The 129,354-nt window shown below is 29.1% G+C and overlaps 14 protein-coding genes across 24 annotated transcripts; 4 read left to right on the top strand and 10 right to left on the bottom strand.

Moving 5' to 3' along the window:
• Window positions 1-1,860: 1,860 nt before the first annotated feature.
• On the top strand, window positions 1,861-3,205 carry LOC113852514 (50S ribosomal protein L7/L12-like). 2 transcript variants are annotated; one of them, XM_027482814.1, is made up of 2 exons: window positions 1,861-1,875; window positions 2,348-3,205. In XM_027482814.1, exon 2 carries the CDS (start codon window positions 2,446-2,448, stop codon window positions 3,019-3,021), a length of 576 nt encoding a protein of 191 aa, XP_027338615.1. In that variant the 5' UTR covers window positions 1,861-1,875; window positions 2,348-2,445; the 3' UTR covers window positions 3,022-3,205. The 2 variants fall into 2 exon arrangements, with proteins under 2 accessions (XP_027338615.1, XP_027338616.1); XM_027482815.1 differs by having other exon boundaries at window positions 1,866-1,875; window positions 2,469-3,205.
• A 2,150-nt stretch (window positions 3,206-5,355) lies between these two features.
• Window positions 5,356-10,353, top strand: LOC113852567 (probable folate-biopterin transporter 7). The gene is made up of 2 exons (XM_027482881.1): window positions 5,356-6,398; window positions 9,047-10,353. The coding sequence occupies exons 1-2, from the start codon at window positions 6,143-6,145 to the stop codon at window positions 10,096-10,098; spliced, it is 1,308 nt and encodes a 435-aa protein (XP_027338682.1). The 5' UTR covers window positions 5,356-6,142; the 3' UTR covers window positions 10,099-10,353.
• A 404-nt stretch (window positions 10,354-10,757) lies between these two features.
• Window positions 10,758-11,175, bottom strand: LOC113852226 (DNA polymerase delta subunit 4-like). The gene is made up of 2 exons (XM_027482463.1): window positions 11,088-11,175; window positions 10,758-10,954 (listed from the first exon to the last, which is right to left on the bottom strand). Exons 1-2 carry the CDS (start codon window positions 11,173-11,175, stop codon window positions 10,758-10,760), a joined length of 285 nt encoding a protein of 94 aa, XP_027338264.1.
• Window positions 11,176-12,516: 1,341 nt separating this feature from the next.
• On the top strand, window positions 12,517-18,280 carry LOC113846865 (telomere repeat-binding factor 1). 3 transcript variants are annotated; one of them, XM_027475584.1, is made up of 7 exons: window positions 12,517-12,655; window positions 13,363-13,542; window positions 13,670-13,887; window positions 14,190-14,274; window positions 15,634-15,717; window positions 17,187-17,533; window positions 17,858-18,267. In XM_027475584.1, coding segments are annotated over exons 2-7 (885 nt in total). In that variant the 5' UTR covers window positions 12,517-12,655; window positions 13,363-13,392; the 3' UTR covers window positions 17,859-18,267. The 3 variants fall into 3 exon arrangements, with proteins under 3 accessions (XP_027331385.1, XP_027331376.1, XP_027331394.1); XM_027475575.1 differs by having other exon boundaries at window positions 12,521-12,655; window positions 13,367-13,542; window positions 17,858-18,280; XM_027475593.1 differs by lacking the exon at window positions 12,517-12,655 and adding an exon at window positions 12,862-12,911.
• Window positions 18,281-21,152: 2,872 nt separating this feature from the next.
• On the bottom strand, window positions 21,153-30,183 carry LOC113852227 (ent-kaurenoic acid oxidase 2-like). Its single transcript, XM_027482464.1, has 9 exons — window positions 30,179-30,183; window positions 24,633-24,911; window positions 23,284-23,761; window positions 22,822-23,088; window positions 22,568-22,657; window positions 22,403-22,481; window positions 21,929-22,035; window positions 21,700-21,818; window positions 21,153-21,285 (listed from the first exon to the last, which is right to left on the bottom strand). The coding sequence occupies exons 1-9, from the start codon at window positions 30,181-30,183 to the stop codon at window positions 21,192-21,194; spliced, it is 1,518 nt and encodes a 505-aa protein (XP_027338265.1). The 3' UTR covers window positions 21,153-21,191.
• Window positions 30,184-31,896: 1,713 nt separating this feature from the next.
• On the bottom strand, window positions 31,897-38,920 carry LOC113848895 (ent-kaurenoic acid oxidase 2-like). 2 transcript variants are annotated; one of them, XM_027478310.1, is made up of 8 exons: window positions 38,550-38,920; window positions 35,350-35,827; window positions 34,104-34,367; window positions 33,852-33,941; window positions 33,687-33,765; window positions 33,222-33,332; window positions 32,983-33,097; window positions 31,897-32,239 (listed from the first exon to the last, which is right to left on the bottom strand). In XM_027478310.1, the coding sequence occupies exons 1-8, from the start codon at window positions 38,780-38,782 to the stop codon at window positions 32,140-32,142; spliced, it is 1,470 nt and encodes a 489-aa protein (XP_027334111.1). In that variant the 5' UTR covers window positions 38,783-38,920; the 3' UTR covers window positions 31,897-32,139. The 2 variants fall into 2 exon arrangements, with proteins under 2 accessions (XP_027334111.1, XP_027334102.1); XM_027478301.1 differs by having other exon boundaries at window positions 31,934-32,239; window positions 32,983-33,101; window positions 33,226-33,332.
• Window positions 38,921-49,772: 10,852 nt separating this feature from the next.
• Window positions 49,773-53,683, top strand: LOC113867972 (alpha-glucosidase-like). The gene is made up of 5 exons (XM_027503506.1): window positions 49,773-50,128; window positions 50,276-51,000; window positions 51,105-51,335; window positions 51,451-52,097; window positions 52,250-53,683. Exons 1-5 carry the CDS (start codon window positions 49,923-49,925, stop codon window positions 53,144-53,146), a joined length of 2,706 nt encoding a protein of 901 aa, XP_027359307.1. The 5' UTR covers window positions 49,773-49,922; the 3' UTR covers window positions 53,147-53,683.
• A 2,003-nt stretch (window positions 53,684-55,686) lies between these two features.
• On the bottom strand, window positions 55,687-60,065 carry LOC113848664 (protein WHAT'S THIS FACTOR 9, mitochondrial). 3 transcript variants are annotated; one of them, XM_027478183.1, is made up of 3 exons: window positions 59,950-60,065; window positions 59,282-59,330; window positions 55,687-58,486 (listed from the first exon to the last, which is right to left on the bottom strand). In XM_027478183.1, the coding sequence occupies exon 3, from the start codon at window positions 58,345-58,347 to the stop codon at window positions 57,130-57,132; it is 1,218 nt and encodes a 405-aa protein (XP_027333984.1). In that variant the 5' UTR covers window positions 58,348-58,486; window positions 59,282-59,330; window positions 59,950-60,065; the 3' UTR covers window positions 55,687-57,129. The 3 variants fall into 3 exon arrangements, with proteins under 3 accessions (XP_027333984.1, XP_027333985.1, XP_027333983.1); XM_027478184.1 differs by having other exon boundaries at window positions 56,551-59,330; window positions 59,946-60,050; XM_027478182.1 differs by lacking the exons at window positions 59,282-59,330; window positions 59,950-60,065 and adding an exon at window positions 58,514-58,996 and having other exon boundaries at window positions 56,551-58,418.
• A 1,703-nt stretch (window positions 60,066-61,768) lies between these two features.
• Window positions 61,769-64,607, bottom strand: LOC113853166 (annexin D8-like). Its single transcript, XM_027483653.1, has 6 exons — window positions 64,535-64,607; window positions 63,850-63,995; window positions 63,243-63,464; window positions 62,754-62,966; window positions 62,054-62,143; window positions 61,769-61,969 (listed from the first exon to the last, which is right to left on the bottom strand). The coding sequence occupies exons 1-6, from the start codon at window positions 64,605-64,607 to the stop codon at window positions 61,769-61,771; spliced, it is 945 nt and encodes a 314-aa protein (XP_027339454.1).
• Window positions 64,608-69,077: 4,470 nt separating this feature from the next.
• Window positions 69,078-74,053, bottom strand: LOC113870984 (C-factor). Of its 2 annotated transcripts, XM_027507625.1 has the most exons (7): window positions 73,956-74,053; window positions 73,765-73,814; window positions 72,734-72,886; window positions 72,069-72,162; window positions 71,633-71,715; window positions 70,132-70,285; window positions 69,222-69,632 (listed from the first exon to the last, which is right to left on the bottom strand). In XM_027507625.1, the coding sequence occupies exons 2-7, from the start codon at window positions 73,801-73,803 to the stop codon at window positions 69,397-69,399; spliced, it is 759 nt and encodes a 252-aa protein (XP_027363426.1). In that variant the 5' UTR covers window positions 73,804-73,814; window positions 73,956-74,053; the 3' UTR covers window positions 69,222-69,396. The 2 variants fall into 2 exon arrangements, with proteins under 2 accessions (XP_027363418.1, XP_027363426.1); XM_027507617.1 differs by lacking the exon at window positions 73,956-74,053 and having other exon boundaries at window positions 69,078-69,632; window positions 73,765-73,944.
• Window positions 74,054-82,326: 8,273 nt separating this feature from the next.
• On the bottom strand, window positions 82,327-85,773 carry LOC113852911 (probable WRKY transcription factor 14). The gene is made up of 4 exons (XM_027483310.1): window positions 85,097-85,773; window positions 84,273-84,413; window positions 83,115-83,765; window positions 82,327-82,922 (listed from the first exon to the last, which is right to left on the bottom strand). The coding sequence occupies exons 1-3, from the start codon at window positions 85,771-85,773 to the stop codon at window positions 83,132-83,134; spliced, it is 1,452 nt and encodes a 483-aa protein (XP_027339111.1). The 3' UTR covers window positions 82,327-82,922; window positions 83,115-83,131.
• A 14,021-nt stretch (window positions 85,774-99,794) lies between these two features.
• LOC113865999 (acetate/butyrate--CoA ligase AAE7, peroxisomal-like) lies at window positions 99,795-102,714 on the bottom strand. Its single transcript, XM_027500862.1, has 3 exons — window positions 102,468-102,714; window positions 101,290-101,877; window positions 99,795-100,691 (listed from the first exon to the last, which is right to left on the bottom strand). The coding sequence occupies exons 1-3, from the start codon at window positions 102,681-102,683 to the stop codon at window positions 99,795-99,797; spliced, it is 1,701 nt and encodes a 566-aa protein (XP_027356663.1). The 5' UTR covers window positions 102,684-102,714.
• A 1,224-nt stretch (window positions 102,715-103,938) lies between these two features.
• LOC113866006 (cell division control protein 2 homolog) lies at window positions 103,939-111,586 on the bottom strand. 2 transcript variants are annotated; one of them, XM_027500874.1, is made up of 8 exons: window positions 111,453-111,586; window positions 111,198-111,382; window positions 110,513-110,633; window positions 109,382-109,555; window positions 108,217-108,380; window positions 105,571-105,658; window positions 105,435-105,488; window positions 103,941-104,250 (listed from the first exon to the last, which is right to left on the bottom strand). In XM_027500874.1, the coding sequence occupies exons 1-8, from the start codon at window positions 111,459-111,461 to the stop codon at window positions 104,161-104,163; spliced, it is 885 nt and encodes a 294-aa protein (XP_027356675.1). In that variant the 5' UTR covers window positions 111,462-111,586; the 3' UTR covers window positions 103,941-104,160. The 2 variants fall into 2 exon arrangements, with proteins under 2 accessions (XP_027356684.1, XP_027356675.1); XM_027500883.1 differs by lacking the exon at window positions 111,453-111,586 and having other exon boundaries at window positions 103,939-104,250; window positions 111,198-111,385.
• Window positions 111,587-117,317: 5,731 nt separating this feature from the next.
• Window positions 117,318-124,506, bottom strand: LOC113846925. 3 transcript variants are annotated; one of them, XM_027475699.1, is made up of 7 exons: window positions 124,391-124,467; window positions 124,208-124,256; window positions 123,134-123,246; window positions 119,826-120,954; window positions 119,361-119,504; window positions 118,882-119,067; window positions 117,318-117,628 (listed from the first exon to the last, which is right to left on the bottom strand). In XM_027475699.1, exons 4-7 carry the CDS (start codon window positions 120,897-120,899, stop codon window positions 117,548-117,550), a joined length of 1,485 nt encoding a protein of 494 aa, XP_027331500.1. In that variant the 5' UTR covers window positions 120,900-120,954; window positions 123,134-123,246; window positions 124,208-124,256; window positions 124,391-124,467; the 3' UTR covers window positions 117,318-117,547. The 3 variants fall into 3 exon arrangements, with proteins under 3 accessions (XP_027331500.1, XP_027331509.1, XP_027331491.1); XM_027475708.1 differs by lacking the exon at window positions 123,134-123,246 and having other exon boundaries at window positions 119,826-120,843; window positions 124,391-124,506; XM_027475690.1 differs by lacking the exon at window positions 123,134-123,246 and having other exon boundaries at window positions 124,391-124,489.
• Between the last annotated feature and the right edge of the window lie 4,848 nt (window positions 124,507-129,354).

Below are 129,354 nucleotides of genomic sequence, written 5' to 3' on the forward strand. Positions count from 1 at the left end.
ATAATTAAATAATATTAAATATCATTATAATAAAAAGGTAATATATTAATTTATTATTAAAATTTTATAATAACTATTGAATTTACATATTTAATATTTTTATATCATAACAAATAAATGAATAAATAAATTACAATATTTTACAATTAAATTAAGTTTAAATGTTATATTTATTTTATATATATATAATTTATTTGAAAAGTAAATTATAAATCTTTGATTTTTTAATATTTATTTTATATTTTAAATATTTCTCTCACAATTATAAAAAAATATGATCAAATAAAGATACAAATTAATTTTTAAAATATTATAAAATTAATTTTTAAATTAATATTTAAAATTATATTTATCTTTTTTAAAATTTTATATTCTAATGATGTGATTATTAAAAAATTTCATATCAAAATTGAATTTTGAGTATTTTTAAATTTTTTTTAGAATATTCAATCGTATTACAAACTTATAATTGATTCGCAAATTATAAACTAAATTATAAATAAAATATAAATGAAGATAAATATATATTTTTTGTATTGATATAATTGTTTATGATATGATATTTTTAAAATTAATATTTTTTTAGAAATTTTAAAAAATATTTTAAATTAGAATCACTAATTATTAATATAAATTTAATTATTATAAGTTAAGTTTAAATATTTTATTTTTAAAATCATAAATTAAAAATTTTATACATAATTTATTAAATAACTTTATATTAATATTTGGTTTAAGAAAAAAAATTAGACTTCATTTAAATATATATTATTTAGTATAATACCAAACTTTATGATTTATTAATTTTTTTATATTTCTATTAAATAATATATACTTTTTTATGTATTTTTATTTTTATTTTAAAATATATAATATAAAAAATTAATATTATAATATATTGACATTATTTATATTAAAAATAATAAAAAATTTACAGTTTAGTTTTGCTTTCATGATTCCTGCCATTTATTTTTAAAAAAATTATTTATTATGTTTGTATCAAGTAAAGAATAAAATTTTTGAAATATAAAACAATTATATATAAACAAGTATTTATCATATTTTTTTAATGTAATTATATTTAATATGATTAAATATAATAAAATTTCATTATTACATATTTTTATATTTAAATTATAATTTTGCGTTTATTTTAAAATAAAGTAATTTAATAAAAATATAAATAAATCTATGTAACACATTAATATATTACTAATTTATAACTAAATTTATAATTATTAAGATTTAAAATGTTTAAAATTATATATAAAATAAGTTTAACTATTATGTTTATTTTTTATATATAATTTAATTTAAAAAATAATTAAAAGTTTTTTTAGATTTATTTATTTTTCTCTCACATTAAAAAGAATTATTTATATATTTAAATTATAATTAATTTTAAAATAAATTAATTGATAAAAAGTATAAATATATTCGTATAAATTTGTACAACACGTGCATATTTACTAGTATTTTTGTCTTATTAAGCAGAACTTCTTGGTTGATCAATAAACTTTCACCATGCTTTATATTATGACCTTTTTTTTTGTATTAATCTATTTTTATTTGTTTAAAATTTAAGGAGTGAATTTTTAAGACATATTTAGTAGGCCTATTCTTTTTCATTATTGGGCTAGTAGTAGGTCCAATCATTCCTTCTCTTTTTATTGCCCCTTTTTTGGGTCATGTTGATGATTCATAGTAAGTAGAATAATTTGATGGGTTAACGTGGCCCAACATTAGCGGCCCATTTCATCAATTTGTTTCTCTGTATCACTGCAATCTCTAATACCTCTTTCCTTTCCTTCTTCATTCACCATTTCACCTCACACTCTAAGCTAATCTCGCAAATTCAACTCATAGTTCGTCCAGGTAATCAACGCATGCTTTATCTATTTATTTATTAAAGGAAAGATTTTGTTTCGACCATCACCAATTTAGGTCAATGTGTGTGTGTTTTTTTTTTCTTTTTACATTTTTAATTTTTTTTTTAATTTTTAGTGCTGGAGTAGAAAAATATTTGGATTAAGGTTTTTGTGGACCAATTTATATATATATGATGTTTGGATTGGGGTTTGGATCGTACCAGGAGTGTTTTGGGACATTCTATAGAACGCTTCCAAATTCATTTGCTTATTTTGTGGACCCTGTGAGGCGGTGTTAGACTCGCGGTTTTGCCAGTGCTTATTGAAATTGTAAATGTTGATGTTGATGCCTTACGTGTTTAGCATTTTTTACCATCTTCAAGTTTTCATGATGATCTCTTTTCTGGTTAGCATATTCCTTATCATGAATGTTTTATTTCATGTGGTTCACTGCTGTCTTTGCTTGTTGGGATTTTCAGGGGCCCAATCACTGTGATTCTATGCTACAAGTTTGTTGAAACTGTGTGGTTTTTTGACTTATTGATTTCGTGAGTCGCTATTTTGATTGAACAAAGACATGAGGTTTAGCCCCATTTACAGATTAATTTGTCGATACCCCCGTCGGTGTGATACGCGTGGGCCTTTGCAATATCGTGCCTTGCAGACTGATTCTGTTCCTAAAGATCAGGCTAAGCCAAGAAAATACAAAATTCCTCAATTTTATGATCCTTATGGCCCAAGACCTCCACCCTCAGAAAAAATCGTTCAGCTTGCAGAGCGAATTGGAGCACTATCTGAAGAAGAACGCAGTCAAATCATGCCTACTTTGGCAGAAAGATTAAAGCTTCCGAAGTTGCAGCCAATTTCAACAGAAGGCATGGACTTGGGGACTGAAGGTGGTGCTTCTGGACCAAAGGTTGAGGAGAAGAAGGCAGAGAAAACAGCTTTTGATGTGAAGTTGGAGAAATTCGATGCAGCTGCAAAGATCAAGGTGATTAAGGAGGTAAGAGCATTTACTAATCTAGGATTGAAGGAGGCCAAAGATCTTGTTGAAAAGGTACCCGTCATACTTAAACAGGGAATCACAAAAGAGGAGGCAAATGATGTGATAGAAAAAATAAAAGCTGCTGGAGGTGTTGCAGTTATGGAGTAGAATTTTGATTGTTGTTCAAGATCACAATTTTTCTTTGGTGTCCAATATGTTTTTAGGTTACCAACGCATTAGTATTAGAAGAAAATTCAGAAGGCACGAGCTGATTTAAGGGTTAAAAACCAAAAATTTGTTTGAATAAATTTTTTCTTAGTTGACTTTCCTGTTTAATCACTGTATCACTTATAACACTCCTTGTGCATATCCTATGCTCACATATTTTCTTCCAAATGAAATGTTTCTGGGATCAAAAGGAAAATTACATTATGGATTTTTTTAGTTCTCTTAGGCAGCGGGACATTGGAGATAGAGACAGACATTGAGACAATAAGGACAGAGACACTAGTATTCCTTTTTTTGTTTTTATAAGTTTACCCTATGTGCCTCTAGAGCTGAGACACTAGTGTTCCCTTGTTTAGGAAGTACATTGGTGTCTTTCGAATTTGTGTCTCCTGTGTCCTTTGTGTCTCTATCTCTCTAACGAGACACTAGCCAAACATGATATGTGTACTTCCGTGTCTCTGTTTCAGTGTCTCTGTCCCGCAAGCAAACGCTGTCTTACATTCTTGCAGTTGATATACTAATAGCACCCATTTGGATTCACATTTTAATAGGCATGGATCCACACTTACTTCAAAGCTACTAATTGTAGATTATGCATTGGATTCATATGTACAAGTTTTTTTAACGTGTTTCCAAAACACTAGATTTGTTAGATTTTTATGAAGTATTATGCCTCTTTTTATACTGGTCTATCAGTTGGTTATGTCCTTGTTCTGAATACCAGTGGCTTTTTGTTGTTAGTTCTTCTAAAGTTCTTTCAGCATGCCGAAAAATGTGATGATTAGAATGGTATTTTGACGTCGGCATGCATATTTTTATCAGTGTATGAGTTGATATAGTTGTTTTTACTTAGTCTATCTCGTAATGGTTTGTGGATTGATAATGAATTGACTATGAAATTTGAGGATGACACGGTACATAAACATTTTTCTATCATGGCTCTTTCGTATTAATCATTTTTCATTTTGCTATGATTTTCAAAAGAAACACCAGTCATGAAATAGGCTTTGTTTTGTCATTTCTTGATTATGTGACAAAGTTGTTTTCATTATAGATTTGTATCGCTTTCCCAGATGACTTGATAAACATCGCGTTTCCTCTGCGGGTTATTATACTGAAGTCCATGCCCTTATTTATTTGACAAATGTGTATTTGTGTAGATAGTCCTACATTTGTTTACTATTTTAACAATTATAACTTGATGCCCTTATTTATTTGATAAATGTGAAAGAGAATGTAATTGATGATTACCTTCTCTTACATGAATAATACGATGATCCTTTATTTGGCAAATGCAGTAAACTTGTTGAGGACATCTACGAAAATCTGAGTAAAACTTGTGTAGACACACAATCAATCAAAAAGTGACCGCACATTGAAATTTTGAAATGTTAAAAAAAAAAAACAAAGGTCCAATTCTAATTTTCTCTCTTTGTTTAATCATTTTTTGTTTTATCTCTTATATCTATCCCAATTGAACCCCGCTGTTGCACCCGAATTGCTCTATCCTATTCAACTAACTGATAGTGCTACATCGTTGCCCATTTATCCTTTTCTCTCTCAAACCCTAAATCATCAGTCAAGCATTCTTTTCATCGCACCCAAAACGTCGTTTCTCCTTTGTACTCGTTGTGGAAGTTGGTGTCAAAAGCATTTTAAAAATAAGAGTTCCCTAAGGAGTAATAAATCCGACACAGTGACTGGAGTTCATGTACTATTCGTATATTAACATTGAATCGGGACTCGACTAACTTTGTTGGTGCATGTTCAATTCAACAACTGTTGGAACCATAGAGATTGGGCCTCTTAGTATATTAAACTTTTTAATGGTTTCAATTTCTCGTGTTGAGCTAATTGTTGTATTAAAAATAGAAGACCTTAGTCTACAGATTTTGGAAGGAGAAAGAAGAGAGTCTCAGAAGTAAGAGATAAGAAGAAGAGGTGTTGATTTATTTTAATGTTTTTTTTTTCAAATTACGAGAGAATTTAAAAAATTTAAAAGTAGAAAAATTTATAAGACATCTAGAAATTTTTAAAACTCTTTTTTTTTTTTAATTCTTAAATGAAAAGAGAGATTTTAAAATCTTTTTCTTTTCCTCTTCTTTCTCTCAATTGAATCCACTCATATCTAAGTATAGTTTGTGTATCAAATATCTTTATTGGTAGTGGTTGTAAAGCTGCCAAAAGGTTTGCTTAGCTCATAAGTCATAACTATTGAATCGAAGAAGATAGAAGGAGACGGTGGAGAAAGGGTAGAGAATAAATTTCAGAAATATACTTTTATGTTTTCAATTTTTAAGTTTTACTCCAAAAGCTCTGCTTATTTTATTTTCCACAGAAATTATGTTTCATTCCATTATACACCAAAGAAAATGCTAATAATATATTTACACATTATTTTTATTATTATATAAGTTTATATGATTTCTATTGAAAAATATATCTCCCATTTTCATTAATAATTTTCTCATAAATGTTAATTTAATAATAAAAACACGTCACAAAATTATTAGAATTTCCATCTTTACAAAAAAGGATATGAAAAAAGATTGTGTAAACACGTACGCAAACTTGCAATACCTGCTTTTGTCGTGTCTTAGTCATGCACACACACAACCCAGAAACAAAAAATTGGACCAAGATCAGATCAGATCTACCTAGAAGAATATTCTAGAGAATCTTACCATGACAGGATTATTATTAAAAAAGAAGAAAAAAACCCAACCAAAAACAAAAATATACACATAAATAGAAAAAGTTAAAGGAATACGAGAAAAGAAGGAAAGGTGTCAGCACAAAATGGAAACACGTGTCAGTTAAATACAACATGTTGTGGTTCCATAACAGAAACAAATGTCACATGTTGAGTCACTACTCACTAGTGCCCTTTCACCTCCAAATCTTAGTAATAGGGAAACACAGATCAGAGAAGCATAACAGCACTTGCTTTTCCTTAAAAAGCCCGAAATTTCTCTGCAATAAATCCTGAGTTAAAACTCCTCGTCTCAAACAAACACTCTCTCTCTTCCTTAACAATTACGAAAGATAAAGTAAAGTAAAAATGGTATCTTCAGAAGGTGGTGGCAAATTGATCAAAAGGGTGTTGGGTTTGGGGTATTGGGTGCAAGGATTCAGGTGTTTTCCATGGTTGGCAGTGAGTTTCTTCCTCAAGGATGGTCTAAATGTGGACCCTTCCACTCTTCAGCTTCTTCAGAATTCTGCAAACCTTCCAATGGTTGGAAAACCCCTCTATGGTCTCGTCTCAGACTCCGTCTACATTTCTGGTCAGCACCGAGTTCCCTACATCGCCTTTGGAGGTGAACTCTCCTTACCCATTTGCTTTCTCTCTCTGATTTTATCATGCAAAGGCATAGTTGCACTCTTCTTTGTTTAGAGAATTGGGTTACAGCCTTTTACAATTGGTTGTTGGTTCCACAATGTTGGCAATTGAGAATCGGTTGTTTCTTCTTTAAAATAAATAAATAAATAGATGAATAAGTGAGTTCATCCTTTTTTGAGTATAGCTTTGAATAAAATAATTTGCATTGCTCGTTCAATGTTTGCTGCTTTGGAAAAGCATAAAGGAAAAGGAATGCCGAAAAAGAAGGATTGAGATTCTGGATTTGAGAAATAATGAGGTGGGAGTTTGGTATGTTACTTTTGTGCTTTTGTTGAAACCAATTTGGTATTGTCTCTTCAGTATGAAGTTTTCTGTTTATAGATTCTTGTATGTCCTGATACAGTGATACATTATCTAATTTTTTTTCCTTGCATCAAGCCAAAGGCAGAAGAGGTATCTTCACGGTTTTTGCCAGTCATGACACCTAAAAGAGAGAAGAAACAAAGAAGGAAAAACCCAAATCCTGGTCGAAGACTGAAACTTCATTAAGACTTGACTATGATAAGACTTCTTAAAACTAAAACAACCCATGGATAGGAACTACTTAAATAAATAAATAAATGTCATTGTTGCTAAAACTTAGTTAGAGGCAGGGTAAGTAAATACTTGTTGTCAGTTTCCTTGTGAAGGAAATGTGAAAGATCACAATTCTTTCTATGAAATGGAGAACTGTTCAATGTTCATTTAAATGGTGTTCTTTGTTTCTGTTTTTCAACAGAAGAAACTTTTATTGGAAGGGTTAGATAGAGGGGTGAGGAGGAACCATCCTTAGACAAATTTATAACAAAGAAAGTGGTCAAACAGAAAGAAAGATAACCTAAAGCAGAACAAATTTACCAAGATGATTCTTAGCAAGAAACCATGTGCTGAGCACTAAACAGAGGCCAAATAAATGGCTTTGTCTCAGAGCATGACTGAGGAAAGAGGCCTTCCTTTAAAATCCAAGGATCAGAAAAATGTTGATCTTACAGCCAAAATACATTTCCCCTCATTAGTCATTACACATGGTAGGCAATGGTGATTTGACCATCAGTTATTAATTGAGAAATTTGAATCAGCAATATCAATCATTTCCCTTTAAGCAATAGTTTCTATCATATGGAAACTAGATATTGAGTATTGACCATTTTCATGTCATGGAACTGATTGACAAATGATTGCATAGAAAAATTTATGGCAAATTCACTGGTCAGTTTAAACCAGCAAATTCAAGTCTTGTACCTTGCAATTGGAATTCTAAGATCCCATCATGCTTTACAATCATCATGGGCTGGCTGTTGCACTAGTCCCTTAACTAGTTTTTGGGTGAATACTGCAGTGTTGACATTGTTACCTGTGCCACTTGATTGCAGCTGAGAGAGGGAGGGGTAGGCTCTGAAACCAATTGATAAGAACTTTGGGAGAACCATATCACAAAACGTTTGTTGTTGTATTTGAAAAGCTCAAGGCCTTATAAACACCAAACTATTATACTTTCAATGTGAGACTCAAAAGTTTCATACTTTACAATTGAGATCTTAACAGTTTCATGATTAAATTTATGGCATAAACAATCGTATAAAAAAAAAACTTATTGAATAAGCATGTAATTAAGTTGTTTATCCAAATGTACTTAACGAGAGCAAATTTTGTGTCTATATATCCATAGGATAGAACTTATATGTTATTTTTTAGGTACTGTTAGTGTCCTTTATCAATTAAAATTAGAGTTTCACTTTAACAAAATATTTGTATTTAATGTTATTTCAGATTACTAAGATAAAACTATAATATTTATTAGTAAATAACATCAACAATACCTAAAAAATTGCGCCTTGGTTTTGTCCATATCCCTATGTTGCACTGCACTTGGTACCTCTACCTTAGTCGTTCCATTTAGCACACAAGTCTGATGCAATTATACTTAATGCTTTGATATCTGTTGGGTTTGGGGATCATATTTATCACAAGTGCAACATGGTTGAACTCCATGTGAATTATTATTTCTGTCCACTTTGGGCTAAGAGTACTGTTCCTTTTTTTCTTATAAGCTATTCCATCCTCTCTAATTGGTGAGAATCCTTGCAAAGTCAAACCTAAGTCAGATTGTTGGAAGGAACTGGTGAATGAAAATATTTGCATACCTCGTATAGAGAAGAATCATTTGTATGACTTAATTAACCACTTGGCATGAATCAGTTCCCTCTGGCTCCAACATTTTGCTTGACTGGACTTTTCAGAAATTTCCCCCATTTTGTTTTCGTGGAAATGTCCTCCCTAGTTTCTTGGATGCTAAAATTGGAACTGGAATTGGTCTTCATGCATCTTCATTCAAGTTCTCATCTAAAGCAACATCTTTGATAAGTTTGATGCCATTTTTCCAATTTCGTGCAAGCAGCCTCATTCTTGGATCTTGATAGTGTTCAATTATATTTAGAGAAAAAGGCTTCAAAGTTTGCTAAAGCTTTAAAGAGAATCACATCATGAATTTTAAAGCATTCTAGTTTTATTAATTTTATTGCATACTTAATTTCTGCTAGTGATATAACTAATTCCTTAGAGATTTCTTTGAATCTGTTAATGCAGCTTTCTTGCAGGCACTGTCATGGCTAATTATAGCGATCACTCCGTCAAACATGTCTATTTTCACCATTTCCATATACCTCCTTCTCAGTAATCTAGGTGCTGCAATAGCTGAGGTTGCAAATGATGCCATTGTTGCAGAGATGAGTAAACAGCCTCCTTCCTCAACAAAGCATGCCCAACCATCTTCCTCGGGTAGCCTACAATCGTTTGTTTGGATAGCTTCCTCTGCAGGAGGAGTTCTTGGAAACTTTCTCGGCGGCATTCTTATTGGCCGTTTCTCCCCAGAATCTATGTTTTTACTTTTTGGCCTTCTCCTCACTCTCCAATTTTTTATAACCATGTCGGTTCGTGAGAGTTCTCTTGGGCTCCCAAAGAGTCCATCTGTTGGGATAAGGAAACAGCTTTCAGAGCTATTGATTGCTCTAAGAAAGCCTGAAATTGCATATTCAATATCATGGTTTACTGCATCTTATGCCATTATTCCCGCTCTTACAGGCACCATGTTCTTTTACCAAACACAGTATCTGAAAATTGACTCATCAGTATTGGGTATCTCCAAGGTGTTTGGCCAGGCAACAATGCTCCTATGGGGCATCATATATAATCAACACCTGAAATCTGTTCCACCAAGAAAACTGATATCAGCCATTCAAGCTATGATGGCATTCTTCATGATTTCAGATTTCTTGTTTGTGCGAGGATTTTATCGACAAATGGGCATGCCAGACTCACTCTATGTTGTGATTTTCTCAGGATTCTTAGAGGTTCTCTTTTTCTTTAAGATTCTACCATTCAGTGTTTTAATAGCACAGCTTTGTCCACCAGGATGTGAGGGTTCTATAATGGCATTTCTTATGTCTGCTGTGGCCTTGGCATTCATTGTGAGTGGATACCTTGGTGTTGCACTTGCATCATACATCAATATAACAGGAAGTGATTTTTCAGGGCTTCCACTTGGTCTTCTCATACAAGCTGCATGCACTGTGGTGCCAATTTTTTGGTCATCATGCATACCTGATCATGTAAAATCAAAAGCCAAGCGGAAAGACTGAAATTTATATTAGCTTTTATATTTAGAGAATATAATAATACGATTCAATGAAATAGTGGTATGATGCTGAAGTGGTTGATTTTGTTCATTTCACTGCATTCATGCATCATCTAGCAGATACAAGTTGGTTTATTAATTTTTTAATGTAAAATTGAAAGGGTGTAAAGGCATAGTATGACCATGTGATGATCATGTTGGTTCAAGTAGTACCTTTGTTTTGGGTTGAATATCAAGTGGATAGGCTCTTCCTTTTATTTGTTAAATTTTGGGTGGATTTTTGCATTCTGAATATCTTCATTAATTGATATTTGAGGAAGTGAGCATCATTTGAAAGTCAAATCAAACAGAACGTGTCTTGTGTGAGCTGAGCCTTTTCAAATATCAAATCAAATTCTGAGGTGAATTTAAACAATGAAACATAATAATAAAGTTATGTTGGGGGGTGATTGTTAACAATGATCAATGGAATTATCAAAATTGCAATTAAACGATTCTGCAAAATCATTTGAGAAAAGCACGAAATTATCAAACTATAATAATTAACAACAATAATATCTTCCGTAGAGCAGCAAGAGAAGAATAGCAAAGACTGAAATGCTAACATTATAACCTACTAATATTAGAAAATTTTTCCAAAAGAAGAAAAAAAAAGGAAAATCTCTACTTGTGCTTATTCCACAAGCATTCTAACTGAGCTTTGTCACTTTCCAAAAGGATCTTGATATGCTGTGGGGGGTTCAAACCGAACTTGTGGGCACGTTCCCAGCGTTCTAGTCTTGTCAATCCAATACAAGGTCCATAAGCTACGTTCATGTCAAATTCCCTCAAAATCTTTTCCTCCTCAGTGTACTCATTATCTATTAAGAAACAAATTATAAGCAAATTTTATGAGCCAATAAATAATGATCTTGCATTTGATTATTCACAGTTTCAACTCCATAAGAGAATAATAAGAATAATTGTTTTACAACTATAGATGCCACCAATTACCATGATACTCAGTGACCGCCTGAGATTTTTTCTTTGATTTAGATGGCTTGTCAATACCATTTTTTCTCTGCTTGTAGAACCTCTTCATCTTTTCTTTTATTTCACTTCAAAGTTTGAATTTTTGAACCTTTTCTCTATCTGCCTATGTGAAAACCGTATTAGAGTTTTCCTTTCACACATTTATATGTGACATTTTGAAAAGGTTATGTCAGTTACATCAATTGTTCAAAATTTGAATATACAGATAAAATAGAAAAGTAACCGAATTATCAAATAAAAAATTTGAATATGACAAACAATGATAGACGTTAGTTCTATAAGGATAAAAAAATATAAAATAAAAATATCATATAGAATAACGGTTTAATTAAGATTTTCAAATCAAAGAAGAAATTATAAAATTAAATTAGTATGGTAATGTACAAATTCAAAGTTTTAAATTTAAATTTAAATTATAATAATATTAGAATTTATTTTATCTAAGAAAGATATTTTCTACTTAGTACAGCGTATCAAAAGTTTAAAGTTTAAAATTTAAAATTAAGTAAATACTATTTATAAAGAATAAAAAAAATACTCTTATTAAAAAAATTGTTAATTTTGCTTGCATCTAGAGGGTTTTAGGAGTATATAGATGTCTAATATTTTCTTGCACCACATAATGATTACAAATAATTATAATTGACTAATTGCATATCAATTTTCCCCCCCAAAAAAGTGAGATACAATATAAAAATATAAACATTGTATTAGACCAATGCCTATTTTCTTTTCTCATCATTTGGCTACAAAAACAGCAACACATTAAATGACTGGAAAAACATGATTGGCTTATTGTTTACTATCTTATATATATATATAATGTTAAACTGATTAAATCTAAATTGGTGTGAATTTAATTTCTTGCCTACATATTTATCCTTTTTTTTTATTCGAGTTTCTCAATTTAATAACTTTTCTATTCCATGTAAGGGTATTATTAAATCATTTTTCGTAATGAATATATAAGAAGTATTTATTTAAATTATAAAGTTTAATATATTCATAGTAATAAATATTATAATTTTTTAAAAATTATTTTTTATTGTATGTTTATGAACACACATAAAATATATATTAAATTTAAATAAATTTTTAAATAAAAATTTTGTGAAATTAATTTTAAATTAAAAAATTGAATTTCAAAAATGTAAATATTTCTAATATTAATAATAAATTATAAATTTTAGTTTACTCACTAAAAAAAATATAAAATTATGAAAATTTAAATTAAATTATATCTGGAAAAAATTCTGAAACTAAAACAAGTTAAATTTAAGAACCGAGAGTGATGTGTAGGTAGATTATTATTAGTATTATTAAATAAGAAAATAATTAATTAGCGTTATATTCCTTTTTGGTTTTTTATTCTTGTAAAAAATTAAGGTGATAGATATATTTGTTTTGTTGAATGTTCTGGTCCGGTTAGGGCATTTGGCGGGGAATGCAAACGATACTGAGGGCCTCAAATCACCAATTTCTCACCCTTCCAATCCCAACCAATTCATTTTCCTCCAATTTCAATCAAGGTTCCTTCCTCTGTTTCTCTCTTTCTTCTTTTCGTTGCCACATTCTCCCAAATTTTGCTTATTAGGGTTTCGTAGAACCAACCATAATTCAATTGTTTTGGCTCCGATTGTAGGGTCAGTGATTTTGTTCTTTAAAATGAAAGATGGTGATTAGATTTTGTGTTGATGTTGGATTCCGAAGTTTGTTATTTTATTGCAAAGTGGTTTGCATGTTTCTGTGGCTTCCGTTGCTTTAATTCAAGTTAAGAGTGGATTTGTGAGTTTTCTTTGCATGCTCGCGCTCAGCTTCCTCTACGGAATTTCTATTTTTTGTGCTGGGTGTGACCTTGTAAACACACTCTTGATCAATAAATTGAAGGACTTGTGGGACTATAATTATTTATTTTCCTTGAACTGTATGGTATCTGAAATCAATGGAATGGAAGTAGTAAATTGAACAATTTTTACAACACAAGGGCACGATTTATTCAATTATTGGATCGTCGTCGGAGATCTTTAACAATGAAAAAGCCCAAAGTTGAAAATTTAGTATGAGATTAAAAATAATGTAGAAGTGAATGTATCTTGAGTCAAGAATTTTTAAAATTCAATATTTGATGGGAAATGATTTAAAGTAATAGTAAGAGCTTCTAATGTCTTATGACTGCAAAGCTTGTGATTATGTATTTAGAGGTGAATTGAATGTTTGTGTATTGTATTCTTGCTAGCCAGCTGAGAGAGAGTCTGTGCTACTTGTGATGGGTGCTCCTAAGCAGAAATGGACTGCAGAGGAGGAAGCAGCGCTTAAAGCTGGAGTTGTCAAGCACGGTGTTGGTAAATGGCGTACAATACTTAAGGATCCAGAGTTCAGTGGAGTCTTATATCTGCGATCTAATGTGGATCTCAAGGTTTGGTTATGTTGGTTGTTTTGTTTCTGTCATTTTCCTTATATTTTAATGAAGTAGTGTTGGGCCATCTATATTACTATGCTCATTGACTTGTTTGTGTGGTTTTGATATGGGGTATATTGGTTAGGATAAATGGAGAAATCTGAGTGTGATGGCAAATGGATGGAGCTCCAGGGAAAAATCTAGGTTAGCAGTCAGAAGGGTGCATCAGGCCCCAAAACAGGAGGACAACCCAATGGCTATTGCTCCTGTTGCTCCAAGTGATGAAGAAATTGCTGATGTTAAGCCTCTTCAAGTTTCTAGAGATATGGTGCATATTCCTGGTCCAAAGAGGTCTATAGTAAGGTTGGATTTTATTTTATTTTTTATTTGGTAGTTTATTTTACTATAATATCTACCTGGTATGCAGAAAAAGTGGTACTTTAGCATTGCTATTTCAATTGTCTTCCAATAAGGAATTCTTATTCAGTGTTAAGGTTTTTAATCTAATTTCTGGCATGCTTGTCTGATTTCATTTTCTGGTGTTGTGTTGCATGCATCCTAAAAAGCTTTCATTTCTTTGAAATTTTTTTTTGTCTTTATTTTTTGGCATTGTTGTTTTATGTGAATTATGACAGTATATGTGTTACCCTGTTTATTCTATACAGATTAGATAACCTTATAATGGAAGCAATCACTAGCTTGAAGGAGAATGGTGGTTCTAATAAGACAACTATTGCAGCTTTCATAGAGGTATAGTCTGAGTTTTAATCCTAACTTCTGTTTGCTCTGTTTTGAATTCACTTAGTTCTTTAGTTGGCGTGCTGGTTTCCTAACTTTATGATTCTATTTGAGGCCTATTTCGAAACATAAACTTCTTGATTAATGTGGTCCTAATAATTATTAGGTTTTCTATGCTGTTCCATTATATATCAATTCAAGATACTATACAGCATCCGTGCAATTCCTCACATTACAGTCTTTATTTTTATTCAATAATTTGTCCATTGTTTTCTAACTAGGGCTTCATATTGTCTCAAAATTCCCCTCTGATCTTGATGTAGGACAATCTAAGGAATAAGGGTACTCCTCTTGACTGGGCGTTCCCTAGATAAACATAGAATGCTCTGCTGGGTTGAGTACTGTTGTAACTTAAAAATAAGATACTTCTTAAATGAGGGAAATTCATTATCTTAATATAAGCAACGTGTCTAAAATGTCTACACTAAACATCTGTTGATAGACCCAGCAAAGCCAATACCTTAATAACTACTCTAAGCTAGAATTAACTAATCCAAAATAGAGTAAAACCCCCCAAGAACAAAGAACAATAAATAATCCCAAATTGAAAATCCTAATTGTGAATTTAAATCCTAGATAAAATGATGAACTAAATAGTCAAATCTACAGTACTCCCTTGGTGAGATCCAATAGAGTAGAATCCAGCAAATGAAATCATTCAGTAGGTTTGATACAACATCTGAATTGGGACAATTTTTCCACTTTGCAAAGTGGTGGCGAAAAGAATTAAAAAAACAATGTACTTGTCATCCAATACTCTCTTTATCTAATTTGGTGATTGAGGAACACAAGGAACTCTAGGATTCTGAGATCTGGTATTTGCAAAATCAACTTTGGTCAAAGTAAAGCAAAGCCCTTTCTTCAATATAGAATAGAATACTTAACAAGCCTAAAGACTAGAGCCAAAGGAAAGAATAAGTGTTAGTCGTCCTATTGGGCTAAACGTTCAAAGGTGAGGTGACCTATGGAAGCTCAATCCACAGAGAGGTGCAAGTTCAATTCTTTCATACAAATGTTGTCAAGATCACAATTTTGATTATACATTCAAAATTTCAAACTATTCTATGATCTTTCAGTGGCTGAGTGATCCTGGTCCCACCTTTGAACATGGACATACTTCATATGATAGTAATGATGCTGAAAAAGTGTGATGCTGTTTAACTTCAAACTTTCAAATCACCAAATTTTCCATGGTTAAGGAATGGCACTATCTGTGCTTGTTACTGTTGAAATTGAGGTTTTTAGCATTCTATTTGGTAGATACTGCTCTATTTTTGTATTTCATATGTTATATTGTTTTGAAATCTGTAGGACCAATATTGGGCACCACCGGACTTCAAAAGGTTGTTGTCTGCAAAGTTGAAGTTTTTGACAGCTAGTGGAAAACTGATCAAGGTATGTTTCATGATGTCACAGCTGATATCTTTCTGTTGTGAACATACAATAGAAATTGTCATTAGTGCATTTGCTTTTGCTTTTGATGAAACTATCTAAAGAGATTGGAATAAGATAAAAGTCTCTGACTTTTGCTTGATGCCATAGCAATTGGCTTCATGTGAGAAATGGAACCCCCATTTATAGTGGATTAGGCTCTCCTCTCTGCCATGGACCTTAGGAGTGGGCTTTCCTCTAAATTGAATAGTATCAAACCCAGTATGTTTATTAATCTGTGTAGATGGCCTGCTCTTTACAACTTTTTGAGTTATGTACTGAGCATGCGAAATGGATAAGATTGAAAGATGGAATTGTCATATGAATAGAGACTGTCCCCTCTTTACATCCTGCCTTTTAGGAGTGGACTCTCATCAACATCAATGCTGTTTATAGATTTTACTGTTTCATGGACAATACTGAAGCATTTACACTAAGCTGTGTTTGATTAGACATACTGTATAGTTATTAATTATGAGACTGACAAAGTGTGTGGAGTGGAAGTTGGGACTTTTATGAATTGAGTGATGGCTCAATTAAGAATGCTAGGGCAAGAGAGTTAGGGGAAATTGGCTGAAAGAAGTAAGGAAAGATGATGAAGAATAAGTCTGAAGTAAGTTCTCATGTTCAAGCATTTTTATGAATGATTAAAATTCAATATGACAAGGCTGTTAAGATCATTTGTTCAGACAATGGTTCTGAATTTTTATTAAGAAGCTTGGACTCCGAAGTCTGAATATGGCATTAACCACCGGACAAGCTGTGTGGAACCCCCCCAACAGAATGCAAGGGTAGAAAGAAAAGGAAGCAACAACACATATTGAGTGTTGGTCAAGCACTGCACTTTCAGTCTAATCTACCCAAAACATATCGGTTTTATGCTGTTCAACATGCTATGTATTTAATCAATAGAGTACCAACTCCACTGCTTCATAACAAGTCACCATATGAATGTTATATGGTGTTCTTCCTGATCTCACCTATCTACACATTTTTGGTTCATTGTGTTATGTATCAACATTGACAAATAATAGATCCATTTTTGAACCTGAAGGACGTAAATGTGCTTTCCTAGGTTATAGACATGGGATAAAAGGCATTTATAACAAACCCTTTTATAGTTACATTACTACTGTCACAGCTGGCGGTTAATCAGATAGGTGCCTTTACTCTTTGTATGTGTGTGTACACACACGTGACACATTGTATTATTCAGTTGGTCAAGTAATGAATTAGCAGTTTTCTCTCATTTTCTCTGTGTCATATTCTATGATGTTTATAATTTTCAAGGAGTCCATAATTTCTCTTGATTTAGTTTTATTTACATTTCATTTTATGCGGGCTTGACAGAATTCTGGATGCTGTTTTCAATTTGTGGCAGATATATTGTTTCTATTAGAGATCTTACTTTTTGTTTGACTTTGATATTTCAGGTAAAGCGCAGGTATAGGATTGCACCTACTTCAGCGTATTCTGACAGAAGAAGAAACTCATCCATGTTACTAATGGATGGAAGGCAGAAAGCCTCTATGAAAGCTGACAAAGATGACATCAACATCCTTACCAAGTCTCAGGTAGATTTAGAATTAGCAAAGATAAGGTCCATGACTGCACAAGAGGTAGCCGCATTTGCTGCTCAAGCAGTATTGGAAGCAGAAGCTGCCTTAGCAGAAGCAGAGGAGGCAGCAAAGGAGGCAGATGTAGCCGAAGCTGATGCAGAGGCAGCCCAAGCTTTTGCAGAAGCTGCAATAAAATCAGGGAAAGGGAGAAACACAAGATGGTAAAACTCTACTTTTCCCTTTTTTTGTGTGTTACTATAATACATCTGTGGAACACACAAGATTATTTTGTATACAACTAAGAAGCAACAGTGTGAGAGGTTTATCTTTAAATGTGTTCACAAGTTTGAATTTTATTTTCTTTTTCATATTTATCTTGTCATGAGGGCAAGGAGCACATCTGTTTCTCATAATGATCAGACATGTGATTTGGTTGTGGAGGGTTTTTTCATTTTGGAGACATTTCATTTGGCTCCTTGCGATTCTTTGGTATTTCTATCAAATAAACGTTGTGTTTAATCTTCTTGAATATTTAAATGTTCTAGATCCATGCTTAATGGCGTCTGAAGAATTGGACATGAGAAGCGATGAACCGTGGTGTTGGACACAGCCGGATACATATTTATCATTCACTGGCATTGTCAATATTTTACATATATCATAATATTGGGGGCTCTTCCAGTGACACTCTGCAGGTTTCACCGTTATTAGGAGATTATTCTGAATTTTTTGATCTTGAAATATCCATGTAGATAGAAACATTGTTTCTTCCTTGTAATATCTTTAGAGCTCTTGTTTTTCTTTGCGCTGTGGCCATGTACCATTTGTAGAAAGTAGATGTTTAGATGAATGGGAATCCGTTCAAATTTCTTCAGGAACTTGCAGCTTTATCGGTTCATCCTTTCGCATATGTTAAAAAGAATTTTAAAGTGTAATAAAGGTTCTGAATAATGTTGGAGGTGTTGTGTACCAGCGTTGGAACCAGGTGCCTTTTCATTTCTATAATTAAGTAGCAGGGAGGATTATTAAGGAGATATGTAAAAAGATATAGTAAAACTAAGAAAAATATTAAAGAAAAATGTTAAATAACAGTAATATTTTATTAAAATTAATATTAAAAAAAAATACTTTGTTGCTTATGAATTCTTTATTATTTTGTTGCCCAAGTTAACTGTGCAAAGAATAATTTTAAATTGCTTATAAATAATCCTAATAAATACATACACTTTTTTTATTTAACATTTTATACGAAATAACTGTTTTTATTTTAATTATAAGAAATAAAGATATTTTTTTTAAATCCAATAATTACTAATTTTTTTATATTCTTATTTATTATAAGATTTATGTCAATGAGTTACTCACTTTATTTTTCGTACAAGTTAATATATTGTTATAGATATTTTTGAATGATTATAAATTTATGATATATAATTATTTTTTTATTTGTCTTTGTTTACTTTTTTTATGTATATAAAAATACCTGATAGGTATATATTTTAAAAATAAAAATATTATTAATAATATTTATAAAAAAAATAACAAAGTGCTCAAACGAGGTTGAGATTTTTTTTGAAAAAAAATTTCTTTAAAAATTTAATTATAAAAAATATAAAAATTATTATTTTTTATTTGATATTGTTTTTCTCACATCAATCGACGTATAGAGGGGCATTACTATATTTGTTTTTCTTTTTAAATAAAATCACTTTTTACTCAAGTGATACATAATGTGTTTGATATGTGTAATTGATTTATTTTTAAATTTTGTTGTAGTTTATAAATATTCATGATATTATTTAAGTTTAAAATATGTATATATAAATATTTTAAGGTTTAAATAATTTTTTATTGATCATAAAGTAATGACGAAAATATTATGATAGAAAATAAAATAAATTCACGTTTCTTCGGGTCTTATATTAACTAATATATATTATATACTTTATTTGTATTATGTATTCAATATATAATAAGTTATTTAATACTTATTCGGTTTTTTTTTTCATTTTTAATATTGATTTATATTAATTTTTAGCATTATAATTTTTAATTTTGTATTATTCATTTTATTTTCACACTTTGAATACCTTATGCGTAATTCTTTATTTTTTAAACAAATTATATAATAAATTTAGACTCGTGTTTAATATATATTATGTTATGTTATTATAATTTGGTTCTTATTTCTGTTTAATATTGATTTGATTTTTATATAATAATGTTATAATTTTTTTTATAGGTTGGCTTTATTTCTTTATCTTAAATATATTATGCATAATTGTGAATACTACTTTAAGTAAGATATGATCCTCTGCATTGAAATTTAACATGAGACAGTAAATTGAACCCATCTTATTCATTCATAATTTCCATAATTTTATATTATTATTTATAAAATAAATTATATATTTTTAATGGTTGTAATCCTATGCGATGTCAAAGCAAAGGATCTTCTCCCACTTTAAGTATATCATTTAATTGGAAGGAGTGCTCTACGTGGCAGCATTAGGGACGATACTGCCATATTTTTTTTTGTCAAAATAATTTTTTTAAATTTTAATCTATTTTTAATTTTTTCATATAAAAATTAGTCTCTAAATATTACTATTAAATGATGACGTAATTAATTCAAATGTTATCCTGTGTCAATTTTGGTGTCACATTTTTTTTTGTAAAATTAAATTAGTAAGAAGAGTCAAAAGTACTAATTTAAAAAAAATAAAAAATAATTTTGTAGGGACTAAAATTAAACTTTAATATATTTTGAGAGAATAACTATGAGTAAGTATCTATTTTAGTCATGAAATTTTATGTCTCCATTAATTTAGTTCTTAACTTTATAAAATTACATTTTAATAGGGTGTAGTGAATGATGGTAAGGGAGCCATAATAGGTATGGAGATTGGTGTTTGAGGTGAAACCAGATGATGGGTACAAAAGGGGAATAGCATTAGCAGCTAAATTACTTTTATAAGCTTTACCAAGCAAATTTTATTTTAAATTTAGTGCTTATATAATTTTGTTATTGGTCTCCTAACTATATATAGGTTTGCTATTGATAGTACATGAACCTTTGAATCTTTCTGATAGAGCTCCTACCTTCGAATCAAAGTAGTTTCTTCATTTGCCACACACCTTAACAAAATTAGAAAAAAATTGATTTAATTAGAAGAAATGTAGAAATCATATTTTAACTATTAAGATGTTCATATACAAATCTTGGTAAATAGTTGAGTTTTTTTAACCATCTTACACAGTTTCATACGCACTCACACATAAAACAAATTTCGATAATCTTTATACCTTAGTGTATAGTTTGGCTGCTGTCCGCGAATGAACAATTAGATACCCTTAATGCACATTAGAAAGTATACCAAACTTGGTGGTTTACCAAGGGGGAAAAAATCATTATTAGTTTGAAAAATAAATTGGGAATAATTAGTTTATAGTATACTTATTAGCGGGCATGGAGTGCATCTAATTTTGAAATGTTTCTAAATTATCTATTGATCTAGCACGATAACTTGTTAATCGCATTTTATGCATTAAACTAGTTCGGTTTGATTTGGGGATGTCACTTCGCTATCTAAAGTGCTTAAATATGCGTTTTAATATAACTGCTTATCAATCAATACTCACACTTATGATGGTTACTATGCACACATCTTTATCAAGAAGTAGTAGATTGAAGAAAAAAATTGTCGAAGTTTCAATTCCTTCAGCCAGTTGAATAACTCACTAGACATTAGCTAGTGATTAAAGCTTAATACATGGAATAACTTTCATTGTCTATCGATCTTTGGTCTTATTTGATGGAAAAATATCTACATAGATTTCATATTGAGATGCTGCTCTTTTTCCTTTAGGATCTTGCCATTATTTGACCTTCTTGATCCTTGCCAAACAATTGTCCAAAGGCCTTGTGTGGGGTAAGAATCTTAGGGGTGATTCAGGATTCAGTTGTTCGAGCCTGGGCAGAAAAACATATGAAAATATGTCAATAAAATATTTGATTGATCGATAAAATTGATATATTTTTTACCTAACAAATAAACTTGTATTCAAGATTGTTTAAATAGTTAAATAAGGATGTAAGAATATATTCATGTGAAGTAAGTGTTTTTTTTTATTCTGTATAGCTTCAGACGTGCATTAATAACAATCTAATTCTACAAAAACTCATGCATACTATTAACAAACAAAATGAAAAGATTTGAAAAAGCAATAACTTGAAATTTTAAGTTGAGAAAGTGATCTTTAAATTACTTTTAAAGTCGATCTTTAACAACAAAATTATATTTGCATTAATATAGATTGAGGTTCAATCACATATTGTATGAAAAATAAAATATGTGGATGACTTGAAGGGAAATAAAATATTTACTCATAATTCAGAAGAAAATGATGAAGGAAAACCGAGATTTCCAACTTGGCAAGATCATTCCCAGGACATAGTCTAGTTCCTGCACCAAATGGAAGGAATTCTCCAGCCTTGCGAATCTCCTATTAATGATCATCTCAATTGTCAAAACAAATTATGAAGCTCCTGTTAAGTGTAAAACATATAGAATCATCTATTTCACATGTATGAAAATCAAATCTTTGAAACTTACATTCCATCTCTCGGGATTGAACTCCTTTGGATTAGGATATATTTCAGGATCAAGATGAACTGACCTGAACCAAGTTAGAACTTTCCAACCTTTTGGAATCATGTAACCTGTAACATCGAGTTGTAGTTAATCTATTTAATTCTATGAATAAAGTAACATGTTTTATGTTGCATCTTTACATCTACGTCATGCTACATCATAGAGTTGATAATTTTATTTAAGAGTTCAAGAAGTTTGAGCTTAGTATTTGTACTATGAAAGAATGATCATATATTTGATTCATCATTATTAACAAAGCATAATAGAAAAAAGATGTTGCCAAAATAGTTTGAACTTTGAAGGAATAAAAAAGGGACCAAGATAGATTATTCCACTTATGTTTTCATGACTAGTAATCAACACAAAGTGAGAAAAGAGATGTATGAAGCTTTTACTCAATTTATAAATAGATATATTATTTGAACATGGACTAACCATTGATATTGACATCAGATTTTGCCTCTCGAAAGACCATTAGTGAGAATGTAACCACACGTAATGTTTCATCAACCACCTATGCAAGGTAAATAAATAAAAATAAATGTAATCACAAAATCATCAATTATAATTTGAAAGAAGCCTTAAATCAACAATATCTACCTTAGAAAGATATTCCATCTTTCGAACTTCTTCGAGTATCAAACCTTTTTGTGTTGAAGGCCTTTTTCTTAGTATTTCTTCTTGTTCTTCCTATTTAAGGAGATAAACAATATTAGAAAGTAAAATTAAAGGTTTTGGATAAAAGAGTAGGACATTGAGACATATCTAGGCAAAATAGTAAATGCACACCTTTATTGTCCATTAGCAATTACAAATATAGATGAACAAATGACGATTAAGTGCTTTGATATTACCTTGGCCTTCTTGAAATATTCTGGATGCCTTTGGAGAAAATAGGTGGCCCACATGGTAATATGTCCTGAGGATTCATGACCCGCATTTAAATACATCAACATAATATCAATGATCTCCTCATCACCTAATTTTCTTCCATTTTCATCTTCAACGTCTATTAAAGCATCTATCATATCTTTGGCTTTTTTGTTGGACAATTTTTCCTTCCTTTCGTTTCTTCGCTTATCCACAACAGATTGAAACACAGCCAATAGATTTTTCCTGGCCTAAAATTAAAAAATAAATAAATTATATACCATGAAACATTACACTTGAAAAAGAACTTCAACATTTTCAATTAGTAGCATATATAACTTTGCATTTCATTCACATTAGAGGTAGATAAATACAAAACTTTTTACTTTTTGTTTAGGTTTCATACATTTAATGCTTTAGAGAGTAAGATGGTAATGGAAAGTTACCTTCAATGCTTTATGGAATGCAAATCCAGGAAGGTTAATTCGCATAGCTCTAACCCCATAATTAAGTATTGTGTATTCTTTCTCCAAAGCCTCCATAATAGATTCACTTTCTGCGCCAAGAAAAATATGTATAATGATTTTAAAAGTAAGCTTTCTCATTTGAGTTAAAAACTCAATTTCTCCCATGGTAGTCCATTTCTCCAATGAACTTTTTACAATTTCTTCAATATATTTCAAGTAAACGGAGAGTGCTTCGTAGCCATTGATTGAGGAAGATGTTAAGCGTCTAAGGCGCTTATGTTCTTCATAGGGCATTAAAATGAATGATTTTTCTCCAATGAGCTCTACTGTAGAACGGGGCCAACCTAAAGTGAATTTGTCATCATCCGTCAAAACTCTTCTGCATGCTTCAGGTGTTGTTACAATAACACTTGGGTTTCCAAACATCAAGACCTTGTATATGCCACTCTTTCCAAACCTGCATTATTGGTTGCATTAATACATTAGTTAATCTTTTGGAACGATCATTAGTGAAATTACACAAACTGTGAACTAAATTTCAAATTACTAATGTTCAGTTTTCTCTCATGTTTCAGGGGGTGTTAAGAGTCCTTCAAATATTAAAGCTTTAAAACTGTGGAGAAGAACATTGTAATATTTTAAAATCGTTAAAATGGACTTCACAAGAAAACAAAACAAAAGGAATCGTTGTACTGTAAATGAATAAGTAAAACTTTATGAATCCTTAAAAGATGGACTGTCTAGGGACTGGTAGGTTTCAAAAATATTTTCTTTTTTTATTTTCGATTTTAATTGCAAAAATTATAACCTTGTTTTTATTCTTTTTTCAAAAATTTGTACAGAAAATACTAAAAATATTATTTTTGTGTTCATTATGTTTGAACAAATCTTTTAAAAATAGGAATTGGAATGAAAATAATGATAGTTTTGTATAAAAACGAAAAGAGAAAATAATTTTTAAACCGAACAGCCCTTAATGTCTGTAGCAAATACTTGTCCACTTTTACTTCAAACAAAAATTGAAAACTATAATATAGATAATGAAATTAGATGCATCATAATAAAATGCACTTAATAAATGTTAATGAGTGCTTAGTAAAAGAAAATGACTATTTGTGTGGTTAATATCATATGTATTCAATGCTATGAGCGTTGATCTCTTGATATAGAGCAAATGAGCAATCATCGGAACAATTAAGTATCTTTGGTCCAAAATATCATGTGTGTGTTTTGCCAAAGGAGAATCTTGTTAAGTGAAATATAGAATCAATTGCAAGCCAACAATAGCATGTTGAACACAAAAAAACTAAATAAAGGATGGTGATTACCTTGAGACAAAGGAAGCCATGAAAGAATCAGGGTCATTGGTCTTGAAAGCTTTGAGGAAGGACCACATGTTGCCTATTAAAGGCCAACCCATGTCACCTGGAGGAAGAAAGTATCGCTTTTCCCCTAGTCTGTATTCATAGAGCAACCAATTTACATTCTTGAAGAGAAATCTTAGGGCCAAAAGAGCACCAACAGCATAAAGCATCAACAAGAAACCCATCTCCACAAAGTTGACACACCAAAACTTAGTACTAAACTGTGACACAAACTTCTTGACTCTGTGTGTGCCTATTTATATGCAAAATTCACCTAACCAAGAAGAGAGAAATTATGAAAGAAATGAAGTAAAATAGAAAAAGGAAATAAAATTTGAGCTACAGTGCTATTGAAAAATATATACATTAAATTCATTGAATTTAATGTTTTTTTGAATTTAATGTTTTTTAATTCTATTATTAAATTCCTTTATTGTAATATATATATTCATTAAATTTATAGATTTTGAAAATGGGTCTAATTATAATAATAATAATTTAATTAAATATATTTTCAATGTTAAGAATTTTTATATTGTTATTTTACACTGTCATTTAATGATACATTTTTATATTAACCAAATTTATTAATTCTATAATAATTAATAAAAAAATATCGTAATAATGTATTTGAATTGACTGATAGTATGAATTTTTTTTCCATTTTTAATGCACAAAAATTAAAATTCTTAAATAAAAAAATCACATTTGGTATACTTGTATAGTTTAATGAAATCCGGCAGACTGTCAAACTCTATAATTTTATTATTATTAATATTATTAAGTTTATTAGACTTAATTAAATGTTTGGTTCTTATAAAAGTTGCATAATTTTGACTTAATTTTTATAAAATGTTTTGTTAAAATATAGTTCTCACCTTCCCACAAAATATTATTTTTAATTTTTATAACTAATACGATTCAATAAAAAAAGTAACACTTTGCAGCATCTCAATGGATCACATTAATTAAAATAGATTGAAAATAATAGTCTAGGAAAAAAATAAATATTATATCTTAACAAAATATTTTAAAAAACTAAATTCAAATTATGTAAATTTCATCAAAATCAAATATTTAATTAATTCTTATTATTATTATTATTATTACTATTATTATTATTATTATCATCGCAAGTTGACCATTTTGTGTAAAATTAACCATAACTCCTATCAATAATAATATCATTTATTTGATTTAGAAATTAATATTTTAAAATAACTATCATAAATGAATTTTATCAACTTATTTGAATTCAATGGTGTGATAATTAATGATTTTAAAAAATGTACAAAGCATTAAATTCAATAAAGATATATAAAATTTTGCACTGGATGACATTAATTAAAAAAATACGCTACAGTGTATTTAAGTTAAATTTGGTAAAGAATTATAAAACTTTTTTGGTAGAAAAAATAATTTGAAATTAGTGAATTTTTATAGAAAATACGATAAACAATTAAAGAAGTTTTTTTTTATTGATATTAAAAATTGAGGAAGTAAATATATGTTAAGACTTCAATTAATTTTAATTATAAAAAATTTAAATATTTCTTTTATACATATAGAAATTTTTATGGTAACGGGTAATTAAATGGGTTTTAATATATATATATATATATATAAAGAAGTTATTTGAGTACTTTTTACAATTGATTGTGTTTTTTTTTTTTTTTGTGTGTGTTGTAATCTTGGTACTTGACAATAACTGAATTTTTTTTAATCATAGCATTAATATGTTTAGATTTTCAAGATCATTGTTTATTATATTATTTTATTTAAAAAATACTTGTTAAATTAATCTCTCTCTTTTTATTTTATCACAATAATCATTAAATTTATTAATCTTCTTTTTTTGAATTTCTTCTCTCAAAATATATTAATTAAAAGAATATGCGAAATTATTTTTATAAAATTTATTTAGAACTATATTTTATTTTAAAAATCAATTATTAATAATTGATTTTATTTGTATGATGATAATAATAATAAATTCATATTAAATAATTTAAAATTTAATAATATATTTATTTTAAATTAAAATAAATATTGATCATGTAAAATATTATTATATTTATTTTATCATTTTTGTAAAATATATTTTAATATATTCGTTTTTTCAATTTTTTAGCAATTCTTTTACAAAATAATTCTTAAATAAACTAACACAGTATATGTATCTGTAAAAAAAAAATTAAAAAATATCATATCATTTTTTAAGTAGTTGATCCTTTTATAAATAATTGATATAATATTTTTTTTTAGAATACAAAAGTGAGGATTTACTTACTCTAAGAATAAGTCGTTGCAAACTTAGTACGTTTAATAATTTACCCTGAATACAAATTTTATTAATTTAATTATTAAATTAAATGTTATCATTAAGCAAATCGACTATAAATTTTATATATTTTTAAAATATAAATTTTTTTAACTATTTAATAGCATGTCTATCAATATTGAAATTATCAATATAATATTGCAATATTAAACCACCGATAATACAATATTAATTTGGGTTAAATTATTTTATTTTAAAAATATTACATTTTGAAAATTAAAATTTTATTAAACTGTATATTTTTAATTTTTAAATTTAATTCAATGTCAAATGTTTAAAATTAATTATCTATTATATATTACACAAAAGTATAAACAAGTCAAGTCAAATATAGATTACAAAATAAAGGTATATATATATAATTAAATTCATTAAATAAAAATGTGTATTTAATATTTTAATAAAATATTATCAATATAATTTATTTATATTTTCTATTGTGTATATTTAATACATAAACTAAAAGATATTAAATGCACATTTAATTACTTACTAATAAATATTAAATATATTTTTAAATATTTTTATTTTTAAATCAATAATTATTTTTATTAACTTATACATTTTTTACAATATATAATATTTTTAATAAATTTTATCAATAAATTTTATTAATTATGTTTTAATTAATAAGGATATCATATTATACTAATAATTTATATTTATTGATAAATAAATTATTTTAATTTATACTTTTATAATAATATATTTTGTTATGAAATTTTAAATATATAACTTATTTAATGTATTCTTGTTTTTATTTTAATCTTACCCTACAATGTAAGGTACTATGCTAGTTTACAAGAAGTACAAAGCAAATAAAAACTTAAAGACTTTGCTTTTAGAATTTAATTAGCATAGACAATGTAATGTTAAATTATTTGTCATCCAATTGTACTTTTATAATAATTAATTTTTAAATTATATTAATATTTTATTATAATTGTATAATAATGTAAGAGCTTTATATTAATACAATATTAAGAACTATAAATTTTTTAATGGTAAGGACATAATTAATAAATTAAATAATTTTAGTGGTATACATAGGCTATGAATTTTAGGATTTATTTCTATGAGAAGAAAGCTAATAAATAAAATATTTACATGATAAGTAAGCTAACGAAGTTAGTAACCTTTTTTGGTGATTTTTTTTAAAGTAGGCTAAGTAATTAAGGAAAATTCCGTTTGAGGTAAGAATTATTTTTAGGGAGTTTTTATAAAATAAAAACAGTTAAAGTATTTTTTTTTTTAATGATATGTAGGCAAAGAATTATTATTTTTATTGTAATATGGAAAGTAATGAACTATACAAAATTGATTGTACTGTGGTTAAGGATTTTAAAAAATTATTTGTAAAAAAAAATAATGAATTAAGGAGTTTTTATGGTAAGTAAGATAAACAATTAAAGGTCTTCATTTTTTTTATGGATGGTATCCTTAACAATTACAAAAATGTTTATAATAAGTAGGTTAAGAATCTATATTTTTTTAATGTAAGATGATTAGGATAATAATTTTTTTTCTATTAGCTGGATATTCTTGGGAAGTTTGGCTTATTAGTACCTCAAATTTAAAAATTGTGTCATTGAAAGGATAAGAATGGTACATATGGTTTTCTGAAATAAATTTGGAGATGGTGATAGAGATTACATTCTTGGCTGCAATTGAAAGTGACAAAACTATCTTTCAACTTTTTTTAATACAAATGTACTCTTAATTTTGTAATATAATTTAATATATTAAATTATATTTTTAGAATTTGAATTTTCTAAAAAAATTAAATTTGTTGAAAACTTTTTATTTAAATTATATTATTATTATTCTTACAAATGTTGGGGATTTCACGGGGAATAAAAAAAACAGGAATGGAAAATAAATTTATCTGAAAGTTGAAGTTTAAAAATATAATATAGCCAGAGAATAATGTGGAGGGGTTTTCTATCCCCTCTATCGTATATCAGGTACAGGTGTATTATTCATTAAAATAAAAAATATATTTAAAATTTTTATTATATTAAAATTATTTAATATTTATTTTTTAAGTGATTAAAAAAGTACCTAACTGTATTTACGGTACTTAACCATATACTTAATGCATTAAATAAAAAAAGAGAGAGTTAAATAATACTTAAGTAAAGTTTTGATTTTAGTCCTCCATTTTGTTTTATTTAATTTAGTCTGATATGTTTTAATTTAACTTTTACCTCAATTCTTTAACTTTCTTTCAAAATTAATTAGTATTCTAAACTATTTTTTTATCCTCAAGTTGTCTTTTAAGTGTTTCATTTGTCAAATTTTATTAACTTCGAAGATGTTTTGGTATTTAATGCAATTATGCTGAATTGCTGATTAATAATAATAAAAAATATTATTCTATGATATTTAATAATTGATGATGGGTTGACACCGACTATTAAGTATTTATAATGCAATAAAAAAGAATAATTGCTCAGAAATGATTTATAAATAATTAATAAGTTTTTTAGTTGTAATATGAAACTTTATATGATCATTTAAAATTAAAATGCATGAAAATGTAAAATAAGAATAAGTTGTTGTCCAAAATGTTGCTAATTTAATTTTTTTATTAAATTAAAAGATAGAATAAATATTTTTTTAAATAATTCATAAAAATAAATAAAATTAAATTAAAGTACTGAAATGAAACATAAATTAAATTTAAAGAAATAAGAAAGTTAAAGAAAAAAAATCATAATTTTAGTATAATTTAAATGAAAAATATAATGTATATATAAAAAAATTTAAAAACAATGTTAACAACAAATGTGCATTGTATTGAAAAAAAATAAAATTATATCGAATTGTTGACACATAAGAAAGTTTTCAAGAATTTGAATTTATGTTAATATGCATTCATTTTTGTTAGTTTAAATTTTTTAATAATCAATAAATTCAAAATTAAAATATTTTAAATAATTATAAAAATTTAAAATAACTTATAATATTTCATTTGCCATAGTAATTACACTTAGAAAGTAAGAATTAAATTATTGCAACTATTTTTCATTTTGTATTTATTATATTAACGTGTATTTAAATTTTATTATTTTAAAATAAATTTTAAAATAAATGTGTATTTTTTGGTCAAAGAAGGAAATAAACTAATTATATAATAAAAAATAGCTAAAATTTTCTTTATAAATACCTCATTTAATAGAGAAATGTTTTTCCAAATTTTAAAGATTGAATTAAGTTTCAAACTTAAAAGATTGTACATCAATATTGACAAATTAAAAATAAATGTGTTTTAAAAATTAATAAAAAATACTATAATATTTTAGTAGATATTTTATTATATATGTTTAAGAAATAAAATAAATAATTACTTTGTTTATTTGATAAATAAAATTTTTTTAAATATACAAGGCATACATTTAATACTTCGAATTAAGTTTAATAAATATATTATTTTATATGAACATAATATTAAATTATGTTATTCAAGTTGATTATAAATATATAATATATTTATCATAATATTTAACACAATATTAATGCTACAATACAGTGAATTTGTGTCAGTTATTTTTAATATATTTTTTACAATCAATTTTTATGAATATTTTTATTTATTAATAATTTTTTTTATATAAACATTCATACATTTAATATATATATATAAATTAAATTCAGTAAATATATTACTTCAATTGAACAGAACATTAAATTATATTATTCAAATTTTTTTATATAAGTTATGAATGACATGTTTTTTAATTTTTAATTTTATTATTTACATTAATAAATTTGAGACATTTTTAATGTCACTACTTAAATCAAATATTATTTTCAAAATTTAAAATTAATAAATATATCATATTTTTCATTCTATTTAACTAAATAATGATATTTAATTATAATTTTTACTCACTATTTATTATTTTAGGTTAAAAAGTTATAGGTGCTGGTTTTTTTTTTCATTTTTATTAAAATATTAATACTCTTCATCAATGCTAATACTAATAAAAAATTATGATTTCAACTCTTAGAGCAATCAATAACACTTAAATCTTATTAAAAAAACTTATTACACTTTCTATCTTTAATATAATTAATGTGCTTGTTTTTAACCAACAAAAATTATTACTTTTAAGTATTTAAATTTAATTTAAAAATAAAAATTTATGATAAAGTTAATATTTAACCAATAATTATATATATTACAAATTTTTGCATAAATTCTAAAATAAATTATCAATCAATATTTTTAATGTATCTATTAATATTTTTTAAAATTAAAAAATAATTTTATTTACATTGTCATTACAATTATCCTATTTATTAACATAATATATCTACTCATAAATATATGATGTATGTAATAAAATTAATAATTAATTATATATACTAATTTATTTACATTTTAAAAATAATTTGTAAATATTTTTTTTACCGTATTAACTCATTTATCTTACTTATTAATTTTTCATTTTATAAAATGATGATATATTATAATGTTTTATCAAAATTATATTTTCATGAGTTATTTATAGCACTAATTTGTTAAAGATACAAAAATATAAATTAGAAATTATTAAATTGTATATATTTATTTTAAAATAAAATATGTGCACAAACTACTGACTAGTGTTTTTATATTATCATCTCATCTAATCATGAATTTTAATAATAATAATAATAATATATTATTATTATTATTATTTTTATTTTTATAATAATTAATTTAAAAGTAATAAATTTAAATTAATTCACAATTTAAAAATTTATATAAAATTAAACTAATACAATAATTACCTGGTGCTGCTTGGTATCTATTTCCTTTTATCTTATATATATATATATATATATGTAAAAGTATGTCCTATCCAAACCTATTGAGGAAGATAGTTCATTATTAGCGTTAATGTTGATCTCTGCACAACACAACAAATATTAATTTTGCAGAAGAAAAAGAAATTAGATTCTTTCCTTTGAATTTGTAGCTAATGAAACAGTTAATGTTTGTGGATGTTTCAGAACATTTGGACCAGATAGATGAGTAACTAGCTACTATACTTATTTGTATGTGCTGTGAAACTTCCTAAACTGTTATTTTTTAAAACCATGACAACAGAGTGGATATGGGCTTCTGCATGTGTCTCTCTCTCATGCTGATGAACATCTCTTCACTCTTCCTAAGCAATTGTCCATGGGCCTTGTATGCGGTAAGTATCTCACGGCACCATGAGGATTAAGCTGTTCAAACCTGTGCAATCAAACAACAACATAAAATTTTGTTAATACAACGTTAGAAATAAAAAATTGGTTTCATTTTTTTAAGTCTTTAAATGACGGTTCTATGTTCAGTAAAATTAAAACCATATCTAGCACATCTGGAATATGTACCAAAAGGGTTCCTTTTGTTTTCATTCACTATATGATTGGCTAGCTTATATAACAGTTTAATTTATCAGACTGTTATGGTATAATATATTAACAGAAAAAAAAAATAGATATGCAAATGATAAAAAATAATATAAAAATCCAAGTAGCCCTAAACGAATTCCATATATATTGACAAACAAGTGGACCATAGAACTTGTAGAATATGAATAATATTTAAATTTAACTAAAATTTTGATTTCCTAAAATTCGTTATTTTTTATTTGATCCTTTATTTTTTTTTCAACTGGTCTCCAATTTTTTTTTCTCTATTCAGTCTTTCTACTGGTAGTTTGTTACTTGGATAATTTTTATTTTATTTTTCATTTTTTAATTTTATCAACTTAGATGTTATGTAAACAAATAACAAAACAAGTTAAGAAATTACTAACCGAGGAATCAAATAAAAATGAAAAGAAACTTTTTAGGAACTAGGTTGAAAATAAAAAAAAAAGGAACAAAATAAAAAAATTGCAAATTTATGAAAGTGTGAAATTTAGTTAAGCCTAATATTTATTATATAAGAAAAGAGATGCATAAAATGAAAAGTTAGGTATGATTGCTCACTTGTAATTTTGGATGAAATAATGAAGAAAAACTGCTATTTCCATCTTGGCGAGATCATTCCCAGGACACAATCTGCTACCTCCTCCAAAAGGAAGAAATTCCCCTACTTTGTGTTCTTTCTATGAATAAGCATCAACAAATTGAACATTAAATCATAAAGCATACATACAAGTGGAGAGTAATTGGAACAATCCATTCACTCAATCCAATTTAATTAAAAAAAAAAAAAGAATTTCAACTTACATTCCATCGATAAGGATTAAATTCCTTTGGGTTAGGATATATTTCAGGATCAAGGTGAATGGACCTAAACCAAACAAGAGCTTTCCAACCTTTTGGAATAGTGTAACCTGTTTCATTCCATATACACACAGTCTTTTTTAATATGAATCAAAGGTTATACTTCATGCTACCTTTTTGCATCAACTCTATGCCGCATCATGATATTCTTGTAACATTTATGTGGATCATACTAATCACTTGCAATCATTTGTACCCTAGACAAAACTAAGTTAAAAAAGAGGAAGAAGAGGATAACTTTGTTCCCTTCTTTTTTTCATATCTACCAAGTAAGGGCAATCTTATAGAATATTCTGATTTTGGAAATGAGTTAGTCTTAACATATCTTGTAAATAGAACATTCTAATATTGATATGTGAAATAAATAAGTAGAAACAAAATAAATAAGTAGAACACAAACTAACCATTGATATTGACATCTGATTTTGCCTCTCGAAACACTGCTAATGAGAATGTGATCACACGCATTGTTTCATCAATCACCTAAGGAATGTGAAAAATGGAAAAACGATATAACAATAGTTTATCTTGTATCAGTTGATGACATTAACTTAGATAAACAAATATACCTTGTAAAGAAAATCCATCTCTCGGATCTCCTTTAGTATCAACCCTTTCTGTGTTGGAGGCCTTTTCCTTATTATTTCTTCTTGTTCTGCCTATTCCAAGAGTAAACAATATCATAGAGTAATGGTTAAATATTTTTGGGGAGAGGGAAGGATGTGGAGACATTTTTCAAGATGAAGTGATTAATATACAAGTCTATGATCCATTAATAATTGGAAGTTTTGATGGACTATGATAATTTAATAACTTGATACCTTAGCCTTTTGGAGATATTCTGGGTGCTTATTTAGGAAGAAGATTGCCCACATGGTAATATGTCCTGAAGACTCATGACCTGCATTCAAGTACATTAACATAATATCGATGATATCTTCATCCCTTAACTTTCTTCCATCATCATCTTCAACATCTATCAAAGCATCCATCATATCTTTGGCTTTTTGAGGTAAATATCCCTTCCTAATGTTTCTTCTCTCATCCACAATAGATTGAAATATGGCCACTAGATTTTTCCTAGCCTGAAAAAAAACATAAAAATAAGATGTTTACCTATATAACTACGAGATTTTCATAGACTACATTCTGCTTCTTCATGTTATAATAAGAGTCTCGCTGAAAGAGACTTTTGCTCCATTTGAAGAACATACAGAATAATGTGACAATGTGAATAAGTAATATAACAATCCTAGAATATGCTTGATTGAAGACCCCAAAAGAAGAAAAAGAACAATATAAGTAATATAAATAAGTTTTATTGGCATATGCTCTAATTTCAACTAGATTATGAACATAGAAGTATATATCGCATTTTAGCACTGCAACAAATTAGTGTCCCGTAACACCTAAGAATTCAAAAGTGAACTACCAGGTCAACACACACTTCTAAGGTGTATTTGGATAACATTTTAATTAAACATTTATTCAATAAACTCTTATTATATAAGGGATTTATACTGTAAACTTAGGCTTAAAAAACTATTTTGATAAGTTACATGTAGAAGTTTATTGACATAAGTTCTAAAAAATTATAACTTATTTTCGTAAGTTTTTCATATACTATTTCAAACGCACCTTTAGTCTAACAGACAGAAATTGATTGTATTTTCTTCAAATGGTTTCAACATCACATAAATTACAAATTATGTGGTCACTATCAAATAAGTGAATGATAAGAACATTAATAAGCTTTGATTCATGATGAATTAAAGTAACTTGACCATTAACCACTTCATATTTTGAGATAATTGCTAGAAGGACACTACTATGTTTTTTGTTCAAATTAAAAGCAAATCAATGATAATAAAACTTTCTATTTTCATGTATAAGCCAAAAGTTGGATTAAGACATTATTACTATAGTTTTCATATCAAACAATGACTTATCGATGTGTTTCCAACATTAAATAAGCACCATTAAGAATAATTTGTTGATTTAGAAAAAATTATCTACACATCATTATGACAAAATTATGAAGAGCATTAAGATGAACTTGCAAAGTACCTTATATGCCTTATGGTATGCGAATCCAGGAATATTAATCCGCATGGCTCTAATTCCATAATTAAGTGTAGTATATTCTCTTTCCAGAGCCTCCATAATAGGTTCACTTTCTGAGCTAAGGAAAATATGCATAATGATTTTGAAAGTAAGCTTCCGAATTTCAGTCAAAAACTCAATCTGTCCCATGTTGGTCCATTTTTCCAATGAACTTTTCACGTTTTCTTCAATATATGTCAAGTACAAAGACAATGCTTCCATGCCATTGATTGAAGAGGATGTCAAACGCCTAAGACGCTTATGTTCTTCATGATCCATTGAAATGAATGAGTTCTTTCCAATGAGTTCTATCGCAGAAGAAGGCCAACCAGGTATAAATTTATCATCATCTGTTAGAACCTTTTTACATGCTTCAGGTGTTGTCACAATTACACTTGGGTTTCCAAACATCAAAACCTTGTATATTCCAGTTCGTCCATATCTTTATAGTTTGTTGATCGAATAAAAATGTTAGTATCAGCTATGATGCACAAATATGATATGGGTATTGAATCAAATACAATACATATCAAGAGTCTAAGATCACTGTCATCATATAAATTATAGACATTACTAAAAATTGTAGAAGTTATAAACCATTATCATCGTAAATTACTACCTATTGCCCACTAAGAAAAGCAGCTTCCACGTACGATTTATCAAGAGACTATACCTCTATATAATTACAAAACATTTATCATTTATTAATGCATAATAAATGTCATTTGATAGAATTATTTTCGTCAGTATAGATTTCATCTAACAATATTAAATTGTCAGTAAAGAATTCGAAAGCATATACTCATAAATAATGTACTATGCTAATGTTTGTACATTGATGATATATATTATTGATTTATGCTAATAAAATTATTTATTAATATAATATATTATTAGGCAAGATCTTCTCACACTAATTTAAATCTAAAATTCTTCTTATACTTAATCCAAATATTTCTTTTAATTTATATTTAACGAGTTATAATTTATTATTTTACTAACCGGTAGATGTAAGTTAAATGAAAGATTCAAATTAAGTGTAAGAATTTTTATACTTAAACTAATTTAAAAAAACCCTTCCCCATGTATTATATTATTTGTAAAAATTAAATACTATTTGACGTATTTAGTGGTGTTTAATACTAGATAATTTACAGTTTAGGCATACATTTCGAGGAAGTATCCAAGAGTAACAGTACTGGATATGCATGCACACGATACTAATATGTAAAGCAAATCAAGTGTTAGTATTTCATAGTTTATCAAACATTGGCATGATCATTAGCGGAACTACGCATTTACATTAAATTATGTGCTAAACCGATAGTTATGGACACTAAAGTAAAGAATTTAAAATTTATAATGGTATGTGATGTGTTTAGGTAGCACCTAAAATATTTAATAATTCATCAAATACACAGGGAACGACAACGTAATAATGCTACAAAAAGCAATTGTTTTAATAAATATGCTAAATGACATCAAGTGTCTCCCTCATCTTTTATCCCTCATCTCATATCCAACGTTTTGCTTCTTGTTTTTCTGAACTAAAAGTAGCCTATGAAATTTCTTCCGCCCAATTTATGTTCTAAAAAATAAAGAATTTCACACCTGACGTAAAGTAGAGATAAAGATCTAAAGTTGTTTCAGATTTGAGAAATAATTGGAATCAAATTTGAAATACTTCGAATTAATAGCATTAGATATCTTCGGAAAAAAAATTTACTGGAAGAAGTATATATGCTCTCCTCGGAACTTTCGTTTATTCCTGGGAGATAAGACAACAATACTAGGTGGTCTACGTCACATAAGATAAGCAGCATTACCAAACTTTTTATTCGAGTTTATCTTAAAATTGTATTTTAAAATAGTTACCTATCTTAGGACTTATTTACAGTTTGAGAATTAGTTGCTGTGTTTTATAATATAAAAATATACATTTTGATAAAAAAATATATATGACTTAAATTATATCATACATTTTAATAATAAAATTTATCAGAATAAACTAAAAGATTAATTAAAACATAACATTAATCCAATTTGTTAGTGGTAATTTTGAATGATCATTTTTCAGCTTTAATTTCATTCTTACGGGTGAAATTGAAATGATTCTCTTCTTTGTATACTGTCATTTGTGGTAATTTTGAATTAGTATATTCATTTTAAATTTTCTTAAGAAAAATGAAATTTTCAAGTAAAACCCTCAACTAAGAATAAAAGTGTTTAAAATTTATTTTATTTTTAAGTTTCAAAGTATACAATCAAGTACTTAGAATTGTCTGTGACAGTGAGTTACATTGTCAGAAAAAAATATTCATAAAAATAATTACTTATTGTTATTAATATGACTTTCTTATATTTAAACAAACTAAAGTGTGAATACATTTAAACTTTTAAATAAAGATTATATTTTTTTAAAATTCAAAATATGATGGGATGCAACTTAAGATAATTTTTGAAACATAAAGAATTACGCAAAAAGCTGTTTTAGAAATTGTCATTTTTTTATAAAACATAAAAATACATAATTAATTTAAGGCTAGAAAGCTGCAACGACAGAAGTTGGAGTTTCAACGTATCATGCTGTCCACAACTTGTGGCTTCTGCGCCATTGCCACATAGTAAAAGGAAACTTAGGACACTGTGCGAGAAAGAAAGAGAAGTTTCTTTTTTTTTTAAGTCGAGAAAGAGATGTTAGCACAGTGAAAATGACAAACAAGTGCAGCTCTTCTCTTTCAAAGAATTGTTTGTTTCTGTTTAGCTAGAACTCTAAAACAACAAAAACAATAATAGTAATTTTCCCTCAATATTTCTTTTTGATTTTTACAACACTACCCATCTTATATTATATACATATATATATATATATATATATATATTATCTCTCTTTAATCTAAAAGCATAGTTAAAAAATTAAGTGAAAATTACATCACTGAAACTAGAAAGGTAGCATTATGGTAATTTCACACAGGGCAATCAGCTTTTATGCGCCAAACTAGAGATAAAGTAGAAAAGTATATTATCTTGGCTTTGCTGGACCACTATCAGTAGCAGCTTTGTTAACACAAAACACAGAAGCAGCTGCAAGCTAGAACTAGATAGCTTGTGAAAAACCATGTATATGAAGAGGGTGATAAAGAAAATTAACATATGGTAATTACCTGGAGACAAAGGAGGAGACGAAGGAATCAGGGTCCTTGGACTTGAAAGCTCTAAGGAAGGACCACATGTTGCCAATGAAGGGCCAGCCCATGTCACCCGGGGGCAGAGAGTACTGCTTCACACCCAATTTGGATTCATAGAGCCACCAATTTACATTCTTGAGGATGGATCTTAAGACCCAAAGAGCACCAACAATGGCCACAAGGGCCACCCACATGGAACCCATCTCCATGATCCTCACTCACACAAGTTGCTCACTTTCTTTCCCTCTATTTATAAGCAAAACTTGGGTATGGGGATGTGAAGAGTAGAAGAGTGAGATGAGAGGGAAGGGTGGAACAAAGAAAGAGAGGAATTTTATGACACTAGTGGGTGGCTAATATGAATTTCTTTAAAGTCATACAACACAGGGCTGGCCGGCCTTCTTTTCCCAAATTTTGTCCCGTACCCAATTAGGAATAGGATCCATTACATCTATTATCCCACTACCTTTGCTTTTCACAAAGTGATTCACAAATATTTTTAAGTTTTATTTAATTCAACGTTAATAATTACTAAATATACTTACATATCATCGAACATATTGCTATTTTATAAACAACTTCTTATGAGGTTTACATTTCATCGTTCGTTAGCCAAAGCTAATTAAATTAATTAAATATAAACATTATCGGTTCCCTAGTTTTACCCACAGGTACAAGTTATTAAACATTGAATAGGATACCGACTTCCGTTACGTATAAATATGGAAGCTTCTTATATCACAATTATAATACTAGTTTGAAGTATAAATTAACAACAAGAGTTGCTTTAACGGAAGCAATCACATCCTTATAAAATAATCATCCTTAAGAAAGATGCTCATATTGGATACTTAATCATGTCTAGAACCCAAACAAAAAAATAGTTTATTATTATTATTCTTACTGTTATTTGTGTGTTTTTGAGTAATCCTCCAACTGATGATCATGAATGATGATGTTCAAGTCCATGAACCACCCTTGCCATGTTTTGAGTTAATTTTGGATACTGATACGGTGAGAGTCTTCTGTACCTTTTAGTTATTATTCACAATGAAAATACGTTTTAAAAATTTATTAAAATTATGTTAAGTGCCATAAAAGTTATAATTTACAATATTAGAAGATTTTATTCTAGAATATATTTGATTTGAATCTAAACACCCTCTCATTTATCTTAAAACTTTACTTTTATGGTAAAGTTAACTTGCATGATTTGAGAGTTAAAAAGTCCAGCAATTAGAGGAAGGAAATAATTTCTGGTGCTTCTTGGCGATCATGTGTTAACTATACGACCAATAGGCAAGAGTGGACATCATAGAAATCCTCAAAAATCCCCATTTTTTATGCTCCTTTTGAGTGTGACAGTGGATAAAGCTCACAATGGTAGTGGAGTTACAACACAGTAGTCCAATTAACTTTTCTAAATGCTGCATATCGATTCGTGTTGGATGTGAAATTCTTTCTTTGAATTGAAAAAAGCAAATCTGAACCAGATTGCTCATGAAAAAGGGTTATTTTATAAGTAAATTATTCATTGTTTTTCCTCTTCCTTTCCACTTGGGTAATTTTACAATTTAATTCTGCTCAAGTAGGGGGTGAAGAATTAAGCTTTTGAGAATCTGGGTAGTTGTTTAATTTGATGAGAAGCATTTACTCAGAATTTGGTCTCACAAATTAAGATTGCTTTACAATTAGTTTTCTAATCCTTCGTTGTTCCAATACCTTTGCAAACAAAGGATCTCGCATTCCATCGGTGGCACATTATTATAATCTTATTTTAAATAAATTAATAAAGTTAAGATATTATATTAAAAATATATACAATTTTTATTGATAAAATTTCATTAATATTTCTAATTTACTCCACAGAGTAAATTATATAAATACTGTTTAATTCATAAGTAAAAAGATGAAATATTACAGTGTTAATTAAGCTGGCTACAAGCTCTTTAGTTCCTTGCAGCTTAGTTTGAATTTTGTGCACTATTTTATATATAATTAAATTTAAAAACGTTGAGAAAGAAATTATAATTAAATGTATTTTTTTATTAGAATGTATAAATTTTTTAAATGGTAAGAGATATTGAATTTGTCAAGTAAAAACGTTAAAAGAAAAGAGTAAAAAAGCATTCACCTTACTAATTTTCCAAGGTATTATAATTTGAATTAGAAAAAAAAATATATACATCTCTTCACTTCAAAAAACTTAAAGACTGTGTCAATTTTTTTCTTTATTTTAAAAAAATCAATATCATTCTTTCCAACCATCCTTGAGGCAAATATGTATTTTAGATATATAATTTCAATCTTTCACATAATTATACAAATTACACTTAGAATGAAATTATGTGCCTAGGATTAATTCAGTTTTTATAACAGTTTTCTGTTTAAATAATAATAATAATAAATCCTTCTTGAAAGTAAAAAATTGTTATATAAAGTTTAAGTATCTATTTTAACGACAGCTTGAATAATTGTTGTTTATTTATTTTCACAATGAATTTTTACCTCCAATAATACTAATTGTATAAATGTTGTTTAAATATAATAATTGGCAATGATTTTTGAGACATTAGATGAATAATCTAATTCTATCAACACAATAATAATAGTAGCTTATAATTTAAGGATGATTTTAAAATTATTGATAAATATAGACAGGCAACAGTTCAATATCACACTCTTTTCAAATATAAATAATTGATAAATTTAGTTATAGTTAAAAAATGGTCTCTATTAAATATTAAAAAAAATAGTGTCTATTATGAGATTTGGAAATAACTTTTATCTAAACCTTCAAATGTTTTTCGAAGTAAATTTTCTTTAGATAAGCATTACACTACACATAAAATAATATTTTATTTTACTATAGAATCAATTATTAAAAAAAAGATAATAAATTTAATAGATTAGGTGATTTTAATATCCATCAGTCATGTATGTGTATATTCATTTATACATGTCAAATATAATATATAATTAATTAAATAATAAGAGATGTCAAACTTAATAAAATAATATTTTTAATATTTTATATTAAATATAAATTTTATCAATTGATCATAGAATTTAAATTTTTAATAAAATAAAAATAAGTTTACAAATTTTTTAAAACTTAAAATATTAAATGATACGCTATTATTTACATTATTTTAACATCTTATACACTTTTTAAAATATCAGCAATTAATAATAAACATTTCATTAAGCATATATGGATGACTAAATCAAATAATTTTTAATATATAATCATCATATTAATATTGCATACTTTAACGGATGGATTAATAAGAATTATTTAAGATAAAAAGATATTAGTTTACAAATTTTGACACATGATGTTATTTTTCCTAATACCATATGCATGTGTTTTCTTATTACATTAACATATGCAAAGGTACTCCGATGTTAAAATTACCATTTCAATTTGTTCTTTTAAAAAAATTCTAATGTTTATACTTATATTTTATTATTTTGACATGACTAATTAATTGCACTTATGAAATTATTTTCTTATCAAGCTGGTTGTTAAAGGTTGAAGGAACCAACAAATCAAATGGATGCTTCCCATATTCATTAACACACGTGAATGGATGGTTGAAGCAAAGTATCTAAGCTTCCTCTTCAATTGACGTGAAAATTAGGAAAAGACTAAAGCTCTGAATTGTATTGTAACCTCTGTTGTGTGTCTTCATTCATAAATGGTGATGTCTACACCTTTCATTTGTATGTAGAAGGAAAAATGAGTTGTAATAACTTCTTCAAGTGACATAATTTGAAGATTATCATATCTATGATGAGGACACTGAATAAGTAAAGGATGTACAAACGAAGGACACCATGTGCATATGCAAGCCCTATATAGAACAGTGAAACAAGTACACTTCAATCAACATGAATTTATATTTATTTTAATTCTATTTATTGTAACTTTTGTGTTAGATCCACCTTTATATGACATTTAATGTGTTTTTAAATATACACTAAATGTGCTTATATGGAGATTTTTACTCCTTCATATTCTTTAATATACATAATAGATAAATATGATCATAATCTTTTAATAAAGTGATGGTATTAGCTTGTGATATTGATACTTTATCCGTCCTTATTATGATCCACAATAGTATTTATTTTAGTTTATAAGGTTGTAAGGATATAAGCTTTATTTCAGTAATTTGTGTCTTTAGGAATGTGTTTTGTAATAGCATCTTGAAGGTTGAATGAATGGGTACAGTCAATCGTAAGAAATTATATTATATTATATAGTGTAATTCAACTAGAAAACATTGTGATTTACTATAGTACGTGCAAATAAAATATTAAAATAACTTTTGATAGTATAAACTTTGTCTATAAAAAATTAAATTATAAGTAAAGGATTTAATGGTCTATATTAATAAATAATATATTATAATAACATTTGTATATTTATAGTGTACGTTAATATTTTATACTTATAAAATTATTTGTTAGTATAATGTACTAAATTGTTAGTTTGAACTCAAAGTATTTATACAAATAATTCTATTTTTGTTAAAAAAATTATACAAAGATAAGTTAATCAAAATATTATTTGTATATATTGTAACTACGATGGATAAAGACTACACGAAGGAATGGAATAAAAATAATTTTAATAAAAGTAAGTAAATTCAATTTTATAAACTAAAATCTAAATTATGTCTAGATAAAAAATAAAGTAGATTAGATATTTCACTTTTTTTAAAATTTAAAATTTTAATTTAGTTTAGCTTAGAATATAAATTAGAGTTGTATATCTAGATTTTTGCTCACCCCTTAGTCGTTGGATGGCACTAGTGGTGCAATGGTGCTTGCAAGATCATTAGAAAAAAAAGGGCCCCAAAGTGTTCCCCAAAGTGAAAACAATGAAATGAGTTCCCAATACCTCAAATCCAATAGCAAAATGTCATTCATTGGCAGGGATCATCAATTTGAACGAAAAATGATCTAATGGACAGTATAAATGTGGTGCCCAGAAGGACAATTTTAAATAATTAATCAAGCCATACACATAAGGACATAGCACGTGTGACTTTAAGGCTTTTTAATTCACTGGAAAAAAATAATGTAATTTATTAATAAATAATTTTTTATTAAAAGTATTATGATATATTATTAAAACATTATATGTTAATGTAACACAAACAAAATTATTTGATTGACATTTTAACCTTTTTTTATTTAATCTTCTAAAATTTATTCATTTAATTAATAAAAGCATTTTTTAAAAAATATATATTTTTTTTTTTGTTAAAAACATTAGTTCTGTTGAAAAATTAGTATGCATCTTTTTCTTAATTGTGAATTCCAACAAAAAAAAAAAACATACTTTTATAAATATTTTTGTTGTCTCATTTTTTCCTTTTTTTTTATTCTTCTCTTCTTATTTTTCATCCACACCTTATGACTTTTTTTCTCTTTTGAACATTAATAAAAATTTCTCATTTTTCTTTAATTTTTTTTTATCTTTCTCCTCTTACACTTTAATAATTCTTCTTTCTTCCTCTTAAACTCTGAAAAAGACTTTAATTTTTCCCCTATTTTTCTTCCTTTTATTATTTTCATTCACATTTTCACAACATGTTTCTTCCTTTTAAAATTTGACCATAAAAAATTTTTTTAGTAAATTTTTGGTTAAATCTTAGAGTCATAAAAGAAGATAATGAATAAGAGGTTAATTATGATGATATTGAGTGCAAATACAATATTAACTTTAATGTTGTTGTTATTTATTTTTGTTTTGTTTTTTCACTTAAAACTTAATCAAAAAACCGAAATTTTTTTTGTTAAAGTTGATAGGATGAGAAATGAATTGTGAAAATGTGAATGAAGGATAAGAGTAGGAAGAATAAGACGATGAGAAATAAGAAATATTTTTTATGAAAAAAAGAAAGAAACGAGTTATAAAATATAGGCGAGGAGTAAAAAAAGAAAAAAATAACTGAAAAATTCATTAAAATAAATTTTTTATCATAGTTTACGTAGAAAAAGAATATAAATATTTTTTATAATAAATACCTTATTTAAAATATTTTTATATATTAATTTAACTTAAGATATATTATTTATCAAAATATGTTAAGATAATAAAAATTTTAAATTGGTGGATTAACAGGAAAGGTATATATAAGTAAACAAATTAAAAACTATATAAGTTAGAAGATTATAACGAATATAAGATTGCTATTAATTTATTTGATTTAAATAATTAAGGGAATAACATTAAGTTTAGTAAAAGGATTCAGTAGTATGAAAAGAAGTGGTATAAAATATTAAGCAAAAACCTTGAATGATTTACCTCTAAATCTAGATTTTCACCATTATTACCATTTGAAGCTTGTCGATCAATAATATTGAATATGTATAGATAAGTAGACATATATAGTTAATTCCTTTGTGTGCACATTTTCTTTTTGAAAATTAGTGAAAGCCATGTGTTGCTACATACATTGGCTTTTGTAATATTTTTTTGTTAGATGTTATTTTAAAACTATTGTATTTATAAGATTTAGTCTGCAATAGGTGTTTTTATTAAATTAAAAATATAAAGTATATCTTTTTGTGTGATATCTCTGTTATCACAAATACAGAAAAAAGGAAGAAAAAAAAAAACTATGCATAGTGATCATTGTTTGTCATTTTTCTAACTTGGATTGACCCTCAACCTAACATGACACTAATAAAAATGTTGGGTGTTAAAATTATTTCTATTGATATAAAGTATGTTTAGTAAAAAAATTTAATTAATTAAAAATGTTAATTATTTAAGTAAAATAATTCTACTTAATAAAATTAATTATTAATAAAATGTATCTTACTATTAATATAAATCTATAATATTTATATTAATAATTTAATTTTGGTTAGAGAATAGTTATAAGCAATTAGTACATAACCTTCCTTCTGTAATGGAAAAGTGTTTAAATGGCCACGAAGAGCTTAGAATGTGAAAATAAACTCGACTTTAGAAAAAAAAAAATCAGTAGGTTAAAAATAAGGATAATATACAAATAAAAAAAATCATGACTCCAAATATTTTGTTAAATTTTTAAATATTATAGTAAAAATTTATTTTCTGTTTCATTCCAAAAAATGTTTAATTATCAATATAATTGTTTTAATTTCATTCGCTATCTTATTTTATTTTATTTTATTTATCATTAAATATGAATTTAAATTTTCTCAATTTCTAATCAACATTATAAACTGTAGTTAATTATTTTTTCAAAGTGAACCTTCTCATTTCATTAAATATGTAAATATATATAACCTTACAATATAGTATTCTACATTTCAGTAACTACTTCAAATTCTCAATTTGGACAAAAGTGACAAGAAATAATTTAATTCAATCAAATTTATATTCTCAATTAAATTGTAAACACAATGAATGCACTTTGGGTTCTGCATGACCAACACACTTTATAAAAAAATCAAAAATTAAGGATTGGAACATTTTGACAGGACATTAAGAAGTCAGGTGCTAATTTTGTTCTTCAAATACCAAAATGAAACCAACTTACAAAATCACAAAATATCTGTTATTTTTGGTCAATTTTTCAAATCCATATCATACTTTCAGGATCAATGCACCTCAGCGCCTCCATCTGTCATCATATTGTATATTAAAAAAGATGGTATTATAAACTAATTAACAACAAAATGGGAAAATCTCACAGAATTCAACATTGATTGGCTCAACTTTGAGAAAGTAATGGCTTTGAATCTTGGTGTCAAGTATAGGTCAAAAGTTGTTCAATTTTAATGACACTTGACCATTGATGAGGTACTTCACATTGCAAAAAGTTGACAAACTTTACAATGTTGGCCCTCGCAAGTCTCTTCAGTCACTTAAAAAGTATGACATTTTGAAAAGCAACATAGAATAGCCAATAAAATCAATCATACATAATCATAGAAATTAGATAATAGAATTGGCTGTTAATTTACCCAAATCAAAAGGATATTTTCTCTTACACAGTGACTACATTCAATTGGGGTCAAATAGAGGCATTCAATTAATCTTCTCCACATTAGAAAAAGAAAATAAAAGAAAAGAGAGAGGATTTGGTTGTTGAGATTTCTAGCCTCAATTACCCTTTCAGAATTTTTATTCATCTAGCTAGAGCCACCTTTATAGGATTAGTGTATTAATTTGCCGACAATTGTGCAATAAATTACTACACAGAAATTTTGACATTTTATAGCCGCATGAAATTGAAAAACTACACACTACTTAAGTATTCAATTAGTTCTAAAAGGTAAGTGGTTGGTTTGATCCAACTCCATTATAATAACAGTTCTTTTATTTTCAGAGAAAATGTCTAAGCTACCAAGGTAAGGCAAATCAGCACTATAAAAATAATAGAAAAGAAAAAGAAGCTAAAATTTTGGTTGCGTATAAAATTGGATCACTTCTTAATAATAAAATTTTGGACAAGGAATAGCAGCAACTTGGACTGCGGTGGGCTTTATTTACAATAGAACTCGTAGTTTCTGCAAAGTCAAATATTTCTCTTTGCCACTCTACCATTTGTTGCAAAAAATCATTTTATGAATTTCATTAAGAAAAAAATAAATGCATAAAAATATGTAAGTCATCAAAACAAATCAGTTTCAAGATGATTTTTCCATGCTTATTCTACAGCGATGGATGTGGATCTTAAAATAAAACAACCAGAAGAGAGGGATTGAATTATTTTTAATATATATCATATATTTTTAATACAAGTTCATAATACTTTATATTAATAATTTATTTTTAATTAAATAAAATATTCTAATGGAGACAAACTTAATACTTAACTGTTAATATATAGTAGTCTTTTAGTATTGGATTAGAATAACTTAAGTTTGATAATCATATGAGGCCAACCCTAGAACAAATTTTACTCTCCTGCCATTGCAGTTGTATTTTTAAATTTGATAATTGTTTAAAAATTTTAATTTTTTTTAAAAAAATAACAATGAGGAGGAAGTGCATATTGTACAATCTAGCTCGATCTAGTGCTCTAGTAATTAATATAAAAGGTATCAACAGGTTTTACAAGCTTATCTTGCTACTTAAAATCATGAATATAATAGGCTATAGACACAGTCCATGAGATGATATTGTTTTTTCACTCCCAATTCTAATCTCCTTTTTCTTTTTCCGTAATATATATCTTAATGATTCTGTCTTCATAACACTTGTTTTGTGGTTGATGAATAGGTTTGTTTTGTTAAGAATGATCGAGCATGCTACAGTTGCTGGTTCCCTTAGTACCTGGAAAAAGGTTAATTCTTTTTAGGTTGCTTTGGTCTGAGTTTAGAGTTAAACAAATTCAAATTTACTATACTTAACTAGATTGATTTTTCTTAATTTTATATAATTTTGATTAATCTAAACCGTTTCAAACCAAATTAATTGGATTTAGATAGTGTATTTTGAGTTTAATTTATTTTATTAATTTTTGGCAAATATTTTTAAAAAGTTAATATTTTTTCTGAAATAATTAATTGCCAAAACATACTAAGTTAATTTTTTTATAAACATTTAAGTATATTCTACACATTGATAATTATGTTCGAGTTAAGTATAATTATTATAGTTTAACAAAACTTTTTTTAGTATTTAAAATAATTGCATTTATTTAAATTTAAATTTGAGATTACAAAATAAGTTTAAACAACTTTTGTCAGATAATTTACATGTTTAATGGAAACAAAGTCTTTTCTAAAAAAATCTTTATTAACTATACACGTCTAACTTTTTCAATAGATTAAGTTAATTTGATTTGAGTCATTAGGTTAATTCAGTTTAATGGACTTGTGCAATTGGGTATTTATATCTTGGATGATAACTGATTCATTTATTGTTATTGAATTAATAATATGCTTTATTGTTTTATCCAATATTTAAATTCTTGATGATAATTAATTATCCATGTAGTGACATGCATACATGAAATGACAATATGCAGCTAATTTTATAAAATAATATTTTTTATTAAAAATAAATATTATTAACATAATTTCTACCAATTCATACTTTATAAAGTCACACACATGTCCATGTTTATGGATGAATTCAGAGAAGTGAAATTATTTTTATGCAAGAGTGAAGGACAATTATATTTTGAGAACATGTATTTATATAATTTTATCCTACAAAGGGAGAAAGAAATAAAAAGGGAAAAAAAGTGTGATAAAATTATTTTTTTATGGTACAATAAGTAGTTAGTACAATAGAGAGAAATGGAAAAAAAAATATTATATAAAATACACAAAACTAATATTTTTGTCTTTTAATTTAAAGGTTAAATTCAATTTCATTCTTTAACTTTTATTTTAAATCATTTTGATCTTCTAACTTAAAATTATTTTAAATAAGTCCTTTTCTGTTAAAAATGTGAATTTGGTTAATATTTTTTTATTTTTTTATATATTATTTTACATTATTTATTATTTTTTTTGAATTCGTGCACTGTTTGTTATTTTTTTTTATATATCTAAACTTGCTTCTTCTTTTTTCAAGTCTATGCAATAGTTGATACAGTCAAACCTCTTGACAATCGTTGCTACTCTCTTTATTGTTGAATTCACTTGTAGTAAAAAATAATAACACACTGGAAGATGTCTCAAATGTGTTTCAAGTATAAAAAATTAACGAAGCTAACAATTTTAACAGAAAATAACATATTTAAAATATTTTTAAAAGTTAGAGAATCAAAATAAATAAAAATAAAATTAAAAAATTAAATCAAATTTAACTCTAAATTTGAAGGACAAAAACACTAATTTTATCTAAAAATATTATATTAAAAACATACCTAATGTTTTATTTTAAATTATCAAGATTAAAATATAAAATTGAATAAATTTTTAAAAAAATTATGTAATTTTAAATGATTTTTAATTTTAAACTTCTATACAAATATTAAAGATTATTTCCATAGTTTGAAAATCACACTTTGTTATTAAAAAAAAAACGACAAACTCGTTAATTACAACATATCATGTATTTAAACTTAATATTTTATATGTAAAACAATTAAAACCATTTTGAACCTTAATTTTTATTTTATGTCTGTTTCCTTCACCATTTTTCGTACGCATGCATCCCAAAAAGTATGAAAACAAATTCATTCCTTTTCAATAATGTATAAAAGAAAGGTCCATAGTCCGAATGCAAATGGAAAGTTGCGGTTGGTTGCAAGAAGCAAAGCTCAACCAGTCTTCTAGCAAGTCAACATCATCCTCCATTGCCTCCAATATGAATGTATATAAATCGACATGTGATCTTTTTCTATCCTTGTAATCCACAGCCACATCAACACTAAGACAATGGCTATAACGTTACCCTTCTTTATCTCTGTTTGTCTCATCTTTTTCTCCACTGCATCATCACAAGTAACTACAATTGGTTATGGCTACACCATCTCAACTGTTAACAACCACCCCACAACTAACTCTTTGACGGCCAACCTTAATCTCATCAACACTTCCTCAGTTTTCGGACCCGACATTCCACACCTCTCCCTTGATGCCAGGTAAAAACAACGAACTGTACTTATATCATTATTGTTGTCTCACTTTTAATTCATCCCACTAAATTAAATTGTCTTGTTCCTATTACATCATCTATACTCTATGGTATAGTATCTATATATAAATATTTGGTTATTTTTGAATTGCAGTTTTGAGAACAAGGATCGATTAAGAGTAAGAATCACTGACTCCGATCATCAGAGATGGGAAATCCCACAAGAATTGATTCCTACAGGTTCCTCCTCATCTCAATATTATTACCCTCTACGCTTCCTCAATAGCGAGCAAGGTTCTCAGCAATCAAAAGACTCTTTTAGTGTCACACATCCAAACTCAGATCTTATTTTCACTCTCTACAACACCACCCCATTTGGCTTCACTGTCTCACGCAAATCCTCGAACGATGTTCTCTTCAACGCTACACCTGACCCTTCCAATCCTGAAACCTTTCTCATCTTCAAAGATCAGTACTTGCAGCTATCTTCTTCCCTTCCATCACAAAGGGCCTTTCTTTATGGGCTTGGGGAGCACACTAAGAGCTCCTTCAAGCTGCAACCCAATCAGAATTTCACTTTGTGGAATACAGACGTTGGAAGTTCAAACCTCGATGTCAACCTTTATGGGTCTCACCCTTTCTATTTGGACGTGAGATCACAGTCCCCAGATGGAAAAGTGAAAGGTGGAAGCACACATGGGGTTTTACTGTTGAACAGCAATGGAATGGACATAGTGTATGGTGGTGATCGTATTACATATAAGGTCATTGGTGGGGTTTTTGATTTGTATTTTTTCGGTGGTTCCTCTCCAGAATTGGTGTTGGATCAGTACACTGAACTCATTGGTAGGCCTGCTCCCATGCCTTATTGGTCCTTTGGTATGTCACATGCACCCTCTTCCTTTGGATTAGTTACTACATACACATTTAAATTTAACTTATGAATTTCAGTTGATTCACATCCTTGTTTCTCTTTTGGGAAGGTTTTCATCAGTGTCGATGGGGCTACGAGAGTGTAAGTGATCTCCAGGGTGTGGTTGCCAACTACTCAAAAGCAAATATACCCCTTGAAGTTATGTGGACAGATATTGACTACATGGATGGAAATAAAGATTTCACACTTGATCCAATCAACTTTCCATTGGATAAGATGAGAAGTTTTGTTGATACTCTTCACCAAAATGGTCAGAAATATGTGCTTATCTTGGATCCTGGTACCTAATTCTGACATCATAAAATTTCTTTCGTACAATTCATTTTCTTTTCTTTATGTTTGAGGAAGCATATCTGCATCTTTTATTGATCTGAGGGAAATTATTTTGAAAACAGGTATCGCTGTAAATGAGACATATGCAACCTATGTTAGAGGTTTGAAAGCTGATATATACATAAAGAGAAATGGAGTCAATTACTTGGGTGAAGTTTGGCCTGGACCGGTCTACTACCCTGATTTTCTAAATCCACGCAGCCAAGAATTTTGGGGTGGGGAGGTCAAATTATTTAGAGACCTTCTCCCTTTTGATGGTCTTTGGATCGACATGAATGAGTTATCAAATTTCATTACTTCTCTTCCAATTCCATCTTCTAACCTTGATAACCCTCCCTACAAAATCAACAATAAAGGATCTCAACAATCCATTAATGACAGAACAGTCCCTGCAACGTCTTTGCACTTTGGTAACATCACTGAGTATAATGCCCACAATTTGTATGGACTCTTAGAAGCCAAGGCAACTAACAAGGCATTAGTGAATATAACTAGTAGAAGGCCATTCATTCTTAGTAGATCAACATTTATTAGCTCTGGTAAGTACACTGCCCATTGGACAGGAGACAATGCTGCAACATGGAATGATTTGGCATACTCAATTCCATCCATATTGAATTTTGGAATCTTTGGGATTCCGATGGTTGGAGCAGATATATGTGGTTTCTCAGGGAATACAACTGAAGAACTTTGCCGGCGTTGGATCCAGGTAAATTGATTCTCAAATGCAGTTGTAGTATGGGATAATTTTTGCACTAGTGTGAATGTTACTATATTAAATATTCGCGTGCTTAGCTTAGCAGGAATAAACTATGAAACACAGTATTATACATATGTAACTCATTATTTTGCTTAATGCAGTTGGGGGCCTTTTACCCCTTTGCGAGAGATCATTCAGACAAGAATTCCATCAGGCAAGAGCTTTACCTTTGGGAATCAGTTGCTGCATCAGCTAGGAAAGTGCTTGGTCTTCGTTATCGTCTTCTTCCTTATTTCTACACACTAATGTATGAAGCACATACAAAAGGGACGCCAATTGCAAGACCCCTTTTCTTTTCATTCCCTGAGGATGTCACAACATATGAAATCAACTCACAGTTTCTGTTGGGTAAAGGGGTTTTGGTGTCACCTGTACTACAATCTGGGGCAGTCACTGTTGATGCATACTTTCCTGCAGGAAACTGGTTTGACCTCTTCAATTTCTCAAATTCATTGAATGCAAAATCAGGCCAGCATGTGACTCTTAATGCTCCATCTGATCACATTAATGTGCATGTTGGGGAAGGTAATATTTTGGCCTTGCAAGGAGAAGCAATGACAACTGAAGCTGCTAGAAACACTTCATTTCAACTTGTGGTGGTTATTAGTAGAAGTGGAAATAGTTATGGAAAAGTCTATTTGGATGATGGGGAGGGTCTTGACATAGCAGGAGGGAATGAGCAATGGACGTTAGTAAGCTTTGATGCTGTATTTGACAACAATAGCATTTTTGTTGCATCTAAGGTCACTAATGGAAGATTCGCTCTAGACCAAAGGTGGATCATAGATAAGGTAACTCTCTTGGGGATACCTAAGCATAAGACATTTAATAGAATGGATTTGTCAAGGAAAGAGTTGAACATTGTAAACGGGATGAATTCAATTGGGAAAGCAACTGTGAGGACACAACTTGATAGCTCCTCTCAGTTTGATATTGCTGAAGTTTCAAATTTGTCACTGCTTATTGGAAAGGAATTTAAGCTGGAGATCAAAATCTAGTAGAAGGGTACTTTAAGAAAAGCATGTTCTCACTGAGAATCTTTGCCTTATTCATAGTTGCATTAATGAGTTAAGGTTACTATTAGGGGAGGCATTCCAAGCTAGAACACAAACATTCATATCGTGTCATCTTTTGTATCAGAAATAAATGTTATGAAATAATGTAAACATGGCTATCAGGTATGAACATGTCTGTATATATCAATTAACAGGGCTGAGTATCACATAGTACAAGGGGTCTCATATAATTTATGGCCTTGAATTAGCACTTACCAATCGGTTTCGTGGTTCTTAGTGCCGTTGCAACGTCTTACACTCTACATCCTTTGTTACTTAAGCTCTAGCAGATTAGCAATGCTTTGTCCATAAAACCATACGGGATCATATTTGTAAGCACATCCTCGGATGACTAATTTTTTCGAGTCCAATTTATTCATGTCTTCAATCCTTATTTTTCTATCAGTTACTATATCAATGTAAGGGCAATCCTTATTTTTCTACTTTAAATATTTGGATATAGATGAAATGAAGATTTACCAGCTATGTGTATGTTATATGTGTCAGGCCCAGTTGAATCTTGCACTTTGGCATGTGAGTCTCCATAATCTGCAGAAACTTATATTCATGGTCTCCTGAAATAATATAAGTCAAGTATTGGAGGTAACTGTGGCATGGTAATTGTGCAGGGGCATAATTGTGTAGAGTGTTATTCAACTTTTAACTAAAAACTAGTCGAGTGTGATGCACATGCAAAGTCAAGACTTTGACACACAATTTGTGTAGCTTAACCGATTAAAGAGATGAAATCTTGGCAAAATATCATTGCTCATAGTTTTTTTCATGGTTTATGTTGTGTTAAATATGATTGCAAATACTGAATTGTGACTGATAACAAGTAACTCATAAAGCGAGCTTAAAGGAAGTACATAGTTTCAGTTTTGGTCATATTGCTGTATAAAAACTTGGTTTCATTCATGTAGCATGCAAGGATTTCTTTTACTGCATATTAGTTTTGCAATTGCTTAGTGGAATTTTTACTAAATTGGTCAATGTAAAGCTTTGCTTGATGCTTTGGATTTATATAAAGAAATTCCTTGAAATAATTATGCTTTGAAAGGTTCAACTAATGGAGCGTGTTAGAAATTTCCTCGTATGTTCAATGGTGCTTTAGCCAATTCAGTTTTGGAAAGCTGCATGATATTCTGCTCAAACAACCAAAATGAGCCTTGTGGCTAGTAGTAGCTATGTTTTTCTTGAACTAATGATACATATTTTGTTGCTATTTTCTGCATAATTTTGTGGGATTTTGATGATAAAAAAATTGACTTATATTTTTGTGAAATGTGAAGCGAAGTTTGATGTTAATATGATTAAGTTTTAAGGATAACACTAATGGAAGTTTAATTCCCTACAATTTGTGACACTTTTTCTCTAGTTCAATCAATATATACTTCATCTCGTAAATAAGATGGATGAGAAGTCGTAAGCTAATTTAAAAGGTTCATTACATAATTCCTTGATAATAATACATAGAGGCAATTCGAATGCTTCATATGTACAGTTCAATAATTTTGATTGGATGAGGGATTTTAGGAGAGGATTTTGATATTTTGAGGGATTTAAAATTTTATTTATTAAACTTTGTTGTTTGATATTTTTTAAGAGAATTTAAAATATCATTTAAGAGAATTTAAAATAAAAAAATGCTAATTAGCACCAGAAGGACATTGTTTAAGAAATTTAAAAAGCTATTAAAAAAATATACCTTTTGTTCATAATTTTTAAAGCAATTTAACATTATTTTAAATAAAAATATTTTTAATTTATAAACTAATGTTATAACGGTACTGATCAGCTTTTATTATAAAAGAAATTATCTACGGTTGTTTATTCCAGAAAGTTGAATGTTTAAAATATCAGTATACTTATTAGACATAAAATCAAAATGAGATAAAATATTCCTATATAAGTTTTAAACATAGAATTTTCAGATACAAAAATTAATTAGTGATGGAATATCAATTATACTTATCAAACATGTATTTTTAATAACAATAAAATAGCCCATATTATGTATGGCACAGATCTCCAACCAGCTTTTGCTTTCTGTTCCCTTCACACACTCATCTAGGGTTTTCAATTATTGGGAATTCCACCTCCATTCCTGCGATTATTTGCATAGCTTTGATTGTAACTGTTCGTGATCTTGCTCGATGAGTCAGCCTTGCCATTCATTCTCTATGATAATACAAATTTGAGCTGATATTATGTTGCCTTGAAATTGCTGCCTTGATGGTTTTTTTACTTAATACAAGATCCATAGCGTTCCTTCCTTGCACGTCCAAAGGCACAGTTATGTGAATGTGTACATGACAGGAAAAAAGATTATTACTATGATTCACGTTGCTTTTTTCATACAATTGATTCTAGAACTTTACTTCTAAACTTTCATTTCAAATTCTAAAGTTTTAAGGTAAATAACAGAGTTCAAAATTCATTACCCACGATATTGAGAATTATGAAAAGAAAAGAAAAATGCCATTAAGAAACTCATGTATTAAATAAAAAGAAATAACAGTGTAATTTAAGCTTCTTTCACTGGAAAGAAGTATAGTTTACTCTAAAAATGAATAAACTTTGACCTAAAAAACAGATAAAATTAAAATGGAAAGAAAGGGGATACTTCTTCTGTTCACAATTCAAGCAGACCATCTGGGACATCGCAGAGACATTTTAAATCCAACATAACCAAATTAAATTTGCAAAAGTGGAAAGAAAATAAAGGATGAGAGAAAACTTTTAATTTCTTTTTCTTTACTCAGCTCTTCGTTCTCTCTTCAACTAAATAGTAAAAATTTTCAAAATTCAAAAAGTTTTATTTCTTTCCATCCAAACATGCTAGGAGTACCGGGATGAAAACAAATTAATAGACAGGACAAAAAAGGGCTGGATTCGTGTTGATGCAAACCAAAATGACCACGAATAGTAGCTCTAGATTCTTGTTTAACTTTCCACGCTTACTCATGCGGGATAGATTACTATTATCTGTTTGAGGTTCAGTGTAAAAATTGAACAACGATAGGTCCTGTGTCCATTCCAGCAGCTTTGTCAAAGTATAACACATCAATATCAGAACCTTGTTCACTAACTGAAAAACCACCACCAACAATAATGTCAATCATACCTGTAAATTTGAGGCAAAATATTGAGCAGATTTTGATTCATCTCAACCAACAAATGCATTCAATAACTGGAGAGTTCTAGTGGAGCACTATTCCCACATTCCAAATTTTTGGTTAAAAGCATGCTTGGAATGTTCACTTCCACCATGAGCGAGGCAGATTAGAATTGCAGATCATAGGCAACAAAGAGACTTCACATGTCAAGAACTTATGGCAGGGCAAAAATAAAATCAAGTCAGAAAAGGCTTGAAAACATGTTTTGCCAAAGAACAAATACAATGTTATGGTATGCTAGCAAGTACAGCCACAAAGTAGAACATACAAGGCTGTGCCTATAAAACATTGACAACACCAAACATGTAAGGTTTAACAATTCAACAGAGTAGATCAGGCATGTTTCTAAAACTAATAAACAAAGATATGTTTGTGTGTCCGTGTAATGAACTAACAATTCCAAGAGCTTAAGCTGTTAGGAAAAGACATAAATAGTTTTACATTATATTTCCAACATGCCCCCTCATGTAAGAGCCCTTGGGCTTAAAGCGTGGACAATGCACAGGCCAACCTCCTTTATTAGAATCAGATCAACAAGGATTGAGTTAGAAATATAATATAAGATCATTCACGTATCTTTACCTAACAGCATAAGTACGTATATATATGTACATATATGTGCTTGAAAACAGCTTATAGGCATTTTCAACTAATGGTTATACGTCAGCTACTAGTATCTCTTTCTGTTGGTAAAAACTTCATGTATGCCTTCTGATAAAGCAACCTCAAGTCTTGTTCTATAAATTTTCACACAACTTGGTCCAAAGAAAAACTTGCCATCTCATGTCCCCTTTCATCCAGATCTTTTGAATCTAAACCCATTTTAGAACTACAATTAGAAAACCGATTATTCACCCTCCTGTTCCTCAAAATAACTGCTGATTCCTTCATCAACTTGATGTATTTCTTCCTCACCCTCAGTAGAGGATGCTCCCCAATAGGTGATATTTTACTGTAAGCCTCCTTAAGAATGACTGTACAAGTCTTGTTCCTGAAAGAAAGATAAAACATATGAGGGTGCCGCTCAAACACTCTGTGCACTTTCTGTGGCAAACCAAAATGCTTCTTGAGGCAAAAGAGCTTCTTCCTTTCTGCTGAATGCTCAACAAAAAGGGAGAGCAGTTCATGTAGAACCCCCACAAGTCTTTTCTCTGCTATGTCACTGTTTGGATCCAAATTCAAGAAATCATCATAAGGTGAAATATAAGGAAGCTTCTGAAATTCATCTAGCCAGTTCTCTATCTTCCTCCTCAACCTTAAACCCTTTGATGGAAAAAATGGAAACTCAATGGCCTCCATCGGGCCGCCAAAGTACAAACCTCTTTTCATGGCATTCTTCTCCATTACAGAATAAATCTTTTCCCCCCTTTCAAGAGCCAACCCCTTCAATCCATCTTCCATCTCCACAAACTTGAAAGAGTCATCAAGATTTTGTTCTGGGTGCTGCAGGAAATCATTTGGCAAGCCCAAATACCACTGCATCCCTTGAATTATCTTTAAAGGAAGAACATTCTCTCTGGTCATCAATATCAACTTCCTCAACCTGGATCGTAGGTCCTCCCTGCATTCTTCATATACTCTCTTCTCATCCCTGTCAATTTTAGCAGCTTCTGATGTCAACCTGAACCAAGGTAGATTGTACTTGGGACCCGTGAACTCCTCAAAAATGGATGGATATTGCCTCATAAATCTTGCAACCTTCATGGGCACATCTAACACCAATCCCCTCTTTGACACTGCAGAGATAGGAATGCATCCATTGGGATCCTGGGCAATGCAGTTTTTAAGAGCAATGACCGGCTTGAGGTGAATGGACTGATGGATGTGCTCAATTGAGTCATAGTACGAATCTTTTTTCCAATTCATGTACACATTCACATAACTGTGCCTTTGGATGTGCAAGGAAGGAACACTATGGATCTTGTATTTAAAGGATAGTATAATTTTCTTAAAGTTGAAGAACATTGAGTGACAAAACTTCAAAGAAGCAATTTCCAGTAAAATGAACAATGAAGGTAGTAAAAATAGTCAGGTTTTAATTGACAACTACTTAGCTCAGCATTGACTGAATACAAGAGATAGGAGTAAAAACACAGAGTTTAACCTGTAGAAGATTTAAGAGAAAAGGAATAATTGAATCACAAATTGAACAATAGAAAAATCCTTTAAAACAATAAGCAAATAATAATTGCAGGGTTTTAACAAAAATCAGCTAGATTAGCACAGTTAAGTAGTTAATAAACATGATGCACAGTCCAAAACAGAGCTAAGGCAAATAAGAATTGGCACACTTCACAAAATACAAATCACCGCCCTATTCATCAACTTTGGCTAACATTCAGCAGAGATTATCAAATGAAATGGACAAGAAGGAAAAAAAATCCCAGAACCAATAGAAAACAAAATAACGATATACTTAGAATTCTTAATTTACTCCAAAACCAAAACAGTGGGCAACAGAATATCAGCTCAAATTTGTATTATCATAGAGAATGAATTGCAAGGCTGACTCATCCAGTAAGCAAGATTACGAACAGTCACAATCAAAGCCATGCAAATAATCACAGGAAGGGAGGTGGAATTCCCAAAAATTGAAAATCCTAGATGAGTGTGTGAAATGAACAGAAAGCAAAACCTAGTTGAAGACCTGTGCCATAATATATGGGCTATTTTATTGTATGTTAAAATAAATGTTTGATAAGTATAATTGATATTTCAGACATTTAAGTTTCTAGACAAATTCTTTTATAATAAAAGCAAATCAGTAACATTAGAACATTAGTTTATGAATTAAAAATCGTGTTAAAACTAGTCCAAAACATTTCATGTGAATAGAGTCACAAAAGCAAGGATAAATAATAGCTAATCCATGTAGATCTAAACAACCAAATCAACTAACCTGTAGCAAAATTTTTAAGCGTTCCAGTGGAGCAACTGCAGTACGTGATCTGCATAGGCACAACAAAAACTTGGTTAAAAATTAAAACTCGGCACAACACCAAAAAAAATCTTGGAATTATCAGCAAGAACGAGTTTCCAGTAAATTTGAATTACGGATTGTTGTAATTGTAATTACAACTCAATTTACTGAAATGAAAATGAAATTCAAAGTAAGCATGCATTCTTTAATTGGCAGGAAATGCAACATTAGCAAGGCAATGTACCATCAAGATATTAAGGGAATGAAGAATTTTAGTGACTTTCGTCATAAATGACATATACAAGCACAAAAAAACTGAATCTTGTTTCAAATCCCCCGATTTTCGGATTAGTTCCTCACAAGTAATCCAGTCCAAGTAAAAGTAAAAGGACTGGCAACTTCCAAAATGAACAACAACGCCTATATTTAACGCATAATATACTCATTCTACTTCTCCAAATACAAAAGCCAGATTAATAAATATTAATCATTCAACGAAATTAAACCCAAAAAAATGATATCACAAAAGCCATAAACATCAATCCCCACTGTTCCCTGACAATGAAAATCCAACACTATCATCATCGACATATTCATAAATAAAGTTTAATTAAAAAAGTAATTAGGAAATGAGAAACGGAACTGACACTCCTCCAGCGACTCCACCGGCGACGAGGCTTTTGCAGATGCTAGCGAGGGCGTAATTTGGAGCCTTGACAACACCTTCTCTAGCGAGCTTCGCTTCCTTAGCAAGATTAAACATCTTCGTCATAAATATTTAAAATATATTTAAAGATTTATAAATATTAATTTTAAATATTAAAAAATTAAATAACTCTGCATCAACCGACTCAACACTTAAATATTAAATCTTAACTTTTTAATATTTTAGAAATTAAATTTTAATAAAATATTTTATAAAAATTTAATCACAAATGTGTTATATTTATAAAAACTAAAATATAATTAAGTAAAAAATTATAATTTTTAATAAAAATTATTCTTTTAATTTCTTAAACAACGTATTTTCAGCTCGGTTGTTATTTTAAATTCTTTTAAAAAATTCAAACAACAAATTTTAATAAACAGAATACTAAATCCCACAAAATATCATAATCCTCTCTTAAAATCTCTCATCCAATCAAAACTCTTGAACTGTTCATATGAAGCATTCAAATTACCTCTATATATTACATATTATCAAATAAGTAAGTCATGAACATTTTAAATTAGCTTATGACTTCTCATCCACCTAATTTATGAGCATTAAGTCTATTTTTTGAAACTAAATAGAAAAACTGTCTCAAATCGTAGGGAATTAAACTTTTATATACAAGTAGATGCATTTCATAAGTGTTAATCCTTAAAACTTTATCATATTAAATCGTAGGGAATTAAATTAGTACAATACACCTTCAAATCAAATCAAATAACTTACCGGACAGAATAATAGCTAATGATGAAACAATGCTAGCCAATACTTGTCGAGTTGCTTTTAATATACTTATTAACATTTAACAGAAGCTGCAATTAGAAGAATTTTCTCAAGTTTATTTTTTTGCTAGCTAGTGATACTATTTTTTACTTAAACCAATTGTCAAACTACATCATAATACTTGGAGGTTCCAGAGCAAAATGCAGTCACGTTTCCTTTGGAACAAAGTAAGACCATAAGAAATAGTTGTTTAATCTAGAAAACATGACAAAACAAAATGTAAAATGATGTCTGCAATCAGGCAAATAATGAAATTAGAAACTGATGAGTCTCACATCGGTTGGGGGGAGTGACTTATCAGTCTTTAAATAGCTGTGGCGTCCTTCCTTCTAGCATGAGGCCTTTTTCTAGTGTGTCATATCTGGGAGAAATAAAACTGTGAGGGGTTAACCCCCAAAACGGACAATATCATGCTAACCGGTGCGTCTGTGGCGGACTCTCTTGAAGAGGGAGGGGATGATAAGTCCGGGGATGATAAGTCCCAACATCGGTTGAGGGGACTGACTTATCAGTCTTTAAATAGCTGTCATCCTAACCGAGGACAAGAATATAGGTATGACTCGAATATTGAACTGTGTTTTCTGCTTGTTGCTTTTTTCTTTTTTTATGTTCATGGGGTATTATCCCTAGTATTCTTTTAAGTTCTCAGCTTTATTGCAATCTTATTTATTAATATTCCCATCTTTTGAAGAACATAGGAACACGACCCAATATATTGATGCTAACTGTCACAATCTTCATAAGATTTGCAAGAAAAGCTATGTTAGATAATATGAGAGGGAGATGAATACCGAAGCCATGAATCAACCATTATATGAAGGTAAGTTATGTTATTGTGGTGGCAAAAGCCAATGAGTTTATTGGTTCATATAAATCACTATTTGAAAACTTTATTTTGCTCAAATATAGAGATAGTAATTTCCTCAAACATTGGTTAAAAAGTGATGCTACCCCAAACACATAAGTTAAACTCAATTGTTTCCTAACAATGCAAGAAGAAAATTCTTGTAATTTCCTGATGTCTTCTGAGCCACAGAATTATGAAGGGTGACACTATTTCTCTTGAAGTAAAGATCTTTGATTTCGTTTAAATCCTTCTCTGCACGAGTGATGATAACACGGCTCAAAGCATGCTCTTCAGTCACCAAATCATTCAAGGCGTGGCATAACACCTAAATCAAGTCAATGTATGCATGTTTAAGAAAAGTTACATAACAAGAAAAGTTACACTAACATAATTTGATGACTTCAGTTACCTTGGTCATATATCTTTGGGGGTTCTTGATGCAACGAATGACAGTACGCAGTGCCACCATGTATTCATCACTTGGAGTGCCTAATAATCCCTACAATTAGCAAAGAATACCCATGTATCGTTCATTGGAGGCTTGAAAATAAAAGTTTTATGCATAATAAAAATTTGCTAATTATCAAATGCTACTTTGGGAAATAATAGTAAACTCTAGAAAGTATTAATTTCTAGCCAATTTTACAAATTCATAACAAGTGTAGTCCATAGAGTATAAATTTCATAATGCAAATGTTAAAAAATTGCCTTAAGGACACTAATTAAAGGATTAAAAATGAAAACACTATTAGCAATGCTCAAAGAAGACTAACAAGACTCATTTCTTGAATATCTTTCCCCACTCTAGAATGTAACTAAAAACTTTGGCTTGTCCATCAGTTTTTAACTACATTTTTATGAATTGTATAGTCTTAACTGTCTTCAAAAAGTACTTAAGGCCAGATTCAGCCCTTGATTTCACAAGATTATAAAAATTCTGTTGTAATTAAAAATGTTAATTTTAATTTCAATTGAATAAATTTAAATCCATAACATAATTTCATTAATAACTTTTTAGCATAGAAATTTCAGTTGAATGGCGGTGATGTGTGTGTTCCTTGTCCTTGTATTCTGTTTGTGGAGCAGAGTACATAAACTTATAACATTACCTTGGTAATTGTCGTGCCATACATGTTTCTAAAGATACTGAAAGTCGCACATAGCTGCTTCTTACTTCTTGTACTCAAAATTCTAATGATTTCATCATCGTTAAAAGCCTTCTTTTCAATTATTTGATGAACAATATTTGCTTCAGAATGAGCCATACTCTCATCGAACTCATCTCCATCATACCTATAGGTGCTTATAACTGCAGCCAACAACTGCATGAAAAAGGAATAACAAAAGGTGTGATTCTTATTCTCCATTTCTAATTGTTCATTATTCTTACAATTTTTTTAAGGATATATGATAAAAAAGTAATAACTAAAAGATTTCTATTAAAAAATGTAACTTTTAATATTATTAATACATTATATTTCTTAATATCTTGTGATTTTTAATAAAAACTTACTAATTATTATTATTTCTAAACAAATTAAAGTGTGTTTTATTGAAAAACAAAGCACATAATATAGGTCGATAATTAACCCACTTACTCTACGAATATCACCGATTGTTGTGGAAGCCACATCTTCTTCAAGGCAATGCTTGTATAGGAACTGGTATGAACGCTTCACAGCCAGAAACTCTTCTGAAGTTCTAGTGCAAGCAATCTCAATAATTACTCTGTAATTTGGTACCCTTTCCTTCTTCAATGCTTCGTTAATCAATGATGCATCTCTTTCAGCTGGATCCATCGTCCAATTGCAAATAGCTCTCTAATTTGAATGGTAGTTACCATATTTGGCAATAAGAAATAATGTTAATAAGAATTTTATGATTCACCCAATATCCAAATTATTGCAACATGCTTTAGTTATTTATATGTTTTTCTCTAATTCCTATTTCAACATATATTGGCTTCTTCTCTTTCACCCATTAGGGCAAAGTTGAATGATCAAAACCAAAGTTTATTAACATAAATTTTTAAGATTAATTTTAAACATTTAAAATTATTATATTTCTATATTTGTTATATTTTGGTATTTTAATATAATAAACATTTTGTAATAGTTTTTAAATAATTTTTAGCTGCTTAAAATTAATTCTAAAGTTGATATTAACATTTTCTAAAAAAAATGCTATGAATTGTAATATTTCTACCTCAAAGCTTCCTGAAAGTTCAGATTTGAGTTGTTGGATAAGATCTTCATGATAAATTTCTTCATAAGCCTGCCTCACAAGTTTCCTTTGAGCCACATTTCGATGTGCTAGTATGGATATAAGAGAACTCTCATCTGTCCCAAATCCTACAAACCATACATTTTTTCAAAACATGGTTAGAAATCTAGTAAACTAAACTAGTGTGTGTATGAGCATGATCGGTGCAAGGTTTTGGTTTGATAAAGATAGTTTAGTTACTTTATAAAATTTAAGATACAAAAGAAAATATTTTAAAATAATAATAAACAAATTAAATAATTTAATTACAAGTCAAATTAAAATTACGTTAAACTTACGTGAACTAATATGACATATGAATTTATTAATAATTAGAAACGTCAAACATTGTTATAAAACAAATGTGAACATGAGAGTTTTTATGAACAAAAATGGCATATTTTCGTCACCCGATCACGTAAATATTTTCATTTTGTTCATCGTTTTTTTAAAAAAATTGGATGCTTCGATTCTGGTGTGGAGAGATTATGTAAATAGTTTTTTAAAAAAAAAAACTACATAATTTATATTTATACAAAAAGAAGAAGATAGATACATGAATATTTTGCAGTGATTAAAACATTCTACGTATATAAACTGTGCAACATATATAAGATATTTAGATAACCTTTGCAAGCCTTCTTGATAGTTTCAGCGTCTTCATATGGAGAAGAATCTTTGGCAGCAATTAGAGTAGCCATTTGGTCGATCTTGTGTCTTGCCTTTAGTTAGTGCTAAGATTTGTACAAAAGAGTTCATTTCCATTTTCTATTTTATACAAGGGAAACTCAAAGTAACTCTTTCTGAAACTCCTCTGAGAAACCTAATAATTATATAAACAATATGTTATTCTAAAAGAGTTATTGTTAATTAGTAAAAGTAACTTAAATATGTTACTGTAAAAGAGGCTTTTAAAAATAATGAATAATGGACTTAGCGTTAAATAGATAAATCAATTAATGATAGAATATACTGAAAGTAACATAAATATTTGTTAACATAACTTCAAATTAGATCATAACCAACTTGATGGATTGTCCTCATGAGGAACACAAGTAACCAATTATCACTGTTTGAATTTTTTTTTCTTTTATTTTCTAATCTTCATTTGTTCATTTTTGCCTCCATTTCAGAAAAATTATGTTCAAGAAACCAATTAAGTATGATCAATCTCTATCACGCATATACAGGGTTCTTGGTCGATTTATGTTTTCTTTATATATAATATTTCATCTTCTAATCTTTATGTGTATAGATTACTATCCAAGTAAGCTCTAATAATTAAAATAAATGCCCTCTAAATGACGCAAAAAGTTCATGAATCAAAAACAAATTAAAATCTTATTCAACAGATTGCATATGTTCCTTTTCATTTTGGTCCATTATAAATTTATCATACACCCCTTTCAAAACAAAAACCCAAAAATCAAGTCCTTAATTAATCGGGAACTCAGGATACATATCATCATAAATTTCTGTATTTTATTTTGAATTGGGATAGAGGAAATTTTGAGTAGTGTTTTAGGGAAAAGAACACTAATATATATTGAATTGTGAGGTTATTAGGTAGATCAAAGACCCGTCAAAGTGTCCTTCCAAGCGAAAATCCAAAGCAAAGTAAAGGGATTTTCAAACAATTACTCACAGATTCAACATATTATAATTGAATGAAGATAAATTATCGATACAAATATTTTTTTTCACTTATCATTTTTGTTTACTCTATATTATTTTCATTTTCTATAACCCCAAACGACTAAGTGTCATTTGTCTTAAATTTCAGTATATGTAATTAATTTTGAATTGTTAATTAAGATGCGTATTCATTCAAACTTTAACAATAAGTTTTATTCTGGAATGTATAAAAAATATGGCGAGATGATTCTAGGTGTAAAACAGCTCTAAGTGAATGTTTGATTAACATTCAGAAATTTAATTTCATTTGCTGAGTTTCTAACACAGGTTCCAACATAAAATGTGTTTAAAATGAATTTAAATATAATCATATTCAATTCTTCAAAATCAATTCTATCAAAATTTAGGTGTGTATATAAAATTACGTTAAAAATTCTCTAAACGTGAATTGAACAAAATTTACGACAACAATCGATAACTTTTATAATTTAAATGTAAATCAATCCAAATAACATGTTATAAACCAATCAAGCTCTAATTCACTTCCCTCTTATTTTTGCCAAGAAGCATTACTGCAAGACACCACGGATTTCAGAAAACGTAATGTATCAAAAGAAGTCAGAGAACTTTAGAAGTTAATGTGATTCTTATTAATATATATATATATATATATATATATATATATATATATATATATATATATCCTTCATAATCTCAACCTCTCAGTGCCTATCAGAGAATCCACCTACAACGGTTTGCATTGACAGGGAAGGACAAAGCACGGCTTTTGATGAGAATATGATTGAATGAGTATTGACAAAGATGGAACTGTGATTGTGATGTTGTGAAATGGCTACACAGGTCACCAAATATATAGTGGTCTAGTGGATATCCTTAGTGTCAACCATATATGCATATATATCATGGTAACACATACAAAATGGTTTCCATATTCTAAACATTAAAAAAATTACATAACATGTAATATTCATTATATATTTGTTTTTTGTGTGTCACTATTTTTTATCATTTATATATATTTTAAAAAAATATTTATTGTGTAATTTTAATATTTAAGAAACATTTTCCTTATAGAATTAGTCCCAGAGAATTCACCACAAATCAAAGTCCTACCACAGGAATCTTTTCGAAATCAAAGCCTGTCATCTGCCAGTATTCACTCCTGTAAACAACTATATTAGTTACCTTGAAGTTGGAAACTGCAGGAGAGAATTAATATAGTTTAAAGTGAATATATGTACTGCTTTAAATAAACTGAAAGATCGAATCAAGTCTCTTTTTCACTGTTACAGATTTGTACACAGAAAGTGTCCAAAATTTCATGCAAAACAAAACAAAAATGTGTGTATAAACATGTTAAAAATCTAATAAACGGTGATCTGACACAAAAAGATATAATAAGGTTGCAGTAAATGTATATACACACACAATTAAACGTGAATTCAATCACGCTAAAAATCTGAGCTTTTCGTTGGAAAATGAATGCAGTTATATAATCCAAACAACTCATTAATGTGGTACCACATAAAAATACGCACTTTACTCAACTATAGAGAGGAATTTACTTCATTTGATAAAATATGAAATTGTAATCGCTAATAATGTTACAAATGAAACGAATTTATAATAGTTGAACAGTCTAACTAAAAGCAGTAATATTAGATGTAAAATATTTTAATTATACTGATTTTTATTAATGGAGGACGTGTATTTCTTTTATAGTGAATGACAACATGATATCATTCATGTAATTAATCAACTACATCATTTAGGACGTAAAATTTAGTTTCTTTCCACTTCTGTATGAGCCTCTCATGCTTTTTAGTTATGCTATGCCTTTATATTATTCGTGTTTATACTGTTTCTTTAGCACCCTATTTGAACCTCAATTTAGTTTTCATGTATTAAAAAAGTCACTTTTATTAAGGTTGCATTTACTTCATTGAGTTAACTTTTTGTTCCACGTGTTAGATATATGATAGAAGCATAATTTTGTTAAACTCGTTGAGTTTTCAATTCAAGCTCCATCTTGAGATAAAGTAAATGGAAATTTGTCCCTTTCAGATAGTGCTATATGTTTTTCATAGATGCTGATACTGTTTTTTCAACCCAAAAAAGAAAGATTTAGTGATGGAAGATCACCTCATGGATATGAAATCTTTGTCTCCAAAGTAAAATTAGGACCATTGGTAGAGTTGCTGCTGTAGGGATATTATTTGATTGAAGATTGCTGTTACTTATCTAAACTTGTTGCTGTCACACTTGTCTTATCCCTTGTATAGTTGTTACCTATAGCTGTTGGCCTATTTGGAAGAACTTGGGCAGCTTACAGAAATCATTTAATCTCATAAATTTTTTAGTGTAATTTATTAAAATAAATTATTTTTAATTTATTTTCAAAAAATTATGGTTAAAGTTATGACATAAGTTATTATTTAAAAATTTATTAAATAAACGTTTATTTAAACTCTCCATCACAATGCATCCTAGATAATTTCTGCTGTATTCTAGATAACCTTGCGTTAGGTTTCTACTGTATATACGTGACTTACTAATTATCAATAATAATATACACAATTACGTCTCTATAGCTGCAAAATAAGTGATAAGTTTTGGAGGAATCCGTGACTTCAGATTGGCTGCCACATATTCTCGTCTACAGTAGTACCTTGCTCATAATTATATCTTTATCAATTTGTCAAAGTGCCACTAATATCCTCTTTGAACTTCATATTTTTTTGCAGGATATATATATATATATTCCATGGAAAATATAGTTGAATTTACAATTAAGATTCGTAACCACTCAAATAGGGTCAACACCCATTTAATATTTTTCATCTTTTTTTGTTTCTCTTCTTGTCATGTCATATCATATATCACTTCTTTCTCTTCTATTTCTTTCTCGCTGTAGTTGTAGACACTTCTATGAGTCTCTACAAAACATTTTCCTTCAATTTATTGTATTCTTGGGACCATTTGACTGGCAGGACGTTGGTACTTGGAAAGCGTACTGCAAAGTGTCTACTCAAGTCACTTCTGTAGAATCTATTCCCTGTTATTGTCATAAAAAACTCATGATTCTCCCATGCCTCGGCCATGAACACCCTAATTTCTTCTGGAACTCTACCTTCCAATAAACCTATAAATTTCTCGACAAGTATACACTAAAGTTCTGTTCTTCCTTTGCTTTCTAGAAACTATTTTCTTTTAGGATAGAAGTTTACTGTGTCCACTAGTTTGATGCACGATACTATTGCTTCACAAAGATTTAAAAAGTTGTTAAGAGTCCATGCTTGTCACTTCGAAGAATGTTCTATCTCTATCTTGTGTATTTTCCATTAAAAAAACTTAAGCATCTAATATATGAAAAGCTTTATGCATTAAAAAAACTTCAACTGTGATGATGCACACATAGTATGAGCATCGCCATCTGATATGAAACCGGTATGGTACGGGGATATATTGTCAAAAGATTTATGTATAGTGCAGTAAAATATATGACATGAATATACAAGAGTATATATAATATCTCTTAATTAAAAAATGGTAATATAAATAGAACTCAATGACCACATGATTGAGAGAGAAGAGTTTTTTTATTTACTTTAATTATCGCAAATACAATACAAAATAATATTTATTAAACACCTGAGGATCAAATTCCTATCCACACCAACATAGCAAAAATTTAAGAGTGTCTGTGTTTTTGATGTTCCATAAACATCAATGAATCAAAGAATTTTATGAAATACAATTCTCTAGCCATTTTTTTTTTCTTGAGTGCAGCTTTGACACTTATTACTGGTATCATTCTTACATGTTATGACAGGGTTACCAAGGAATTTCTTGACCATCCCAGGCAAAGAACTTGCCGTTGTCATGGTTCTTCACATTGTTAATGATGCTTAGGAGCTTCTGCACTGAGAACTCTTTGCTGAAGAGTTTGTCTGGGGGAACATTCCTTTGAAATGGCTTTGAGAGATCTGTGTCTACTGTACCAGGATGCAATAAAATGCATACAATTGGATCCTTCTTTCTTGCAAACTCCAGGGAGACAGTCTTTGATACTGATAGGGGGAATAAAGCATGTAAAAATTACTATTTCAAACAGTTTGGACAATTTCAAACTCATTTGATTCATACTTCACTAATGCATAGCATTCATTATTATTAAAAATACATGCAACTATAAAACGAAGAGAATAGAGAGTATTGAAAATCAAGAGCTAAGAAGCATGGTTTTATGCAAGCACTGTCAACTGAAGAAATGCCTTGGTCATACTCATGGATTCTGGAGTGATTAATGTAAAAGACAAAGTATGGTTTCAGGTGATAAATGCATTTACAGTATTGAACAATGATGAGGAAATCTAACAACTTGCATGATCCAATCTGATGATGAATTTTTCAGTTGAATCACAACAAATGGGTCATGTGTGTAGTAATACTAGTACATTTTTACATGATTCATTATATATGTTTTGCATATAGTCAAACCACACATGTATGATCCAATGAGGTAGTTGGACTTATCATATTGAATATCTTATGATAGAGAAGTCATACATTGATTAAGAGCAGACTTTGAAGATCGATAAGAGTGCCAGCCACCAAGCCGATTGTCCCCAATAGATCCAACCCTTGCACTCAAACTAGCCACAACAGCAGAACTTCTTCCAGTCCCAAAGCCGCCTCCTACTTTTAGAAGAGGCCACATGTGCTGATTTAAAAATTTGCAGAATCAGATATAAAATATTAGCTTGAAATGTCAAAAATGCTTCAATTCATAAAATTGAAGTTAAAGAGACACATGAAATTCGACAAAAACAATGATAAATGCATTGTTATTGTTACACAAAACTAAGAATTATAGAAATAAGGTAAAATATCAAGGGAAAGTCACTTCTTCGGGGGCCTGGAAGGACCAATATGCCGTTAAACAAGTTATCTCGTGATAAAATATTGGGGGCAATGTAAAGGCGAAACTAATCATTTTAGCATGAATTACAGAACTGAGTTAATTACTCAAATAATGGAGCTGATAGAGTCTTGGTAAGGTGTTTAATAGGGTTCTTATCATGATTAGAGCCATTCTACGAAAGTGTGAACGAGAGCATGGAACTGAAAGAAGATTTGTACCGTGAGTGAGATTGAGATGCAATGGAATCTGTGGTCTCTCTGAAACTATTGATGTGGAGAAAGAGTGATAGTTTTTCAGTTTTTGGATAAATGACAGCAAGGAGGGGGTACTGTAAAGGCATGTGCCATTTGCAGAAATGATGTAATTCAGAGGATTAGCCATCTTTAGTAGAGCTGAAGCCTGAACCAAATGGTATTCAGAAGAAGCTGCATCTTGTGTACACATAGTCCACCTTATTTATATTAGAGTGCATTAGATGCTAAACCAAATTCACAAATTGGACTACTCTTATCATGGTAAAATTGTAGAGCAATTTTAAGTGAGTAGCATTTGAAAGTCTTTCAAGTTCAAATGCATAATATATGCAAAACACGGAAGGTAAGAGTATATAGACAGAACTATGAGCATGAGGTATATAAGTCTTTCCTGTATTCGATCTCACCAACTGAAATCTTTTACATATATTTGCTGTGGGGATGAGTAAGAACAACTTGACAGTTATTGTCATCACTCATTGACAGCCACGTCAAATAAATAAGCATTCCAATGACATATATGCATAGGTAATCATAATTATTATATACTAACAACAAAAAACAATTGACATATCAAGTATCCATATTTAGATTACATGCGAACAAGCATGAGTTTTGATTATCCTGAGCTTGAGTAAATAGTAACACTTTCTGTGCTGTTTCTTATGGAGCTACAACAGTCAGCTAATCATCTGTTTACATTATTTACTCAGTTACCGAGAATCACAAGAATAAACATAATATTTACTTATTTATCATCTGCGTATCCATTTCTTCCTGGAATACCCAAAGGCTTCTATAGCCCCCTCATATACATAAAGAACCCAAATTTACTTCTAAACTATCATAAATAGTTTAATAATTTTTGTAATGAAAATTAGATTGATGTTACCTTGATAACTAAGATAGGACCCACAGCATTAACTTCATATGCAAGCATCAAAGATGACTTCTCCAATTTGTTCAATGTCGTTTCTGTATTGTACAGATCACTAAAATAATCAACTCCCTCACAGTTGTAAGAAACATGAAACAAGATAGCAGAGCTTTAGCTCGCAGTTATACATCACTGGCAGCTAGCCCCCATTAAGCACTTCCTGATAAGAGCAGGCTGGTTTCTTCTTTATCTTATTTTGTGTTCTTTTGTTATTCCATCTTCTTTTATCCTTTTAGTTCATTTCTTTTGGAGGGATGTGTTTGGGGAGGGTAATACATGAATAAAAATTACAGTTATCAGAGATTGTATTTCTCACTTAAATCTTCCTGTATGCTACAATAGGCAGGGGATATTTTAAATCCATTATCAAAGAATGAAATAAAATGTTTACCTGGTTGCAATACTCCAGGTATTGAAAGAATGCCAGATGCATTAATGAGAAGGTTTAGACGGCCAAATGTCTGTTTTATTGACAATGCTGATGCCTGAAATATTATGAAATACACAAACCTTAAAAAACTAATGAATTTGGAACTATTTATTTAACAGTGAACCATCTTTAATGCCTAAAAAGGAATATGGATTTCATAATTATTTTTTCGGATATAGATAGGCTTAACGTTAAATTGCACATACACACCCGTGTCTATCTTTCCAATTCCATTTCCCCCAAAACTACAAATTATGTCACTTGCAACCCCAGTATACCATCCTTATACCAATAGCTAACTGCTGATCAACAATTGCAGACCTCATATCAGTCCTGAAAGAAAAAGCCAGTAGATTTGCTAATTTTCCCTTGATCATATTGGATCTGACTAGTGGATTTGGGTGGAAATGTGCAATGTCCTTTAGGTTTAAATAATGTTTAATAACATCTACATTTATAAATACCAATTGCATAGCATCTGCCATATAGTTTTGTAATTAACCTCAGACTTGGGACAAGGGAAGAACTAAAAGAGAGACCAAGGCTCCTAATGGTGTCTAAATGCATGCTTCTGTTGATGCAATTGACAAAGAGAAGGAAAACAACTAAAGGAAAAGAAATATAACCTCAATTGAACTTTCAACGGTCAAATCCAACGGCAAAATGCTAAGACGGTCTGAAAATTTATCTTTCAGATGGATAAGCCCAGTTGCTGCTCTAGGATTACGGCAAGTAGCAATAACGTGCCCTTTATCATCGTTTTCTAAAATCTGTTTTACCTGTAGATGGAAGAAACTGAAAGCAGTGTTAAAACTGTTTCAGCGAAGTTATTTGATTTAAATTGCAACAAAGATTCTTGACTCCTTTGATATGTGGAGTTAGTGGAGGTGAATTAAGGGAAAAGCATCAGATTGTTTTAAGAGATTCAAATGAAAAAGGGTGTCCATACATGTATTTTGTAAAAAAAACAATTTGTTAAACTTTATTAATAAACAAATAGAAGTTTGAAAGTGATCAAAAATCAATCATGAGAACAGAACAGCCGGTATAGCACTGGTGAAGATTATGGAAGGGCTTGGTTTCATGCTTGAATCAATCAACTTGCAATCGATTCATTGATCTTTGACCCTTAAGAAAATTTGGCAAATTAAAACAATTCTTGATCTGCTTTTGGAAGATACTATAAATTGACTGTAATTATTGTACTACCACAGTACCACTGCACAAACAAGATTAAGAAAGTAAACACAAAAAAGCAAACCCCCATGCTACAAATAAGAGTAAATTACTCTGTCTATTTTATATTATTCGAAGTACTCAAACCTCCTTGAATTTTGCTTATTTTTTATTTACAAATTCCTCCAACTGGGGAAGTTGTGTGGGCTTTTAAAATAGAGTGGGGGTTTGCAAGAAGAACTGAAGGGAAGTCACATTTTTTTATGAAAGGAATCGGATCCCTGCACTCATAATTTGTGTCATCAAAAGAACAAACACAACACAAAATTACCATTCAACAAACGAATTATGAGTAAGATGAAAGATTAAGCACACAGAGAGCCCATCAACACAAGCACAAATTTTGACAATGTGGACAGTGCCCAAATTGAAATAAATCATTAAAGATGTGCAAGTAACAAGAGGAAGAGAAAAATCTCACAAATTCAAGGCCAATTCCTCTGGAAGCTCCTTGAACCATAGAAACCCCTCCTTCAGAAAAAGAAGAAGAAGAAAAGGCCCTTCGGGTCAGTGATAAAAGTCGCCGTGAATGTGATGCCATAAAACTGTGTTGGATTGGCGTCAATAGCATTGTAACGTCAAATAAAACAAAAAAACTCTTATCTTGCTTACTGGGTGTTGATTGTTGAAGGGCACAACACCATGAAGCGTGGCTTCCTAGCAACCAAGCAAAGAATCCAATTCACAAATCATGGAACGTTGTTGTTGTTAGTAACACTAACCAATTGTAGTGCATTGGTAGGTGACAAGGGAAAGTGATGACACAACATATTTCACAATTGAATTTTAAAAGTTGAACTTCAGTTTCTCAAAGATTTTTATTTTGAGCCAATACTATCAAGATCCAAATCATGGAATTATTACATAAACAAAGGAGGATTAGATTTCATTAATTTGATTTGGTTTATTTTGGATCCAACCATATACATCAAATTAAATTAAATTAATTTAATTATTTTGGTTTGATTTTTAAAATTTATGAAGTCGGTTCAAATCTTTTCACCCCCCTGCTCTTAGATGTAACTCATTCATTCACACTATAAATGGCAATAAGATGAGGTGGGGTCAGCAATACTTCCCATATATTAAAATAAATATAATATCAGTTGAATTCGTTGGATGGCTAATCTTGAGACTTTCCTATTCAACTTTTTCCTTTTCCTTTAGTAAAAATAATTTTTAATTTTATTAATTTGATCACGTTATGAAAGAGAAGCCCAAAATAATGTATATATTTACTCGTAACTTACTTTGAAATTTTACGCTTTAAAATAAGGACGAAGTTTTAAATAAATACTTAAACATTATTGTTGTTAATAGATCAGAAATGTGCAGCTTTACTTATCAATTGACCTTTGAAATAATTTATTAAAAAAGTATGGTAATTTCTAAGCCTAAGGTCAAAAAGATTATTTAAATAAATTATCCTCTAAAGATAAGGCCAATTAAGATCATTTAAATAATTTTCTTTTTTACTTATTTTACTAAAATAGAGATGAGATTAATAAAAAATAAATTATGGGAATTTAAAACATAACATTGATAAACTATAGACATCCATATGTATAAATATGTTCACAAAAAAGTTATGCAAAAAAATTATACAATACTTCCCCCAAAAATATTAAGCAAAGTAAAGTTAATATATACATAAGCAGTTTAAAAGCAAATACTCACAGAGGTATCAATATATATATATATGCATGCAATACAAAAACAAGTCAATGACACACACATTAGAAAGGGTTAGATTAAAAAAAATCCAAATAATCCCCACAAAGAGTGAAAAGGGGTATCTTATAGGAAGGAGGTGGCAGTGGAAATAGTGTGATCCTAGTAGGAAAAAGTGATGACATAAAATCAAGAGAAACTATTAATAATGGTAATGGATAAGGGCACAAGGTTCTAGCATAGGAGAGTGGAGAGAATCCTATAGGAGTTTGGGAATGTATGAAGAAAAGGAGAAAGTGTTGGGTAAAGTAAGCAAGACAGGCATATTTAAATAAACTTGTTAAAATATATTAGTATTAAAATAGGTCAACCCAAATATACCTCTTCCTTTGTAGCTAAAATTTGTAAAATAAGCCTACTTATATTTGCATTTGAATTCCACCCCGTGTGAGAATGTAAGTATATATCTTGTCATAGTTTTATGACCATTGAAAAGTTCAAAAAAATGCATAATTATTATTATGAGAGTGAAAGTTGTAAAACATTTAAAATTTGGTAAATCTTAGGCATGATTAGAGGTCCCAGGCAATAGAAATGATGTCCACAAATTAAATAAAGTTGAATTTGACATTAACATCAAAAGGATTTTGAATCATCGTATGAAGTCATTACTAGGCAAACAACTTATATGCCACCGATCATAACTTTCATTGTGATGTGATTGATGAGATCAAGATCCATGCTTCTTCTAACCTCTTTCCTTTCCAACCCATCTTTCTAATTACTAAAAATTTACTTTTCCTCTCATAAAATTAATTTTATAAGACAAACTATAATGGTTATAAATTATGTATAAATTCTATACTAAAAATATGTTTGAACTCAATGATTTTTTTTAATTACTTATAATATCAATATTATAAATTTATACATCTTCATTATTAGGTCATTTATCATAATTCTCTACCATTTGCTCACAATTTCAATATATTAAAAGCTACTCAATTAATAATTTGTAAATTCAGCTTTAAATTTAATATATTATAAGATTTTAATGATGCCAATCATGCCATTAATTTCGAAAATAAGATGAACAAAAGTAAGATTGTATCACTTTCAAAAGAATAAAGTTTATTAATATAGCAAAAACTGATTCCGATTATGTAAAATTTTAACAAATTCGAATAAAACCAATCAAATATAAAATTGGTTATAAACATATTTAAAATTCTAGTTGAGAGTGTGTGTGTGTCTATATATATATAAAGAATAAACTTGTTAGTACAAAATAATAACATTAAAAATCTAAATTTCATAATACTTTAGTATGGAATCATGATCAAGAGGAAGATTTTAAACAAAATAAAATATAATAATCAGTGTAGTTCAAATTAATTTGCTTTCAAAAATATGATTATAAAATAAATTAATTTAATTGGTTTAATTCAAATTCTAAGCTTCATCAAATTTATCTAAACCAATGGACACCGCTCTTTCCAATTACAAATATTTCACATCAAGCATGTAAATTAGTTGATAACTAAAAAATTTGTTCTAATTTAAGAACTAGTTTAGTGAGAATTTTTTAAGATTATAGTTATATTTTATAAGAGTGATTCATGTTTAAATTAAATAGGATTATTATACATGATAATTTTTAAAAAATATTTTATATATCTATATATTTAAAATTTAAATATTACAAAATATTTAAATTAAATATAAAGAGTTATTTCAGCTTAACATATAATTTTGATATCTGAATTTTATAAATTATTAAAGTACTAGGCACATATATAAGGAGAATTTTCTTAAAAAAAAAATTATTGTAAGAATTTTAAAATAATAGTTAAAATAAACATGCAATAAATATATTTTTTATTTTCTTAATATAATAATTATTAAAGATAAATTTGATTTATTACTTCACAACTAACACTTGAAACAATTATCGGTGATTATTTACTTGTAGCAAGTTACAGCTATTGTAGCTAAGACACTAAATTTAGATATTTATACTAATTTATTTTTTAAAAAATAAACTAATTAAATCATTAAATCATCTTATTTATTTTTATAATTATATATATCAAATTTTATATAATTAAAAATTTATAGTTATATTATTTAAAATTTAATATTTACGTATAGTTTAAAAATATATTACATATTAAAACAAAATAATACGATATAGTTCTTATTAATTTTATTTTTATATAAAATTTTATAAATTTAATCCACTTATAAAAACATTTAAATTAACATTTGAATTGATTAATTTTATATTTTATAAAAAAATTATTAAATGATATAATTATTTAAATTAAACATTTAATTTTAACAAATTATAGTTCAAATACGTGTAAGTAAAAGTCAAATGATATAAATTAAATGTCAAATTTAATAAAATAATTATCAATTTTTATTGAAAGTAAATTTCATCAAATCAACTCTTTTCACATGATTAATCAACTTAACAAAATTTTACATAATTTAAATATTAATTGATATTTTATTGCTTTTACTTTATTTTAATCAACAATATACATTTAAAACATAGCTAAATAGTTAGTAGTTAATTATATATTTATAAATGTTTAAATTATATAAAAAATTATATACAAAATCTTCATAATAATATTATAATGGGTTAAATTAATAAAATTTATTTTTTAAAAATTATTAAAAATATGAATTGACTAGATTTGATGCTTAATATCATTTAGAGGTACATGTTTTGAATTCAGAAAATTTTAAAAACTACTTCTAAAAAAGGAAGAACACGTACGCACATGCATAATGGAGAACTGTAGATTTCTTATATCCCTCAACAAAATAATTGAAGATCTGATTGACAACAAAAGTACTGACAAATCCATATTTTTCCTTATATTCATTCGATATCTCTGACTGAGGTTACTTGCAAATAAGCAGAAAACTTTGTTGAGGTATAAAATATAATATTTTCAAATTTTCCTTTTAAAAGGTTTACAAAGGAATGTTTGAGGTTGAGAAAGATTAAAGCAAAGCCAATGAACATTAGCTCCAATCAGTGATGCAAATCAGCACAATTATGATTCGTATTTGGGGGAAATATTTTTTTCCGTTTCTGATATGAATGTTTGACCAATTCAATGTGATGTTTCATGCGCAAATCATATTAGGATTGATATAGAAAAGAAGGTTAACTCACTCATCAAAAGACTAAAAAGGAAATTATGACCAAACATTTCAAAAAAAGAGCATAGAATCATGAAGCTTTATGTGTGTCATCAATTGATGACTCCCATTTCCTTCTTCAAAATCATGAACTACAGTTACTCCCACAAGATAAGTTGCATTCTTATTCCTTCAAATCCATAATGAATGACTCTTACCCGTCAATCAACTAAGAGAGGAAATGGCCGTATGGGCAAAAGCATTTAATAGACTGTTGTTTTCTCTACCCATTGAAGTGACTTCATTTGTAAGGAGGTGAGAATGCATTTCTAAAGTTTATGGATTTGACAAGACTAAAGCCAATAACTTAGCTTGAGCGAAATAAAAGTTGTCTCCATTATGAACAAGATATGTGGCTTCAAGGTGTTCAGGCCAAAATGTCACATTTTAGATACAAGAGGAGCATCCACTATAGGTCGACACATATATCTTTTGCTAATTATAACATGCATTTGACATCAACATGCACATGACTTGTTTATTCAAGTATATGTACGTATATAGCTATATTACATCAACAGTCAAATTTAAAATGCCAAATCATGTAAAAATTTTAATTTCAATAAATAAGCTCGTGTTATTGTATGTGAAAATAATGAAGTGGTAGATAATTTCACTTGCTTAACAAAACATAACATACATTAATTTTGATATGAAATTGAGAGTTTAGAATAACGTATATGGCTATATATATGATTCGTTGACATTATTATACATAAATTATTCATTCATCAATTAATAATTTTTATGAGATAACTATTTTACGAACTCCTCCATTTGATTTAAAGTATAATTACTTGATACTTATCACTCTTAGAAAGTTAATTAAACTTGTATAATTGCGTAAACAGGTAGTTAAATATCAAGATATGATATAACTTTCAAGCAAGTGATAATTCCATTCGTTTATCACGTACTTGTAAATATTGAAATCTATTATGATGATCAAGATGATGATAGTTAGGTATTTTTCGATGATCAAATTGGTCAAGGAATAGTCAAGATTATTCAACGGCAGATTTACTGATGTTCACTAAACAGGAATATCACAATAAAATACTATAAAATATCTCCCTATTTAATTAGTTGCACGTATATGAATAAGAAAATCACATTTAAGAAATTGATCAATAGGAAAATGTCAAACTACGTTGCGTCAACATGCTCATGGCTCGAGTTATATCATATTCATTCTTAGAAATGAAGATCGTTAATAGAAAAGGGATACAACATCACTATAGTATTTAAGAAAGATCCTCGATCCCACCTCTCCCTGAACCCGTTAACCTGCAGATGTAGATTCAGAAACCCAAAGACTTATCATTAACTCTTTTGTTTTGTATTTTTTATATAAAATTTTTAGGAGAGAAAAATGATTTTCTATTTTTAGGTAAGAAAAAAATGTCGATTTCAAAAAACACTAGCAGAAAATTTATTTATCTCACACCTATATGCAATACTTGTCTTGCAAAAACAAAATTGCATCAAATTCTCCGATAAATAAGAAAGGATACATAGATAAAATCCTCTTAAGATCCTTCTTAATTTCTAAATTAAAAGGAGAGATGCTTGGATTAGAGTCACATTATATATGGTTTTATTAATACCATATCCTTAATTAGGATTGATTTTAAGTATTTAAAATGTTATTTTTTATCAAAAAATATATATTTATTATATTTTCTATATTTAATGTAATAAAAAATATCTTTTAAATATTTAAAATTAATTTTAAAATTTAATATAATTTTTTATTGTACATACATACACACAACTATGAAAGTTTAATTACATATTTATACACTTAGACACATTTAAAAAAAAATTAGCATTGATCAAGTGTTTTACTATATTCTTTTTTACCATTTTAACCTCTGCAATGCAGTAACAAGATAAAAGAGTTCAAAGGAGTCACCTCGAATCCTCATGATTTTAGGTAAGAATTAATATTAGCACTTTTTGTAAGAATCTTGATAATTTTCTATTCTTATCACTATGATTAATACAAGGAAGACTCTTATTTTTTTCAAAAAGAAAAAAGAAGGCAATAACCCCAAAGGATGCAACTAACCCTGTTTATGAGATACAATATATTTTCCCTATTTTATCATATCCTATCACTACATAAGGGAACACATGCCCTGCTCTGATCAACCAATCTCATATCCATATATACTTGCTGCAAAATAATTTAAGCATCAGAAAATCTCCATAAATATTATTACCCTTAGAACTACTTTAGAGTGGAGAGGACATGATCAAGAGATAAGAACATAGGAGTCACCCAAAATCCTGCACCCGAAAATTTCATATGCTAAATTGGTTGGTTCTAAATCAGGTGCTTTTCTCTGGAAATAGAGTTTGAACCACTTATAATATATGCATTTCTACATACTATCCATATATTATACTTCCTAAAGCAAATATTGAGTGTCAAAGTGCCTTTATACAGTAACGTTACTCTCACTCAACCACAGCATTTAGAGTCCCCACAATCAACAATTGCCACAAATTGATTTAATTATTGCATGGAAAAATAAGCTATGCACGGAAAGAATATTTTCTACAAACTCATTTAACACTATTAAGCTCCATGGCCTGCACAATATGTACTAAATTATAATACTGTTCCTCTATTAATGCACTTTAATATATATTTGTGTGTATATAAAAGTACCTAATAAGCTAATTTCAATCGTTTTTATGCTTTAAAAGGAATTAACATCTTACTGTCAATTAAAGAATATCCTCAGTGTACCCTAAATAATAATAATCCATGCCTAGCTAAAGATCAGTTAAATATTGGTTAATAACATTTCCACGCGGTTAAAGAACTAATAATAAATTATATATATGGTTAATGATCGAACGACCTAAACATGTTGACTATTTCATGAAAAATGTAGGCAAATGAAATTTAACGCATCGATCGGAAGCAAGTGACGCTTAGGTAAGAGTTTCCAAGCGTAATATAAGATGAAAAAGATATCTGAAAGCATAAATTAATTAATTCACTATTATATATAGCGGTGAAGATGTTTGTTAAAATGAAATAGAAAATCATAAAATTGTAGATGTGTAAAATCTTATGATCCTGCTATCAGAGAAAAAATACGATTAGTTATTTCGAGATATATATATATATATATATATATATATATATATATATATAATAACCAGACCGATAACTAAAGATATTTTCAATTTTCTTTCTATTTACTTAATTTTTGTTCTTATTTTTAAGTACTATGTAATATATAATATATGTATACTCATTTACTAAAAGCCCATAATTAGGATTTACTTATTTGTATTTCATCGCAGACACCTTCAGCAGCAGAAGCATTGTATTACAATTATTATTTAGCTCAAAAGGGAAAACACAAAAAGAAATAAACAAAAGTCCAAGAACAGGTGCAGTTTACTCATAACTATAGGATTTTCATAAGTTTTGGACAAAGTTAAACTCTTAAATTTAAGATATATATTCATACGATATAATGCGCATAAAACTAAGGTAGCATGTAGGTTCTTATATAATTGTCACAAAATGAAAATGTTTTTAGATGTTCAAGAATATATCAATAGATAAATAGGAAAATAATGAAGAGAAATGATAGATCTAATATATAATGTAATAAGAAGAAGAAAAAAGATGAATAACGTTAAACGATTATAAACCTACATATATAGATAGATAGAAAGAAAGAATAATTTTTTTTGAAGAATGTAAAAACTATAAATCCAAATAATACAATTATACATAAATAATTAAAATTAAAAGTTAGTTTTATATATTACTTACAAATGTTAGGTGTATTTTTAATTTTGATTATTCAAATAAAATATAATAAATTATATTCATTATTTTAAGTTTTTTATAATATATATTGCGTTCTCCAAATTTATTATTATATATAAACAGATGGAGGATGCTACTGCATATGATTATAAATATAGATGCACAAGTAGGCGAGCATGCACATGCGAAATGATTAAATGCCAACCTCGTTGTGCTGGATTTATTATCTAAACAGAAAACTACCGTACTAACAGATAAGGGCCAGTATAATTGACCACTTTCTCGTGATTAAACAATAGAATAAAAATGTAATTAGCAACCAATGTAAGAAACATATAAAGTAATCTCATCTCATTCAAAACAATGAACATGAGTCGGTGGATAATAAAAAACAGAAAGCCGAGGAACCAAAGCATGCATTTCCCTCTCATGTCACACATCCTAGAAATGACTGATATGAAAAGTCAAGCTTTATATTATAGTATAATATTATAATATAATATACTTTAACCCTATATATATATATTTTTGTCTGCTTTCATAAATTTCATCTCAGCAAGCAAATCTCCGAAACCATTCTTCATTTTTCCTTTTTTTCACTTTTAATAGGAAACCCCACATGAGGAAGGGTGAGGTTTTTAAATAATTTTTCCCACTTGAAAAGATGAAAGGGCTAGTCCCATCCCATTATCATCATCAATCTACTCACTGAGCTTTCGAGTCATGTCTATAGTGACTGTACTTGTTTTAACTGTTGCAACCTTCTGTTCCTCAGCTTTCTGTCCCATCCACCAATATTCCAAAAGGAATGTGGGACTCGTTGGGTTTGCTTCCAATCAACCAGCACTCTCTTTTTTTCACTCTACTAATTTATCTCCCTGACTATTCTGGTAAATAACAAGAAAAGAAAAAGGTAGTAAGTAGAAAAAGTGGAGATCTCTCAAACCTCTCCCACATCACAAATTTCAAACCTAAATAAGAAAGAGCATAACATCATGACCTTGAATAATATTTGCACCAAAAATAAATAAAATTTAAAGGATGATATTAAGGTGTTTTGTGAGGGAGGTGTTGCATGCCTTTTTTCTAGGTCTTGTCATAACCTTCTCTTATTTGGTTCTTCAAATGAGTTGGTATTGGTGTTGGTGTTGGTGTCTCCTGACCAGTCAAATAGATGGAATGGATCTAAGGCCTTGGATTCCCTTTGATCTTCTGCTGCACCAAACCCTTGAGTGAACAAAAGGTTTAGTGGGTCAGCTTCTATTTCTCCCAACTCAGCAAAAAAGTCCTCGGATTGGTTATTGCTTTGATCCATCATACAAGGCTTATAAGGGAGTCCATCACTGAATTCTCCCTCATCCATCTCAAATTGCTTCTCTATGTCTTCCATGTTCTCTTCCTTCACAGATGCACTGTTTCCTGAGTTCCCAGCAACAACTGGGGACACATTTCCCTCATTATTGTTGCTCTCTTGCTGTTGCTCTTCCTTTGGCTTTGTTGTTGTACCCTTTTGGGGATTAAAAGAGGATTCTGAATTCTTTGAATTTGTAGCATTGTTGTTCTTTGATGGCTGGGACCTTGTTGAACCAGCTAGAGCATTTCTTTGAGTTGGCCATGGATGGTTGTGCTCTGAAGTGTATGTAATAACCAACATGTTTGGGTCTGTTCTGCTCCTCTCAACTTGCTTCCTTGCAGAACAACCCTTTGAGCTGCTGCATCTATAATAACCCCTGATGCCCCCACAAGAAAATGAAATATAAAAGACACTTTTAACACTCGAATGGCAAAGAAAAAAAAATCCAACACTTACAACGTAACATTACAAAAACTAACTGTTTAATTGTGTGCTTAGTTAAACTTATTTCAGGAAAATAATTATTTTCTAAGTCAGTTTCATGAGAGAAAAAAACTTAGAAAGAGAAAAATAAATAAACAATTAATCTCTACCCATGCATGTGCTTTGAATAGTGAATATTTTCTAATAAAAAAAACGGCTAAAGAGAGCTTTCTGAGTAGGAAGACTTTAAGCCTAGTTGTTTTTAAAACCTCAAGGTGTGACCGGTATCCATATTCAATGGACAATAAACATTGAAGAAATTGAGTAACATAGGTAGAGGTGAGGAAGAGAGTTGTGACATACACATTTTGTATGGCTATGGGCACAGTTTTTATTCCTTAAATATCTTATCTTATCAAGAGTGAATAATGGTACCTAGCTAAGGCTAAAACTAACTAACCTGGGATAAGGTGAACCTTTAATGGGTTTCTGACCGTATTTTCTCCAAGCCCACAAATCTGACGGAACTACCTCTCCAGTTTGTCTGCTGTTTGCAGCTGCAGGTGCAGGAATACAAACTACCTTTTTGGCCTGGTTCTTCCTGCAGCAAAATTACACAACCACCACAGTAATATATATCAATTACTTACTTATATTCATTCTAACTTTGACCAAACTATGCATGATATAAGCATTAAAATAAGAATATTATGACAAAGAGAAATAGAATATTCGAAAATAAGTATGAGAGATCAGGCTTTCTAATCTGGTTTTGAATGAAGGAATGTGGTTCTTTATGATGATGATAAAAAGGAATAGGATTTTTCAGGTTGTTTTAAGATAAGTTGGCTGAAAGCTCAGTGTGTGACTGTAATTGTGTGAGTGACACGCCCAGCTAACTCTACTTTTCAGGTGGATTAAAGCCTACGAAAAGCCTCAATGAATAAACCATGTTTAGTACCCTTCACAATGAAACTACTATTACTCATTTCTGAGCTGCTACCTAGCTTAACTGGCTCAGTCAAAGGAACCGATTTGGAAAGCACAAGAAAAGGAACACAGGTACCTAACTCATGCCAAACCCTACTTTCTCTACAGTCTACACTTCACCATAGTTGCATAAAATTTCAACCCCAAATTAAAATCAAAAATAAATTAAATTAAACTAACGTATGGCATTCCGTGGAAATTAACACCCACAAGCATAAATTAAATATGATTCTCTAGCTCCATTTAATTCAGACATTAATAAAGTAATTAATTAATAATATCTTATCATTTTACCTTCGTTTAAGACCCGGATTCCGTGGAGATGAGATCTGCACTCCTGTGGTGTCCACAAGGCAATCCTTGGAGGTGTTTGCATTAACCATGTTGGGTGAAACCACAGCAGAAGGCTTAATTGCCCTTGGAGAAGGTGCCATGGCTGTGGAATCATAGGGTGAGACGGGTAACTTTGCACTGGGAGAGATCTGAATCATGTTTGAGAATATGTTTTTACAAGGCCTTCTCATGTCATGTTCTTCAAGAATCTTGTGTGCAGCAACAACAGAAGTAGCACTAGTATTAGTATTAGTACTACTAGTATTACCACCACTAACACCACCAAAACTAGCAGCTGCATCTTCTAAACCCCCAGAAGCAGTGAAGTATGCAGAAGCTGAAGGCATGTCAAGCTCCTGAAGAAAGGGATCTCTCATGGTTGAGAATGGATCACCAAAGTTGGTGCTTCCTTTGGGGTCTTCAAGAACAGAAGAGAAATTCATGGGATCAGAAGAGAAGTGTTGGTGCCAGTGATCATTATGATTATGATTATGATGATGATGGTGGTGGTGATGAGATGTAGTAGCTAATTCAGATGATGAAGTGCTGCTACTACCAATACCATATGCTCCACCACTGGCTCGGACTATGTCAGTTAAATCACCTTGGTAATTGTCCATGATTATGCTGCTGCACATGCTTTTTCTTCCTATTAGTGGAAGAAGAGGTTGTTCAAGTAGAAGAAGGAAAAAGGTGTGTCATGTTTTGGAGCATAGATGTTGTTTATTGGTTGATACAATTGATGAAGAACGTGGTATAAGAGACATGCAATTGTGAGAAGAGAGTTTGATTAAGAAGAGAAGAGAGGGTGTGAGAACAAAAGCTTTCTCCTGGGAAGATGGGTCTTTGGCTGTTAAGAAGCAAGAAAAAGCAAATTAAGGAACAGGTTTTTGGAGGTTGAAACTGATTGTTCCTCCCAATAACAAACAAAAGAGAATGGGTTTATAGAGAGAGAGAGACAGAGACGCTGACTTTTCACACAAAACAGCTCCATTCTATACGCAACATCAGGAGAGAGAAACATTTTTAAATCACAAAAATTGGTTCCACTAATTAAATAACACAAGTGTAGAGCTCCGAGATTTATCAAACACCATCTAAGGCTCAAATTTGTGCCACTGTTTTGTTAACAATTAATTATTATTCTCTCTTCAGAATAATAATACCATATCTTCTCATGTGATTTTGAATATACTTTTAATGTAATATGTAATAAAATATTTATTAATATTTTAACAAATATCTTAAAATACTCATTAACAAGACTAATAATAACCTTATCATTTCAATCAAAGGCATCATCTTGTAATCTAACAACAGTTTATTACGATAAAAATAGATAGTGATCTAAGATAAATTTTACCTGTAATATAAAAAAATCAAATTATAAAAGCATGCTCAAGAAAAAGTTTTTTTATCTAAATTATAAATATGTTTTGTTTAATTTTTTATAGAATAACAAAACTAACTCTTTTAGAAAGCATTTCATAAACAAAGCTAACTCTTTTATCAGCTATGAATACTATAAAGAAGATTTTATCTACCTCCAAGACTTAATCTCAGAGTTTTACTGATAGAATTCTCATTAAAAAAGAGATACATCATCCTGTATGGGAAGTAGAGGAAATAGAACTAGAGAGTAAATATGTAAAAAGAAAAACAAATTAAAAGTTAACTGTAATAGTATAATAAAAAAATGTATAAAGAAAGATGTGTGATAACTTTATTTAAAAAAAAGGATTGCAGATGCAGAATGGTCATTTCTACAAAACAATTGACAAGAAACAAAAGAGGCGGCAAGTAGCCGCATTTCGCGGAGAAACGTTTCGAGCCATTCAATCTGACTCTCCCGTTTCTTTCCATAAGCAAAGAATGTTTTAACGTGGCATCTATCTATATGTCTCCAGTTCCTTCACACACCGTTCGCACTACATCATCTTCAATACTCAAATTCCATAAAAGCACCATCACAACAATTTCCTTTTGCTCTATGCATCTATTAGAGAGAATACTAGTTCCACAATTCCTATGTGCACACAAACATACAATTATTCTGTACAAAAGTGTCTAAGTTTGTATCCAATGTGTAAAATGATTCAATATATAGCCCAAAATTGATGAGTGTATGTGTGGAAATATTCTAAATAAGGTTTCTATTCGGTTTGTAACTTAGCCCCTCTTATGAATCTCGTTACAAATTTCGAAAACACTGTCATCAATACTTGAGTAAGGCTATTGAAGTCATTGAAGACTGAAACAGTAATTAGAAGGTTTTATGAACCCATATGATCCTGTTTAATTTGGTACACCGAATTTAGTTATACAACACCATATATAGTCCATCATAAATGTCTGACAACACTTTGAATATTTTTCATTACCAAAATGAATAAATAAATTATCTCCATTTTTTATCTGTATTTTATGTATATACAAAGTATAATATATTTGAAAAAAGAGTCATGTTTTCGTTTATAAAAATAAGTGGCCCTATGTAGAAAGGATTAGATGTTTGATAATACGTGTCTTACGTTAGGTATAAAGTCTATGAACTTGAAGGGACGTATGAAAGATGTCAATTTTTTCACAAATAATGTGGTCATAATATTAGTTATGGTATACATTTATCATTATGCATGACAATTGTAGCACGTAAAATCTAATTATATATAGTCGTCCAATAATATTCCATTAAAAAGAGTCAAATATTTTAATTAAAGCTTCAGAGACATTCTCTAATTTGTTTTATGTATTATTACTCTGTTACTTTCATATTTTTATAATGGTAAATAATTTACTGCTCGTTATGCTTATTTGTTATTAAATTATTCTTTATGTTTATATTTTTTAATTATTTGCAATACAAATTATAAAGATAAAATAGAAGGCAATGTGGAAATATCTTAATATTTTTAAAAAATCATATTTTATTTTCTTATATATTAAAATTTTAATTTCATAGATAATTAAATATTTGAGTGCAATGTCCCAAAAGAGGTTTATTTGTTTTTAGGACTAAATCAAAATTCTCTAATCCTCACTTTCCCGCTTCAGAAATAAGAATGGTAAAAGGTGTCATTTTCAAAAAAATTGCATAGCAGAGAAGAAAGAAGATTCAAACAGAGATTCATGTTGAAGACATCATCATAATTGTTAATATATTGTCTAAGTGCTATGAAACTTAAATACATACGCAAAGTGAGGGATGCCAATGTTCAATTACTATCAAAGTCCGTTTCTGGCTTTTCAACAATTTTGTATTTGCAGTCACTATCGTTTTCTTTCTCTCGTCGTTGTCTATATATGGGACAAATTAAATAACATTATGTGTTCAATTTAGTACTTTTTTTTCACTATAATTTTTTAATTTAATTTTTAAATCATGTAATTAAATAGTATTAATTAATTTTTTTTATTTTATAAAATTATGTAAGCTTAATTACTTTTATAAAATTTTTATATAAATTCAATTATTACATTAATATATTTTTTATACAAAGTTATTAAAGACATCAGTTTATTAAATTTCATACTTAATATTATTAAATTCTAAGAATAAGAAATTGTAAATTTATCTACCATTCCAAAACTCGTTATCGTCATTTTAGTAAGAATAAAAATTAAATATAATATATTATATATGTTTAAATATTATTTTTAATTAAAAATAAAATTTTATTTTAATAATATACGTCAACTTTTATTGCATATCTAACATAAAACTTAAATCAAACGATATTTATAATATTACACATAAAATTTATACCCTTTTTAGTAATTATATAAGCTTAGATAATTAATATGTTATAATACAGTATTGACCATTGAAAATTTCACTATTTATACATATGATACAATTTTTCAAAATTAAATTAAATTAAAATAATAAACATTTAATTAACTTTAGTTGTAAAGGGGTGGTTTTATATAAAATTAACTATTAAATTAACAATTACTGAAAACACAGATAAATTAGTAGAAACCTTATCTCTAAAAATAGAGTGTTTTAATGGAATTATCCATGTTCACTTACTATATATTAACGCTAAGCGGTAATGATTCTAAAATGTAAACAAGAAATTAACTAGTGTTGTCTACATGAACAAAAATAAAGAAATGAAACTATGATTTTCATTGAAAAGAAATAGCCTTAGATATTATTTCTTTATTTATGAAATTTTTTTATTTTTGTTTTTAGTTTACTTTTATATTCAATGTATCAATTCACGATTATTAATTTAATTGGGATCTGCTCATAATGGTTAAGTTTTTAATTTTTTATTTTCTAATATAAGTTTGAAAATTAATAAAATATATTCAGTTAAAATAGAGTTGAATTGATTTTAACTCAATTTTAAAACAATTTTCCCTATAATTTAAAAATGTTGTAATTTAAAAAAAAAACAATTTCTGTCTCTCTTAAAAAAATAAGTAACTACCATCATTATTATCATTTTTATTAGTTAACATTTTTTTTTATCATTACATGTCAATACACTCATCACACCAATCATTAAAATTTTGACAAAATACAGTTAAGAATGGTCGAAGATATAAAAAAAAGTAAATGAAATAAAAAGATAAGTCACGAGAAATGATGATAAGGAATGGTTTTGACATTTAAAAAAAGAAAAATCCATTCGTAAGATATTAAAATTTTGCATTCACAACATCAAAATGCTAATTTTATATAATATCTCTATCAAATATGTATGTGTGTGGTGTGAATGTGTATCACTCTCAATTCCCAATATATTGGCAAAGATGTCACTTCCTTTTCCTCCCATCGCCTTAAGATGTCTATCAATAATGTAGGGAGCAAAAACCCATTTCTAAAACCAGGTGTTATTTACTAAACATATTTTACAATTTTTTAATTCTAATTTTAAATAAAATTTTGCTTAGCATTAATTTAATCCAACATATATAGCAAGCAAACAATCTACGGTGGATGGTCAAAACAATGTTGAGGGATTACCTCTAACCATGTTATCAACTAATTAACAATGTTGACATTAAGAGAAAATTTAGTACTTGTTTAAAATTAAACTGTCGCTGTTACATTTTTAGACAAGCAACATATTATGGGTTTGAAATGAGAAAATATTATATAACTCTTTTTTACTTTTAAGAATAAAAATATTAAAAAAAATAAAAGACGATTCTAAAACACATAGTGAAACAAACAAACAAATAAGTAATGGAATTCAAACTGAAAGGTCACGTAAAATGTTGGAATAAAAAATATTTTTGTAAATTTGAGAAAAAATTCAAAATAATAATAAGAAGAAGAAGAGAGATTCAAGGTAAGATTAAAATATTTAAGAATTAAAAAATAGAGAACGTGATGTAATATATTTATATATCAAAGATTCGAATTTAATATTAAAAAATAGAAAAACATGCAATATATATTGCTAAGGGAATATGCTTATGTTGTCATTATAATTGCTAAGGAAATTAACTCGGTATTAGGAGAAATTATCTGGGCTTATTACAACCACAAGAAAAATAATATAAAAAAAATATTCCTACAGCGAAATTACCTGCTATAACACACATTGATCAAACAAATAAATTTAAAATTTGCAGATTAAGAAAACGGAAAACTTTCATCATCATTCATGTAGTAATGCCAAAACCTTTGCAATTTAATTAAGAGGCTGAAATATAATAAAATATTATACTAACAACCCTGCAACAAACAGAATTATAAAGTAAAAATAAATAAATTTATTATCATAAATTAAATTGATTTTAAAAAATGGAGATTATTTATATTCTTAAGATAATTATTAGTAAGCAAAATTATTTTAAAAAGAAGATAAAATGTGTAATATAAAAAATTCAAAAGCGAAACATGTGTAAATATACACCTTAATAAATGATATAATTAATCATATAAATAATTAAGGTGCTAAATCTACGTCAACTATTTGAAAAGAGAGATTAATTGTAGTTTAAGTTAGGAAAATATGTATATTCTTATGATAAAAAAATTATTTTATATAATAGTGTTAGATTAAAATAATAAAAATATTTTAAATTTCTGTGTGTTAATGGATGATAATTTTTTTAGTATACATTGGTTTAAGTATATATCTCTGAGCCGAATAGTCTTATTGACTGGAAAAGTTATAGAACACAAAGGACACATTGCCACATATGACCAGAGTGTCGTTAGTATTTATTAAAATGTGATAGGTTAAAGACTTATACAAGTGTCATTAAATCACACAGATCAAATACATGAGATCATACAACAGATCCCAGTGAGTGATCATGGCCCTTGAATTATAATCCTTTTACACGTCATCAATAATAGATTAATTAATACTTTAGTATATTACATACAAGAAATGAGTAGTCGTTAAGCAAGGCTTGATCGATGCACATATCCATTTGTGACTAAAAGACAATGAATTTAGGGGGGGGAAAAATATTCAATACCACAAATCAGTAAATTCCTTTGATCTTCAATATATTGTGTGGGTGGGTGCTTGAGAACGTTCAGGCCCACTTACTACATTCAAAGTCAAAATGAGCTGACTTTACAAGCCACATGGTATATTGATTTGAATTTTCTCTTGGTTGAGAGGAGTTCCATATTTGCAAATAAACTATTTAAGAAGCTATTGGGAATCAAGCTCACTTTTCATCATCTTCTGAGGTCACAACTTGAAAGCATGGAAGATCCAATAAGATAAGTATATTAGAAATAGAATTAAGAGCCAAATAATTCTTAGGGTGCTTATTAAGGACGCCTTTTTGTGGATAATCAAACTTCTAAAAGTGATTATGATGAGATTGTGGGATGCAATTAACTAGGAACTAAATATATAGTATGTCGGAATGATAAAGGACAAAGATTAGAAAAATGAGAAAAGCCCAATCTAAGTTTTATAAATATAAAAATTTAGTATCTTCCTTAAAGAGTCATATTAACGTCGCCTCTGCCGTTTGTTTGGTTCCAAAAGTTAAGTCTTGGTTAGGTATAGTATTGTGAACACGTTCAAAGATGATGCTCAAAGAATCATTTTGTTGATAAAATGATACAAGCATGATAAGACACTTTTGAAGGCTCTGATTTTTTTTACTTTTTGACAAAGAGGTTTCGAAACGTTTTCTTTCCCTTGTCACCTTTTATTTTATTTTATTTTTCTAGTGTGTAAAAATAATATATCATGATGTGGGCATGTTGTGGGGACAAAGAGGTGGCCTTAATTTTGTTTATAATTTGAAGGATTCAAGTTTTCAATGGGCCAATGATCATCGAGAGAATCACCGACCTCTTATGTTTGATGAGACATTTTGAGAATCTACTACATATACATAGGTAAGACAACTATTACCCCCCTATCTTTCTCTCTCTTCTCAAGTTGTCACTCTGAATTTTTATTTTCATATCATATGCTCCAAAATGGCCACTATTACGCCAACTACATCTCCTACTGTTCATCACCCATACTCTTTAAACTAGTTGATTAGGCTTCAAATCAAGGTGAGTAATCGAGTCCACGTAATAATCATGAGTGGAGACAACATTTGTAATAGTTGTACTCCGAGCACTGCATATGAAGTTTTCATGGCATTATTCAAATAATCAAAGTCGATCTTATCCTTAAAATAATTCTCACACGAACACAAGTCATTTGACAATTCTATAATACGTCTTGTGTATGATGTAATAACACAAATAACAATAACAAGGTCTATGATTTAGAATTGCCAAAAATCTTCCCATCAACTATACATAATTACACCTGAATTTGATTGGAAAAGTTTTTTTTGTATATATGATAACTATGCTGGGATAACTTTATTTATCACTAAATAATGCATTTTGAACAATTCCACTCACGTGATTTTGTTTTATATATTTATTCTAATTACATTAAAATACATCATATATTAATCATGAATTGGTCTTTTCCAAATGCCATATTGCAAAGACCAAAGGAAATTGCCATGTTGCAGCCATGTGGCTTTAGGATTGTGATCCTTTCTACACACCATCCAGGTTAGGACTGGTGATCATTTCTGCACAACTTCCAGGTTCGAATCTGAGTTAGGGCAAGCTTTCACCCACCTATCTTCCAGCATATTTTGTTTGTATAGTTTTAGAAAAGTTATGAATGAAAATATTCTTATTGCTGAAGGGTAGACATAGGTAAAACAAACTTAAAGTATTTTAATTAATATATATTCAACATACATTTTCTCTTTTTCTTCAAATTCATCATTTTTTACAGTTTCTATTTTAAGTCTCTAAATTTATATGATGTAAAAATGGGATGTCTCTGATATTTTTAACCTGGGTTTTATAATTTGTGATTATGAGGACTATTTCAGTTAAAGTGTATAGTAGCTAGTTTGAAAAAATAGAAAGCAGAAAGATATATAAAAAATGCAGGATGAGAGAAAATTTAGTGGGTGGAAATTAATGCTCTGATCATTACTTATTCTTATTTGACAGATTGATGAATATTGTAACTCACTTACGTTGTATATATGTGAACACTGTTTGCTCGGTGAAGATACACTTTCATTATATGTGGAAACATAATACTTTAGCCCTTTAAATTTTTTGTCTTCAAATTTGTAACTTATTTTTTCAAGTAAACATTCAGCCCCACAAAAAGTCACTCAAGCTTATTTGATTCGTAAAGAGGAAGGGGGGGATCACTAAATAAACTTTCAAAATTACAAATGTAAAAGATAATTGATATTTAATTAGTCATAGTTCTTCAGTCATTTTTCCTCTATTTTTAGCACATGATTAGTTCATCTAAATAAAAAGATAATTATAGACTTAGTCTCTAACTAAATCATTTGTGACCTAAAATTAATTCTCAAAAATATTAAATCAAATGGATGGAAGAATTAAAGCGCCTCATGTATTCTCAAAAATATGTTTTTTGGTTGTTCTAGTCAATTTTAAATAATTAACTGGCACAATATTTTTGAAATATTATTCATATTAACATTACTCTCGAATTAATTATATCCAATTCTTACATGATATTAATGACGTTTCATTATTAAAATGATGGATTTAAATTTTATTAAAAAATATTAATTTAAAAATTTTAAAAAGCAAATAATAAAAATGTCTTTTTGCCTCTTATTATAACTAAACTAGTGTAAAATAATCAGAATCATTTCTATAATTAAATTTGTATATTTTCCTCTCAAATTTATCCTATTTAAGAAAATTAAGGGGACCAAGACAAAAGGAGAATGTGAGCATCTCTCTTCCTTTTTATCGTAAAAGATGTGAGTGAAAGTGAAATATAAAAGATCGTGTGTGTAAGGATAACACTTTTGTAATAAAATTTTCATTCTATAGCTACATATCTTCAAGCTAGCTAGCTAATTAAACTCTTAACCTACATATCCTACACATTCACTTAGATATCAAGCATTCATTTCAACTCGTTCAAAATATTTGTTGAAGCTCGCCAACTCCTACAAAGAACAAATTTAATAGGATGCAATAAAACTAGCTAGGGATCAATAATATAATACATGTATATTTTATATTGGTGCATCCCACAAAACCCGAGCAAGCATAAGTAGTGGTATCTTGTAAAATCAAAATTATGGATTGAGTTCAGACAAACACAAGCCTCACGTTCCTGCATGACAGGCCAATCACACACCCCACAAAAGAACAAAATTAAACTGGGATTCTTTCAGCAATACTCTAACAAGGGTTTTGTCTTCCCACTAAGAATCACCATCACCCTACCATGTGAAGCAGGCCTCTAATTTAATCATACATCAAAATTATATCATGTGTTCATGTACTAATAATAATTAATATGATGCATATATATTAATTAAACAATGACTCATAGGGCTCTTAAAATGCCAACCCTTCGCACTCGCTTATCACTGCCACTTCCCCATTAAACAAATGAAATGTTTAAGCCCCAAATGCACTAAAATAATGTTTTTGGCACTGCCTGTGACAACCGTGTTCATGGGCACGCGGAACACTTGCCAAAGGCCCATGACGCGTTGAGACGTCACTTCCTTACCCATCATCATAGCCCTTCAAATAGTCTCCATGGACGGCTATGATCATGCATGCCACCTGTTTCTAGTTTTCAACTAGTCATTAACACATTCTAATCAACCCCTTAAACACGGTCAAAGTAGGGTTCCACTTCAAAGTTTTAATCTCCCCACCCCCCCTTTTTCCTTTCTGGATTTTTGCAATTTGCTAGCTGAATCAAGATACAAGATTTGAATGCTCTAAAGTGAGACAACATGTTTTAAAAGATAATGATATAAGTATATATAACTATTATTTAAAAATTAACAATTATTAACACATTTTATCTTTTAAAATATATTTTTCTTACTTTAAGAGCGCAAAATCTCAGGATACGTAGGAGGTGTTTGCTTCATCCTATATTGCACTTTAGAATTAGTCAGCTACATTTATAATTAATAAGAAACCCAATTGCAAAAAGACAAACTGACTTTATATCTGATAGGGTGGGGTTCTTGCACCCGACCACCAACCACAGTGCCTACTTAATAGGCTTAGCTGTAGAATTTTATGCAGGCTATGGACCATCAACACACGTACATTAATTCTAACATTAGAAAACCCCCTAAAAAATTGTACATATATGTATATGTTATACATAGCTTAACTGTCCATATCTGCAATAATATTTGCGGTCACGATGTATATAATTATAATGATAATTATTGTAAGCACATTTGGCTTCTTGATCTATCATAACTTTTTTAATAATTTAGGCAATAGTTATAATTATCTTTACTTCACCAGCAATTTAACAGCGCTTGAACAGACTCAAGGGAAAAAGGCAAAGCATTAAGCAATTGACTATAGACCCGTTTCAACTGGGAAATGTGGGCACGTTAAGTTTATGAAGTTGATTAGGATCTTAGTTCATATTAATGCATGTATGAGATGCACATTGGGAGTTGCAAATTAAGATCCTTTCCATGTGAGTAATCCTTTTATTTTTTATAATCTTTAATTTTGCTCCAACTTGGTACACGATAACTGAAAAACAGGATTAAGCCTCTTGGGTCTTGGGCCACGTGGCCCTTTTCCATGTGCTATAAATGACTTTACTTCCAAAGGGCAAGGCTTGTTCAATCCATTGGCCTTTATTTGGGGAATCATTTAGAGATCCTATGCCACAGCCTTTAAGTGCATTTCAAGTTCAAGAAAAGCCACACAGAGTCCTTTCTTCATATCTTTTCTAGCCTTTTGTCTTTTTTATTGTCACACACAAGTAAAAGAGTTTAGACCTAATTATATTGTTGAATTGGGTTCCTTTTGATGTTGGTTTTGGTGATTGGACTTCTGTTGAGTTCTGCAGACAAGTTCAATACATGTGGAAGATGAGTTAACAAATGCTGTGTGCGTTTGATTAATCATTTGTAGACTTAATTTCAGGTGATCTTAATAACCTTCTTAATAATTAGTAAACTAGTACCGGATGATGAACAAAAGATACTCAACATTAATAAGCTAGTTGTGCTAACCATTGTTTTAAAGATATTAATTACATAAAAATATATAATATATCTTATTATATATTTTAAATTATTCAAAAGTAAATATTCATTTTTGTTTATTTTTATGTAATTAATATTTTTAGTCTGATTTCCTTAAAACGTATTCTTAACCTTTTTCAAACTAATCTATTATAGATGGGCTGGCTGCTAGAGTTTGTTGAATTTGAATCTGCCTAATAGAATGCCACAATCCCAACGCCCACACTGTTTAACATGTTAGTACAGTTGTCTGGTGCTAATAACAATTGAAATTTATTATTTGAATATATTTTATGTGATATTATATATAATTATTTCTATTATATATATATATATATAGATAGATAGATAGATAGATAGATATAGATATATATACACGCATTTTAGAAATATACCCAACAGTAGATTTTAGTAGTACAAATAATATTTGTCATAGTAAATAGAGCTGTTTGTCAAAGGGGGATCAACGATCATTTATAAAATTGTAATAATATTTCAAACTGTCATCAATTTGATAATTGTTAGAACTAATAATTGAACTGTACTTATAGCCGTTTTTTTTCTATATTTTAGTCTGCCTCCTCTGATCTACACCAAGTATTAAGGTGTTTTCTCGTAATAAAACAATAACAATAAAAATGAATATATCCACTTGCTTTATACATAGGTTATGTTCGTATTTCTTTATTGCTTCCATAATAAATTTAGAACAATATGAATTCCGTGTATTTATGCTTTGTGTTTGCATTTAATTGTACATGTGCTTGGGCGTTATGCATCTTGTAATGAAAATAATAGGAACAATCTGTATGTGTTGAGTGTGTAATATATATATATATATATATATATAGAGAGAGAGAGAGAGAGAGTCCAAACCAACTGTAGTATATTTGAAAGTTGAGGGATTGAAATGGTCTACCTTAACGAAAAAGTATATATGGGCTTATATCTAAAACAGGCTAAACTATTTTGGGTTCAATAAATGTGTTTACCCTACTAATTCTAACTTGCCCTAAAACCGATCAATTGTTTTTATAAGAAATAAATAATAATATCATTGTGGCTAATGACTTTTCTTTTTTTCAGCAACATACAGTTCTCAATATCTAAAAATCTGGAATGTAACATTGTGGATATTGAATAGAAGGATTGGCTGGATGAACTTTTCTCAGAAAATGAAAACGACGCAAATATTTCTCAGAAATTAATATTTTCTATGAACAAACATAGACTTGTGAAATTAGAAACTCTATATTCCCAAACCTCCTCTTTCATGCAAACCGTTATCCTTGTTTCACTCCAATATTTTTCAAAATGATACACATGAATCAATGGTACAAGGAGTTGTAAATGTAAAATATGTTACAAGGATCATTGTGGTTAATAATTGTCTATGAGAAACACGTACACTTCAGTGCATGCCCCTCAACAAAAACTAAACGTAATTTTTTTAAAGAAAACTACACTAGTTTCCCTTTTATTACCCTTTTTGTAGTAGCTAATATGTAAAGCTTTTAGAAGGAGTTGTTACTATAAATTTTCACACTAGCTATGTTATATAGGCGTAAGGGAAGAGCATGCAATTACTCTCAACGTTACCCTTGATTTGGGTTCAATGCTAATCATTCATCTATTTTTTTTAATTTACAAATTTAACTTATTTTATGTTCGAAATAAAAAAGATTAAAAAGGTAAAATCCGTCCAATACCATGCTTGAAAAGTTGATATTGATTCTCCAATGTATGGTGGACACTTTTGCAATGCTATGCTCTTTTAAATTCAAGTATTACTTATCTTTGCAATGTTCTATCACATAATAGCTCATCAATATTATTATTGATATTCCCTGTGAAAATTTGTGAAACGACGGTATTTGGAGTTTAGTGACATGCTGCTTTACTATTGTTAGTAATTTCGACCACTACTGAAAAGACAACCATGGGTTGATGATCAGTCCGAATTTTTTTATACCCAGTCCAAAAAAAAATTATAATCTGGAGCATGTTTAAAGAGATAATTGCTTAATATTTTTTCAGTTTCATGAAAGAACTTTTATAAAATAAATGATAATTTGTAAAATTGAAGTTAAACTGAATATTTTATTGAATTATAAATTATTGAGTTAAAAGTGGGTTCTCTTCGTGTGTGTTCACTGTACTATGTATCACCTTCAAAGTTCAAAGTTGTTAATTACCACATCCCAAAGCCCCTTCAGAACGGACCTAGGCTCCTAGCCACGCACCATCATAGACCCACCATTAGCAAGTTGTCGCGCCACCAACTTGGAGAAGGCATCATAATGGGAGGGGTCACAAAGGGGCTAGAGTTTGAGGTGGAAGTTAAAAAAAAAATTGTATAGTGTAGGACCATATTTCCTTACTAATATATATGTTATGTGTATAAATTGTATAATTTATTAAAAAAATTGATAGGTGACTCTATAAGTTGGCAGAAGTAGATAGGATTAAGATACTCTCATGTGGAAACTTTACTTCAAAGGTGTAAAGTATTTAATTTGACTGTTCAAATTTATTAAAATATATCATTTAATAAAATTTTATATATATTTAATAGTTGAGAATTAATGCAGTGGTAATATCACTGCAAATGATCTCTTTCCGAACTTGAACCACTTGGGAATTGGAATTTGAGATAGAAATCTTCTATTTTCATTTCATAAGAAAAAATTTATTGAGAAAAGTAAATAACTAAAATTGAACCTAAAAACAAGGTCAAGATTTGTTCTGCATTAGTGACTTAACCTCCATTTAATACAAGAGTCTATGGAATTAATTCACGTGGTTTAAGGATTAACTATGATAGAGTGAAAATTTAGGATGTTTATTTATAAAAGAGATTTCAGAAAGTTGCATCATTGCATGCTCTTATCCCTAAGCTGAATTAAAATTTTACTCCCTCAAAATTATATGATTTTTTCTTCCTTTTTATTTTTTTTTTTTCAAATAAGTCTTGGATAAAATATTTATACTTGAAAATGATTTCTAATTCGCTAGTATTCTCCAAGCTTTTATTGTAGACAAAACAACATTAAAAACAATCCTAGTCTCACTCAAATGTCAGAGCAACAACCAGCAGCATAAGATAACATGGTTACAACTTGCTCATTCTAACAGGTCCCATCTCCTTTGCCTTTGCCCTCAGCAAATGCTTCTGAGTCTTCCCAGTAGCTGTCTTTGGCAATGGTCCAAACACAACTGATTTTGGGACCCAATAAGCAGGCATCTTGGACCTGCAAAACTTCACTATATCTTCAGCTAAACACTGCTCATTATTACTATCCACCCCTGGCTTCAGAGTCACAAATGCACAAGGAGACTCACCCCATTTCTCATCTGGCCTTGCAACCACTGATGCCTCAAGTATTGCAGGGTGAGAGTAAAGAGCATTCTCTATTTCAACACTACTGATATTTTCAGCACCAGATATTATGATATCCTTTGACCTGTCCTTAATTTCAATGTATCCATCTGAATGCTTCACAGCAAGATCACCAGAATGAAACCATCCATTAGCAAAAGCCTCCTTATTAGCTTTTGGATTCTTTAAGTACCCTTTCATCACTGCATTACCCCTCATCACAATTTCACCAACAGTGGCACCATCAGCAGGAACAGGTTGCATGGTTTTAGTGTTCATAACTTCTAGGCCTTCCAAGGCAATGTACCTCACCCCTTGCCTTGCGTTAAGCCTGGCTAGCTGTTCAAGGGGCAGTGATTCCCACTCTGGCTTCCAGGCACATACTGTGGAGGGGCCATAGGTTTCTGAGAGACCATAAGTGTGAGTGACACGAAATCCTCGTTGAGACATCGCAGCTATTACTGATGGAGGAGGAGCTGCCCCTGCTGTATTCACATGTACAACATGTGGTAGAGGAAGGATGGTTTCCTCAGGAGAGGCATTGACTATTGTGTTAAGCACCACTGGTGCTGCACAAAAATGAGTCACTTTATACTCGGCAATGGCTGCATACACTGCCTTAGCTGTCACCTGTGTTCATGCATAAAGCAAACAATTAACTAACTAGATGTTAAAGAAAGCAACTCTCAATAAAATGCATACAGCATAGAGCATAGAGTTTGACTTTGATGCGCTATCAGTGTAAAGATTTTTATACTGTCAACTAATCAGAATATATCATGGATATGATTTTTATATTAATTATCACAAAAATCAAGGATTCTTGCTAATATGGCAATTCATGATGTATAAAAAATCTTTACATTGTCAGTATATTTAAATTAAATTCTAGAACATTAGTTAAAGAAAAAGCAGCATTTTTCTTAAACAGATTTACTTCAAGCAGTATAGGAGAATTGTTTGTTTTATATAACAAAAACTTGGGTATGTTTGAACTTTCTAAAACTACAATTTATCACCTAGTCACAAAATAAACAGCAAAAGGATTGATTCGGAAGGAACTCTGAAATCCTGTTCAAATAACTATACAAGTTCAATATAAGCTTTATTTTTCAATCATGTATATCACGATTATTAGGGAGGCTCATCATCACATTAATGATAGCATCAAACTTGAAGCTAGAATTAGAAATTACCAACAAGCGAATGAGGCAGGTCTTTAGTTTACCTGACGAAGACAAATGTTTGTCCCACAAAGAGCTGCAAGAGTCCAAGTATAGCACCAGCCATTGCAATGAAACATGGGAAGTGTCCACAGATAAACAGCACCTTCATTCATTCCCCAATTAAGAGCCCCACTTAGAGACATGAGATATGCCCCTCGGTGGTGTAACACCACACCCTTAGGACTAGCAGTAGTACCAGAAGTGTAGCCCAAAGCAATGCTTTGCCACTCATCCTCTGGAGGTTTCCACTTAAATTCAGGGTCACCACTCTCTAGAAATTTCTCATACTCGATGGCTCCTTTGGACAAAGCATATTTGAGTGTCTTGGGGTGGCAATTTTCATCACCAATGACAACCAAAAATGGAGGCTTAAAGGCTTTGCTTTTCTCAGACCAGATTTTCAAAGCATCTTCAGCCAAGGAAAAGAACTCTTGATCCACAATTACAGCTGCTGCTGATGAATGAGCAAGAAGGAAAGCCACTGTTGATGCATTTAGCCGAATATTCACAGTGTTCAATACAGCTCCTGCCATTGGAATTCCAAAATGAGCTTCATAAAGTGCTGTAATGTTGGGTGCAATAACAGCTACCTGATGGCAGCATTACATTAGAAACTACTTCAATTTTGGGCACAAAAAAACTACTTTACATGAACACCTTCAAATAGCATGTTTGGGTTGGCACTTAAATGCCAATGGATACTAATCATAGCTTTTACATTGTATTCACATTTACCGGTCTTCAAACGTAAGACACACCCTAATAAAAATATCTAAAGCCAGCCATAGATAAAAGTTAACACAATGAAAAGATGGGAAATGAAAGTCCACAATTTTAAAGTAAGTTCTTCCACCAAAAATTCACAACAGGACTGCATAGGTACATGCATGAATTGGAGTATAAATTTAACAATTATTTGCACGTAGCGATAATAAGTGAAGAAGCTAAATTTTTTAAATCCACTTGAACCAATGCTGATGATGATTATAAAAGACAAAGAACGCCAACAAAATACTATGCAAGTTGAATGCTGAATCCAAATCATGAAAACACTAAAATAAATAACTATACGTAAGCAACTATTAGTTTGAGGTGCAGAAAGATGAGATTTTTATTTTTCAAAATAAAATTTTGGGAAAAAAGAGAGAGAGAGAGAGAGAGAGAGGTGTAAGACAGTTACAGTGTTGGCGAGTCCAATGGAATGGTTAGAAAGAGCAGAGGCGAATCGACGGCAACGCTGATAAGTCTGATGCCACGTGTAATGCATTGATCCATGGACCACGGATCTTCTGGTGGGGTGCACCAGAGCTGCTCTCTCCAAGAACCATAGTGGCGTCAAGGCAGTGTGGTTCGCACTGTTCTTTGGCAAATCGTCTATGTCGTGCCTCCCTCCCATTCTCTGCACCTTCTCTCTCTCTCTCTCTCTCTCTCTCTCTCTGTACCGAATGAATGAAAATGAATGATGAGAAGTGCGTGTCTTCTGTCTTGGTTGTCTTGTCTGGGGGTTTATATAGCACACAACAACGCACCCATCAGTCGTAATCCAACGGCTCTTAAATATTATGGGTTTCAGTTGAGAATTCCTTTTTAGCTTTTGGAGCCTGTCATGCTTCACTTTACTTAAACGTGTCAATACTAGAAGTGAGCTTGGCAAGTTCGATTTTGTATTTTCTTTCTTGTGCCTGTGCTTGTGCTTGTGCTAGCGCTCCGTTTTCAATTTTACTTTGAAAACCAGTCAGAAATAACTCACTGCTTACTCTGCCCAATAATGTCTCATCTACTTCCTTCGTTGCACGCCATACTTTTAATTAGAATTTAAAAATAGTTACATTACATTTTCTACATTCTCTTTTTAATACATTGTTTATATTATTAAATGAAATCCCACATTGATCTTACTAATAAAAAAATTAGATTTAGTGATAACAAATATAATAGAGCAAACATTGGATTAGTCCTTGAGGTTATATAAATCAGATATTTGAATGCTTAAAAATTTAGGAACTGTTTCATTTGCAAAAACCAACTTGTTGCTCCAAAAAGGGCTTTCGATGCCTATTTTTTGGAGGAAAAAAAAGAGTCATTTTAATAACTTTTTATTTTATTTTTTCATTGCCATCTTTCACCAAAAAAAAACTAAAGTAAATAAAATTTATAAAATTAGAGACTAACAACAAATTTTAAAAATCGCAGGAACAAAAATACTCAATCCATACAATTTTGAAGATTAATTTAGTTTATTAAAAAAATATTTCAAAAACTTATCACTTAAAATCAATTTATTTGAACTTATCATATTAAATGGTTACAAGAGCTCATTGAATATATAGCGCACAAACCTGGATCATACTTGTTATTTAAAAGCGATGTTTGGAAAAACTCATACAAATAGAAGTTAATTCACAACTTTTCCTAGTTCAACTATTATTTGATGTCTGAACAGGATCTAAGAAAATCATTTTAATTACTTTGGCTGGCGCAACTAAATTTCATTACACAAGTTATTGAGTTATAAAAACAATCAAATGAAAAAGTAACTTTTTAAATTAAAATGGTAATTTCATGACATCTTGCAATAATGTAGTCACGTGTTTCTTCTACAAGAATGTATCACTATCACACATAACAAGCAAACTGAAAATTTACCTGGTGTAATTTATCGAGAATTGGACAAGGAAAAAGGTGATATTAATATGCAATATGATCACACTCAAGCTGAATCTGAAATATTTTGTAAGGACAAAAAATGGAAATATTCCCAACTCCCAATTCATTAAACAAAATAGCAAAGAAAGCACGCATTTCTCGCATAGTCAAAACCCATAAATTCTGCACAATATTACTATAAACACGTTTGCCATGAAGATACGGAATCAGGGTACAAACTTTATGTCTTTGAAGTATTCATGCTCGACAGCGCTCCTAGCCGTAATTCTTTTGCTGGGATCCAAGCAAAGCATACTCTACAGGCATACATACAATAAAGTAAGCGCCAGAGAAAATCAATAAAAGTACCCGAGGAACCAAAAAGGATGTTAATATCCATGACGAAGAAAACTTATAAAAATGCAAAAAAAAAAAAAAAAGGACTGATAGAGGATTGGGAGGGGAAAAAAATCAATGGACAAATTTTGTGAGATATATGATAAATCAAATACCGGAAATACATTTGTTATCTAATAATCCCACCATACAGCGGATATGTAAATCAGCTTGGGACCCAGATAAGGGTACAGCTAATGTTCAAAAAGCAAATACAGCATCCAAGTGTCATTTACAAGCATCTTCCTTAGAGATCAACGTGAAAAAAAGATTCTCTCTCTCTCTCCTTCCTTCGCTGCTATCAGCTCAAATTTTAATGGAGTTGTATATTACTGAAGAGATTCAACACTCATAGAGTGTATTGAACATATGAAAATGAAAATTATAAAACTTAAATAAAAAATGTTATGATCACAAGAAAAATAAATACGCAAAAATCAAATGGAAGGAAGTGTCAAGCATTGCACCAGTTTTTGCAACTTAAAAGGCACATTAGTTTTGATCTACCAATTAGTAACAGAATTTTGCCAATGGAACTAATGAATTGAAAGGCCTTATATAAATGAAGTGCATTAAAAATATTATCTTTAGGCAAATGAAGTGCCTTACAAATAGCAACAACTTGAGAATGTTTAGTGAACTGAAATCATCATTTTTGCATTGTTATTCTTCCCAAATAAAATACCTTGAATTTTGAGCTACATACAATCAGTTATCATTATGCTAAGTATTGGTTGGGATCTCGTAAAACCTTGTGAGGGTGACTATTATCTGACAAATTATGTTTTATTACTGCTAGAATAGAATCTTGCTTCTTTTTTTCAACTAAGCAGAAAGTACTTTCTCTTAATTAGCAATGAAATACAAAAATTGTTTCATTTATCCCACTTATACATTTTCAATTACCTTTTTCACGGATACATTGGAGGCATAAGTACCTGGGTATGCAAGGGTGAATCGTGACATAGTGGACAATTGAACCTCTTAACATTATCATCACATCCCAGCCTTAGAGACAGAGGCTAGTGGCAGTTGAACTACAAACGTATTGGCGCTATTTTTTAATGACAATGAAAAAGAATACTATATCACATCTTGTACTTACAGAAAGAAGATTAAGACCAGCTGGCTCAAGATTTGGAACCACAGTTGCCAAGTCCTGCAAAGTACAAGGCAAAATTCTTACTGAATGAAGAACCCAGCAATTATTCCAGGTTAAAGACAAAGGTTCGTTTAATTACCTTAGATGGCCATTTGGGAAATGTTGATTTAAAATCAGGCAATGAAGTTACTCCAGGCCATGTGTCTTCATTTGGTGTCCCCAAGATTCTTCATATAAGGAAAAATGTGTAAATATATAAGTAGCTTTGATCATTTATTTGACAAACCATACACATATATTTGAAAGGAAATACTTATTTGACTATGTTTGCGATTTTTCAAATTGATTAAACAGGTTTTGATACAATCATTAAAATTTGTAATTTACAGCTCACTAAAAAATTGCTAAATTTAAAAGTCACAAATTAAAATTCCTTTGTTCTCCTTTCAGTCAATAAATACTACAAAGACAAAAAGAGAGGAGGGTGGAGGGAGCAACTTAAAAAAGGTACCTCAAAATTCCAATCTTTCCACTCAATAATACTTCCCTCAACCTTAAACTCCTAGAACCAAAAAGGCAAAGTTCTCTTTGTCCATTACTTTACCAAAAGAAGAATTTGAAAGAACTAAGGTTATAAAGATTTAATAGAATTGCCAATTTCCCATCAGTTAAAATGCACTATAATCATAGCAACTTCAATCAAGAAAAAGTTGTGCATATCTAGCTTCTTTTTCAAATTCTTATTTTAAGAAAAGCTGAACATGTATAACATTTGAAACAAAATGTTTGCATATCTCAAAACCCAGCCATAATCAATGAAAAACAAGACTAGTGTTCTTGTTCCTTGAACAAATCATTAAAAAAAGAAACAAAGTGAAAATCATTTGTACAAAAAGTAAATATTTTCTTAAACCAAACAAACCCTTGGGATCTGATTCATCTACACAAGGCATATTATTCATCTTAACAAAGATGTGTATTGAACATTTAGAATTTAAAGTCTTTCCAAATTACTCATCGTTCCTTGTTCCCATGCTACATCAACTTTGTTCAGTTTTTCCTCATTCTTTTTACCATTTGGTCTGTCTTGTGTGGCCTATGTTTGGTCTGATAGACCCAAGAATTTAGCAAGTCAAACAAACTTAATGATGTGTTTGGAAGAGGGATGAAACAAAGAGAAAAGAAATAAGAAAGTGAAAAACAGAGTATAATAAAGTGAAAAGGACTTATTGTTTAGATAGGTAATAGGAGAGAAAAAATGAAAAAAAAAATATTTCCACTAATTTGAATGGAAGGAAAAGAAGTTAAAAAAAATGAAATGACATTAAAAAGTTAATGATATTAATAGTAAAAAATTAAAATTAATCCTCTTCCTTCCCCCGTTACAAAGCTTTAGTGACCTGAATGTAGGATGGCAATTGGGCCTTTCCCGCAATGGGCATGGAATATACTCATCAAATGCATCTGAGTATAGTAGGTACAGGTAATTACTCATTAAATTTTGTAGATATGGGTATTTTATAACCCAACCCTATCCATATCCGCATAATATTTTTATTATATTTCTAAATAAAATTTTTAAGTGTTTAAAATATTTTTTTAATTTAAATAATTTTAAGAAACTTTTATAATTAAGAATTGCACTATTTTCTTCATTTAAGTTACATATTTTACTTAAAAACTAATACTTTTTTATTGGTTTTTTCATAATTAATATTAGTATTATATAATAACATACATATTTTATCAGTTTGTCAAATAAAAGCATAATGAAATATCATATTCAAATTAAGTAAAATGCAGGTAACAAGTCCAGGTCCAGATATTTAGATACTGAATGGACAAGAGTATGGATATTGAAAATGTTACCCATGCAGTTATAGGTCCGGATCCAGATAGAGGTATTTTTCAAAAACATGGTATGGAAGTGTGTAATATAGTACCCTATCCATTGTCATTCTTCACTGGTAGCATCAAACAAATCACAAGGTTTATGACCACTAATGTCCTGTTAATTGTAAAGCAGCACTAACCTAATTAACTTAACTTCCATAGACTTGAAATTATCGTCATGCTGGAAATAAGGTGTACATTAAGAATACGAATAAAGAGAAGGAAATCATTCAAACATCAAATTAAGATAACTGTCACTGTACTTTAAATTGAACACAAGTTATCCCTCAGCCACATGCAAGAAACCTGCAAAGCTGTCAATCATCCCCTAAAAATTATTCATATAATCCAAAGGCCTCAAAGGTATACAACAAGGTGGCATAACTTTGACGACCATTCCCTTGAGGGCATCAGTAACTAAATACTCAAAAGAGACCTGTTGTAGCTTTATATGCATTAACTTCTACTAGTTTTTAGAATATTCAATTTTGAGAGAGGGTAGAATTTCAAAATTCAGAGAAAGAAAACAGAAGGAGAATCAGACAGACAGAGAAGCAAGAATATGAGACCAAGAAGGTAGTTTGCTCAATAATTCAATAACCATCTAAGCTCAAAAATAACTCAAAGAGCATCGGTCATCAGCTGTAAACAACATTTCAAAACCATTTAAATTACACATACAAACAAGAATATGCATGTGTGTGCGTGTAAACTTTAACCCCCCCCCCCCCGCCGCCAACAGGCACCAAATAGAACTCAGATTCTTCAATCAAATCCTATATGAAGACTTAAAACTCTGCCAATCTTTGTTTAGAAACATTTATAGCAGATAAAATAAATATTAATAATATTTGCCAAGAAATGTAGAATTCACAGAAACAAATATATTCACCTGAAGATTTTAAACAATTCATCAATCTCAGAGTCCCCAGGGAATAGAGGTCGCCGGTTTACCATCTCTGCAAATATACATCCAACTGACCAAACATCAACTGGGGTAGAATAATGACGAGATCCAAGCAATATTTCGGGAGCTCTGTACCACAACGTCACAACCTACAAGCGATCACCGACGACTATAAACACAGACATGGGAATAAATATTAAATTATTTGAAAGTTCATCAACCAGACTACCACAATACCTTTCCACAAGATTTTACACACACCTAATCTGCTATTAACTAATTACAAGTGTTTTTGATTCAAAGTAATAAATGCATATTTCTATCAGACTAATAGAAGTTTAGGGAATAGGAAGGTTTCCCCAATTCGAAGTCAAGACCTTTCAGTTTTATCAAGCCAACCGTCAGTCGATGATTATATAATGTGGCTGGTATATGTAAAGTGTAAACAAAATATCAGAGAGCACTCTTACTAGCATTTCTGATCACTTATTACTAGCAGAACTCTAACTAAAAACGTGTTTTGTGTATTCAAATTTTCAAATTAATGTAATAAGAGAGGAAACAATCTCTGAATACCATTTCATGGATAATATGAAAGTGGCTGTTGACCAATGATCTTTCAGTATTCCCGAGGACAGGCAATTTCCCATTTTTAATTTCCAAAATTATGAAGAAAACCCAATTTAACTCAGACAACAACCCAATGGTTAAATTCAGGTAAGCTCTCAAATGAACTGTTCAAATTAAATATACACTAGAGGAAAGACAAACAATAGCAAAGTCTTATTCCCACGTAGTGGGAACAACTACATGAATTTTTGTACACAATTGTGCTCAATCTTGCATCATATATAGAGGGTGCACAAACAATATGAACCCCCCCCCCCAAAAAAAAAAAAAAAGGAAGAGTTAATAATTTATAGACCAGGTGCAGAAATAAGAAACTAACTAATACAGTCTTGAAGATGAGTCATACAGCTCTAGCATTACACAGCAGTAAGAGTTTCAACTATGCTTTCCAAAAACTGCAATTTTAGAATGCAGCACAAGTGCATATTATTTTCTTGTGCAAAGGCTCATTCATTTCAATTTTTTATTATCTGTGTGGATGACAAAAAGCAAACATGTGGGAGGCTGGGAGCACACAAACCTCATGTGTAAATGTCCTGACAGGAATGCCAAATGCCCTAGCCAATCCAAAATCTGCAAGCTTTAGTGAATTAGTACGGCGATCTATCAACAAATTCTGTGGTTTCAAGTCTCGATGAAGAACTCTATGTGAATGACAGTAAGCAATGCCACAGAGAATTTGATAAAGGAACATCTGCAGAAAGGATCATTAAAGAATTTAAATTCCAAAAATTAACTGGTACTTTTCAGTTTCACCAAAAGTAGCGTCTCTTTTACAATCCATGACAGGAGATTTAACATTAAAAATGAATTTTAAGGTGTAACCATTTAACCATGATATAACCGACTAACACTGAGAAGGAAGGGAAGGTAGGGAATGAGAATAGGAAAATCACACATAATCAATCATACTCAGATTGTACATTATTGAGCAGTCAGGCAGGCAATAAGAAACAAAGCTAAAGCCAGTGAAATATCCCACTCTACCTCTAGCTACAGAGCAATTCTCAATCTGATCCTCTCTCCTTACTGTGACTTCCATGAGTCTTCCCCACACATGCCCAAATCACCTTAGGTAACAATCTACCATTTTCTTTTACAATAGGTGCTACCCTACCCCTACTTTCTAATGCATTCATTCCTAATCCTATCTTGTCTAATACATCCACCTGAACTCAACATTCTCATTTCTGCCACAATGAATTTCTTTTTTGTTGACTATTTACCGTCCAACCTCAATTCCATACAACATTTCATTGGTCTTATATCTGATCAACTACTTGAGTTAATAATTGAATAACTTGCCACCAAGCCCAGTGCAGCTTCAACTGAAATGCTATAGACCAAGTTAAATCAATTGATCACTCATTTCAGAAACAGGACAACACCAGACAAATCATGTAATCAACTGTAATCCATATAACTCTGTAATTCATCACAAAACTCATGAATCATACACAATATGTATATACCTTCATAAGGTTATTTAATCATCAATCACTCTCATATTGTCTTCACTTGATTTTTGGAAAGACAAAGGATAAGAAACCCAAATCTTTGCTTGCTAAGTTAAATTTCTTGCTGACTCTCACAATTATAACTCAAGCTAGAAATATATATAATCAGAAAAAGAAAGCCACAGGTCACTCACTTTTACTTGTCGTGGGTCTTTCACAAACTCTGGGGATGAATCCATGTGCTTCTTTAGATCTAAGTCCAGATACTCAAAAACCAGATACAACCGCTTCTCACTGTGCACTACATCCTGCAACCTGTCATCCATTCAACCACAAGCATAACCCAATAAAAAAACAGCTTAAGAGGCAGAAAAAAGATTTAGAACAGCAACGTAACACCGCAACATAAAATAGAATTACTTTGTTCATGTGCAATGTGACAGCACAGGACATATAAAATCACACTAACATTAAACATGAGAAATTAGTAAGACCAAAAGCAGGAGACAAAAATAAAAATGTTACACAATTGTGGATACATCCCACAGTCACCTCACCTACATCAACAATTCATAGTTGTACAGTCTGTCAAACGATCTCTCCAGAAAACCATTTAACCAAACATGAACAATAACTGAATGGAATTGAAGTATCAAAAGCAGCTTATCATCCAAACCCTAGACACTATGAAGAACACTATAAAAACACCTCCTTCATCCACTCACTACGATTCAAATGCTAGATTAAAGCAAAAACACGAATTCACCAAAAAATAGAAGCACACAACAAAAACAATATGAAGGCTCCAATTTCATCATCGATAATCCTAAACAAAAAAAGGATTAAAGTATGAAGATAAGAAAGGAAAAAAGAGAATACCTAACAATGTTCCTATGCTGCATTTCCTTCAAGAGAGAAATCTCGCGAATGGCGGTGCTTGGAACGCCTTCATCTTCCTGTTCAAGGCGAATCTTCTTAAGAGCGATGGTCTCGTTGGTGACGCGGTCGCGAGCCTTGTAAACGACGCCGTATGTTCCCTCGCCAATCTTCTCAACCTTCTCGTACTGCAAAACGCAATTTCAGTGTAAGAGAAAAGAGAAAATCGATTGAAAAGCGAAGCATTGCAATAGAAACCTGTTCCATGGAAGATCTGAGACTGAGAAGAAACAACTCAAGTCACTCTCTCACTGTCACCCTACGCTCCTCTCTCTCTTCTCTCTCTCTTCTCTCTCTCTTTCACTCTACTTCCCTTTCAACCCATCCCATACCTTTTTCCCTCTGTTTTTTCTTTTCTTTTCAATGATTTCCTTTTCTATGATTTATTTTTTAAAACTTGTATCTAATAATATATTAATTTAATTTTAATGTGTTAATTTTCAACTAATTAAATGGATCAAAAAATATACTTTTTATATTAATGATTATACAATTAATTTTTTTAATTTATCATTGAATAATGGTGTAAAATATTTATATGCTTTTTATAATATATAATAGAAATAATAACCACTGTTTTATTAAAAGTTATAATATTTTATACTATTAATATATTAGATTTTACAATTTTTGTAATTATTCTTAAATATGTGAAAAAAAAAATTGGTATAACTTTAGTAAAATTGACAACGTTGTCAACGAGTCGACAGGGGTATTGGTCTTTTCTCAACTGTGTGCAAATTTTAATGTCAGTTTTAGGTGAGAGTCATCAGTGTCCAACTATAGTTGTTTAGGTTTTGAAAGGAAAAATATAATCTATTATTTTTAATTAAAATATATTTTATGTTATTTAAATTTAACAAACTAAATTTAAATTTATAAAATTAATTATACTTGATTTTAAAATTAAAAAATATTGATCTAAGTTACAATTTTTCATTTTATAATTCTTTTGAGATCTATAATATATTATAAAATTTAACTAATTTTATTCTCTACTAATTAATATATATATATATATATATATAATTTGAACTTAAAGGATTATATTATTTCTATAAAAAAAAAAAAAAAGATGTTTTCAATGCTTAAATTTTGTGTTTTATTTTAAGTGTCAAAAGTTTTGTTTTGGCACAAACATGTTTTTTGTATAATGCAATAAAATTTGTATCATAAATATTATAAATAAGTATGTAGTGAAATATACTAAAAAAATATAAATATATATACATGCAAATCGAGTCAAGAAATCCTAAGGTTGAATCAAACTCATCATAAATCAAAAACCTAGTTATTGATGGAACATTATTATGCTAATATTTCTACTTAGTATGAACATGAAAAAAAAGTTCAGAACAGTGAATGGAAAATTAAAGGAGACTAAACTTAAGACATAATTTTTGTAAAAGTTTACGTGAGATATGATGTGGATCTTTCATTTTTTGATATTGTAGGAACTGCAACAAAATCCACAAGCACGTGACATGGGTTATTCATTTGCATTGTAACAAGAACTACCACAACAACAAAATAAAGAGAATGAATAAAAGTAAAAATTATCTTTCAACTTGTAATTCCCTAAACACAAATAGCAAAACATTTATTATTATCTTGATGCACTCAAAGTTATCTAATTATATTACTGTCACTTTTAACATAGCATTCATTAAAAATCTATACTCATCCTTCACTTTCATGTCTTATATAAACTCTTGCATTGTTGCATCACAAATTGAGTTGTACTAATTCACTTGTTTCTACTCTATTTTTTTATTATTCTTACTACTATCACTTTTTTTTATCACCTCTTGCAAAAAAGATTGGGCATGTTGAGAAAAAGGGAACATTGGCAGAAAAAAAATAACATAATTATTGTAGTGAATAATAAAGTATAAGAAAATTCGATGATATTAGTCTTACAAAAATAAAAAAGAAAATGGGTTAATAGTGGTTAGGGGTGTTCGTAGATTGAATTTATGAAAAATTACTCCAAATCTATTTTAAATCTTATTTTATGATTTGGATTTTAAAATAGTTTATTTTATTTTTAAAAATTGATTTAAAACTAGATTTAAAATTTGAATTTGGTTTAAAATTAATTTTAAATTTATTTTTAGTTAAAATAAATTTTAAAATTTAGATTTACTTTAAAATCGATTTTAGTAAAATACTTCTTTAAAATAGCAGGATTTATGAATATATATATATATATATATATATATAATATTATTACAAATTAATATATTAAAAATATTATAAATTATAAAATTTATCTTTTAATAAAATAAAAATATAATTTTAAATATATTTAATAAAAATATATTCTATATATATAAATATTTACGAGATAAATAATATAATATTCATTTTTTTATTTTATTAATATACGATTCCATATCTATTACGGTATACATATATAAGTATTACATCTTAAAAACAGGGAAAATGTTAGATTTATCCGTAAGCAGCAAAAATGAATTAAATAAAAGAGTATGAAACTACAGATATATATTTTTAAAGAAGGGACCTAAATAGTAGAAAGAAAGAATAGCGTTGCAAAAAAATGCTTTACTTTTAGAAATGTGATTGAGATTCATCCGTACATACTGCTAAAGATAAAAACTATTTTTTAATAAATTAAATCTAGTTTTATTAAATGAAATCTTATCTCAACAAAAAAAAAAATTGGATATCTTACTTTTTTAAATTTAAATTTTTAAATCTAGTTTATTTTAGATTGGATTATTAAAAATGGATTTTCTGCACACCCTTAACAGTGGTGGAGGAAGAGTTTTTTTTTTTTTATAGGAGAAAACTTTTGAGTGTTGGTGGATTAGTCTCTCATTCATGTCTTCATCATTTTATGTTGGATGAGTCAATTTATAACTTCAAAATAAAAGGAATTTATAATTTTTAGTTAAAATTAGTATTTTTATTCTTCAATTTTAAGTTAGATTTCAATTTTGTTCTCCAATTTTATTTTTTTTCACTTTGGTATTTTAACTTTTAAAGATGTTTCAAATATGTTATTTTTCATTAAAGATGCAAACTCAGTTAAAAAAATTTGTCATCATACTTTCTGTATAAGTATTATTCATCATCTTTAACCTCAAGTTTCTGCACTGTAAATCATTTTTTTTTCTCAAATGTCACTACATATCTCTCTTTCTCTTGGCTATGTTAGAATAAGGAACAAGCTGGTATCAAGGAAAGTGCATAATTATTATCATATACATCATCCAATATTTCTAAGCACAATCTCTACATAGAAGGAATCAAAGGCAATAATGTATTATGTACTATGTAGTTTGACTTATAAACCTACTGTTGAACAAGTATGTAACATCCAAGAAAATGGCTTGAGGGTTGAATCATCAATTGAGTTTGAGAATGATCGAGTTGATAGAAGAAATTGATTCAATGGAGAAGGAGTTAATTGAGTTAAAAAATGAGTATCACGTTAACATATAATCCAACATTAGTGGAGAAAATAATGGGGTTAGGATAAATATGAAGAGTAAAGAAACAGTAGAGATAAGAGATGTTGAAGTAATAAACAAGAACAAAACCAACTAGCTTAAGATAACTTTGAACCATAGCATGAAAGAGAAAGTGAGGTGTGGTGGCATTTTTTGTGAGTTCATTATCATTTTCTTCTCCATTTTTTTTTCTCTATTAATGATGGTAATAGAAAATCGAAGGGTATGACACTTTCTCATAGTTGAAGAAGAGAAATAGTATTCACTCAAAACAATGAATTTTTTAATGTTTTAAAAAAATAACACATTTAAAATATTTTTATAAGACTAAAGTGAAAAAAAATTAAAAAATGAAATTAAAACGTATTTTAAAGTTAGAAAATAAAACACTAAGGGTTTGTTTGATTTAGTTTTGATTTTAAATTTTTTAAAAATATTTTAAAACTATTTTATAAAACTATTTTTTTAAAAATAATTTTGTTTGATAATTTAGTTTTTAAAACTATTTTTAATTAGACTTTTGTTAGTTTTAGAAAGAAAAACAGAAAAATAAAAACAAAAACACCTAAATAGCAATTCTATTTTTAGTTTTAAAAATTGAAAATAAAAATTAATTTACAAAAATAATTATACATTAACAAATTATGTATTTCTATTTGGGGAAAAATAGTAAAATAATACTTACATTAACAAGTTAGTTTTTCTATTTTTTAATTTAAAAATTAAAAACTCTATTTAAAAAGAAAAAATAAACAAGCTCTAATTTTACCTAATTTTTAAGGGCTAACTCTTAAAAACTTGTAACTTATAACTACTTATAATTTTATCTTATTTATGTTATTTTTATTTTAAATAAATTATACATATATACAAATTATGTCTTATTCTCTCTTCATTTAATTATAAAATTATATTAATATAATATTATAATTCTTCTTCGATCAATTAATGTTTTTTAATTAATTTCAAAAAAATATTTTTAAGAAGTTATAAAACTTGTATTTAAATAGATTACATGAAAAGTGAGTTTAGCCTAATTTATTTTTTAGGTTGAAGGTGCAATATATATATATTATTCTTTGTGTATTTAAACTAATTTATTATTAAAAACATATAGAAAAAATAAAAGTTAAAAAAACAGTAAAATATATATTTTTAGTTTATAAGCATTTATTGAGAAATTTATTCAAATTGGACTTTAATCTTATTTTTTTATTTTATTACTATATTTATAAAAACTTAAACTACAGTTGATTGGGTGATTGGATGAGATTATTTTTGTTGAATATGTAAAAAATATTTTTTTTTCTTCAACAATTTTTTAAAATTAGCTTACAATATTTGATTAATTTCTTTTACAACGAAAAAAACTTTTAACTAATATTTTGGAGCTTATAACTTAAAGCTATCAACTTATTTGTTCGTTCATTTTTATTTTCCAATTTATTCTTAATAATTATTTAGTATATATATATATATATTGCAACTCCAACCTAGAAAAAGAATTACGTTTAATTCACTTTCATTTAATATATTCAAATTAAAGTTTTATAACTTCTTAAAATTATTTTGTAAAATTAATTAAAATGCATTAATTGACTTGAAAAGACATATAATACTATATTAATATAATTTTATATTTAAATGAGGAGAGAGTAAGATTTATAATTTGTATCTATGTCTAATTTATTTAAGATAAAAATAACATAAATGAGATAAATTTATTAGTAACTATAAGTTAGAAATTTTAAGAGTTAGCTCATAAGAATTTTATATTCCTTCTATTTTGAAGTTACAAATTGACTCATCCACTTTAAAGGCTTCGACGAGAGACCCATCCATCAATAGTTGAACTCTTTCTCCTACTCACTATTAACCCATTTTCTCCTTTATTTTTGTAAGACTAGTATCGTCACTATGACTTTTATTATTATCTTTTACTTCATTATCTACTACAATAACTATGTAGTTCTTTCTCAACCGATGTTCTCCTCTCAACACACCTAGTCCTCGTTATGAGAAGTGACAAAGAAAGTAACAGTGATGACAATGGTTAAAAAAAAAGAGTAGGTACAAGTGAACCGGTAGAGCTAAACTTTGTCGAAAAATGAAGTGGGGCAAGAGTTCATGTAAGGCAGAAGAGTGGACAATGAGTATAGATTTTAAATATAAGTATATTTTATTCTTTTATACAAATTTTATTAACTCTTTTTCTAAAACACAAGGTGTATAAGTTAAATTTAATTTATAAAAAACATTTTTTATTTTATTTTACTATTTTTCCCCAAAAGTACACTTGCATAACCTCACTCTCAAACTGGGCCTTAATCATTTTTAAAAACTTGTAATTTATCCAATTAACTTGGGAACCTTTTTTTTAAATCAAAATAGGATATATATATAACCAACAACTGACATTTTGATAAATACATGTGCATGCAAAATTAATTATGAAGTTATTTATGTCCACTGATTTTCTATTTCAGTTACTATTCCACAATTTATCAATTTTGAGAAACTAAATGAAATGATAGTTTATTACAAAGTATATGATAGATGCAATAATTGCAAGCAACAATGCTACCAAAAAAACACTATCATTCGTATTATTACAAGAGTTATAGCAGTTCTTTAATCAAGAACTAAAATTAAAGTAGGCCAGATTACTTATCCACAATGCAATGGACATAGTAAACCCAAAAACCAACCATGATTGAGCTTGAGTCATTTTATAACCTCCTCCCCAAACGATCGCATTCATAAAATGGCATTTTTCTTGTCAAAAAAGGCACCAAAAGCTTGGAAGACATTAAATTATTTGTAATGCTGCGATACCTCCCCAACGAGCTTATTCATGAAATACCATTTCTTGTCAAATCCCCAGCCTGGATTGCTCTGCATCATATTCCAGTCCAAACATATCAATAATGTGCGGAGTAGCATAGTTTTTCCAACCAGCATTTCGCATATTTCGTTTAAACACAGGACAATAAAAAGCAAAAGAATCGAATAGAAGATGGAAATAACTACATGATCAGCTAAGCTGTAACCATAATCAGACATTAAGACTTCCATTTTCAGCCATTAAATCCAATCATTAAGTTAAATTCTAGCATTTCCTTCCGCAGTACTTTTTTCTTTCGTGCTTGAGACTTAAGTCAGTAAACTATTGAGCTCTTTCAAAGAAATGACAACAAGTCTCTGAATACGTTTATATGCTTGTAATTCATATGAAGAAACTAAAGTCAAAAGTGCACAAGGCAAATTTATCAGAATTCATAAAAGAATAAATGAGACAGATGAGGGTTATAAACCAATCTCGGGATACTGAAATTTACACCAGCCACAAGAAAACAAATTTCCTCACTCCTCAAGATTTGGACATTACATGCTCTCCCGCACTGATTAAGATTAGTGCAATTCCAGCCACATTTGTGACTGACCAGCATAAATTGATAACCAAAATGTTTTGGACCAAACAAATGGAATCATTATATAATCATGAAATAACAAGTTTCTGAAATGCCTTTTTGATGTAGAAGGCCACAAATTTGCATTAAGGACATGGGAACCTTCTGAATTTCTAATGACACAGTACATAATTATCCCATTCTATCAAAAGCAGTGGCATTAAGCATATGTAAACTCCAATAGCCAACAATTTTCTTTCATTTCTTGTCAATCATTTTAAATAGAATTTTAAAAAAATTAATTGTTTTTTGGTCTAACAATTGATTTTCTTATCACTGCCTTGTCCCTAACAGCTACTTTAATTAGGAACAGCATCCACCTGTCTTGATTTCAGGATCTAGAACCTAAAATTTAAAAGAAATGCATATTTATTGATACCTGTCTCTCTTAATACATTTGGGAATTATTTTACCAACTAGCATTTTGATTCTAAATTCCTAGAAGGAACAGCAAATAATATTTCATGGGATTTCAATTGAATAAGGAACTCTTGTGAGATATAACCTTCGCTAATATCAAATCACGATAAAACTATCCTGACGAAGGGGGGTTCATTTAACGCTGCAATGCATGAGCAAGCAATAGGACATCAGTGTAGACACTTTTTTAATGAGGTTACAAATTAGAGAGAAAAGCATTTCATGCCCAGCATAATATCAATATATACAGTTTCAAACCTGAAGAGAGATAACAGCACGGTTAGTAAATTGCTTCACTGAAAGTGGTGCATTCTTTGGAAGAGTTTTAGCAACTCTTTCTAGTTCTTCTTGTTGCTTCTTTGCAGTTACCCTGTCCGGTCCACTGTAGTGATCAACAATCTTTTTTAATAATGGAACTCGTGCCATTGTCTCTTCCATTATTTCCTAGAAGGATATAAAGTTAGAAAATAATAGGAAAAAAAAATATTCCAACACATGCACACATCAATTAGACAATTGTTTCAGAAGATATACAGAAAGTGATAAAGCACTTATCTAAATACACAGGTTTGACATGACAAAGATATTGGCAATCAAACCTAAGATTATTTGTAAAGACAGTGGTAAATTACTATATAAAAAGGAACATTTGAAATGAAAATCATGCCCTAAAATCATTGCAAGTAATGTTAGCGTAATAACCCTAAGTCATGAATAAGACTATTAACAAAATTTACCTCCCACTCTTCTTGACTTTGAATCCCCTCATATGCCATCAAGAACGGTTTCATCTTCTCAAGTGCATCTCGAAGTGGAATTGGTTCCTTCTCATCAATATCTGGATTCTCAAACTCCACCAAATATTCTGGTTCAAATTCAATCTGCAATAATCAATAACAAAACAGAAAAATCAGAAACAATTAAAGATAAAGTATGCTAATTTAACAGAAACTAGAAGTTCAACTTAAAAATTTTCTCCGCGAGAGAAATGTTGTCTTTAGATCTCCAGTAATGGATCATTCAGGTCTATTTTGTTTCTCGAGAGCAAGTTGATTAAGCTAAACCTACTCTTTATGTTCTTGCTGACAAACTGGAAAATTTCCCTTTACACAGCTAAACTACAAATAAATAAATAAATATTTCCACTACCTTGGATAATTTCTTAAAAAAAATACATAAGATATCTGCTGCAAACCACTTACTGCATAATTGATGTCTAATGCATTCAAAAACTCATCCTCTAATGGTGATGGAAAAACTCTCTCTGTCATTTCCTCAAATGCTTCTTCCAATTGATTCATTATCTCTGGTCCAAACTTTTTGGCTAATCTCTCACCATCTGCATCATCCCCAACATGCAGCCCTGTAGTATAGGAATCCTCAGTATCCATAAGACGGTCAATCCTTTCATCCACATCCTTCTCTCTGAACCCTTCCATTCCTACAGATCGGCCTCGGCCTCGACCTCGACCACGACCACGACCACGACCACCTCTCTCTCTAAATCCTCTTCCTCTCCCGGTACCACTTCTATCATCTTCACCTTGAGATAAATTTCTTCGTGCATTCGCATTATCCTGTCTTGGTATTGGCTGTCTCTCAGGCAGAGAGTCAGATGCAGCAGCATTAGGAGCTCGTCGAGTGCGGAGATGCCTATTCTCTTCTGGAACTCTAGTCTCTGAGTCTGGTTGTTTCATGGTTTTCCCCCGCCCAAATCCAGACAACACCCCTAGTATGCTCCCTGGAAGTTTGTGATCATGCTCATGATCACCAGATCTGGTTATTGGGCTAACAACATCCTCCTTTTTAGAAAAAATGGGCTTTTTGGGTGGGGAAAAATCATCTGAGGCTGTCGGAGAAACACTATCCTCTCTTTTGAAGAAAATGGGTTTTTTGGGTCCAAAATCTGGTGGTGGCAAATCATGTTCAGGTTGAGATGTTCCTCGGCCACGACCAGCAGGCGACTGATTTATGGATGTTATAAATGAAGAGAAAGAAGGAAGACCTGATGGAGGAGATATTGGTTTACCACGGCCATGGCCACGACCAGAACCAGGAGGAATGGTTGACTCTGTTGTGTCAGATTTGGGGTCGCTGGAATTAGGCTTACCTGGAGCTCTTTCATTGTTGTTGAACAGCCCTGAGCCAGAGGGAGAGCCTCCACGACCACGACCTCCACCACCAAAATTGGAAGATGTAGAAAATGGAACTAGCGTTTTTCTGCTAGCATTGCAAAAGTTGGGGTTTTGGATCCTTATTCCAAAGCTTCCTCTCATTGACAAAGTGAAACAGATGCTTTAATGGACAGGTTAAAGAGATTTCAACATGAACCTGAAAAAAGAAATAAATATAATAGCTGGAGTAGCCAATAAAATACATTACACAATTACATAAAAACTTATATTTCAAAACTCATCATCTGCATTGCATATTTATTTTTCTTGTGTTATTATATACAACAATTTTAAGTTAACAACAACTAGTGCATCTGTTGATGATTAAATATCTTCATTAGATTCAATCATAAATTTTTATTCAGCTATCCCATTTATCATCTATGATAATCTGACACAAACTTTTCCTATGTTTCCAACATTAAACACCAGTTCACAACCATACTCTACATAGCTAAACAACCAAACCATCTCAACTAGAACCACAAAAAAACCTTCTCAAAAATATTCTTTCTTCCGATATCATTAAAGTCAACCTATCCCTACACCTAGAGCTGTCAAAGTCATTGAGCTCAATATTAAGAAGAACTGGATTATCAAATTGGATGATAATAAGTAACTATAAATAATCTATAGTATGTTAAATTACATCATTTAAAATTGTATTATTTTAAAATATTTTGTCAGGATTGAGTAATTAAACGTGCTTCATTTTATTTTTTATTTTATTTTGGATAGAGTAATCAAATTCCTTTCATTCAAAATTCTCCATTTTAAAATATTATATTTGGATAGAGTAAATAAATTACTTTCATTCTTGAAAAAACTTACCAATTTATTTGACAAAATTAATTGAAAATGTTAAACCCAAATTAATCAATTTTTCAGATAAATGATAAATTTAACAGAAACTTGCAAAAAAATAAAAATTAATTTCTTAAATGATCAAAAATTATTCCAACTCAACATCAGCATTTGCATTCATTATAGCAAACTAAAACCTCTTAAAAAAACTGTATCATCAGTGAAAACTATAATCTAACCATGAACTAACAAACACACCAACTGATTTTCGGTAGCAATTTAGCAAACAAATTCTAGATAATGGTTGTCTACCTTTTAATATAATCGCAAACTTGTATTTTTTTAACATCAGAAGAAGTTCAGAACTAGATAAAAGTGCACCACTTTATAGTTTATATTTCATCAATTTATCAGGCCTGGTGCTAAAATACTCTAGATCATGACTGATTTATGCAAAGTATCATTTCTTATACAGCTCAACCATCCACTCAAGCTTCATTTGTACCAGTGTATCAACCACAGCATATAGTGACGAAAATCTTTCACTAATATAAATTTTAACTCTATTAGCAAGTTGAATCACTTAGAAAATGATATGATGAAAATTATTCACAATGCTGTGCTACGATAATCAAAGCAAAGGTATGAACTAGTAAAATTTTCCAATCAAATAGTTAGTTAGTGGATTGCAAAGGTCATTCAAGCGTTGAATTATTCTTTGGAGTCTATTTTCTCATAAAGATCAAGCCAATAATAGCATATGATGTATAGGCTTTGATAATATGCATAGACCCTGGACACTAAAACCTATTAATAGTGCCAATTATTTGAAGGATCTTTAATACCTCTCTATCTTTAACATCCAACAAAAAATAGCAATAGGCACAAGAGACAAGAAAATAAATTCCTCAAATGCCAGAACGCATAAGACTGTTAAAGGCATTTAGCATCCAAGGTAAAAGTCTCACTGAAATCTCATGAATAAGAAAGCAAGATCATCCTCCATTAAGGAATTCAAGAATTAGGCGTATGCAAATTTCCTATGAAAAGCTGTATTAAGACAACTGCCAAAACAAATTAATCTAGACAATGAAAGAAAAACCCAACCCAATTTAGCAGCATCAAGTTTAAAAGCCATATGCATAATTGCATATTCATACATATGCACCACTCTGACATTCATCCATATTCACATAAACTCAGAAACAGTCCATTATCAAGATAAAACAACTTCGGGGTATAAAGCTCAAATCTCAAATAACCAATACTGACCTTGGAGTACTTAAGGGAGACTGAAATGCAGAAGAAATAGTAAAAACCACAACATGATACAAACATGTAGAAAAATTCTTAATCAATCTGAAACCTTAATACTGCGTATGACTCCCTACTATTTGCGGCCTAACATGTTCTGTCAGGGAACCAAAAGGGGGGGGGTGCTGGAAGGAGAGTAGCCAACCATAACTGAATGACTATGAATAGAAGACAATTGACAGAAATATAATATAACAAAAGAGGGGGAATAAAAGTACCTATTATTTGATATATAATGTTTGCATCAGTTTTATACTTTTTACTGTCACATCTAATGACATAATTGCTTCGATGCAGCATAGAATGTAAATGTAGACATGAGAACAGCACCCTTGGATATAGAAAGAAAACAACATATACAGGTGAATATAGTAAGAATCAACCCAACAACGAGTCAAGCATGTCAGAATGAAATTATAAAACTGTAGAAAGTCAAAAAAAACTCCAAGCCTTTTGTGAATTATATGACCACAAGTGATAATGAGAAAAGATGCATAGCCAATTTCATATTGTCAAGATAGAATAAAGAGTAAGCTTTTCTGCAAATTAGCACGTGAAAGTGGTCCCAAATATTAAGCATAAGCAACCAAGAGCCCACATTCATTTGGAAAGAGCAGAACATTCATTTATGCAGGAAGCTATAATAAAAGTTTAGCCAAAAATTGAAAAAGTTCAAATTTTGCATTTTCTTCCAGCCACTTTATTTATTTTTATGAAATGTGTCCCTTGATCAAACTGAGAATCAGTGTACAATAGTAACATACAGGTTCTGAATTAAATGGGTCTCGAAATGCAACAGGTTATTTTGCATTTCTTTTCAATGGTTTCTTCCGTTTTATAATATTTGGCTTAGCTTTCTTCATTTCAAGTGTTTTCCCAGCAAAATCCAAATTGATGCAGGTTAATTGGTAAGTGTATTGTCTCGTGTTCTCTAAGAGAGGATAATGCAGAAGCTACTAGAGCCCCAAGACTTTGCTCTCGAGGAGACCTAACCCATCAGAATTATTCGTTTTTTTAGGAAGAGAACCATAACTTTTTTAGTACAATTTGAACCTTAGAACTCTGCGTGAATACCTAGCTTCCCTCATTTTTTACCTAGTGAAATGCTTCTATTACTACTCCAATACAAGGTGATTATATGGTTTAACATTTCAATTTTCAATTAGTTATTAGCACATTCGTACACTGATACCATAGAAAAAAAAATTGATATTACAACCAAAACATTAACAGAGTTAAAATCATACATGAAAAGCAGCAAAGAAAACCAGATCGTAATAAAACAAATTTACCTGAGGAAGACGCTTAAGAGGAAGTCACCGGATATGGATTGAAGCATACCTGAGAAACAAAAATCAGATATAGATAGAAATGAAAGCAGAGAGAGAGAGAGAGAGAGAGAGGAAGTGCTAATAATGAGATGAGGGAAGATGAAGAAAGAAATGAAATCAAACATAGTGATGAACAGAACAGACCATAACACCCAACGGATCACGAGCGGAGTGATGGTGGCCGGCGTCACTGTGAGTAGGAGGCGAGTGTGTCAAAGGTTAAACTGAAACTGAAACAGCGATAGGGTTTCTATTCTACACGCTTCTTTTAGAATTCATTTTAATTTTACCATTTTTAAATTTAAGTAATTTTTTTATAAATTAAAAAAATAGATACTTATATTAGTTTTTAAAATATTTTCTCAGACTAATTTAGATACTTAAAAATAAAAATTATTAAATAGTCTATGAATTATATTATATTGTATATAACATGTTAATTTATTAATTAAACTATTTTTATTTATACATCTTTTTAAATATTAATATTTTATTAAAAATAAAATACAAAATTACTTTAACTCATTACATCTCTATTATTTTTATTTATACGTTAATTAAATAAGATAATATTATTAATTTTCATCTGATGAAGTAATTTTTAAAAAACTTATTTTTAATCAAATTAATTTGTGTTTCAAAATTATTAAATAAAATACTCTTTTTTTATGTTATCACATTCACGTGTAAACAAATTAAATGTTGTAATCTATTCAGGAAAAAATGTAAATTAATTGTTTAGTTGCGTGGCATTACAAAATTATTTTATAAATGATTTGATTTTTCTGGATAACTTGATTTTTTTTTTATAATAAAATAACTAAGAGCAAAGCAAAAAAAGCAATCAAAGTAATTGATAGGATTATTTCTTTTGAAAAATACGTGTGATTTTATACTTAAAAAAAAATCGAAGTAAGAGACGAAACATTCAAAGCAAGAACAGTGTTGAAATTCTAATGGGTTTAAGTTTTGATATTACATAGTAATATATGATAAAAGCAGAGAAAAAAATTAAAGCATGAAGTAAAATATCAACGGAAATTAGTATGAGTAGTAAATAGTTTAGTATCATTTAATTAAGATTTTAGATTTGAGTTATTGTGTAATGATATATTTATTCACTATGTTCAATATTTGATAAGTATTAAAATAAAATAAAATAAATTATAATATTTAATATTATCTATTTTTAATTCAAGTTTCTTACAATATAAATTGTATTAAAGAATATGATAAATTTATAAGATATATTTATTATACTTTAATTATTAACTAAATAAACGTTAAATATAACATAATAAAAAATATTACATTATCTTATTTTCTTGTCATGTCTGTTATACAAGTCTTAAGTATTCATATTTCGAAGTGACGTTCTTGATTAAAAAAAGGGGCATTGTCAAAATGTAAAAACAACAAAACGAGTCAACCTGTACATTTTGCCATGTTCTGAACCCACGAAAAAATCAATTGAATTCAACCCATTTCATTTTTTTATTTAAGTATTGGAAAATTAAGATAATATGAATTAAACAAAAAAATTAATAACATATAAATATAATCAAATCAATATGGCGTGCTTTGTTTTCTCCACTTAGAATAACTTTTCAACCAAAAGTTACAAAATCATTTGGGTGCAAGTTTGGATTGTATATTGTAATCATAGACTACATAGGCATGTTTTTAAGTCTAAAATTACATAATTATTTTTTTGTCATTTGAGATTATATAATCCTAACTACTCTCGTAGTGACTTATATGTTTTTTTTTTCTTATAAATTATAAACTTTTTACACATAACGTAGTATAAATAATTAGAATCTTATAATTTTTCCTAAAATTATCTCATATAATGTTCATTTAAATTAATATTTAAAAAAGCAAATATCAATTCAAACATGCTATGAATTTGTTAAAAAACACTAAGCTCTCTTATATTTTGAACTTTTATGATGTGATTGTTAGTATTATATTTTTTTTTATCTATTATTACTTTTTTTAGTGATTCTCTATCACAGACAGAACAAGATTCAGTCATGCTTTTGCAAAAATTAAACAGTTCAATTAAACAAAATTTTATAATTTCATTTAAGCGATAGTGCAAAATAAACTGATTGGACTGTTTAGTTACGAAACTGAATTTGGATTCAGTCATATTTTTGTAGAAACTAAATAGTTCAGTTAAGCTAAATTTTGCTCTTTTTAATTCAAATTTAGTCCCATAACTAAACGATTCAGTCAGTTTATTTTACATCTTCGCTTAAGCAAAAAAATTTCGATGTTTATAAAAGAAAAATCATAATTAAGATGTTTGTCAGAAAATAAAAATTTAGAACTTAAGATACGTTTGATTTCTTTAATAAAATAATTTTCTGTTTTTAAAAATAAAATTCAATATAATTTTTTTAAAATAATTATTTTATATTATATTATATCTTTAAAAACAAAAAATTATTTTAAGAACAAAAGTTACTAATGACTATTTTTTTTTAAATAATTAAATATTTAAAAATTACATCAAAAGTCGCCTGTGACAATTTTTGCCAAAAGTGGCCAGTGGCAATTTTTCAAAAAAATCATATTTCCATAATTTTGCAAAAAATCTTATATTTTTTGAATTTTGAAAGAAAAAAAAACCCATATATAAAAAGATGTTCTTGCATAAAATTACCATATTTTAAAGTTTTCCATTCAAAGGTTGCGGCCTCAAAGACAGTAGAGGGACATATTTAAATACAGTATTATAGGATTCGTCACCTCTTACTGTTTTATTTTTTTTTTCAAATGTCTCCTAACCAACATTTGCATACTTTAGTATTTATCTTAATTTTATACTCTGTGAATGTTTAGCTATTTATATTTAAAATCATCTATTGTATTTACAGGTAGTATTTTATATTCCAATTATAAAATACAATTAAAAAATGGTTAACTAAGTTCAAATTTAATTTAATAAAGTAATAAATTATAAAATATAATATACATTTAACACTTGTTACAAGTGAAATGATTTAATTAAAATAAAATAAAACAATGATGAAACCTAAACTAGCGATTGGTATTCAACTAGATGTAAATGGGTGTCCAATAACATAGCCATGCAACCATTGAACAGGTTAAGAATAAAGGGTTTTTATTTTGAGATGGGGAAATATCAATATATTTAGAATAGTGCTTATTATTAAATTGAAAATTAAATTCACGTAATTTTTAATAAAATTTATTAATAATTAAAAATATATTAAAAAGTGTGATATGAGATGCAACTATTAGTAAGGTGTTGAAATTATAAACATAAAGTTTTTTATTTTATTAAATTAAATAACATGTAAATATGAATATATTGAACTATAGAGTACTATGTCATCGTATCTATCTTTTGTTTTTTTTTTTTTCAACTATATACTTATATCTAGATATCTAGATATCTAGATATCTAGATTTGAGCTTATTTAATGAGTAATTCTTAATAATATATACTAATCGAATAGGGATTCAATTGTAATCCCAATCTGCATATGCATGAAATCTACAAATAAATCTTGTGAGTCAAGGCAAAACAAGAGGAAGCAACAACTTCATAGATATTAAAATAACATCTAAGTGTTCGAATTCTTTCATTGATGAAGTCGTTTTTTAATATATTTTTTTAATTAATAATATATTACTTTTTTTTTTTGTAAAAATGAAATAAATAGTAAAACTATAAATATGTAAACCGTGTAAAATTAAAAGTTTAGAAATTGTATCTTGAGGTCAGAAGGTGAAAAGAATTTTCAGATAAAAATACAATATAACAAAATTAAAAAAGCTTTGTATAAAATAATAAATATATTATAAAAAAAGCACAATTTAAAAGAGATTAGTTTTTATTTATTTGTAACAAAATTAATTACTTCTAAACAATTAAATTTTAAAATCACTTTATAATAATTTAAATATGATTAAGTGAAGATTTCAATAAATTAACTTTAATTTAACATAAAAAAACATATTCGTTACTATTAAAAAATATATTTTATTAATCATTTACTATTATAATTTTGTATTACACTAATACAAATTATGTGTCTATCTTACAACTAATATTTACATTTAATTTATAAAAATTATAATAATTAAGAGATAGTAGATCACACGATATTTCCTAAAAATATAATGAAGTAAAAACTAACATTATGAATGTCAAACTAGATTTATATAAAATCAAGTGTCAAGAGCACTTTGTTTTAGGTGACAAGACACTAGTCAGTAGCAAACTGAGAATCCATATTGTGCTTTAACAATTCTTAAACATGCATATCTATTTATTTTACTCTATTATTCTTTTTTATCACAACTCCTGTATTTGTTTATTTTTATCACTCTATCTATTTACACCCCTAAATAAAATGGAATGTGAAATAATTAACAATTTTCTACTATAAAATACATAAAACCATATAATAAAATTATAAATTTCCTTTACATCACTTCAAAAGAGAAGTGTATATTTAGTTGCTAAAAACGATAATGACTTCAAAAAGGTGATTTAATGAACATCACACTGATATATAATTTTTTGTAATTTTTATTATTTTATTAGCTTAAGTGTGTTGACTCGCTATCAATCATATAACCTATCGTTTTCTAGTAGTTTTGTTTTGTTCTATTCACAATAATTGCATTTTTTTTTATAGAAGTTGTAGAGAACAAGTCACTTGTTTCTTAAGCATTACAATGAAAATTATTAATATAATTATAAAATTGAAAGTTTTTAGTGAATATATTAAATTAATAAAAATTCATATAAATTAAAATTTAACTAGTACTTTATCATATAATTTTATTTTAAATATAATATGTTTTTATAATTTTTAATAAATATTAATTATAAAAATACATTCCGTTTAACACCCGTATTTTATTTAAAAATTAGCATGCATGATCAATATACATTAATATCATACTATTTAATAGGTAGATTAATAAAAATTTAATATTTATAAATTGTTATTATGTGAAGTAGTTTTAATAAGATTTATTTTTGGAGTAACTTAATTTTCCCCACATATGTATGATTTGTTAATGTATATTTTCTTATTTTTAGAAGAAATGTGTTAACAAGT

Source organism: Abrus precatorius, unplaced genomic scaffold (assembly GCF_003935025.1).
Source record: "Abrus precatorius isolate BTA unplaced genomic scaffold, Abrus_2018 Scaffold10, whole genome shotgun sequence".
In the NCBI taxonomy this organism is placed as follows: domain Eukaryota; kingdom Viridiplantae; phylum Streptophyta; class Magnoliopsida; order Fabales; family Fabaceae; genus Abrus; species Abrus precatorius.

Bases quoted from the DNA above. Each gene is read 5' to 3' on its own strand.
- LOC113846925 (XM_027475690.1), bottom strand. From the start codon at position 120,899: ATGAGAGGAAGCTTTGGAATAAGGATCCAAAACCCCAACTTTTGCAAT. The intron at 119,505-119,825 runs GTAAGTGGTTTG...TGATTATTGCAG, and splicing joins CATTAGACATCAATTATGCA to ATTGAATTTGAACCAGAATA. The intron at 117,629-118,881 runs GTTTGAAACTGT...AATATGATGCAG, and splicing joins GTGCTGTTATCTCTCTTCAG to AGCAATCCAGGCTGGGGATT.
- LOC113852227 (XM_027482464.1), bottom strand. The intron at 23,089-23,283 runs GTAACTTTCCAT...TTTTAATTTTAG, and splicing joins CATTCCATAAAGCATTGAAG to GCCAGGAAAAATCTATTGGC. The intron at 21,819-21,928 runs GTAAGTTTCAAA...GATCATTAATAG, and splicing joins TCAATCCCGAGAGATGGAAT to GAGATTCGCAAGGCTGGAGA.
- LOC113853166 (XM_027483653.1), bottom strand. From the start codon at position 64,607: ATGGCTACTCTAATTGCTGCCAAAGATTCTTCTCCATATGAAGACGCT. The intron at 62,967-63,242 runs GTAAGTGGGTTA...TTTTTCATGCAG, and splicing joins CAATCGGTGATATTCGTAGA to TTGTTGGCTGCAGTTATAAG. The intron at 61,970-62,053 runs GTAACTGAAGTC...GACTTGATTTAG, and splicing joins CCCAAAGATATATGACCAAG to GTGTTATGCCACGCCTTGAA.
- LOC113852226 (XM_027482463.1), bottom strand. From the start codon at position 11,175: ATGAAGAGGTTCTACAAGCAGAGAAAAAATGGTATTGACAAGCCATCT. The intron at 10,955-11,087 runs GTAATTGGTGGC...GTTTCTTAATAG, and splicing joins GGCGGTCACTGAGTATCATG to ATAATGAGTACACTGAGGAG.
- LOC113846865 (XM_027475575.1), top strand. From the start codon at position 12,571: ATGCAAACGATACTGAGGGCCTCAAATCACCAATTTCTCACCCTTCCA. The intron at 13,543-13,669 runs GTTTGGTTATGT...TATATTGGTTAG, and splicing joins GATCTAATGTGGATCTCAAG to GATAAATGGAGAAATCTGAG. The intron at 14,275-15,633 runs GTATAGTCTGAG...TGAAATCTGTAG, and splicing joins CTATTGCAGCTTTCATAGAG to GACCAATATTGGGCACCACC.
- LOC113865999 (XM_027500862.1), bottom strand. From the start codon at position 102,683: ATGGGAGGGAGGCACGACATAGACGATTTGCCAAAGAACAGTGCGAAC. The intron at 101,878-102,467 runs GTAACTGTCTTA...TGCTGCCATCAG, and splicing joins CCATTGGACTCGCCAACACT to GTAGCTGTTATTGCACCCAA. The intron at 100,692-101,289 runs GTAAACTAAAGA...GCATGAACACAG, and splicing joins CAAACATTTGTCTTCGTCAG to GTGACAGCTAAGGCAGTGTA.
- LOC113852514 (XM_027482814.1), top strand. From the start codon at position 2,446: ATGAGGTTTAGCCCCATTTACAGATTAATTTGTCGATACCCCCGTCGG.
- LOC113848664 (XM_027478183.1), bottom strand. From the start codon at position 58,347: ATGTTCTTCAACTTTAAGAAAATTATACTATCCTTTAAATACAAGATC.
- LOC113852567 (XM_027482881.1), top strand. From the start codon at position 6,143: ATGGTATCTTCAGAAGGTGGTGGCAAATTGATCAAAAGGGTGTTGGGT. The intron at 6,399-9,046 runs GTGAACTCTCCT...CTGTTAATGCAG, and splicing joins TCCCTACATCGCCTTTGGAG to CTTTCTTGCAGGCACTGTCA.
- LOC113867972 (XM_027503506.1), top strand. From the start codon at position 49,923: ATGGCTATAACGTTACCCTTCTTTATCTCTGTTTGTCTCATCTTTTTC. The intron at 51,336-51,450 runs GTACCTAATTCT...TTTTGAAAACAG, and splicing joins TGTGCTTATCTTGGATCCTG to GTATCGCTGTAAATGAGACA. The intron at 52,098-52,249 runs GTAAATTGATTC...TGCTTAATGCAG, and splicing joins TTTGCCGGCGTTGGATCCAG to TTGGGGGCCTTTTACCCCTT.
- LOC113870984 (XM_027507617.1), bottom strand. From the start codon at position 73,914: ATGCTATTGACGCCAATCCAACACAGTTTTATGGCATCACATTCACGG. The intron at 70,286-71,632 runs GTAACATCAATC...TTTTTAAATCAG, and splicing joins GTCCTATCTTAGTTATCAAG to CACATGTGGCCTCTTCTAAA. The intron at 69,633-70,131 runs GTATGACTTCTC...TCCCCCTATCAG, and splicing joins AAAGTCTGCTCTTAATCAAT to TATCAAAGACTGTCTCCCTG.
- LOC113852911 (XM_027483310.1), bottom strand. From the start codon at position 85,773: ATGTGCAGCAGCATAATCATGGACAATTACCAAGGTGATTTAACTGAC. The intron at 84,414-85,096 runs GTAAAATGATAA...ATTTTGCTGCAG, and splicing joins AATCCGGGTCTTAAACGAAG to GAAGAACCAGGCCAAAAAGG. The intron at 83,766-84,272 runs GTTAGTTAGTTT...TGGGGGCATCAG, and splicing joins AAAGGTTCACCTTATCCCAG to GGGTTATTATAGATGCAGCA.
- LOC113866006 (XM_027500874.1), bottom strand. The intron at 110,634-111,197 runs GTATTCTCTTTT...AATGGATGACAG, and splicing joins CAGCATAGGAACATTGTTAG to GTTGCAGGATGTAGTGCACA. The intron at 109,556-110,512 runs GTGAGTGACCTG...TCCTTTCTGCAG, and splicing joins AAGACCCACGACAAGTAAAA to ATGTTCCTTTATCAAATTCT.
- LOC113848895 (XM_027478310.1), bottom strand. From the start codon at position 38,782: ATGGAGATGGGTTCCATGTGGGTGGCCCTTGTGGCCATTGTTGGTGCT. The intron at 33,942-34,103 runs GTATCAAGTTAT...CTCTTGGAATAG, and splicing joins AATATCTCCAAAAGGCTAAG to GCAGAACAAGAAGAAATAAT. The intron at 32,240-32,982 runs GTGAGCAATCAT...TTGATTGCACAG, and splicing joins TATTTCATCCAAAATTACAA to GTTTGAACAGCTTAATCCTC.